The sequence below is a fragment of the Cricetulus griseus genome, chromosome 2 (assembly GCF_003668045.3).
Source record: "Cricetulus griseus strain 17A/GY chromosome 2, alternate assembly CriGri-PICRH-1.0, whole genome shotgun sequence".
Lineage (NCBI taxonomy): Eukaryota > Metazoa > Chordata > Mammalia > Rodentia > Cricetidae > Cricetulus > Cricetulus griseus.
Genome location: NC_048595.1, coordinates 107669799 through 107813977, shown reverse-complemented (window position 1 = coordinate 107813977; position 144179 = coordinate 107669799). Strand labels below are relative to the sequence as shown.

At 40.2% G+C, this 144179-nt stretch overlaps 2 non-coding genes across 3 annotated transcripts; one reads left to right on the top strand and one right to left on the bottom strand.

Annotated features, from left to right (window-relative positions):
• Window positions 1-36598: 36598 nt before the first annotated feature.
• Window positions 36599-117919, bottom strand: LOC100753968. 2 transcript variants are annotated; one of them, XR_004768282.1, is made up of 3 exons: window positions 117440-117919; window positions 98812-99006; window positions 36599-37384 (listed from the first exon to the last, which is right to left on the bottom strand). It is a non-coding gene; the product is annotated as a 2-oxoisovalerate dehydrogenase subunit beta, mitochondrial-like (transcript). The 2 variants fall into 2 exon arrangements; XR_003482916.2 differs by lacking the exon at window positions 36599-37384 and adding an exon at window positions 97134-97671.
• Window positions 36980-37066, top strand: LOC113831019. Its single transcript, XR_003482977.1, has one exon. It is a non-coding gene; the product is annotated as a small nucleolar RNA snR60/Z15/Z230/Z193/J17 (small nucleolar RNA).
• Window positions 117920-144179: the final 26260 nt, after the last annotated feature.

Genomic DNA, 144179 nt, shown 5'->3' with positions numbered 1-144179 from the left:
AAGGGTTAAGAGTACTACCCTTTTGGGGAACCTGAGTTCAGTTCCTTGTACCCACCTGAGGTGGGTTACAACTGTCTGTTTTGGTTACAGGCACCAGGGGATCTGATGCTTCTGGCCTTTGCAAGGCACCTGCACATGATCATGTGCATACATCTACAGAGAGACACATTGTTTAAAATAATCAAAATAAATCTATAGAATAAATAAATAGAAAGAAAGCACACAGAAAACTGTAGACCAGACCCTAAGGAATTAACATACTACAGGAACTTGGTCTTATCCCCTAGTTCTGATGGGAAACCGAGAAGAATGGCAAAAGCCTGAATTTGGGGGTAGAACAGTTCTGGGACCTCCCTGACCAACAACTCTCATGGAGGATCCCATGCCTGTCACTGGGGTGTTTGTTTAATGTCTCATTACTTCTAGGACCAGTGTTGTCTAGTCTTATGGATATCTGCCTTCAAACTCTATATGTTTAGATACTGGATAGTAAGTATGTAGTAGATAGTAGGTACTAAGCAATCATGAACACAAAGCATCCATGTCCACAAAGTCAGGCCCATCTGACAATCAGTTATGAATGAGGAAGGGACTCATGGGAGGGAGGGTTTACCTTACCACTTACTGCTAAACCATTCAGGGAGTGGGAGGCATTATACCCATTGTGAACCACACTTGAGCCTACCAGTCTCTAATGGAAACCCTCAAACCCATGGTCACACCATTGGTACATGGGGCAAAAATGAAATAAAATGCCCTGAATTTTGGAGAGTTTATGAGAAGAAGAGTGGCTGATGGGTTGGGAACAAAATAAGAGGGAGTAGGGAGAGTAACCAGAGTACATTACATATGTGTATGAAATTGTCAAAGAATAAAATTTTCAACCTAGGTTTGCATCAGCCAATGAATGAATAGTAAAAATATGCTACATAAGCACAATGGAATATTATTCAGTTGCAAAGAAAAGTGAAACCATGAAACTCACAGGTAATGGATGGAGTAGCAATAACCATTCTAAATGAGGTAATCCAGACTAAGAACAAATGCCACATGTTCCCACTCATATGGGCATGCTATATTTAAAACTTTGGATACATGTGTGTTTATCCAAATGGGGCTGCATGTGGAAGCCAGAAACCTAGTAAAGGACCAAAGGGGTGATTTCAAAGAAAGGGGGTGGTATTAAGGGAGAAAGAAGACTAATGGACCAGGAAGGGTTACATGTAGGGGGCAGGGCAGTAGAAGGACTATGGGGGGCGGATAACTGACACTGAAGACTTTTGAAAATGCTACATGAGATCTACTACTGTAGAAGCTTCCTAAACATGTGTGCATACATATATAAAAGGAGTTTAAGTTGAGTTACCCTGTAAGGGGAAATAAGATGCCTCTCTCAGAGACCACAGAATAACCAAATAAATCCTAGTGTCATGTATGAGTTACCTATTTTTGATTTGTTGGCCAATAAGATCCTGTAGACCCCGTCTGAACATCACAGGCTATTGCCATTCTTCTTGGTTACTCTCCAGAACTTTAGTAAGGATCTATTGCTGAAGACACTACATACTTGCATAGGACACAAGAAAGCAGAGTGGTACTGACCTGGAAGCATCATCCCTATTGACTAGATCTTATAGCTTTTGAAAGTTCTGTTTACAATAGCAGAAAAAGTATTCAATAGTATTACTCCATTGTGAACCCAAAAAACTACAATAATGACTGGTCTGGCAAGATATGCAATACTGGCACAAATGTTATGGGAGTAACAAACCACTTTATGATTTCCAGCCCATTCTACAAAAAGATACTTATGTCTGATACTGTAAACTAGGCCAAAAAACCTGTGACTGGTTAGGTCATAGGCCCTAGAGGAGAACCTAATACTATTATCCAATAAATGAACTTAGAATTAAACTGTCCCCTAAGTTCTTATTTTTATGCCTATAAATAAGTGCATCGATCATCCTTCATCAGAGATGCTTCTTTTGCAACAGGGAATGATAAATACAGAGACCTTCAATTATCAATATAAAGAAAACAAGAGACTGTGAAGTTCTCAGCTCTAAAGGGTCATCTAAATCATACCCCTTTTCTCAGTGTCTAGTGATCATCATCACAAAAGAAGAGACAGACTCTAAGAGTCAGAGGCAGTAGATGAAACATTATTTCTTTGCTCACATGAACTAACAGTGGCTGTGAATGCATGGAGAAGACCTTCAAGATCAGGTAGAGAAGAAGCTTAAGAAGTGCCACCCCACCTACAAAACTATTGGCAGCTGGTGGCTACTGGGGAAGGGGAGTCATTTTTCTTCAAGGATCCAGCCCATGAAAAACTACCTAAACTTGAGTAGATGGTCCTAGAGCAGAGTACATATAGGTAGCACTAAGCGGACTTTTAAAAAACTTAAAAGATAGCACATGAAGTGAATAAGGAAAAATGATGCAGAGGAGGGCCAATTGAAGGGGGAGGGAATGGGAGATGGTTTTGATTAAACCACATTATAGGCATGTATAAAATTCTCAGTGAAGCTGCAAATTTTACTAATAAAAATTAAAAAGAAGTATAGATACTAGACATATCAGAACGTATATACATTTACCATGGAATTTGTGTTTGAATGCATAAAAGGAAAGTTTTAAGACTTATCAGAGATAAGAAACTAAACAATTTGCAGATTTGCAAGGGACCATTTGAAATTAAAAAGCACATAACTGAGTGAAAAGCTATATGGGCAATTTTAATAGCAGGATAAAGAGAGATGAAGGCAGAATTTTTGAATTGGACAATGATCAACCATAAGAAGGCAATGAAGCTTGCTTCTAAGGAACCCTAGAAAATATTGGGGGCATCTAGACTATTGGTCTCCATCTCAGCTCCTTACCTATGTCTCCTCACAGCTTGAAAGCAGCCATCTGCATAAACAGAGTGGTGTGCACATATTCTCATAGAACTCTGTTCAAAATAGGAGGAAGCAGCAAACTTCCAGCTACGTGAAGCACACAGAAGACAAGCACAGAAGCAAGGGGCAGAAAAGGTCAGAACTGCAGGTGTTTTTTGTTTGGTTGTTTTGTCTTTTGTTTTTTGAGTCACACAATGCAGGTGTATTTCTTCAAGGATGATTTATTTATTTTTGTTCTAGCTAGTGTGTAAACAAAATTCTTTTTGATTTCTCAGGTCGCCCAACCTGCAAATTTTTGTCAAAGCTGATTCAAGGTCACAGAACTATTTCTTTCCTTTGGCGTTAATGAGAGAAAGAAAGTAGAAAATGAGGAAAAGCAATATTTGAAGATATGACTGGAGAGTTTGTAAATTTGGAGAGATGCACTGATTTCCCGATTGAGAAAGTCCAATAAGTCCCACCTAGAATTTTTTTTGAAAAAATTCACACCATATAACCATCATGAAACCTAATGTCAAAGCAAAAGATCAACAAAGGAATGACACAAAGACATTGTATGACTCTGGAAGTGGAGTTACAGCTACTAGATGGGAGGGGCAGAACAATCTGGATTCTCCAGTTAAGCTGATAGCTGACTTCTTGATAGCAATAAAGGTCAGCAAAAATGTAGTGGGGTGATTAAAAAAAAAAGAAAAAGAAACCTTTTGAGAGATGAGAGCAACAGGCAGAATTGCTATGTGGGTAGTTGTGAGTGGACGTCCACCTTGAAGATTAGATTATATAGTTTGGGAAACCATTTTATGAAAGTGACTAAAAACATATGTGGAAATTAAGTTTTAGGACATAGAGGAGGCCTGGGAAGCCCTAAAACTAAAATTTTATGAGCTTCATGCTAAGTCCTCCTATAATATTTCCCTGTTCCTCTCCAGCTTTCCTGCTACCACTATCAAACCCGCCCCCCCCCCACCTTGTAGCAGAGTGCAATGCACATTCTGGGTGTGGTCTTCCATAGCTGACCCAGGGCACCTCTCTCCTATCTTTGCTCAAGATTCTACAAAGCAGCTCAGTGTTGGGGGGAAACTTTACTCTCTGTCTCCATCACATGCCGGGGGCCAGCACATCAGTGAGGATCACAAGTTCTGAACAAATATCTAAGCCATATATAAGCAAATGTTTGAACATCTCTATGTGTTCCATCATTGTATTCTATGACACTTTTCATGTGAAAAGACATTTTTAAAAGACACCCCCCCCCCGTTTAATGTGAAAAGAGATTTTCTCCATGAAGAGGCAGCAAATATTTTTCCACACTCCTCTTCCTTGCTCATCACTCACAGCACTCAGATATGTCTCACTACTTTCATTGAGGCTGCACACAGCCACAAGTTAGTCTATCAAAGAGTCCCCCAACCACCATCTAAGGCAGATGGCACAATGCTGAGCAATAAAGCCAAGCCGTACACCAGGACATTTCTCCTCCAGTTCAAAAGACAAGAGCACCTCCCTTGGCCTCCATTCCTCCACTGTCAGCAAACTGCCCTGAAACTCCAAAACAATCCATGCTTCCTAGAAAACCCATGCCTTAGGCATTACTGTTATCATTGCTGCTGCCAAAACAGCCCCAACTCAAGCCATAGTCCAGTGGCATCCCAGTAAGAGTGGCGAGAAGTTACAGCCCTGCACACAGATGGTCCCAGAGGAGCGCCCTATGTTACCTCGCGTATTGGATAATCTCCTTGTCATCAGCACTCCCTCTGTACAGGACATACTCTGTACAACCGAACTCCTATCCTTTGCTAGCCCTCACATCTAGCTTTTTTGATACATCTAGATTTTCTATTCTAGAGCAAGTTTGGGGGCTTTCTGCATCATGTAGAGCAGTCACACCCACTTCCTGTCTTCTTCTGAAGGCGTTTTCCTGGTTCTAGCCTTGTCTGAGAATGCAGCACTTCCACAACATCGTACATGAGAGCAAAACCTCAGGAAAGGTGGTGCTCGTCTGAATCCCAGCCCTTGGGAGGCTGAGACTGAGGACCTGATTCAAGGCTGCCTTGGGCTATAATAATGAGACTCAATCTCAAGAAATTGGGAGAGAGAAGGGAATGATCATATTCATTGCATATATGTATGGAATCCCCAAAGAATAGGTTAAAGAAAACAAAATCCCCCAAAGAATTAAATATAAATTTTAAAAAGAAAACTAAAATTTGTGAAGGGGAAAGAAAGGAAATGCCTCTCTGACTGGTGAGGGGCAGAACAATCTGGAATCCCCAATTAAGCTAATAGCATATATGCTGGCTTCACTCAGGGACCTAGTAGTTTTCATTTTCTAGCTCCTCAGACCAACCATAACGACTGCAGTCTTCCTTCCTACTCCATCTCTTCCAACTGCCTGTAGAAACCAGCTGCTTGGAGCCTCACAGATACCTCTCTTTGCAAGCTCCTGTCGCCTGCTGGAACTTGTTCATGTGGTTTCCCAACCCCCTCAACTTAGCCTCCTCTACTTCATCCAACCCCATCGTCCATGGTCACTGGCCATGTTAGCCTGCCCTGCCTCCTCTATTACTCCTGGGGTGTCTGATGGCCCTACTTGTGAAGTATGTTACTTTGTAACTGTGCTTCTCAATGCTGGCTGGGTGAAGTGTTTTTAATGGACATGCTTGTACCTTACTTTTAAAGGTACTTAATTTTGGAAGCTTCTGTAGCTTTGAAGGTCCCTGGGTGACTCTGCTATGCAGCCAAGGATGAGAAACACTGCTTTAGAAACATGTTGCATTGTGATTTATTTAACAGTTCTACATCTAAGCTTTGTTTCCACAAATAAACTTAATTTTTCGAGTCCAGATAGTATGGTCTTTTTTCTGTTTCTGTTCCATCTATATAAGCTTGTCTACCCACTGTAGAATTGATGCTCATGGATGGCTTGAGTGATTGCTTAGCTGATTCCAATGATGCTGGATAACACTTCTTCAGATAGAAAGGAGGAAACCTGAAGTTTGTTCCTGGGTCTATAGCTAGTGAGCCATGACCCTCCCTAGATTTCTGCTAATTCACTTGTAAAATGAATGTGATAATTAGGTTTCCAAAGGTCTGGGATTTCAAATAAAGACTAGAATAGAAGCTTATGAGTTATTTTCAATATATCAAAAGACCACTGAAAATTCTATATTGCATATCAATTTTTATATTGTTAGTGTATTTCGTATTATTAATGGTTGGCAGTAGGTGGAAATAGAAGGGACTCTCAGTAGTGAAGAGGTTAAGCCATTTCAAATAAGATTCTATGGCTCTACTTGCTCTGTGTTTGTGATCCAGTTGTCTTAGGAAAGAGAGTGAGTCATAGAGAAAAATTTGGAGTTAAGCTAACCTGAGTTCAATACTATCTTCAAAACATGCTAACTGCTACCCTGAGCAACTTAGACTAATTCCCATATGTGAAATGGGAATGTTAATGGTGTTCATGTTATAGATTTATAACAAAGATAAATAAATTGGTATGTGGGAAGCCTTTACGGGGCATATCATAATTGTTCAGACAGTGCTGCATGCCTAACAGGGAGAGAGAAACACGAGAGCTAACACCAAGGTGATAGTCCAAGATACAAGAAATATTTCTGTAAGGCTGCAACCAGCCTGTAGCGTGGGAGGAGGGGTTCATAGCTGGCTCATGTTTGGGGAATAGCCTTTCAGATACAGAACTCATGGGCAGCATTTCTGCCATCAGTGCTGCAGCCTGCCACAGAGTGTGGTCTCTTCAGGGGAACACAGATACTCCCCAAGGCCAGGTTTCTCCATGTTTGTGTGCATCTGGATCATCTAGAAGCCTTGCTAAGATAGATGCCAATTCCCAGGGCCAGCTGTCAAATATTCTGGCTGAGTAGTTCAGGAAACTACATTTCTGCATTTTTAACAAGTCCAAAGAATCACTGCTCTAGGGGAATTAATCTAGAAGAAAAACCCAAAGCCCAATAGACAGGCAAATGGTAAGGTGATGGGGACATTTACAATGACTGTTGGGGCAAGTGAACTGAAGAATATGTGTCCGTGTGTCCGTGTCCGTGTCCGTGTGTGTGTGTGTGTGTGTGTGTGTGTGTGTGTCCATGTGTGAGTGTGTGTGTCTCCCTGTGTGTGTGTGTGTGTGTGTGTGTGTGTGTGTGTGTGTGTGTGTGTGTGTGTGTGTTAAGAGGAAAGACAGGCAGGCAGGCAGGCAGGCAGGCAGCAGCAGGCAGACAGACAGACAGACAGACAGACAGACAGACAGACAGACAGATCAGATAGTTCAGCAGCAAGAAGCAGATATCAGGCAAGACAAATAGGTCTGGAGTTCTTACAGGTCTATATATGGCCACACTGCAGAGGTAGGAAGAACGAAATGAGTGTCCCTTTCCTCAGAGGAAGCCAGCCTTCCCATGCTATGTGTGAGATAGGCAAACCCCTTAAGGGTCTTTGGGGGAACCTGGAGATCTGGATGATTACACAACAGCATGTAGACCCATCTGGAAAATTCTGAGCTGAGAGAGCAGCTACAGTGAGACCCCAGTTTTGGGTTCCTTGCAGACTGCTTTGTTTCTGTACTAATATTTCTCACCCATTACTGTCAACCCAAGTAGAGGCACTAACCGCTTACTGTAATTTTCAGGATACTGAGGGTGCTGTTCATAATGGTGGTGGGACTGTTCCAGCACCTGCTACAGCGGCATCTGGCATCACAACACAAAGAAGAGGAACCTCATCCAGTAAGAGGCGGCCACCATTTTCAACAACATTGGCTTGGAGTACTTTTCCTTGTTTTCTCTGTTCTTGGCAATCTGCTGCTGAGTCAAACTTTCCTCTGACAACGGAATGTCATGATCACAAGCAAGACAAATACATGATGGTTTGGTTGATTGTGCTGTGTCTGCCATAAACCTTGTTTGCCTTCCTAAAACTTGTTTTTTGAAATTACCATGGATATGGGTAATACTGAAACAGAATGGAACTTTACCCCAGATAGTAGACATTAGAGTTTCTATATTCCTCATATTCACTTCTCAGCCACCCTTGGGAAGGAAATGTCCCCGAACTGAAATAGGAAAAGAGTATTATGGCTTCTTAATCTATTCTCAAACTGAGTCCTTATCTGAAATTGAATCCAACTTAAGAATCTTAAATATCAACAAAGAAAAGCAGGGGTAAGTGTTACTAATTCTCCATCCAAAGTCCCATTTCCATTTGCAGCCACATTGAAATAAAGCTATTATCAGTTAATGTCCAGCTGACAGTGTTCTGCATTACATAAAAGGCGTGGCAGACATGCCCAGGAGGACATCTTCTCAAGCCCCGCTTCCTCTCTGACATTCACATGCAGCCCTTATTTTGCACCTTGGTGGCTTGCACATTTACCCAGTAGGCAGAGTTGCTAACTAGCTGCCTGGAGCCTGACCTTCATTGAGTAAGGCGACTCTGCTGGAAAGTAATGGACAGTTGCAAGCATCATGCCTTAACCTGTACAGTTAACTGAGGAAAGGCTGGCTGCTGGGGACTGAGCTGGGGCTCCTTTGCACTTCTTGCTCTTCTAAACTCAGGCAAGGAGGAGGACAATCAGGACCTTCCCCATTAGGAAGAAGCTGCTTGGCTCCCCTGTGGCCTTAAGCCTAACACAATGTTCCAATTCAATTTAACCAAAGGCACCTTGCACGAGGCAGAAGGGGTGGTAATGTTGCAACTGGGAACTTGCTCTGATATTAATAAATCTGACTAGTATTCCCCATTTGGTTACTGATCTTTGTAGATATAATTTTCTCAGAAAGAGTGGTAAGTTTTAGGATTCAGACATCAATTTCTCTACCTTGAATCTTTATTAAAATTCTCTCATTGTGCTTGACCATTTACAAAGTGTACTTCACAGCCCTTTCCTACACTGTCTGAATAAAACCCACTCTACATTACAAATAGTCTGAAATACTTTCCATCACTTCATATTTAGGATTATAAAAATATAAGAAGAAAACTGTCCATTTCTATTTAACAGTGTTATCTATGACTGTATGCCTCAGTAACTATTATTCCTAGAAAATTTGGTGCTACCCTGTGACAAAAGGTAAGAATCTGGTACATTCCAAATACTTGATCTAGGATGTCACTGTCTCTGCCAACTTAAAAATGATGTCTACCTTTCCACCGAGAGAAGCGTCCAATTGTTCGGCTCTCAGAACCTTGTCTGCATCCTGCCCAACTCAGGAATCTCTTACCTTGTCCCATGATCACTGGGGATGACTATCAGCTGTGTGTACTACCACAGTTGGGGTACACACAGGGTGTCACTAGGACTTGTAAATTATCTCTTAAGTAAATAATCTGAAGGAAATTAGCAATATTTAAAAGTTTGAAAAATTATCTGGGGAGAAAACAGCTTTATGAGACATACATGTAAACTATTTCATGAATGAAATATGTGATAAGAAGAAAAAGATCTTAGTGGCTAATTGCAGAAATAAAAACAGAATAAAACTAATTACCTTAGGATAAATTTAATTACCTTAAATTGAAATTGTACAAGCACATATTCCAAGTTTCTCAGTATTTATTCCAAGTGTATTTCATATTCTTTAGAGTCAAAATGTCCTTTCCTGATGGGGGAGGTCTTTCTGTATGCTGTGAATACATGTGTTTCTTATTGGTTGGTGAATAAATGCTGATTGGCCACTAGCCAGGCAGGAAGTATTAAGTAGGTCTACCCGACTAGGAGAAGACTGGGAAGAGAAATGTGGCCAGGAAGATGTCATGTAGTCACTGAAGGAGTAACATACTGCAGCATTATGGGTAAGCCACAGCCTCATGGCAATATAGATTAATAGAAATGGGTTAATAATTAAGAGAGAGCTAGCCAATAAGAAGCCTGAGCCATTGGTTAAACAATTGTAATTAATATAGCCACAGTGTGTTTATTTGGAATTAAACAGCTGTAGAACCAGGCAGAACAGAAACTTCCATCTTCACTTTCCATGTGCATGTATGTGTCTTCATTCTCTTTTCTTCTGTCTAATGGTTCCTTTCAGTTTCCCAAGCTCTCTTTTTCTTGAAGGTTGGTAATGAAGTCATTTATCCTCTTCCTTTTCCAATGCACATTCTATTAATTATAAGTTGTACAGTGGTTTCTAGCATCACTCTTTTCTATCCCTCTTCCATCAGAGACCTGTTTCTGGACTAGTCTAGATAGATCTTTGCTTGCTGAATGGCCTGCTATGTAAGCTTTGGCTACTTAACCTACTACCTGAATGTAGATTTGAGAAAGACTTGGCAACAGTAGAAGATTTCTGAACTTGATCAGCCAAAAATTAATTCACAATTAAACTCAGAATGAACTCAACTTGCTTCATGTAGCATTTGCCCAGGTTGTGTTTATTGCATGGTTTCTGTGCAACTTTGCTTCTGAACCCATGGCCTGCACACTTTGCACTGCACAGGCCTTTGTATCACACAGTGCCAATGAACATTCACAAAGCAACATGACTCAGATGTGAGGCTGCTGCCTGTTATAAATGCCAACGTCTTTATTGTGCAGATAAAGTGTTCTGCTCTTGTAGAAAAATAACAGCTAATTACAGAAAACAAAGATTTATTAATTTGTATTATCCTTCCACAGAATGTAAGTATCAAATTAGTATATCTTGGATTGTATTGTTTGAACATTTGATTTTCTAAATTACTGTGTGAGTTGCTGACTTGAGCCTCACCACCACCCCTCCAAAAATCATTAAATTAATTTTAGTTTGGGACTAGGACAGAATTTCCAACGATTTCTGAAGTGGCTGTAAATATACTTGTGTCGTTTTGTACTGCTTATTTATGTGGCGCAGTCTTGACATTAATTATTATAAAACAAAGCATTAATCAACTGAAAATGTTGAAGAAGCTCTATATTTTCCAGTTGAAATGTTCAACCAAGATCTAATTCTTTAACGTTAAAAAACAAACAAACAAGTATGTCCATGTTACTAAGTGAAAATTTGCTTTAGTCACTAATAAATAATCAATTTATATGTAAGTCAAAGAATTGTTTTAAAATAAATTTGATTTATCATCAGTAGATGTTTGATTTGTGCACCTGCTTAGCAGCATCTAAAGATTTTGTGGGCAAAAGGGGCTGCTAGCCAAAATCAATTAAGATGCCTTGAACTAAACAACCCTGCTTTTTTCTGGGCATAATATGTCAGAGATTAAATGAATACACTGTATATGTGAGTAAGGGGTTTGTTTTTCTGTTTGGGGGTGTGGGGATAGAAGGAGCTGGAGACTGCTCAATAGGCAAAGTGTTTTGCAGCCAATGCGTGAGGACCTGAGTTTGATCCCAGACATCAGACTTGGTGGTGTACCCTTAAAATCCCAGGTCTAAGAGAGCAGAGACTGATGGATCCCTGGGGCTTACTGGTCAGACTATCTTACAGTGTGAGCTCCAGGTCACTGAGAAATCCTGTCTCAGAAGATAAGGTGAACAACTCCTGAGTAATGAATCTGGTCTCTTTTGTGCACTCACACAAACACATACTCGCCTACACACTCACCTGTGTGTGTGTGTGTGTGTATGTATGTATGTATGTATGTATGTATGTGTGTATATATCTATGTGTGTATGTATGTGTGTATTATGTATGTGTGTATAAGTATGTATGTGTGTATGTATGTGTGTATTATGTATGTGTGTAAGTATGTATGTATATATATATGTGTATGTATGTGTGTATTTATGTATGTATTATGTATGTGTATATATATGTGTGTATGTACATATTATGTATGTCTGAATTATGTATATATGTGTGTATATATATATGTATATATATATATATATATATATATATATATATACATATGAGGTTACCCTCAAAGTATTGTTCTCTCTAAGGTACATTCTCATACTTGATTCTAGTAAGGAGGAGAACTGAGTATCACGTGTGATCATTTAGCACTAAAAATGGTTCTAGTTTATAAACCAACCCCCTTTCTTTTTTTTCTTTTCTTTTTTACTTAAATTAGAAAGAAAATTATTTTACATGTCAATCCCAGTTCCCTTTCCCTCCTCTCCTGCCCCCCCAACTAACACCCTACTTCTACCATACCCTTTCTGCTCCCAAGGGAGGGTGAGGCCTTCCATAGGGGGTCTTCAAAGTCTAAACTTATTCTTTGGGATAGGGCCTAGGCCAACCCCCTTGTGTCTAGGCTCAGGGAGTATCCCTCCATGTGGGATGGGCTCCCAAAGTCCATTCCTATGCTAGGGATAAGTACTGATCCACTACAAGAGGTCCCATAGAGTTCCAAGGTCTCCTCACTGACATCCACATTCAGGGGGTTCTGGATCAGTCCATGTTGGTTTCCCAGCTATCAATCTGGGGGCCAAGAGCTCTCCCTTGTTCAGGTCAGATGTTTCTGTGGGTTTCACCAGCCTGGTGTGGACCCCTTTGCTCATCAATCCTCCGTCTCTGCAACTGGATTCCAGTTCAGTTCAACGTTTAGCTGTGGGTGTCTTCTTCTACTTCCACCAGCTGACCAACCCCCTTTCTTACTCATGCTCCTGGCTAGCTTTCCCACTTTTCAACAACAAAGTACGTCTTGGATTTTCTTTGAAACGCACCTCCCAGCCTCCTACTGATCTTGCTCAAGTGGCTTGCTTTGTTTTCCTGCCTAGTAGACCCAAGAAGTCAGCTCAGCCTGCAGGAATCCTCCATCTGGGGCCTGTGCCTGTGTGTGAGTATTCTGGTTCCCATGTGCCACCTGCTGGTCTCCTGTGTCACTGCTTCCAAAGTGTGGACATAGTGCCATGTTGTGGCTAAAGAAAAGGAAAGTGCTGGGGGTTGGTGGCTCGGGAGGCAGAGGCAGACGGATCTCTGTGAGTTCGAGGCCAGCCTGGTCTCTAGAGCGAGTGCCAGGATAGGCTCCAAAGCTACACAGAGAAACCCTATCTTAAAAAACTTAAAATAAAATAAAATAAAATAAAGAAAAGGAAGGAGGAGCCCTTCATAGAAAAACACAAAGGGACCCAGAGGTCCTGTTTGCCAGTCAGTCAGCTCATTACTACTGTGTGTTAGTAGTGAAAATGGAGAGAGCATCCATCAAATGTGTACTCCATGTTTAAAAATTCCTATCCCTCAAAACATTCCCTAATCATGCATTCCCTAGCCCACAAGTCAATGCTCAAGAAAGAGAAAGCAAGAACAAGTTCTGGAGCCATATCACAATTGAGGCATGTGTAGGATGAATGGTTCATGTAAATAACAATTGAGGGTATTTCTAAGCCTGCACCAGTCTCCCTAGAAGGAACTAAAGAGAGGATGGTGGTAGGAGAAAACGGAAAGATGAGAAAAACACATTTTCACCAAAATTATTATTTAATATAAATTTATCTATCCCTACTTAAAATGTTGGGCTTTCTTTTTTTTTCAATTAAACTAACCTGTCTAGACTTTTATGGAGAAAATAAACTAAACAAAAACAGATCATTGATTATAAGTTTATTAAGAGTCAAATGAAATAAAATCTCTAAGACATAAGGAAGCTATCTAGAAGTAATGGTAACAACTCAACTCATCTTCAATGAGGTTGCTCAGAGATTTCCTGAGTGTGGATGCTGACCTCACCTAATCAGGGGTCTGTGTTAACTCTCAGTGGGAGTGAGTCTGCACAGAATGCCTGTGTTTCCTCCTGTATATTCTTCATCTTGCTCATTCCTAAATTCCCTTCTTACTTCTAGATAAGTGTTTATGTTTTGTTTAAGAAGCATTTATTTCTTGCACACTGTGATATATTCCAAACACTGTTTTATGTAAAGTAGCTTCTCTCTGGAAGGTATTTCTCTAGCTGTCTTTTTCTTGAACTCTGGGTGCCAAGATTTGTACAAGGAAGCCATGACAAAGAGAAATGAGTAAGGACTTTTCATTTTCTTCTTCAAATGCCAAAAACTACTCAAGGAGACAATCTTCCCCGGTATCCTCCTGTCTGGACCCCTACCAAATTCCACCTGCTGAAGCACCAGTCTAAAACCACAGCCCTTGGGTCCTGAGTTGTTCTTTCCATTTTTTTCTTACCACTGTACTTCTGGGTTATCCCAAGGACATTGGTAATTGGAAAGTGGTGTTTCCCCAGCATCTTAGTTTCTCTGTGTTTATAATGGGGACACACAGCAGTTTGTGGATAGAATTACATCACTGGGGTATGCTACACACTAATAATGGACTACCTCTTTAGAGATATGTGCTGCTTCATCTTCATGTCACTGACAAGGGCAGATATTCTCCAGGGAGCTAAAGCATTTGCTTATTGGTTCTTTAGCATCCATCCTTTTAGCATAAGTAAACATTATGTGCCAAGCAACAAGCATGATGGAAGGAGCTCAGGGATAAACAGGCTTACAACCCCTACCCTTACCTTTCCATAGGCTAGCCAGGATCAGAAATAATAAGCTACAGATTTTTGAAGATACACAGTAGATGTCTAGAAAGAGTACTGTATCATATCCATGGCAACAGCTTTCTGCTCACAACTATGGTCCAATGAGCTGCATCCAAAATGTGTGGATTCTAGCCTTAGTTTGAACAAAGCATACAGTCAATCAAGTGAGTTCTCCTTGAAGGGAGTGGAAAGAATTTGATGGAGGCAGGCATCAGAGTTCTCAAAATAAATGATGTCTTAGGGACAGTCTTTAGCAAAATGAGAAGGGAGTGACAGAATTCTGGTAATCAAAAGAGGTCTTTAAGAAAACATAGTCCAGCTGGGTGCAGTGGTACATGCCTTCCTTTAATGTCTGCCCTAAGGAGACAAGGACAGGCAAGTCTCTATGAGTTCAATGTCACCCTGGTCTACATAGTGAGTTCTAGGCCACACAGAGATACAAAGTGCAATCCTTCCTTAAATATGAAAAGGAAGAAGGAAAGAAGAGAAAAATGTTCCAAAGTTTCCATTTTCAGAAGAGTACTCGGGGCTCTGGTTGGTGGGTACTGAACTGTGAGAAAATGTGTGTGCCTGTTAATTCTAGGATAGCCCAGTGTGAAGGTCACCACTAAGTGATTCCTCACCACAAAACCTCCAACCTTCCAGATCCCAAATACAAGAGGGGGAAGCAGAGCCAACTGGTTATACATTCAAAAACTGAAGTAAGTAGCTATCCATCACTTTGAAGTTAACCCATGTTCTAGCTGGCTTTAAGTGTCAACTTGACATAGTCAAGAGTTGAAAACTTGCCTAGATTGGATTGGCCTATGGGATATCTATGAAGGATTGTCTTGTTTATTAATTGACACCGGAGGCTCCAGCTTCCTGTGGGCAGCACCATTCCTTGGACTAATAAGAAGTCCTTGGTGGTATAAAAACAAAATCAAAACAAACAAACAAAAAACTAAGCATGAGCTGGTGAAGGAGACAGCAAACAAGGCTACAGCATTCCTCCATGGTTCCTGCTCCTGATTCTTGCCTTGAGTTCCTGCCCTGACTTCCCTCAAGGGGTTGTGACCTGGAAATATATGCCAAATAGGATTTACCTCCTCATGTGAAGTGTTTGGAACAGCACCTGTCGCCTAGTCCATGCTAATCAAAAAAGAATATGAGATCATCACTTGGAGACCATGGAAATCTACTCTCTAGTATGTCTCCCCAGACTGCCCCCAAATCCATATATTTCAGGACATCCTAACTCTACCAGTTCAGGTGACCTTCCTGGTTGCCCAGGAAAGGACTAGTAGGAGTAGGAAATAAGCACTGGAAGCCTTTTGAGAGGTCCTTCTTCTAGTACAGGCCTCTGCTCCTCCCAGAACTTTGCTTCCAAGTGTCAAATACATTTCTCAACCATCAGTGGGGGTGGGGGAAGGTTGTGGAGAGAGGAAAGGTCAGAAGTGAAAAGGCAATTGCTCCGGTCTCAGGGTTGACAGCTCCAGATCCCAAGAGGCTTCAGCTGCTTTCAGTTTTACAGCCCTGTAACAGCAGTAGACTGCCTCCTGGCTAAGGCCAGTGCTGCCTTGGCCCAGGGGGCTCCTGGTTGAGGCTATGTGAGAGTTTATATTTATATTTCTAATTTATATTTCTAATGCCATGTTCCCTAAATTTGTGATATTAAAATGATGAGATAGGCAGAGGAGGATGATTCATGCTTGAGTGACACTGACAATGACATTCACCGAAATCAAATTTCTCCTAAGCATGACAACAATATCCTGACCAGTGCCTTCCTCGGCTGTAAGGCTGGACTAGATTTGTTTGGTCTCTACAACAATTTTTCTTTTTAATGTCATTATTTGTATTAGTTGGCCTAATGTTTTTATAATGTGCTTACAGCGCAGGCTCCAATCCTCAAGCTCTCTGGGGATGAGGTGGCACACACTTGGTAACCCAGGGACTGAGGTTTTTCACAGACCTCAGACAGCAGAAGAAAGCAGACTCCACTCTCTCCTTTGCCAATCCCAACCTGTCAAGAAACCAACAGAAACAGATAAGAGCCTGAAATAGTCGAACCCCTTAGAGCGAAGCTCTGACATTAACTAATGACCCCAACAGGCCCTCCTCTTGCCCCATGCCCTTTTCCCAGTTATTAATAGATGCCTCTGGTTGCTTATATCATTATTTCTGTCTGTACTGGCGTCAACACCTGCCATCTGCCCTAACAGAGTATCCCATCCTTATTTATCTCGTGTGATACATGAATAAATGATAGCACACCTGTATTATGGAAAATTAAGCATTCATAAAAATAACGTAGGCTTGATATATTTTCAAATCAACAACATAAATTGGAGAATTATGGTTTGAGCCGATCCATTTTATGAAAAATTCACTTCCAACAAAAATATTGCATTCACGTATTTGTTTTAATGTATTTGTATTGACTGGCAAGATGATGACTTGGTTGCCTACTTTGGGTGTATTGAAAGGAAGATTACTGATTTTTCAATTATATCTATAATGTTTACGTCACCTTTATTATAATGGTTACTTTTATAAGAAATTTGATCATTTTCAATCAATCCAACCATCTAACCAGTAAGTGGCATGTGCTTTTATTTTTATTTTAAATGTGACAAAAGGTAGCCCTGCAGATGCAGTTGCACCTACAGGGTGCATGGACACCATGCCTCTATTCACGCAAACTGATCTGCATCACCTTTGTGATTGATTCATTTTGATACTATTGTCTACAAAAACCCTCAAGTTTCCTTTGGAAACACTAGAAAGACGAGCCTCTTTTCTTCACCCCAGTTTACTCATATGGTGGCTGGAGGTGAATGCCATCTTGTACTGATTGTCACCTTATTCCCTAGAGTCCAGATCAGCTCAGATGTGAACCAGGAGTTTGGGGTTTTTCAGCTAGGTTGGATGGCCCAGCCATCCCGATGTCTCTGTCTCCCTTCTCCTCAGCCTCATTGAGAGTACAGACATGTACATCGAGTATAGACATGTACAGCCACACCCCACTTCATCCTAGATACTTTTGAGGTAGACTTTTCTTTTCCCCAAGGGCAGAACCTCGAGTTTCTTAATTACTTTTTTTCTGCTGCTTTGGGGTTTTTGTTCTATTTATCAAGACCTTTTGAAAATCTGTTGCTTTTTATCTAGCCTATTAGCTATCTTGACCAGCTTTGTGCCAACAGCAGATTTGATCATCATGTCTTTTATGTCTTGATCTAAGTCTCTGATAAAACTGTTCACCAGGGCAGAGCCAGGGATGCAGACTTGTGCTTTCCCATTTTAGATTTAAAAAAAAAAAATGAATGTTTTTATTTGTGTGTCAGTGTGTTCTTTTCATTGTATGCAATGTTCCCAATAAGCAAGATTTGTGCTGAGCAAATCAATAACTATCACCTGACTGGACTTAGTGGCAGTAACAATAAACAGCAATCCCAGACCAACCTGTGCCAATCTAGCAGCATGACCATGCAAGGCAGACCTGCAGAGCACGCGACTGCACCCACCGCTGTGCAAAGGATCCTGATGGCAGGTGGGCTGGAGCAGAGAGACAGAGACAGAACAGGGCTGAGGGAAGGGGCCACAGACAAATGAAAGCAGACAGAGAAGAGTCTGGAGACAAGGTTCCCAGATCAAACTCTGGGACTATGAGGTTAAGGCGTAAACAGTGTGTAGCACTTGCTGACAGCATGCATCCAAGACAGCATGACTGCAAGACAAATACTTCCCACACAGAGCCATGGCCTTTGCCATTTGATGTGCCTATTCAAACAACTTCTCTACAGCCCTTTGTCAGGGATGTGTGGGAATAATTTTCTTCTTATGGGGCCTTTATCCTATGCTACAATTGAGTAAGTGGCCTGTGTTGCCCTAGTCCTCCAGAACAGCCACACCTCTAACTCCTACATCTATCTCTCTGCACTACAGAATGAAGAATCCACCTAGAGGATACCAGTAGCACCCTCATGCATAGTGCACCCTGGGTGCTGGAGCCTAGATTAAAGCAACATTTAGATTTCTGTGCTGCAGTGTTACCAACTAAAATGACAGTATCAGGATTTCGGTGTTTTTGTAAGACAAGATGACATAGCACATGAGAAAAAGGTGGAGACAAACTACCAATCGAATCAGAATCTGAAGACACAGATTGGCTTATTCCAGTTCTCTGGTTTCCTCGGTTTGTAAACCCGGGTAGGATGCAGAGCTGGCAGGGGAGTTGGCAGTTCTTGGTGTTTGGCCAATTTATCTCCTTCCCTGAAGTATGTGGACCCTTTGCAAGACTCCCACATTTGTCCTGATTCATTCACCTAGCATTTGTTCACTAGGAATCTCTACCAGTACTGGCTTGAGTCTCAGAAATACATGATGACTAAGGCAAGATCCCCACACTCAAGTAGCTTGTGGTCTTGTGCCCATCACCATGCTAACAAACAACTCCTGAGCCAGTATGGAAACAGAGAGAGAGAGGGAGAGAGAGAGAGAGAGAGAGAGAGAGAGAGAGAGAGAGAGAGACAGAGAGAGAGACAGAGAGAGAGACAGAGACAGAGAGAGGGGGAGAGACAGAAACAGAGACAGACAGAAAGTGAAAGAGAACACAACAGAAGTAAGCTCACATATCAGATTCTTACTTCATGCAATATACTCTAATGTTTTCTCTTCTTTTTAAATGTTGTAATTGGCTTCACTGACCACTAATAGGATGTTGAATTGCAGTTTTAAAATTCCACTCCAGAACTGGACAGTTATGCCAAGTTCTATTACCAATGTTGGTTAGACTGCTATGGGAATGCCAAAAAGCTCCAGGGTCTGTCTTAAAAGTCTGAAGCTTCCAGGACAATCAGATCTGCAACAGGGCACTGTTCCTGGAAGGGGCACAGCATCGGCAAGTACATAGAGAAATGAAAACGATGGTGTTTAGGGAACTATATGACCTTTATTAATGTGTAGAACACCAAAGACCTTTGTAGAAAGTGGAGGGAGGGAGCATAAGGCTTTAGAAATAAATAAGGATTTTATTTATAAGTAAAAATTATTAAAACAATTGCTGAATATAATGGGAAAGAGTTTCATTGCCAAGTAAGAAATGAAAGACAAGATTTCAGGTAAAGAAACTGTTTATGCTTTATTTATTTGGGCTGTCTCTCTGTGTGTGTGTGTGTGTGTGTGTGTGTGTGTGTGTATGTGTGTGTGTGTGTGTGTGTGTGTGTGTGTGTGTGTGTGTGTGGTAAGTAGTGCATATGCCAGTTATCTTCCTCTATCACTCTTATTTTGGGGACAGGGCGTCTCAATGAACCTGGAGTTTGTTGGTTGGCTACCCTGGCTGGCCAGAAAGTTCCAGTGATCTGTTTCCCCAACTACTACCACCCTATAGTAGAGTTACAGGTGTAAGCTATTGCACCCAGTTTTTACATGGCTGTCTGAGATTCAAATTCAGCTTCTCCTATTCAGCAAGCACTTTACAGCCTGAGCCATCTCTCCAGCCCTCATAGGATATGCTTTCTTAAAGCCAAGTGATCATAACTATCCATACCTAGATTTAAATAGTAAAATTGTCTTGACTAAAGCTGATCATTTGGTGAAAGGTAGATATGTGGGTTTTGGTAGGCACTGGATGGGTAGAGGTATGTTCAACTGGATGCTGAAATACCCAAAGGTGTTTTCAGCACGGTCATGTCTACATCACTGACTAGAGAATTTTAGTATTAAGAATTAAGAATTTAAGCAATTAGGAAGACAAGGAAATCTGGGTAAGACTTACAGCTGAAGATAGTGAAAAGTCATTTGGAGCATCAGCATCAAAGCACAGCAGCAGAAGGATTGGAAATAATCCTTGAAGAAGGTAACCTAGAGAAGCATCCAAGGTTACAAGGTCATGAGTGATGGTGCTAGCTTAGAAGACAGCAGGACCAATGAAGGTGAAAAGGTGGATTAGTGAATATAAAGATGGAGACTCAACATGTGCCAGAGGTTGATGAGACATGAGGAATGAAGAGGTGTGATTCCCGGGATGATGCCTCAGACTCTTGATTTGTGCATTGGGGGTGGGGAGGGCTGTGAAGCACCCCAGTGAAAAGACTTGGCGTAATTTGGGAGATAATAAGATAATCTAGTCAGCACCAAGACATCACTGATCCTAGACTGTTTTCTCATGCATTATGGCCTGAGATACACACCCAGGAATTATACAGCTACTCCCTTTTCTAAACACCTGAGGAATCGTTATTAGATTCCCATAGCCAGCTGTAAAAACAAATTACACAGGAAAAGCATAATGAAGTATTTGTCACCGTGGCCTGGAGAAACACCATCTCTCTAGTCATAGAAGAACCTAGGGTATACTGCATGTAAGCAATGAATCATCTTTCATCTTTTTTAAGGGTTGGAGCAATCAATGTTCAAGGGGAAATATGTATCGCTTAAGAAAGACACATCTAAGCCCTAATCTCGGGTACCTATGGAAAGACCTTTGGAAGTAAGATCTTTTAGGTGTGTAATTAAATCTAAGAGAGATATCTTGGATTTAGGAAAAACCTTAAATCCATGACTGGTGTCCTCACAAGACAAAGAGGGAAATTCAAGACACACAGACATAGAGCCCCAGACTGATGGCGTCCAGGAGCAGATGGAGACAAAGATCAGCTGTGCAGTGGTAAGGCAGGCGCAACAGGTGGTCAGAGCAGCTGCTGGATGCTGGAGCAGAACACGGGGCCCTTGACCTTCTCAGCTTCTGAAGGAACCAACCCTACCCGCTCTTTATTTTAAACTCCTTGCCCCCCAGAACTGTGATGGCATACATTTAAGTTGTTTAATGTCACCATCTTATGGTAATTGTTTCACAGCCTTAGAAATTTGAAATAGTATCTCATTTTTTTTAGGCTGTTTCTATGCCATTTGGGTAAAGGAAGCCTATTGTTCTCTGGGAGTTTGCCTCTTCTGTTCAGGCCATTTTCCCTAGAAGAGGCATTGCTTCAACCTGCTCTTTGTTTTCCCACGTTTTAGTTAACCTTTCAGCAGCAGCACATTTTTCTTCCCAGCTCAGATTTTGTTCTGAGCACAGGATAATACCTAAGTAAGCAGGTCTTAACTGTGATGTACTGAATGCTAAAGGCACTTTCAAGTCCCAGTTGTAACAAGGACCAGAAAACACATTTTCGCAGGCATTTAGTAAGATGCTGGCAGTCTTCTTAGTGCTCCTCTGTCACACTTCACCTAGGGGCTCTAGGGACAGGTAAGGTGCGTATGATCGGTCCTAAACTTAACCTCACATAGATCATAGAAGCTGCCATTCCAATTCTATATTCATTGCAGAATTCTCCTGGGAAAAGGAACCTGACCTTAAGCCTTTCTCAGTCCAGAGTATTATAGCATTCCAGGGAAATAACTCTTGGATTTCAGAAACCATCAAAAAAAATATTTCTAAAGAAAAGGTTGGCCAGCCCTGCCGGCCCTACACTGAAATCCAAACACTCCTAAGAGGAAGGGATGTTTCAGAAGGGACTCAAGCCTGAGCTACTGAGACCTTGTTTGAAATAAACATGATAGATAGTTGAATACATGAAAGGTTTTGCCTATGCCTGTAGATCAAGGAATCTGTCATGATCTTAAGAAGCCATAGTCTCTTCCACTTGTAAATCTAACCCTACACAACTGAGTCTGTAGTGTGACATTTAAGTTTAAAATGTTGTGAGTGGTAGAATTAAAAGTCTTCTTTCTTGATCATTGAAAAACAAATGGAAGGATTTAACCCCAGTGTCTACGTGGCCTTAGCTAGTCACTTGACCTCTGCTTGGCATTCAAGGGGGATGGTGAAAAGACATGTGTGAATTAATTCATCATGACTGAAAGGGACTTTAAAGTACTGTGTAGATGATAAGCATTTCTGTGAGGCCCATGGGACTCTGACACAAAGCAAGGAGCCTAACTCCAAGCTGGGGATTATAAGCAATGAAGAATGTAAGCACTCTGGAATGTGAAAGAACTGTTAATATTGCTTACCAGATCGAGAGATGAGAAACTGTTCAAATGTGGATTCAGCTTTAAACCCCATGTGAGCCCAGATGCTCTCTAAGTGGCTACACTTCAGCAAACGCCTGCACATTTAAACAAAAGCAAAAGATTGAAGCAAACTGGAACTGGGGAAGAAGCAGGTGCACAAAACAAATGCTGTGGGCATATGTGTGAGCACAAACAGCTCATTGTGCCACATAAGTCATATGATTGGCATTTACACACACACACACACACACACACACACACACACATTACTGTAAAATAAAACCTCTTGAACCAACTCATTTTTTAACATTAGACTCATTAGGAAAAGAAACCCTTTATCAAACCACTAGTCTGTAGATGTGGAAGCCCTCCAGGAAAACCCACTTAGATTTGTTTTCTGTCCTTCAGTGAATGGACCCCTGGCTTTACAGTTGCCTGGGGCAGCCACTGATCCTATCAGTTACAAGTGAAAAGTGGTGTTAATTCAGCCCTTTAAAACGTAATTCAAATTAAGCTATTGAGATTGGATAGTAATGTGTTCTACAAGAATGAAAAGCTATCTTAACAGTTGCAACAACAAAAATAAACAATTTAACATTTTTTTCCAATTTAAACAACTCATGACTTCAGTAATCACAGGGAAAAAAAGGCTTTGAAGATTGAAAACACAACACACAAATGCTTTCCCCATCCAGACCTTAGTCTTCATTTGCCTGACTGACTAGCAATTGATTTAGCACAGTCTAGGATGAGAACAGAACTCCCAAAACTGGCATCATCTCCCTAAATGGTCATGATCCATGAGGAAGCAACAGTGATCACAGAGCTCAGGCCTCCTGCTCATCTTAGACAGAAGAGACCGAAAAGCAAGGAACACATCCTTCCAAGCATTTCCTTTTTCAATGAAAGGACATGTTTGTTCTTTGTAGTCCTGTACCTCTCATGATGATAATTATTACCCAATCAAATAACCAATGATGGCCAAAGGGATATTTGGGTTTTCCTGGGATGCAAATGTTTCTGTGTTAATACAAACTATTGAGTTCTCATGGCTCATGGAGGAGTCAAAGCTGCCTTCCCCCCTTGCTCTCTCCACTTCTACACTCCTACATGATGCTAACATCAAGCTCAAAGTTCCAGTGAACCTTGTTTACAGGAATATATTTTTATTTTAATCCTAATGGCAGCCAATGGCTGTGCCATCATCCCAGTACTTGGGAAGCAGAAGCAGGGGCAGAAGGATTAGAAGTTCAAGATGACCATGACTACATGCTGAGTTCAAAGCCAACCTAGGCTCTCTATCTCGAACAAACAAAATAAAATAAAATAATATAGTGTTGGAAGGCTGTTTTTTCCCAGGTGTGGACCCTATTTGCGACACTAACCCACCAAGCAACATTTGCCAAATGGGGTTATGTTAGACTTATGGCTGACTTGCCTCTTGTGTTTATATTCGCATATCAGTGCCACACTTACCCGTGGGCACAGAAGCTTTTCTGTAGTAGGCAGCAGACTCAGAACTGGTTAAATTGTTGAAACTAAATGACTGTTAATATATATCATCCCCTCCAAGACACAGGAAACATTGTAGAAAAAGATAGAGAAAACATATAAGATCTGGGAAGATAAGGAGGAGTGCTAAGAAATGCTGTCTCCTACTTATGCCCATTGCAATTATGAACACACAACTGTGGATACCTTCACAAGATCTACACAAGCTGGGACCTTCAACATTAAAGATGTGGGGAAGGTTCATGAAGCCCCACTGTAGGGTGATGAAGGAAGCCTGTTGTTGACATGGGCACCACCATGTCAAGGATCCCAATACCTCATCCCAGTGGGAGTGGTGAACCCTTTCCCTGGTAAGGCTTTGAGGGATGGCAAAGCCTTCCTCTGGGGTTCCAGTGCAAATAATTGACAAATGTGTACAAAAACTAGTAACTGTGGCTTTCTCCTCCCAGATGTTTCTAGTCTGAGACTGCTGGCCTACAAGGACTTCCCACTGGGAAGAGCTAATATCTTGCCCTGTGCTGTACACAATAAACATGCTGAGATTCTGGGTTGTTGTGGTAATGTGTGCAGTTCCATCAGTGTGTGTATATCCAATCTGACCTCTGCATTTCTACATATGTGTCTGTGTGTCTGTCCTTTCCTCATTCTCATGTCACTACCAGTCAGGATTTCAGGACCAAGCTGTGAGTGTTAAAGTACCCAACCCCTCCCTGAGGAGCTACTTGCTGTTAATGGTTACCAGGGAGAAAGAGTCGTTTTTTCAGTGGTATAGCCATTTATAAGTTGCCCGTGTTCCAGTGAATAACTCATGTGTGCTCATACAAACAACTCTAATTTTAGAAAGAGACATAAGAATAAGACAGTAACTAGTTAAAGAGAAGGAAGTTTGCAGGAGTGGGGGTGATAAGAGAGGGTATTATGATTATAATACATTGTATACATGTGTGAAATTGTCAAAATGATGCTAAATACAAAAACATAGTCATTTAAAATTAAAAACCCTAAAGGGAGTCGGTCAAAATAGCCTCCAGGCACAGGGAGAGACTCCGCTGTAAGTATTTGGTATCTTCCCAACCTTCCTAGACAGAAACAGTTTTTAGGATTCTCTTTACTACAAAAAAGGGAGGGTAAATATGGTAAGTCTCTCCAATAAAGTTGACCTGTTACATCCTTCTAACACTTTTAAACTTCTGAAAAGGCAGGAGAATCGGGAGTATAAGAATCTCCTGAAAGATTAGAATAATTAAGGAAAACAATTTAACAGGGAGGACATAAAGTGCTTAAATACTGAACCAAATATAAAAATTCAAAGGAAAATAACTAAAAGGTTAGATTGTTCATGGAGGCCATCTCACAAAGTGCCCAGGGTCCTCACATTCACAGGGTCACCTACTCTCTGACCTCTCCTCATCTTGGGGTGCTCCACAGTCTACCCACATGATCTAATTTCTCTGTAGCAGAGCATTTCCCAGCTCTGAGAAATTCAGTCCAAGAGCCAGGTGCTTCCAGAATAAAAGCTCACAGTGTTACATGGTATTGCATGCCTCAAAGGTGCCTGCGGGTGCCTGCGGGGCGACGGCACTGAACCGTGCAGCAGAACAGTGAGCAGCAGAGTGACAGGTACACACGGATAGTTGGGTGCTTCTGTAGTAACATACTTTTAAGGTGTTCCTGGGCTGCAGCTGAAATGTTTTTGAGGAAAGAAGCAAGGTGCTTTAGGAAGTGTCCCCATCTGCCATCTTTCCTTCTTGACATGACCTTAAGTTGCCTCCAAGGTGCTTGCCCATATGAACATGCGGAGACTTCTCTAGATAAAGTCCCCATGCTTTCTTAGTTGGAGGAGCACATTGCTTTGGATGCCACCCCCAATCTCTTCTTCCCTGCCACAGTAAATAAACCCCTCTTATTTCTTGGCAAGACTTATTTTGCCCTGATACCCACCAAGAAGTGAAACCAATGTGTTTAGCTATAACTGCACTATGAAGGCTCACTGAATTCATCCTTCAAAAAGTAAACCAAAGATACACTTTGTCCTACTGATCATCACGCTCTGAGCCAGTGGTTCTCAACCTTCCTAACGCTGTAACCCTTTAATATAATTCCTCATGTTCTGGTGACCTCCAATCATAAAAATTGTTTTCATTGATACTTCATACCTATAATTTTGCTACTATTGTGAATTGCAAATATTTGTGTTTTCTGATGGTCTTAGGCAACAACTCCTATGAGAGGGTCATTTGACTACTCCCTGCAAAAGGGATTGCTACCCACAGGCTAAGAACCACTACTTTAAATCAGTCAGGAAGAGGAACACTTTCCAAGCTCAGCAACTTATTGTGAAAGCAGACCCAAGTCATCACTCAGAGCTCTGTATTTCTCCCTCTATTCTTCTTTCCTATTCTTTCCCTCCACTTTTTGTCCTGTTGATCTTTTTCTGAGATCAGAAACTGCACAATTAGGTCAACTATGTGTCAAAAGCTCTTTGTCACAAAAAGATTCAGCCAGTTTACTTATTTATTCATTCATTCAACAGATAGTTATCTGCCCAGAGGCACCCTGTTAGGCATTCAGAATGCAGTGGTGAACAACCCTACAGGATAGTCCTTACCTTTGGGTAGAGTATATTTTACAGGAAGGAATATTTTCCACTTTTTCTGTGAGGGACATCCTCTTCCTCATTCTCTATAGAGAAAATACTGAAGATCTTTCTTACAATTATGTGTGTTAGAAGTTCATTCAGAATCTGTAACTCCCGCACTTGGGAAGCTTGAAGCAGGAGAATTGTGAGTTGGAAGCCAGTCTGGACTGCTTAACAAGTTCCAGGATACTGTGCTACATAGTGAGCATGGATGAGATGCAGCTTGTCTAAAGTGAAACCAGCTGTTAGCAAAAGAGTTCGCATGAGCTGGGTCTGCTGCCTGCCTGTTCCAGACAAAAGCAGGCTCTAGAGTCTGCCTACATTTTAAAAGATGGAAAGTATAAATTCTATATGAGGAATATATTCAGCATCACAGTAGTATTATTTAGGAGATGATGCCAGTAGTTCCCAGGCAATGCTGGAGTGGTCCCAGGCCATTGTGTTGACTCTTTTTAAATTCATATTTAGGAGAGAATCTAGAAAATGTTGTGCCACCTGTTCACTGTGTTCCATTGTATGAGGACAACCAACATTCCTCTTTGAAGGAAAATTTGAAAATGTAAAAAAGATAGATGAATGATAGGCATGAAAATAGCCCCCTGTGTCACAAGCTCAGAAGACAGCTATACATTCAATTATTAAATTGAAAACAAGATCCCATTTGACATCAACTAAGAAGAAACCACAGGGAAGTATCAAGAAGTTAGCATTAGGACACTTTCCTCAAAGTGTTTTCATACATTTGCAGATGAGGACAATGAGAGAGGCCAACAATTTGACTTTCCTACATAAGACTCTTAACACATTACATTATAAAACATGACTTTGCCATTGAATGTGTGAATGTTTACATTTTCATTTACTGATTTTTACAATTAGTGCCACATGCAAAATTAAAAAAATAATGTATAAAGTGCTATTTCATGCTTTAAGAAAGCATTCATCTTCACACCTAGTTCAAGTCCTAGTCTTAAGCAGTCAGTGAAGGCTAGAGGTTGCTCTATCTACCAGTCTTGGAATATGTGTGAACACATTTTAATGTTTTTATTAGGTACTCTTATATTACCTTGATGTTTGAATCACTGGTGGCCACCCTCCATTTTAATAAGCAGGAAGTCCTGTGATGTGATTGTTCCATGGCTGCATTTTAGCCAGTTGTTGAGCAGAAATGTTGTGCTCGAAAGTAAGCAAAGTTGCTTTGCCTCTTCATTTTAAGTGAAGCCTCTTACATTTCACTGCTCAGAACAATGGGATTTCAGAGTGCATTCTCTCCCTTGGAAAAAATGGAGCAGAAGGTGCATTTTACTATTTGAAATGAGAGAAACAGAAGACAGTGAAGCTGAGTTCATCAGGCAATGTGCAGAATCAAGATCTTACTGTTTTGTTATACTTTTGCTTATGACTATTGAGTTTTATTTATTATACAGATAAACAGAATTCCCCAAACCAAAAATTGAATGTGTTTAATGCTTTAAAAAGACACACTAGTGTTATCTTTGTCCCATAGTCTCTATCTCTTTGGTAGGTGGAATCACCTAGGTTAGGGGTGAGCACAGCACCCAGGAGGGTCTCATAGGGAGCCTGAGCAAATCTAGTCATTACCACCAGAAAGGGGAAAAGATGGCAATTAACCCAGGGTCTGCTTCCCTTGGCCACTATGTTGCTAAGATGTTGTCATGGTTTGAGTAGGAATGGCCCACATAGGCTCAAATATTTTCATACTTATTCAATAGTCTTGAGAGAGATTAGGGGTGTGGCTTTCTTAAAGGAAGTGTGTCATTGGGGGTGGGCTTTGAGGTTTGAGCAGCCCAACCCAGGACCAGTGGCTCTTCTGTTCCTGCTGCCATTGGATCTGGAGTGGAACTCTCAGCTACCATGTCTGCCTGCTTGCTGACATGCTTTCCATTGTAAGGATAATGGACTAAACCTCTGAACTGTAAGCCAGACCCAATTAAATGTTTTCCATTATAAGAGTTGCTGTGGCCAAGGTGTCTATTCACAGCAATAGAACACTGACTAAGGAAGAAGTTTCAGTGACTTCTGGGGAAAGTAAGGAACAGAAAAGTTTGGGAATAAGGGTTTTGGCCATAACAGGTAGGAGCCCAATAAGACTTGAGGTTTGCCACAGGATTTGCAATGAACTGAGTAACTCAACTTGTTACAAACCCAAGTATTTTATAACATATCTTCAACAATTTTCCAAGGCTTTCTGCTTCTCCCTGGAGTCAGTGCAAACACAGGATCTGGCAATTTGATGTCTTACTTGAGCCCCTCACCCCACTGCTGCTTGGCAGAGCCATGTGGTTCACGTAAGCCATGTTGTCCATGCACTGATGTTCCTGTTCATTCTTAAGAGTATAGCAAAATCTTAACTAAAGTTATACAACCATCTGGCCAGTTCAAGACTTAGGGCTTGAGGCAGTGTTTGGGGTCTCTGCTGGTTAGTTTTTTTTTTTTTTTTTTTTTAAATGACACAAGATAGGGGGAAGGGAACCTCAATTGAGAAAAAAATACATTCATCAGATAGCTTGTCTGGAGGTCTGTAGGGGCATCTTCTTAATTAATGATTGATGTGGGAGGGTCCTTCCTGTTGTGGGCGGTGCTACCTCTACACAGGTAGTCCTGAAAGCTGTAAGAAAGGTAGCTGGAAAGAAAGGTAGCTGCGAGACTGGAAGCAACATTCCTTCCAATTGCCTGCTTATTACTAACTCCAGGTTCTTTCTTGCTTAAGTTCTTCCATGGGCAGGTTTCCTCCAATGATAGACTATAAAGTATAAGATGAAATAAATTATTTGCTCCCCAAGTTGCTTTTGGTCATGGTCTATAACACAGAAATAGAAAGAAAACTAGGACAGGTCCTCAAATTTATATTCACTCCATTTCCTCTCATTGCTCTAATTAGTAGAATAATTGTGCATAAAGAGACATCTGAACAAGAACACAAATATTGACTTTATTAATAGACTAAAAAAAATCACCTAAACACCTCCGACCAGTGTTTAGTCCTCTTGGGAAGAAGTAGACTAGAGAACATGCCTTCATATATTCTCATCCAAATTGAAGACAGACAGACTAATGGGAAAGGGGAGATTTGGTACAGAACATAGAACTTAATCTACTAATAAACATTGCAATGAAAGGGAAAAACATAGAAACAACATCCCTTCTCCATAGCTCCACGGCTGTAGGTAGAAAAGTCAGGACAGGAAGTGAAAATGTCTGTCTTCCACATCACTTTCATTGATTTAGGGAGATCCTTCCAATATAGGAAGAAGGGGCGTGTGTGTGTGTGTGTGTGTGTGTGTGTGTGTGTGTGTGTGTGTGTGTGTGATGAATATAAACCCATTCTTTATAGCTTGAAAAAAACATTGCTGATCATGACTGTTTGCATTAGTTATTTATTCACCCAAAGGGGAGGTGGGCGTCAGGGGGTGCCTCAATTTGTGAAGGAAAAAAAGTTCTGTTATCTGTTGAAACATGGTGGAAGGGCCAATAAATATTCCCTTCACACAAACGGCAGCTCACAACTCAGTACCATTTTGGGGACAGTGGCATCAGAGAATAGCAGGTTTGTTAAGGTTTCAAGCCAACTAAACGCTATGAGAGATTCAGAAAACCTGAATTGTAAATTGGGACATCAGGACACCAGACCCTCATCAGACTCAGTAAGAGAGCTTTAAAACTGAGTAATATAATAATCAAGTTCAAATTGTGTGGCACAGATTGCAATCATCATCAGGTTTGAAGAAGTGGAAGAATGTTGCAGGATAAAAATAATACAATAAGATCTTTAGGGAAAGTGGACGAAAAGTGAAACTATATGAACAAGGGACAGTTTTACAACGAGGACAGTACATGTTTGATGAGGGACAAAGAAAACTCTTGTATAGGTAAAAGAGGTGATGTCCTGTGTTAAGTACTGAGACAGAATACAGCGATCAAGACTGGATGTGATAAGTACTGACAATGTGGTAGATGTTCTAGCACAAAGATCTCTGCTGAGATGAATAGCCCTATGAACAGAATTTTCATTCTGGGCACTGAAACATTTAAAAATAGAATCATAAATTTCAGAGTGGTTTGGTCTCAGAATTCTTGAAACAAGGCATCTAATTTTGCAAGGTGTCTTATCATTCTTTCTCTTATAAAAAATATCAGGACCAGAAAACTTGGGATGGGATGGGAAGTGTTCTATTCACCAGCTTCTTTTCAAGTGAACTCCTAGGGATGACCAAGAATAGGGTAAGACAGAAGGCAGCAAGCCTCCCTGACAGGATAAAATAACCCATACCTATTGCTCTCCAACAACCACTAGGGCAGCCCTTATGGTGTAAAATGTCCAGAGTCAGCTCAAGGACCAGCATCTGTATGTTCTTTGGTAGTATCCCCAGAGCCCTGAGCTTGCTGAAGCAGAGTGATACCAGATGCTTCACAAGCATGTGTGAGCTTTTCTTCAACCTCATCATCACTTGAGGCTGGCTGGTCAAACACTCCCTTCATTATTCTAACACTAGGGATTTGGTCCATCACCTCTGGGAGACTTTTGTAACCAACTGTGTACTACCTGGTGTGTCACTTAACATCTTTTAACCTTTTGGATATTTTATTTATATTCATAAATGTGTGTGTGTTTTGACCAAATCTAGCCTCATTTCCTTCCTCTCTATTTCCTTCCCTATCCTTCCACCACTGCTTTTTCTTCTCTACTTCATGTACCCTTAAAACACACACACACACACACACACACACACACACACACACACACACACACACACAGAGAGAGAGAGAAGAGAGAGAGAGAGGGAGAGGGAGAGGGAGAGAGAGAGAAAGGAGATGGGGGAATAAAAACAAAACAAAAACAAAGCCATCCAGTCCACTTCGCACTGCCCGTATGTTGCTGACTGCAGGACCACCTACTGGAATATGGGTAGCCTCTCAGGGGCCACACCCATGAAGAAGACTGACTCTCCCTCCTCCAGCAGCCGACTCAGCCAACACAGGAGAGGGTAGGGACTTCTCCCATTTGTGCTAGAATTTGGGCTAGCTTGATTTTGTACAAATTTTTGTGCATGTAGCCAAACCACCTGTGACCCCAAGCTTCTGTGACCCTGAGCTTCTGTTACGCCAAGCTGCAGTAACCCCAAGCTTCTGTGACCCCCAAGTTTCTGTGACCTCAAGCTTCTGTGACCCCAAGCTTCAGTGACTCCAAGTTTCTGTGACCCCAAGCTTCTGTGACCCTGAGCTTCAGTGACCCCAAGCTTCCATGAACCTGAGCTTCAGTGACCCCAAGCTTCAGTGAGGTCCTGTATGCAACTACACTATCATGTCCCAACAAAAATTGACTATCAACACTTACTTATCCCTTTGGCTCTTGCCATCTTTCCTGTCCTTCCCCCTTTGATGAACCCTGAGCTTTGGAGGAGGGAATGTGATGTAAAAACCTCATTGAGACTGAGCATTCCATCTCTTATTCTCTGTTTCTCTGGACTTAGCGCCTTTTTTTTTTTTTTTTTTTTTTTTTTTTGGCGATGTGAGTTTCCTTTATTGAATACAATACCACCCAGTATTTATAGTTATGAAAAAATCATAAGGACACCACCCATGGTGCACTTTAAACTGTCACTCAACCCCCAATCCACTTATAGTAACACAATAAGTAATTCGCAGCTCATCGGCCAATATCCATGATAGTTCATTTCATAAAATATGTAAAAAGAAAGAAATCTAAGGAAATACAAAAATTCAGAAAAATATTTCCATATCTAGTCATAATCTTCCAGCTTTTCTCTGTGGTCAATAGTTAATCATCTTCCATAAGGCATCACAGCACTTCCATTTGTCTGGGACATAAAACTGCTCAAAAAATGTGAGGAAACGGGGTGTCATATCCACATACTCTTAATATTGGAGTGCAGTGGGCAAAAAAGGCTTCAGGACTCTGAGAATGGTAGAGGGCCCCATGGGCTACACAGCCCCATGGGGCCCAAATGGTGAGGCTCCAACAGTTGAAAAGATCCCCAGAGCGATAACGGTACTTGGCAGCTTCACTGACAATCTGATCAAAGGGAGGGAAAATATAGTAGGCAAACTGGATTTCTGCAATGGCTGTAGCATCAGTGACTGCGATTCCAATCCCAAATCCAACAAGTCCTTGTTCACACAACGGGGTGTTGAACACTCTATCTTTTCCATATTTGTCTCGCAAACCAACAGTGCTTAGGAAGACTCCACCAAAGGCAACATCTTCACCAAATATTACTGCAGTAGGGTCTTTGGCCAATGAGTTATTCAAGGCACTTGTTACTGTCTGAAAGAGGTTCATTTTCTGAGTTTGCCAGTTTCAGAGGTTCAGTCTGTTATCACCATGGCGGGGAGCATGGCGGGGAGCAGGCAGATGTAATGCGGAGGAGAAGCTGAGAGTCCTCATCTTGCAGGCAACAGGAAGTCGACTCGACTTAGCGCTTTCTTAAAAAATAAAAATCTTAGTTAAGGTACAGCTTTATCATAAAATTCAACTGTTTTCAATATACAGAATGCACTGAATTTTAGCAAATTTAGAGAACTGTGCAATCATCTCTGCATTCCAAATTTCAAACATTTCCAGCACTCCAATAGGACTCCTTGTGTCTCTTTTCACCTAACGTCTTGATTACTTGATAAGTAATTAAAAGTAAGGGAAAGATGCAAGCAGAGTCAAAGAAGTAGATTTGTACATGAACACGCTGGAGGAAGGTGAATTTGGGAAATAGAAGGAAATGTCAAAGGTTGTACATGGTTCTCGGGTCTACTGAAGGCCTAACTACATGACTAACAGCAAAGTATAGACGCTTCCGTTTCCCAGCATACCCTGTACTTACCACCATGACTTGTACTTTTATTTATTGACAATTATTTATTGATTGGAATGAACTAAGTTGAAAAGATACAGTATTGATGGAGGAAAATACTTCATTATAGACATTTGTCACCTGGCATCCCTGGGGCTACCTTTTAGGTGACTGGCTGACTGGTGTCTTTTTATAGGAATGATAATCCCAGTCTAGGAAGCCATGAGAGCATAGTTTTTCTTCTTCCCACCTGAGCACATCTGCAGACAAAGTTTGTGCCTCAGTTGTCCTGACCCGATCCAGGTGCACTGTGTCCCAGTTATCCTGAGTTGAACCAGGTGCAGTGTGCCCCAGCTGTTCTGATCTGAGCCAGGTGCAGTGTGCACCAGCTGTCCTGAGCTGAGCCAGGTGCTGTGCACCCCAGCTGTTCTGACCCAAGCCAGGTGTAGTCTCCTACAAAGCAAACACTGTTCTCTTGTTTCTCACCCTCCCAGAAACACTCTGCCCTGCTTCTTCACAAGCCAGTCCCCCATCCTATATGTGCATGTGTCCTTTTAGATACTCAGAAATGGTTTTTGTTGCTTGCAACCAAGAGACCTAAAGCTTTTATATACTATAAAAACTATAGAAAATCATTGGTAGCTTCTAGGAGGCATTTCATGGGTAAAAATCATGTGACCATGTGACTAGAGAGTCTATTTAGCAGAAAAGGCAGAGTAGTTGAATTTAAGCATCAACGTTCATTTTTTAAGTCATGTGACAAATTTTGGGAAACATTATTAATGATAATAAATAGTTTTATTATCTGGTACACAAGTTCAGCTACATATGTGCTACCCTACTTAGCTAGAGTTGTAATTTGGCCATCAAAATGATTTCAGCTCAGACAGAAATTTAAATGAGCCCTGGATTCTCTTAAAAGTATGATGGAATTAAGCATTAAACATTCAATTTTTGTAATTTAAAAGTTATGCCCTTTGTAAATTTTACTAAAACTAGATCAATGTCCTAAGAAAGTTCTGTTGCTTTTAATATGAGTAAAACTTTATGAACGACTCTTTGGTTAGAGACAACCAGATAAAATTGTACTATAAGATTTGTTCTTTTAATCATCTTGTAACTATGAAACTACTGTGAGTCATTTCAATTTTAACATAATCTTTACATTGCTATGAGATAATATTATCTCAGAAATCAGAAACCATATATATGCTACCATACCCTTTAAGTCATCTGCTTCTCTTTTTTTAATTTTGGCTTGGGATAAGGAAAAGAAACATCAGTAAAATTAGACCTTCTGAGCTTAAGAATTCTGACAGTATCTCCTAAATAATACTTAATTTTAAAATTATTTATGACCTTAATTCATGTCCAGACTTAACCTGCAACCTCGTTGTTACCTTTCTAAATACTGGCCAGTTTTATACCTTGTGTTTCTATGTAAAAGGGTTTGGTCATTTGAACTTTCACCCAGGTAGGCTAAGAAAATTGCTTGTACATTTCTTAAAAATGTACCAACAGTGCAGACTATTTTAAGACCTAACATATGAGGATGAATAATTTTCACATCCTTTTTGCTTTGCTGAGAGAGCAGCCACCACGGCTTGTCAAGCAGTTGGTGTCACAGCTCAACCTCACTCACGTGCTGCCTGGGCAAATGATTCAGGTTTTGTGGAGGACTGACTGCTTCCTGATGAACCACAGTGCCTAGGCGATGAGTCAGCTGTGTAAGAGCCAGGAGTCTTTGACACAGTCTTATGTTTGGTCTTATCACCCAAGGTTCAAAACGTTTAGTTCCTCCACTTCAGTGGCAAGAATCAAGATGTTAGAAGTCTCAGTCCAGGCCTAGGTTATTAAAATGTTCATTTTTGGAAGTTATGGATTCTGAAATTATTGCACACCTCCAAAATACTAAATAAATGGAATGGAAGAGTGGAGAATTCCTCAAGAAAATAACAGATGAGTAAAATTAGTGATATCTTAACGCTAAATGCCAACTTCGTGGTTCAATACTCATCTCACTGTGATGAAGAAACTAAGCAGAAGACAGATGTCAGATGGAGGGAGGAGAGCATAAGCATGGTAATACATGAAAGTCGTTTGTGAATTTCCATGCTGCTTGTCACTGAGTAACAGTTCTAACCATTTGATAGATGTGAATTCTATTACGGATGCTTCATCAAATTCCTTCATCCCTTTCCGTCATCCTTTTCAGGCATAGAAGTAGAGCATCTTTATCTTCATTTGCTTCAGGAAAGCTGAAAGTTACATGGCATCAGACTGGTACTCATGGTGCTCTGAGTGTGTGTGTGTGTGTGTGTGTGTGTGTGTGTGTGTGTGTGTGTGCGCGCGCGCGCGCCCTCGCGTACGTGCGCGCGCGCACACCTGTGTGTTTTCATAGAGGAATTCTGCAGTCACATCCTGAGCCAACTGCCCCAGCCAGGCACAACACAGCCATCAGATAACAAGTGATGGAGTCATATCACACACTAATGCTAAGGTAATTCTCTTAGTGTTTTGAAGACTGAGAACCCGAGCCACGCACAGGAACACATTAGAAGATGTTATTCAGCTTATGCCTCTCATTGCCCTCTCAGAATAGAAATGCGGCATCACGGTTTAGTTTCCCGAGGTCACAAAGATAAGAAAATATCTACTTTGATTTCAAACAGAATCATTTATAGATAAAAGAAGTCCCCTCCACAAAATTAAACTGCTTTTCAAAAAGCCTCTCACTACAGTTAGTAATAATTTATGCTTGGTGAACAGGAAAATATGCTGAATTTATTCATTTTACTGTGTGTGTGGCACCTATCAAAAGGGCAAACTGATAAAGAAAAAAATGAGGGTGGGTAACTTACTGGCATTTGCAAATCTAATATAAAAGGTTTTTATAATTCTTCCTTGTTTCAGGCAAAGTAGAAAATTAATTTTGAAAGTGGCAAAACAGAAAATGCCTGTTACTTTCAAAGCCATAGTCGCTGACATTTTACCACATAGATAATTCCAAGGACTGGTTTTTCCTTTGTCCTCTGAGATAAATGTTGCTCTGTTTTTGGCCCCTAATCAAAAAATGATTCACAGTAGACAATCTCTGGTGATGAAAGCAGAGTCTGCAGGGTTTCACCCAGTCACATCTCATAAACACTGAGAGCTGAAGAGACAGGATCTCTTTTTCTCTCTTAGCCAACCAAGATATGTGAGTTTCCACAGTTATTATTTCTGGGTGAGACTTTATTTTCTCATCCAGTTTCAGGATACACTGTAAGGCAAGATGCTCATTACCTGGGTCCCTCCCGGAGAGTTGCTGAAACTCCTTACATTTAAATAACCGTGCAGAGAACATCTGTAGTTTTTCTGCTTTGTGTGGAATACAGGACATTAGGAGCAGTATGAGGTTTGGGAAATTGACTGGAATTAAAGCTCAGAAAAATATGGCTTAACTCATGAGACACACTTTTATCTTTCTGCCGTATCAGATAATGAGTTCTTCATCATAAATTAAAGGTATTACATGAAGATTTGGGAATTTTAAGGAAAAAAAACAGTTTGAAGCATAGACTTGGCAATTTAACTATATTTAAGCACATTATAAAAGTATGGTTGAAAACCCTCAAATAATATACCTTGGTGACATGGCTAATAGCTCATTTTTCTTAAAGGAATTTAACCATAAAATTACTAGGTTTTGATACTATGATGATAACATAGTTCAGCAGACTTAACCTGATGAACAATCATAAATCTTTTACTCCTATCTGATAAAAAAATTACTAGGTTTTGAAGGCAAAGCTTTTTTTGAGTCTATTTTCTTTCCTACATTTAAGTTTGAAAGCGTCAAAGCAATGCTGCCCACTAAGAATTCTTGGTGGTGGTTAAGCTAATCTTCAAATATAGAAATAAGTACATTGAGGCAAACATCTACGTCACCAATTGTCAGAAGCCAGGGAAAGCCCACAGTGGAAGTTTTTCTTAATCTAACAGACAGAGAAGAAGGCTGCACCCTTTCTTCATGTGTCCACGGGCCTGAGAATTCTTTGACATTTCCTCTCTTTACCACAATGTAGCCTTCATGGGGACCAGTCAACCTGTGAGATAAAAAAATACAAAACACCACAATGAAATATTTCCAGCCATGAAAGAAAGGGAAGTGTATGTTGCTTGCAGGAAAATAGACACGAGTAGTGGTAGTTGTATCAAACAAATGAAGGCAGTCCTAGAAAGACAAACACTGTATCATACGTTTGTTTACTCTTGTTTGTGGCTCCTAGATTTCATGGAATCACATTGAATCATATATATATATATTTGTGTGTATGTATGTATGCATGTATATATGTATGCATGTGTGTATATCTGTATATATGTATGCATGTGTGTATATCTGTATGTATATATGTGTTACGTATGTGTGTGTATGTATATATGTATGTGTGCATATATGTGTGCATGTATGTATGTATGCATGTATAAATGTATGTATGTATGTATGTATGTATGTATGTATTAAATGAAAGCAGAAGTGAAATTTCCTAGGGAGACAGAGGGGTTTATGGTAGCAGAGAGGTGAGAAAACAGAAAGTAGGGGTAACAACAGAAAAGGGGGCATCTACTTAACTTATATGCACCAGTAAGAAAATTAAAATAAGCATGTAAAATGTCATCCCCAGAAAGATCTTCTCTCAGGAGGTCCAGTGCCCTCCTCACTTTTGGAGGCAGTGGGGAGCACAGTTAGATTCTGCTACTTGGCAATTTAAAGCCTAGAGGCAGCCCAGGAGGCCAATGATATAAGCTTCCCAAGTGTCATGCAATCAAGGCTTCCCGTGTCCTCCTGAGACTTGGTCATCACTCCAGCTTGGAAAACTAAAGACTCAGAGGAGTCCTTTTCACACAAATAATTACGTCACATAAGATGATAACCTAAGAATGAGACCTGCTCAAACACTTTGTGTCCTTGCACTTGGTCCTTAGTGTGCCATGGAGATCTCCAGTTTTTGAGCTTTCATTTGTGTTACCCTGACTTCATTGTGAGGAATTTGTGAAAAGACCTAGCCTAGAGTAGGTGGCAGATATTCAGTTTACCCATCAAGCATAACTTGTCACAAACTGACCCTGACACTCAACCTACCCTGCCTGTTTTCTTCTCACACTGAAACAGCACTGCCATTCCAGAAATCCTGGGCTTTGTGTCAAGCACATTTGGATTCAAATTCCAGCAACTGGATCCAAACATGTTTGGATTCCAGACCCTCGAGTGAATGACCTCCTTTGTTGAGTCCATCCCCTCAGTTATAATAAGTGGTGACCCAAACCCAGCACTTCACACTGTGTGCGGTGCATGCTCCAGAAGTGGAAGAGGGTGCTGTCACTGTCTTTTCATTCACAGGGGTACTGAGCAAGAGAAAATGAGGTAACAACTGCTGCAAACTGCCCCATTAGTGAGATCCACAAGAACTGACTCCTTTCCCTAAGGAAACATGAAAGCCCACCTAACATGTCAGGTGACATTTAGGGCCTGAATTCAAGGAACTTTCCTACAGTGGCCTGACATTAAATGCCCTGGCTGTGACCACACCCCACTGGAACAACTCGCAGTCGTCTTCCTCCTCATCATACTTCCAGTTCTGTCTAGTCTTCCATTTCTCACCCCTCTGGCCTTCTTTTTCCTTATGCTAAGGCTCCCCACCCCCAACCCAATTCCTTCTAGATTCTAGTCAGGACCTCAAGGCCTGTCTTTCACCTACTGTGTCTTTCTTCTTGTTCTCCTCTGAGGTGCCAGCATTTCTAGAAACAGAGAAATCACACTTGCATTTGCATCTATTGTCTTAGCCAAATTGAACACGATTATAATGCAGAACTGGGGAAGAATTCCCTTGTTTTTCACAAGGAATTAAAGCTATTATTACACAAATGATATAAGCAACCAAAACAAGTGTATGAATAACATTTCACCTAGCTAACTAGTTTTATTGCCTGGATTTTCCAGACAATATTACTATATGGGAAACTGTCAATGAAATATATTCATTCTGTATTGATTTGGGAAGAAGACAATTTTGCAAGTGAATCCTGGGGAAATAATATAAGGCATGAATAAATAAATATTCAGATTCAAAAACACTATAAAATAGTATCAACAATTATACTACATTGAGTGCAATTTTTCAAGAACCTTTAGACTGCAAATGTAATGCTTTTTCCTTATAATCAGAAGACCAAACCATGCATGAGTTTTTACAGCCTGGATGGTGATGTGTCCCTTCTGGGACCCATTAACCCCATCCTTATAGATGGAGCATAATCCTCATCAAAACTAAAAACTGCTTAAAACCTAAAAAGGCCATTAGTGATATTGGGTAGTTTATTAGATTATAAGATAATATTGAAATTCCTAGGGATAATTTATTTCCAAGAGTGAATTAAAGAGACACAAGCTAAGCTGGATATCTTGGTAGCTAGCAATTCTACTGGTTGAGAGTCAGCAAATGCCGTTTTGAAAATAAAATCATTAACTTTCCAAAGACAACTAAATGCAAATCAGACTAGCTCAAATGTATGGTAAGATGAGAACACATGAATGGAAAGCAACCACATATTTAGACTGGGCTATAGCAGGAAAATACATATGAAAAACATGTTAAAAGAATGACCACCATTCTTGTAATTAGCTTAGGAGGAGAAAGGTTGGGCATGTTCAGCAAGGACGTGGAGGGTAGAGAGAGCAGCAGTGTGCAGCAAGGGTTTCCTCCTGAGAACATGCCCCTGTGTGCTGTCTCTACAATGCTAATGCTAGTGCTACAGACTACGACAACCCTTCCCTGATAATGCAGAATTCCAAAAATAACACAGTAGCACAATAACACACAATAGCATTGCTCCTATTCCACAGTTAGAGGGAAGTGGTTTGCCAGATACCCATTACAATAAAGAAACCCACTATGCTCATGTGTATATCTGTTTTAATGTGAGCTCGTGACTGAAAGAAGGCAGCTAAATCGGTTGTGACAGGACAGTGATTCCCCAGCAGCTCTAACGACATAAGTACAAACTAGTGGTGTCTAGAGCCTTGTGAATGCTGTCTGTTCTCATTACATGTATCTCTTTACTAAACATAGTGTTTTAAGGTTTAAACTGTGGGGACAGTCACTAGTCTAGTAAACGCATCTTTTGGAAGGACTTATTTCTTTTCTTAATTCCTGTAATTACTTGGAAATTGAGCCCTTTTTTTTTCCTGGAATCCTTGTTCCCATCAGACACATGAACTCTCCAAGGACATTTTAATATTTCTTCTGGCTAAACTCTTGGGACCTTATCAAATGTATAGTACAATAAGCTAATATTTCACCAGAAACTAAAAATATAGGAAAGTATAAGGTGGGGTGGGGGTTAAGAATCATATTCGGGCTCAATACTAAATTCTCAGAACTTTAAATATTTTAAATCAACATAAATGATTTCAAACACAATAGCCAGTCAAGGCCTTCCTTTTCTCATGGCCTGATTGATGGGAACTTTACATTAAAATTGCCTGTTCTGTCCCAAATATGGATAATATATAATTCACAGTTGAAATCCGTTCCCCTGAGTTTCTTGAGATTGGATAAGTGTCTGAAAACATCAGCAAATAGTCCTTAAAGTGAGTCAGAAATCTATAAACCATTCCATGCCTTGTCAATAGTATGAGGAAGACGGGATAAGATTGCAAACCAAGCAACCTTTGTATGACCTCTCCCTCCCCCAGCCCCAGAAAAACAATGAGTGAACTATTCCTTGGGCCTTTGTTTAAGGATGCTGAGAGTAAGAATTTAGGTTCCTGTTCTCCCACAGATTTAAAGTAACCACAACCCCTTCGGTTTAAAATTGCTTTACATTTGATAAGCTGGGGTCCAAGAAGATAAGATATTGCTGTGTTCAAGAATTCAGAAATAGTTCATACAATCACTATACTAAGCAACACAAGCAAACAGGGGCAGTATGACCCATGGGAGGAGAGAAGACAGTCAGGCCAGGAGAACAGAAAGATATTTCAAAGTCAAAGGTGGACTGGGCAACAGAAAATGAGTAATTTTTTAGGTGCCCTGAAATCTTTAGCTGCCAGTAAAATAATAAAAAAAATGCTGATATAAAATTAAGCCAACCAGTGATTCAGTTTGTGACTCAGCTAAATTTTTTAATTTCTTTGGGCCTTAGTTTCCCTGTGTACAAATTGATCTTAAACAATGGATAGGTTACTCTCATTTTTCCAAAGTCTATAGTTTTGTGACTGTTACTGATATTTGCTATACACATGAAAGAAAGAAAAAGAGGGGTGAGGAGGGAGGAGAGAAGGAGAGGAAGAAAGTTGAGTTTCCTTAGCCTAGCTAATGACTCTGCAGCAGGGCAGCAGGGCCTTCGGCAAAGCGCAAAGGAACAAATCCACATCCTCCATCTAATTGAATGTGGATGACTTCTGTGCATCACCATGGAGACCAAAGGGAAGATCTCCCCAGTAAAGGTCAAAGACTACCGAGAAGGCATGTCATTATGATAAATTCCTCTAATCCAGCTAGATTAGCCCCTAATGCCGTGAGACTCTTGTTGGTTTTTAAAACAATATCTCAAAGTAGGGGCCAATACCACCTACTTCAGAATTACCTAATCACAACTAGATTCTTACAACTCACTCATACCCTTGAGTCTGAATCTCTAGAGAAAGGACTAAGCAGACTGCATTTCTAAATTCTTCTCATGATCTTCATTTGATTATAAAGCTTGTGAATTACTGGTCTAAGAAATGAAGAAGAAAAGGGGGGAAGAAGAATTAATTCACAGCATACTCATAGCAAGCTTTGGCAGAAAAAGGTGGTAATGGTAGTTGCCTGTGAGGCTGTCTGAGGTTCAAAAAAGAGAAACCTTTCCAAATAAACTCCTTAACATCATCCCAGTTTTATCTTGAGCACAAATGTTCAAAACCAAGTATTTCAAATCCTGAATGTTTTGAAAATACAAATTAAATGCTTTCCCAATTTCTCAGGGTTGGAAAAATTGAACACTTGTTTCTTAGACATATCCTCTACCACCAAGCTATATACTCAGATGAATTTTCTTTGTATAAGAATGCTTATCAAATAAACAAACTTGATAAGGTTAAGAAAATATAGGTTTAATTGTATGAAATGAAGCATGTTGAGGAAGACTATCTATCAGCAAGGATATTTAATGAAGATGCCCCCCCCCCTCAATTTAGCTGATGTCTTGTCAGTACCTTAGAATTGGTTGTTCATCACTGTCTTAGTCCATGTTTGCTGCGATGACAAAATACTTTATGCAGTATTGTGTATTAAAAAGAGGTCGAGTCAGCTGGGTGTTGGTGGCGCACACCTTTAATCCCAGCAGAGGCAGAGGCAGGCGGAGCTCTGTGAGTTCGAGGCCAGCCTGGTCTCCAGAGCCAGTGCCAGGATAGGCTCCAAAGCTACACAGAGAAACCCTGCCTGAAAAACAAACAAACAAACAAACAAACAAACAAACGAGGTCCGTCATATTTACGGAGATTCAAAAGAATGGTTTTGGCATCATCTCAGCTCTGGATGAGAAGAGTCACAAGGTGACACAAGAAACAAAGGAGATAAGGAACTATGCCAGATCCTCATATAACATCTACTCTTGTGGGAACAAATCTCCTTTGTAATACCAGAATTAATCCCATCCACAGGAACAGCTGCCATAACCAAACTTCTGTTACGTCACATCTCTGCAAGGTTCCACCACCCCAACATACCATAATACGACCACACATCTATCACATGAAACTTTATAGTACAACCTCAAATAAAATCCCACCACACACTATGCTGCTATTCATTTCCTGGAGTGTCAGCGGTTCTTGCCAACTAACCGAAGACTCACAAGCAGAGATAATGGCTTTCTCAGTAAAATTCTAATGTAGTTAACATACAATCCTTCCCCATTTTCAAAAAAATGAAGAAAAAAAAAAACAAAACAAAACCCTGAAATGTAACTAAATAAAATATTTGTCTTTTTGTGTTTTGAACTCCAGGGTAGGCCATAATTTGTAAAGGGCAAAAGTCTTGGGGAAAAAGGCAGGAGAACAGTTTGCAAAGCTCAGGAGCAGGGACATCAAGTCCATTTTCACATTATTTCAGATCTAAAGAAGTCTGCAATAGAGAACTCAGGACCAAAAGGACTGCATCTATAGCTGGAGAGAACAAGCAGACATCCTCTGCCAAGTGACAGTGATAAGAATACAATTAGTTCATGTGGAATTCATTAGAAAGTGTCCTGCTCAACCGTTCAAGACACAAAAGACCCAAAGACAAGATGGGTGGTGCCATGATAAGATAAAAGCTATGAAAGTTAAGTCAGCAACTACATTTTTTTAATCAAATTCTCAAACACAATACATTCCAAAGTTATACTCATTTGATCCTGACATGTTAAAGGAATAAAGGTAGAGAAACATCTTTGTTTTCTGTAATTAACTATTTTGTTTCTGTAAGAGGAGAAAACTGCATGTACAGTAAACACTGGACTGTATAATAATCTCAAATCTGAACCAAGATATTTTGGACACTGTTGTTGGCAGTGCCTCTTATGGAAGCAGGCATAGTGCAAAGGGAATGGTGTGTTCTCAGCCAAGGCTGAAGTAAAGTTGCACAAGGCACCATGGGTGAGCACTACCAAAGACCTCATATTTGTTGTGTGTCATTCTCAGTTAATTTTTGGTTACTGAAGGTTCAGAAAGCTTTTCTTACTGGCAAAATTTGCATAATTCCCAGCTTCACTTATAGGATTCTGTATGAGGCTGCAACAAGGGATAGATGGGATCATATCTCGATAAGGTCTAGAGAAGGCTTAGTCCAAGATATGAGTGACAACAACCTGTCGCCATCCTAATTTGGCAAGGTGTTTGCAAGGGATAAAGAGTCTTTTATTTTTCTTCCAGATAGTATCTTAGTTAGTATTCTTTTGCTGTGAAGAAATACTTTGACCATGGCAAACTCATAAAAAAAAAAAAAAACATTTAACTGGGCTGCCAAGTTCTATAGGTTTAGTCCACTATCATCACAGCGAGGAACATGGCAGCACATAGGTACTGGAGAATTAGCTAAAAGATCTATATCCAAATTGGCAGGCAACAGGAAAATGGAGAGAGACACTGAACTTGCCTTGGGCTTTTGAAATGTCAAGGCCCACCCCCAGTGACCTAATTCCTTCATCAAGGCCACACCTACCCCAACAAGGTCTCACCTCCTAATCCTTCTCAAGTAGTGACACTCCCTGATAACTAAGCTCTCAAATATATGAGCCTATGGGGGCCTGATTCAAACCACCACAGACAGAGTCTCACTATGTAGATCATGCTAGACTCAAATTCTTTTGTTCTGTCTCCCATAGGCATGTGCTGCCACATCTAGCCCTTAACAAAAGACTCGTGTTACAAGCTTTGCCTAGTTTAAGTGGGAAAGTATTCATTCTTGGATTTTTATCTGTCCAAGGCACATTTAAAAGCAATACTCAGTCAGGTGTGGTGATGCATGCCTTTAATTCCAGCACGCTGGAGTCAGAGGCAAGAGGATCTCTTTGTGTTAAGGCCATCCTAATCTGCAGAGTCCCACATGATCCAGAGCTATACAATAAGAGCCTGTCAAAAGCAACAGCAATATCCAATGGGTATGGAGAGAAGGGTAAGAGCACTGTCTGATCTTGCAGAAGACCCAGGTTTGGTTCCCAGAACCCACATGGCAACTCACAGCCATCTATAATTCTAGTGCCTGGCATCTGACACCCTTTTCTGGCCTCCCTGGGAACTGCATGTAAACAATTCATATATACACAGGCAGGAAAACACTCATACACAAAAGATAAAAAAATAAATCTTAAAACAAAACAATACCCACCGTCTGCTTTATTTCTGTATAATATGACTCATGCCTGCACCATCACCTGGCTGCAAACCAGGTAAAAACTTTGAAAGTCTTTTATGAAACATATCCTACAAAACAGCAAGGCCAGGAAATGCACATGACCTAAATTAAAGCCTACAAAGTCCCCAGAGAATATTGACTGATGAGGGTTTTGTGGAAAAAAAAAAAACCAGAAAAATAGTAATAATAAAAGCACCTGAGGATCCTAACAGAAGCTTGTAATTCATTGTTACACACCTTTCAAGATATTTACCCTTCAAATTGAGACTCAGTTCTATCTGATACAAAGGCCTACATTTGTGATCTTTGGGTAATACAGAAAAGAAATTGGACAGGACCCTGATTCCATGAACTGACAGCCTTCAATGGAACCCTACATGATCCAAAGTGGAAGGGTCAAAGAAATGCTGTAAAGACAAAAGACATGGAAGGCCTGGGTCCTTGAAGATGCTTATGGGGGACAGAACAAATGCCCCATTTATGAAAAGAGGAGCATGCAGAAGGGCAGGTACAGCTCATGCAAGGCTCTGAGACAGGAGAACAGAAATTCAACTGCATCAGGACCCTTGCTAGCAAAGGCACTCAGCTCCATGGTCCCAAGCAAGTCCCCTTTTGGTACCTCAGCTTCTTAGTTTTCCCTTTCCAAAAAGATAAAAATGCAAGTTTTTAGCAATAAGCCTTCCAGCAAGCCTGGTATATGGGTAGTTGAGTGTGCAGGAGGAGGGGCAGGGGACGGGACATATTTTGAAGCAGCAAAGACCCACTGCAATCTATAATTGGCCAAAGAGATAAATATAAAGACTAGAAAATGCAACTATCTTTTTAGTAAATGAGCTATGAAAAGGGTTGTGATCATATTTCAGAGGTGCCAGACACCAGTATGCTTTCAATAAATGCTTGTTGAATAAATGGCCCTACCCTGTGCATATACTTTGCCATGATAACCTGTGCCAGGAATATTGTTAAAAATTCATTGGTTCTGTCACCCCAATTCAGTGACTCATCCTCTGTCCTTTCCACCCACGTAAAGAGACCAGAAATTTCCTGAGGCTAAGCTAGGAAACATATATTCTGCAATATTTAATATTTAAAGAGCATTCTAAGCTAGGAGTCCTATGCATACCAAGTCTGTCCCTGAACTCAGTCTCCATCTCTGCCTTGCTTTCTTAGTCACAGAAATGAGAAAGAAGAGCACCATCCTAGGTAGATATTAAGGTGCCTAACATGGTGAAAACCATAAGATCATTTTCAGTGCATATATTTTAAAGTCCTATATGCATAAATTAATCTACCATAGCACTTCAGAGCTCTGATTATTCTTTAATTTATACAAATACATGCAATTAAAATGCAATTACAATGCAATTAAAATGACACTATAATTAAAATGCAGACAGGAGATTTATAAATTTATAAGTGAATCCCTTTGATTTGCTTTTTGGCTCCATTAGTGCCATTTATAATGTACTGTTTGAAAAAGAAATCTTATTTTTGGTTCATAAGGCCACCCCATCAATTCCTGCACCTTAGTATAGGAGGCATCATTTAGACTCACAGGTAATGTCTCATGCTGAATGTAGAACTGTAACTGGCCAAACACAGCTCTAGACAAAGACATCGACCAAAGAAGAGGGGGATCCTTCTATACAGAGTAGTGGAAAATGACTTCAAAACTCTGGCTTTCTAGGATTTCTTTGGTGTTTGTAGGATATATTTATATATTTCTCTTACTTGAGCTATGACACTTATTACAGTAATTTCTCTATAGAAGAAGACATTCTGTTAGTAGGGACTGATCTGAGGCATCAACTACCTACAATAAACTTAAGAAAAGGGAAAAACTCACAAAGCTGTCAGCTCTGCTGAAGAACCCTCTTAAAAATAGTAAAATATTCTTTACAGGGAAGAAGGTGGCATAATACAGGCAGCAACCAGCCCAGTGGTATGCTGGAAACTCCAGAGTAAAGTACCAGGTTTGGATAATCATCACTCATACAACAAACATTGATAGAGCATGTCTAGGCTCTGAGTATATAAATTAGTATGTGGTCCTAGACCTCTGGGAAACCACACTTAGGACAGAAGAGATGTGTAAAGTTATACAATGGGGTAAGTGTGGCAAGGCTCACACGTGTTTCAGAACATGACAAGTGATGAAGACTCTTCGGGAGGCAGAAAATGGTGAGCTGTCTCCACTGACAAGTGGCTATCACTCCCTATGGGCTTCACTGCTGCCTTGGTGACTGGACACAAACATATTTCATAGTTAAAACTCAGAGATGCTAACAATCCTCACCGGGGAAGTTCCAAGAATTGCCAGGACTTTCATAGAAATTTCAAATACCAAATGTTGTGCTAGGTGTGTAGAAAGGAAAAACTATGTCTATAGCTAGCTGTGTGTAAGCTCAGCTCCTGGGAGGGAGGTTAAGGTTGGAGGACTATCCATTTGAGGCCAGCCTGGGCTGTAGAGTGAGATCCTGATTCAAAAGGGAAACAAATACAAAACTGTTTATAATGATGAGAACTAAGAGACTGACTCAGCTTTTATATAAACCAAAAAGAACAAGTCCTGTTTTCCATGGGCTATAAGTTTTCCAGGAATGCAACTACCTTAGAAAACATATTTGATTTTGTTCAGAACTTTACATTTTTACAGAAAAACATAGATTTTTACATTTTATAGACACTTCTTCTCCTTCTCCTTCTCTTTCTCCTTCTCCTTCTTCTTCTTTCTTCTTCTTGATTATATTTTTCATTGAAAATAAGTTTTTCATACAATAAATTCTTATCATGGTTTCCTCTCCCCTAACTTCTCCCACGTCCTCTGCTCCTATCCACCAGTCCAACTCCATGCCTTCTTTTTATCTCTCTCTTTATAAAACAATAGGCAGGCCAGCCATCAAGAACCCCTAACCTACCCACAACTCCATTAGAAGCCCCCTGCTCCAACAGAGGCTATGCCCACCAACAGAACCCCTGAATCCCTGCTCTAGCTGAGGATCCTCTGTTGAACTAGAAGCCACAGTAGTGGCCAGAACTCCAGTCTCAAACTTGAGCCCTGCTAGACCAGAGGTCACCATAGCCATTAGAAGTTCAGCCCCCAACTCAGGTGGAAGCCACAGGCCATCGCTACCAGAAATACACAATGAAAAAAAGAAAGCATCTTCAACAAATGGTGCTGGTCTAACTGAATGTCTGCATGTAGAAGAATCAAATAGATCCATATCTATCACCCTGTACAAAACTCAAGTGCAGGTAGAACAAAGACCTCAACATAAAACCAGATACACTGAACCTGACAGAAGAGAAAGTTGGGAGTAGCCTTGAATACACTGGCACAGGCGGCAACTTCCTGAACAGAACACCAATAGTGCAGGCATTAAGATCAACAATTAATAAATGGGGCTTCATGAAACTGAAAAACCTCAGTTAGGCAAAGGACATTGTCAAGAGGACTTAATGGCAGCTTACAAAATGGGAAAATATTTTTACCAACTCCACATCTGACAAAGGGCTAATATTCAAAATATATGAAGAACTCAAGAAACTAGACAACTAAAAAACAAATAATCCAATTAAAATATGGGTACATTAGTCTCTACTAAATAGAGAATTCTCAACAGAGGAATCTCAAATGGCTGAGAAACAAATGTTCAATATCCTGAGTCATCAGGAAAATGCAAATCAAAACTTCTTTGAGAGTCCACCTTACACCTGTCAGAATGGCTAAGATAAAAAACACAAGTGACAGTTCATGCTGGAGAGAATGTGGAAAAAGGGGAACACTTCTCAATTGCTGGTGAGAGTGCAAACTTGTACAGCCACTATGGAAATCAATATGGAATTTTCTCAGAATATTGAGAATCAGTCTGTGTCTGGATTCTAGTTCAGTTCAGTGATTAGTTGTGGGTGTCTGCTTCTACTTCACCAGCTGCTGTATGAGGGATATCTGGTAGCACACAAGTCAGCCATCAGTCTCATTATCAGGGGAGGTCATTTAAGGTAGCCTCTCCTCTGTTGCTTAGATTGTTAGCTGGTGTCATCTTTGTAGGTCTCTAGACATTTTCCTAGTCCCTGATTACTCTGTAAACCTAAAATGTCTCCCTCTATTATGGTATCTCCATTCTTCTATTCTTCCCCTGACTCAACCTTTCTGCTCCCTCATGTCCTCTGCATCCCTCCTCTTCTTCCCTTCTCATTCTCCTAGGTCCCTCCCCCCTCTTCCAGTGCTCCCAATTTGCTCAGAGGATATAGACCCTTTCCCCTTCTCCAGGGGACCATGTATGTCTCTCTTAGGGTCCTCCTTGTTTACTAGCTTCTCTGGCAGTGTGGAATGTAGGCTGGCATTCCTTTACTCTATGTCTAAAATCCACATATGAGTGAGTACATACCATGTTTGTCTTTTTGTGATTTTGATTTGCCAGTATTTTATTGAGTATTTTTTGCATTAATGTTCATGAGGGATATTGGTGATCCAGCCAGGAAGTGACATAGCAAGGAGACTCATATTTAAGGAAGGAAAAGTAGGAAGTGGTCCCTTTTCCCCCTTGGCCTCCTCCCGCGGCACCATGTGATCCACCAGCAAGAGAGGGTGCCAGCGGAAGGCATCCTCTATAAAATAAGTCATAAAATATATAGATTTATGATAATTAAGACTGAGCTAACAGATGAGAATCCTAGTCATTGACTAAGTAGCATTTGTACCTAATATAAGTCTGTGTATTATTTTGTCCATCTACGCGGGGGGTGGGGGGCAGAACTCAGGCGGCTGGCAGAGACTGCCCACGTGGCAGTAGGGCTCGGGTGGTTTTGGCAGAAAGATTTATTGTAACAAATAATGGCCTCCATGGGCTCATATATTTGAAAGCTTAGTCACCAGGGAGTGGAACTCTTTGAAAGGATTAGAAAGATTAGGGGGTATGGCCTTGGGAAGTATGCCACTGGGTGGTGGGCTTTGAGGTTTCAAAAACCATGCCAGGCCCAGTCTCTACTTCTCTTCCTACTGCCTAAAGATCAGAATAAAGAACTCTTAGCTACGTCTCCAGCACCATGTCTGCCTGCATGCCAACATGCTCCCCACCATGGTAACAATGAACTAAGCCTCTGAAACAGCAAACAAGCCCCCAGTTAAATGTTTTCTTTTCTAAAAGTTGCCTTGGTCATGGTGTTTCTTCACAGCAATAGAACAATGACAAAGACACTCACTAAATACAATTTCTTTCTAGCCCCATCCATTTGACTGTGAATTTCGTAAATTTCATTTTTAACACTGAATAATATTTCATTATTTAAATGTACTTCCAGTTATATGTTGATGGCCATCTATGATGTGTCAAATTTTTGGCTATTATGAGTTTAACAGAAATGAGAATAGATAATTAAGTGTCTCTGTAGAAGGATGTAAAGTATTTGGGGTATATGTCCAAGAGTGGTATATCTGGATCTTGAGTAAGATCTATTTGCAAATTCCTGAGTAACCAACATACTGATCTCCATAAAGGCTGTACAAATTAGCATGCCCACAAACAATGGATAAGTGTTTTCCTTTCCCTACATCCTCACCAGCATGAGCTGTCATTTGTTTTACTGATCTTGGATATTCTGACTGTTATAAAATGAAATATCAAAGGAGTTTTTATTTGTGTTTCCTGTTGACTAAGGATATTGGATGTTTCTTTAAGTGTTTCTCAGATATTTGTTTTTCATCTTTTGAGAAATCTGTTTAGTTCTGTACCCCCATTTTTAATTGGGTTATTTAAGGAGATGTCTATCAAGGTGCAAGAAACATATAGAACACCAAATAGACAGGACCAGAAAAGAAGGTTCCTATTTAATAATATATAACATAATATAATCAAAACACTGAACGTAGAATAAGGAAAGAATATTAAAAGCTTCAAGTGGAAAAGACCAAGTAATATATAAGGGCAGGCCCATTAGAAAAATACCTGACTTCTCAATGGATACTCTAAAAGCGAGAAGGTCCCGGAGAGATTTCTACAAACTATAAGGAACCACAGATGGCAGCCCAAATTATTATACCCTGCGAAACTATAATTACAACAGACAAAGAAAAATATTTCATGATAAAACTAAATTTAAGCAGTATCTATTTGCAAATACAGCTCTACTGAGACACAAAAAGGAAAACTTCAATCTGAAGAGATTTCCCACACCCAAGAAAACACAAGGAATAAATGATCCCAGACCAGTAAATCAAAAATGGGAAGAACCATACCATAACAACAAAATAATAGGAGTCAATAATCACTGCTCACTGATAACTTTCAATATTAATGATCTTAATTCTCCAATAAAAAGACATGGACTAATGGATTGGGTTAAAAAACAAAATTCATCTTTCTGCTGCATTACCATTACCATTGGAATAGACATTACCATTAAGAATAGACATCACCTCAGGTTAAAGGGATAGAAAAAGCAATCCAAGCAAATAGACCCAAGAAGCAAGCAGATGTAGCCATTTTCAGATATGACAAAACACACTTCAAACCAAAAAAATTCTGAGGAGATAGTGAATAACACTATATACTCATCAAAGGAAAAACCCAACAACAGGATATAACAATTCTAAACATTTATGTGTCAAACACAAGAGTGCCCAAGTTCATAAAAGAAAACAATTCTTGTGTATGTGTTCTCTTGCATAAATATAAAAATATATCTACAAAATTCAATTTTCAATTTCAGTGTCTTGGAATAGTGATGAGACCAGAAACCAACCTCTAATTTAATGAGGCCTATACCCTCATTTAAAAGAATTTAAAACATTAACTTAGTAACTTTATATTTTAGATTTTATATTTCTATTAAAATAATTATAAATAAGTATAAATATTTCCCAATCATTGTCAGTTCTCCTATTGATTATACCTCAGCTCTACCTTGTTCTGGTTATATAGCTAATTGTCTAATTTCTCAAAAAAGTTCATCTGCATTAGTCTTTCCCTTATTACAGCTTTATAATCAACCTTTTTTAGCTTTTTAAAACTCTTTATTTGTACTTTGTGTGTTTCATATCACGTATCTTTCACATCATCCCCTTCATTTCTCATCCCTTCATATCCACCCTTTGCCCTTACAACCTTCCCCCAAATAAAATAAAATTTAAATGAGGAAAAAGGAAAAATCTTATTATGAAAACTGCAGTGTGACACAGTGGGTCACGCAGTAAACCCCTTTGTCCATATACCTCTACTTGCAAGTGTTGATTGCAAAGAGTCACTGGTCTGGTTTGAGCCCCTGGTTTCTGCTACACTATCTGCTGGGCCCTCATTGGGGATCCTCTTGGATATCCTGTTATTGCCCTGTGTCATGGAGATCCTGAAGCTTTGGGTCTGAAGGACCCTCGAGTGCTCCAGAGGATCATACATAAGGTGGATGTTCGGGTGGGTCAACTCTGGTTCTGGGCCTGGGTAGGTGCAGGGTTGGTCAAGCCTGCCAGCTCTCCCCTGTCCTCACCCCCAGGGTGAGCTCTCCAGCATTGCCTGGCTAGTTCACCCCTTGTAGAGATAAGCAAAAGATGGGGACCAGTTCTCCTGCTTTCATGTCCTCAGTGTCAGCTCTCCCACAACTTCACCATTAGGGCCAGCTCTACTGTGTTGCCCAGGTGACGTGCAGGGGCCACTCTCCAGAGTGCTGCAGCTGATGAGGAGCAGGGACAGTTCTTCCCATTCTTATGACCTCAGGGCCGGCTCTTCCACCTGCCACATGTGGCAAGGAGTGGACAGGAGGGGAGGGCATCTCTTCCCCACCCACATCACCATATGGCAGGGGTGGGGACTGAGCTCCCACACTCATGTTTTTGGGGTGGCTCACCCACACCCCTTCAATAGGGTTATCTCTGCTGTGCTGTCCCTGAGGTGCAAGGCCCTGAGTGTTGCAGCAGATAAAGGGGAGAGTCAGCTCCCTCAACAGCTGGAGGTGGTAGGGGCATGGAGGGAGGGCATCTTTCATTTGCCCTCACCACATTGCAGATGAAGGAGGCAGTACCAGCTTTGCCCCTCTCGTGCCCGCAGAGCTGGCTCACCCATGTCCTTGTCTACAAGGTCAACTCTACTGTGTTTTCTAGGTGAGGAGCAGGACTTGTTCTCTGGAGGGCTGCAGCTGATGAGGGGTTGGGTCAGCTCCTTACCTGCTGCAGATGGTGAAGGGCGCCTGCACTCTATTAAGGTGCCCAGGTGAGATGTTGGATCTTCTCTTCTGAGTGCTTCAGTCAGCTAAAGGAAACAGGACCAGTTCTCCCTAGTGTTGCAGTCAGTGAGAGAGTGGGGGTCAACTCTGCACAGGCCTCTCCCCTGAGCCTTCTGTGGTATCAGGAGCCACAGACATCAACACAGCCCATTCCTACATCAGGGCCATGAACCCATACACAGGCCCCAGCAGCAGCAGCAAGGGCTCAGACTTCACCATGGCCCTGGATGGCCATCAAGCCAGCAACTCACCTAGGGTGAGTTGCTCCTCACCACATCAATGTTAAAAACAGGTGAAATCACATTCCCTCATTATTCTTATAGTTTTGGTCATGAGCCTACCCTTTAACGGCTGAGCCATCTCTCTAGTCCGTTCCCTCATTATTCTTATTCAAAATTGTTTTAACTGGTCTGACCCTATACTCATGTGTTTCTAAATCAGATAGTCACATTCTCTGGGAAATCGGGATTATATTTTTATTTTACTGTGTTGAACATAGATATTAAGTGGGGAGGAATTTACAACATCAAATATATTTATCTAGAAACATAATACAGACATTTATTTGGTTTCCTTTTTATCTTTAATAAGTTATTTTCAGCCAGGTATGGTGGTACACGCCTTTGATTCCAGCACTTGGAAAGCAGAGAAGGCTGAGGCAGGCATAGCTGTGTCAGTATGATTCCAGCCTAGTCTACATAAGTAGCTCCAGGCTGACAAGGCCTATACAGACTGGCCTGGAACCCACAGAGATCTGCCTGCCTCTGCCTCCCAAGTGCTGGGATTAAAGGCATGTGCCACCATCACCAGGCAATCTTTCCCTTTCAGTTGTGATCCTTATTTTACATTTCTCTTGTTTACTCTTCACATGCTAAAGAAATATTTTAATATTTATATTAATATTAATATCCATCTCTATTTGAAAGTAACTCTTCACATATTCATTACAATTTTGATATCAAAGCTAATGCCTCAAAAATATTCAAAAGCTCCCCCGTTTACATGTTGGATACCTACAAATACTAATTTGACCTGTTTTCATGGGGGGAAATGTCTTTTTCTAACCATAATATAATAATGTTCTTAACTATTCTATTTTTTATTTTGCATTGCCTTGAATTAATTTCCTGTCCTTTAATTTTAGCCACTCCCTATCAGTGTAAGTCACTCACATTTAGTTATTTCATAACTGGATTTTTAAAAACCCTCAACCAAAATTGCAACTAAACTTATGTTTATGCTTGTTGTATTAAAATATGATTTTTAAATTTCTATTAAACAAGCTTTTGATAAAGTTTCTCTTTTATCCTTTTCCAACTCAATCATGTTTTATTCTTCAAATTGTTTTGAAAGCATAAGCTAGGGTTATTTTTAATGATTGCATTTAAGTTTTAAATTATATTAGACTTAGTCTTATGTATGTCCAACTTAATAAATTATAAAATCAATATTTCTTTATTCTTCCTAAACAAACAACTACAAATATTTTAACTCTTACTTTTCCTTCAATCTTACATGCCATTTTGATCATCATTTAAATTTCACCTTAATTTTAAGCCATGCCCTCATTTATCTTCATTATTAGTCATATTGTTTATATGATTAATGTTTATATCTATTCATATTTCACTAAACACTTGGGTCACCATTGCTTCTCAATCAGGTTTAATTTTCTTCTTGATAAAGTATATACTGTAAGTCTTGTGGGGAGTGCTGAGAATGGAAGACTCCATCCTGACTTTATTTTATTTTATTTTATTTTATTTTATGTATATGAACATTTTGCCTGTATGTATGTCTGTGCCTCTCCACTAACAGAGGCCAGAATAGAGTATTGGATCCCCTGGACTGGGAGTTACAGACAGTTATGAGCTGACATATGAGTGCTGGGACTCACTCTAACTGCTGAGCTATCTCTCCAGCCCTCTATCTTAATTTTGTAAAAGTGTCTTTATTGTGCCCTCAATCTTGAGTGATAATTCAGCCTGGTAGTTCTAAGTTACATACATTTTCTTTCAGCATTTTATATTATCAGACTAGCTTCGGGTTTCAGTTGTTCACATTGAACTCTCAGCTCTCTGCTTAATGGTCTCTTCATTTGGTTTCTTCTATAATCTTATTTTCTCTGTTGTTTAAGGTTCTTTTATAGTATGTCTGCTTGCAGTTACTTGTGCTGTATTTATTCTGCCTTGTATTCATGTGCTTCCAAATCATGTCCTTGCAATGACACAAGAAATTCTCATCAGCTCTAAGTATTGCTTCTTCATTACTCTTTCTCTTTTTTCCAGAACACTTATTAGATTTGTGTTGGATCTCCTAGCCTCATATTTCTAAATTTCTCTTTAATATCTTCCATTTGAAATTTCTTATCTCAGTCATGTAGCTAACTCTATGTGATTTGCCTTCAACTTCTCGGGAAATGATCTTCATAAATGGTATTTGTTGTTTCATTCAGTAATGCCTAAAATCTTAGGGTCACAGAGGTACTAGCTCCAATATAATTTATATGAGCATGTATCTCTATGTATACAGACTCCATGGGTTCTGGGAAGGTAATTCTCTCTTCCACCTCTAGCCTATGTTGAGCAGTTCATTTGCCACCCAGCTACACTGGAAACAAATTAAAACTAAATTGCACTAAGCATTCTTTTAAGTCACCCAGTGCTCCTCCCATGCCTGATTTCTAAGAATTCCATTTGATTCACTTGTAAACATGTCTGGTCTCATCCTATATCTCATTCTTGTATCAGTTCAATGTTTTGTTTCATTTTTCATTCTTTTAAAAGAAGGTATTATTTCTTTTGTATGTAAGGGTATTTGCCTGCATGTATGTGTGTGTGCCATATGTATATCTTGTGCCCATAGAAGCCAGAAAAGGGTGCTGGATCCCCTGAAACTCCAGTTATAGATGGTTATGAGCTGCCAAGTAGGTGTTGGGAACTAAATCCAGGTCCTCTACAAGAGCAATAAGTTCTCTACCTACTGAGCCATCTCTCTAGCCTCAGAATGTTCACTTTTTAACAGATATTTTGTTATTTATTAATGAAGATGGAACTTTCTCTTCCACCCAGTTCCACAGCCTTTTAGTCCCAAATAAACACACAGAAACATATAATAATTATAAACTGTTTGGTTGATGACTCAGGCTTCTTATTGGCTAGTTGGCCCTTAATTATTAACCCATTTCTATTAATATATGTACCTCCACGTGGTCTTGGCTTACTGGAGAATTCTTGGCATCCTACCTATCCTGGTAGCTACATGGCATCTCCCTGTCTACTGTTTCTCTGCCTTTCCCCTTTCCAAAATTCTCCTAGTCTGGTAGCCCCAAGTATACTTCCTGCCTGGCTAATGGCCAATCAGCATTTATTCATGAACCAAGAAGAGAAACATATATTCACAGCATACAGAAGGACATCCTCCATCATCTCCTCGTTTCTGTCTAAATAAAAAGTTTTAATTTTAACATAGTAATAATTTTAACATAGTAAAATTATATATATATATATAATTTTGATATATATATATATCTATATCAAAACAGTTATCAATCAAGAACCATAGTTAACAATATTTAGTCCATTAACATTCAGCAAAATTAAAAGAAAATATTCTATCACCTATCCTCTCTTTATGAGTCTACAGTCTTATGCATAACTTATCTTTTATCATAACTAAGGAAAACCATAACTATAACTATCTGTCTTTAACTCCATCAAAGACCCCAGAGGGATATAATATTTCCTAAATAAGCAGGAAGGCATTGTAAGCAACCTCCCAAACTCTAGAAATGACAGAGACATCTGACTGCCTGAACAGTCACCCAAAATTCTTCTGTAACATTGGGGCATCCATCATTAGCCTATAGGCCTAGAGTGTCTGGCAGACTTCTCAGCAAAGCAGGAAATTTGAAACTGTCCTGCCTATATTGGCAATTTGTCAGTCATTTTTCTCTGTGTCCTGCAGAATGTCTGGCAGACTCTTCCATTAAGCAGGAACCCTGAAGGACTGACTGTCCCATCTTGTTTTGGCAAGTTCAGCAGTCACTTTCAGGGTTCTCCATGTCCAGTTTATACAACATACAGTCAAACCTTCCAGGCAAGAGAAGTTTCTTGCCCAAATGCCTAGTCTTGCCATATTGAAAGCAAACTCCATAAGGAGCTTCTTCAATGCCCATCATCCTCTTGAAGTAATTGTATTGCCAGGAACAGTTGTGTCTCGTTGTCATGAAATACCCTAATAAACCATTTTAAATGCCCTATTCTGTAGGACTTTGAAAGGTTTAGAAGAATACCTATTCATTTGAAATATATCTCTGTATATATATAGAAAACCTTACTAACATAACTGTAAGTTTTGACTGTTATAGGTGACTGTCTATAATCATGTGTATATCCAAACAGGAGATGGAAGAAGAGTCTGAACCACCTGGTACTGGAGTTACAGGTGGTGAGTTATGAGCAGCTATGTGGGTACTTGCTACTGAACTCGGGTCCTCTAAGCATCAGCAAATGCTCCTACCCACTGAGCCATCCCTCCAGCTCTCATTTGTCATATTTTGAAATGTTCTCATTTATCATTACCACTGAGGCTTTCTGTTATCTGGAACTTGGAGTACTTTATTTTGCTTATCACTCCAGGTGGCTCTCAGAAACATTACTTTCTCTATTGTTTTATGAGAATTTATCTTGTGTTTATTGTGAATTTATCTCCAGGAAGATTTGGTCTATGAAAATATTCTGCTATAGATGGAAAGGTATACTCCTCCAAAGTAGCTTTAAGATTGTTTCAGTTTAATACATAAAAGATAGCATCAGTTTGCAGCAATTTTTATTGAATGTATTGGCAAGAAGAGGCCCAAACCATGTGGATATTATAATAGCAATCTTTGGACCCCAGGTTCTTTGAGTTTTTTTTCTTTCTTTCTTTTATTCACTCACAGGCAGAAAATCTTCCTCATCATCCCCTTCTATTTGTGTATAGAATAATTTTAATTTGTTTTTTCATCAAATGGATAAGCTTTCAAAGCCCAGGCTTTGTAGGAGAGTTTTCTTTCAAACTCTCCTCCTGTGCAGGACCAGCCTGCATGTTGTTTTCTTTAGAGGCATGAGAGCTTCCTGCCCCAACCTCCAGGGAAGGCTGTGCAGCAGATAAGCTCTACATTTCCTTGATTTAAAGTCCCCTTGTTACCTCTGGGACCTAAAAGTGTCCATTTCTATAAACATAGCTAAGCTTTTCTAAGACATGTTATTGCATTTTATCCAGCATACAGAGAATTTCAGATTGTTTCCTTTGCCAGGATTGTTGCCACCAGAATGTCTCCACTTTATTTATGTGCAATTCTCTTTATACATTAATATTATAATTTTAGTATGTTATATAATTATAATAAATTTAATTAAAGTAAGCTGATTTATAAATACATACACACATACACATACACCTGACTCATAGTAGGAACACAACTCAACTGGTAGCCTCAGACACTTATGTCACACTAAAGTATGTGCTACTAGCTAAGTGTGTATTATAGGCTATATGCATCAGATTTCACAGAAATAATAGAGAACACTGTAAATCCAACAAGGAGGTTAAATAGAAATTAATACAAGTGTTTGTGAGACCTTTAGGAACTGGAGTATAAAATACTGAGAAATGAATCTAGAGAAATGTCTTAGACTCGTGCCCTAAAATGACTAAGTCCTGAGAAATTTGTTCTTGATCTTCAGAAAATGATGGTGGTGAGTACACCAAAGTACGAATGTGACATAAAGAAGCATGTGAAGTTCTGCTTGGAGCTTTTTGAGGATGTAGACATTCATGCCACTACTCTAGTATCTGTGAAGTCTCCCAACACAAGCTGGAAGTTACTGCAGAAGGATGAGGGTCCTAACATTTATGACTGTAGGAGCTTAGCTGCCTCAAGCTTATGGAAGATATTTTTGAGTGGAATACTCATGCCACTCTTTTGGCTATGGTGCTGTGGTGTACATTTCCGACACTTGGTGGACCCCAATTATACCCTTTTCAAAGAGGTCTGACCCAGCAGTTGTAATGTGGAGTAAGGAAAGATCTTCCTACAAATTGATGAGTTCTCTATGTCTGTACAGCACGCCTGCCAATAGGGCCTCCTCCCTCTATTTGTAATTTGTGCTTTCTTTAGAGTTCTTTATTATGATCTAAGCATAAAACAGCTCATATGTTCAAAGACGTGGTCTTCATCTGGAGGCGCTATTATGGGAAGTGATAGAGCCTTTAGGGGGTAGAGTCTGCCTGAAGGAAGTAAATCACTGAGGGGTGCTGAACTTAAGGGGTATAGTCAGGAATCTAGCCTTTCTCACTCTGTTGTCTGATTTGCCAAGATGTGAACAAGCAGCTTTGTACTCCTGCTGCCACAGCCTCAAATAACTTGCTGCTGTACATTCTCCTCATCAGTGACTTTACCCTCAGACTATGAGCCAAAAAATTCATTCTGGTTGTGATGATTTGAAAGAAAATGGTCCCAAGGAGAGTGGCACTATTGGAAGGTGAGGCTTCATTGGAGTAGGTATGGCCTTCTTGGAGGAAGTGTGTCACTGTGAGGGTGGGCTTTGAGGTCTCACATATGGTCAAGCCATAGACAATGTCTCAGACAACTTCCTGTTGCCTGCAAGTGAGAAGTAAGGACTCTCAGCTCCAGCACCACACCTATACACCATGATGTCCCACCATGATGATAATAAACTAACCCTCTGAAGTTATAAGCAAGCCACCAACTCAATTAAATTTTTTCCCTTATAAGAGTTGCTGTGGTCATGGTGTCTCTTCACAGTAGTCCTTAATTTACTTTTTATGAGTTATTTGATCACATCAATGAGGCAAGTGATTAATACACCCTTGGTGTTATTCCATTCATAGTAAATGATTTGGTTTATACACGCACATATGTGCACCTGTGCGTGTGTGTGTGTGTGTGTGTGTGTGTGTGTGTGTGTGTGTGTGAGAGAGAGAGAGAGAGAGAGAGAGAGAGAGAGAGAGAGAGAGAGAGAGAGAGAGCATGTGTGCACATGTGCTCATGTGGAGACCAAAGGACCACCTTAGGTGTTTTTCCACAGGCACTGTCCACTTTGCTTTATAAACACAGGGACACTCATTGGGACCTAGGACTTTTCAATTGACCTAGGCTAACTGATCAACAAGGCCCAAAATTCTGCCTGTCTCTGCCTCCTCAGTTGTTGGATCATAAGCACATACCACCATATTTATGCCTTTTCATGTGAGTTCTGGGGACAAAACTCAGATCTTCATGCTTACAAGGTACATACATTAGTCACTAAGTTACCTCTACAATGTCTAATAGCTAATCATTCCATAGAGCAAATATTCTCTAGTCTATTAACTGTACTAGTTTCATTAATAACCTAGATACTGATTTAAAATTTGAAATTTGAGGAAAACTGCCCTAAACCACAAAATTATTCCAGAGTTTCCAGTTGAATAAATGGCTCTAATGCTATGTAAATATCTGACCTAGAAATGTGACATTACCTCCTCTCCTCTCCTCTTCTCCTGCTCTCATTCTGGCAGCTCCCTCTTCCCTACCCTCATGCTCCCAATTAGCTCAAGAATTCCTGCCCCTTCCCATTCCTGGGGTTCATGCATTTATCCCCTAGAGTCCTTCATGTTTCCTAATTTCTGGAGCAGAAATATTGAGTTGGGGGAAGAATAGAGGAGAGCAGGATGAGAGATACCATATTAGAAGGAGCCATTATAGGTCCGAGAGAAATCTGGCACTTGGGAGATTTCCAGAGACCTACAATCCAGATGACATGATCTGACAATCCAGGCAATGGTGGAGAGGATAACCTAAATGCCCTTCCCGTAAAATGAGATTGATGACTACTTTTTATGCCATCCTAGAGACCTCATCCAGTGGCTGATGGAAGCAGAGGCAGACATCCACAGATATACACTGAACTGAACTCTGGAACTTAGTTGCAGAAAGGGAGGAATGAAGATCAAAGGGGTCAGTACCAGGCTGAAGAAACCCACAGAAACAGCTGGCCTGAACAAGGGGGAACATATCAACCCCAAATGCTGTCTGGGAGGCCAGTACAGGACTGATCCAGACCCCTGAACATGGATGTCAATGAAGAGGCCTCTGCACTCTAGGGGGCTTCTGGTAGTGGATTAGTATTTTTCCCTGGTGTAAGAAGGGACTTTGAGAGCCCATCCCACGTGAAGGGATGCACTCTTGCCCTGGACACATGGGGAAGGGCCTAGGCCCAGCCCAGGATGATGTGGTGAACTTTGTGGAGCCTCCGTTGAGGGCCCTACCCTGCCTGGGGAGTGGAGGGTGGATGGGGTGGGGGGTAGGTCAGGGTGGGGTAGGAGGGGTGAGGGTAGGGAGAGGGAGAAGGAATTGACATGTGAAACAAGCTTGTTCCTAATTTGAACTAATAAATAAAATAAAATAAATGTGACATTAAAGTAACTGTTCTCTTAGGAAAATTCTGACATGCAATTACACATTGTGTACTTCTATTGCTGTAGACATAATCATTCCAACGTGCTGACATTTCCCTGAACATAAAGCCTGAAAAAAAAAAAAAAAACACTGATCTAATTGGATGAAAAGTCACTTTAATTCAAAGCAAGACTAATCTCCTGTGGAATTATGATATAATATTCAAAATTATAGTTCATAGTTGTTTGAAATGGTTTATAATTATTCAATTATAGAATTCTATTTTAGTTAGGGACTGAGTACAAAGGTCAGGAAGTAGAAAATATTTTAAGCACAAGATTTCCCATAATATATATTATATTCATATTATAGAGAGATAAATATTGCTCACAGAAATTCAACCTCAATTTGCTTCCTGAATTAAAATAAAAACATCCACTTAAAGTGATGTATCAGTGCTGAAGTCAATGCTGCTTCACTGAATACATTTCTTCTACAGGATTGGTCTGTAGGGATGTGAAAGCCAGAAAGGGCAGCAGCGACGGGACGCTGGAGCCAATCATCTTCAAACTAACATCTCCCCACCCCCAAATTTGGATTTTTGAGACAGGGTTTCTCTGTGAAGCCCTGGCTGTCCTGAAACTCATTCTGTAGACCAGGAGGGGGCCTTGAACTCACAGAGATCCACCACCCTCTTCCTGCTGAGTGCTGGGTTAAAGGAGTGTGCCACCACCTCCTAGCCTGGCATCATTTCCTTTAAAGTGGACTTAATTTTTTGGACTTGAATTTTCACAATGATTTCTGTGGATCCTTCATGCCTAAAAGAGAGTCAACTTTTAAAATTACTCTTGCTACCGAGTCTTGAACGATTTGATATATTTGAAAGAACATTCTTATCAACAGTCTCATCAAACACAAAAATAACAAGGGTATTCCCATCTTTGAGTATCCTTTTGGCAATACTGACATTTATGTGATTTTTTTTTTAGGCTTGACATTATTCTGTGTGAGAAAAATGTCTTTAAAATGAGGGTAAGCCTGAGACAGAACCACAGCTAGTTAACTCAAAAGACTGGGCACTCCTGTGCATCTGTGTGAGGTCAAAACCTCTCTTCCTCCCATCTTCTACTCATGTAAATCCGGGCCGAAAACTAAAATTACTCCCGAGTCTAGCTTTTAAATCTGAGTTTCCTCAATGCTTTGCTGATGAATCATTACAGATCTTAGCCTGTGGTTTTTCCAGGGGCACATACAAAAAACCTGTTTTTGTGTTAGTCCACAGAATCTCTGACACCTTTCTCTACAATATTTACTTTCTTCTGGACAATGCAAACTCAGAAAAGAAAACAAAAATCTGCATGTGTTTGCTCAGATATGGATCCCAATCTATAATGTAGCCAGGCATATATGGAAACAGCTGTAAATGTGAGTAAATATCTAGTTTTTGCAATATTAAATATTTAACATTTAAGAAGGAGACAAAGAATGTAAATGGGTCATGAGGAAGGATGGAATTCAGGCAAAAGGGACTCATGAGTCATAAAAGAGGAGATAAATCTCTTTTTTTTTCTTGTTTCAACTCATCATAGTTTTATTTTTCATTGTTTTTTGTGGTAGATAAACGGATAAAAATGAAACAGGTAGTGTAGTGGCTAGTTTTATGGCAACTTAACACTAGAGAGGAGGGAACTTCAACTGAGAAAATGCCTCCATAACAGTGAGCTGTAGGCAAGCCTGTTGGGCATTTTGTTAATTAGTGATTGATGTGAGAGAGCCCAGCCCATTGTGCCTGGGTCATCCCTGAGTCAGTGGTCCTGAGTTCTATGAGAAAGTAGTCTGAGCAAGTCATGAGGAACAAGCCAATAAGCAGCACCCCTCCACGGCCTCGGCATCAGTTCCTGCCTCCGGGTTCCTACCTGGTTTGAGTTTCTGTCTTCACTTCACCCAATGGACTCAGGAGATATAATTCAAATAAACCCTTTCCACTTTGGCTATGATGTTTCATCACAGCACAAGTAACCCTAACTGAGACAGATGGCAAAAGTGTAAAACACTAAGTGAAGCTTCATCATTTCAGAATGTCTGCCCCAATTACTGAGGTTTATGGAATTTGGGATGGGGCAACTCTTTGAGTAGCATCTTTAGACCTGTGTGTTGTTTTTATTTATGCGTTAATCAGAATAATAATTTTGGTAGAATTTTATAATGTTATATACATATATTTAACTGGGAAACCACAGGTAAAAATATGCCACTTACATCCCCAAAATGAAAACCTAAGTTCTAGTTGCTTCCTTGTGAAAAATTTTCCAGAAATTTCTGATGTTATCTTGTCTGGAAAGGCAAAGATACATAATAATGTGTTTCAATAGGTTAAAAAAAGAATCTAGTAATGAAGTAAAACTTAATGATCTTGTGTTGGTCATTTCCACCTATCCATTCTTGGTAACTCAGATAATCATCAAGGGTAGAAAACTTTGTCGACAATATTTTAGCAAAGATCCCAATTCCTTAGTGCTACCCTATGGACGAGATCAATTAGATTGGCTACTCCCAAAATGCTAGCAATCTTCACAAGAGGTCCTATACAGCAATGATCGCTCCTGGCACTAATGAATCTAATTTCTCTTGGCTCTCTGAACCTGTGAGCATCACACAATAAGTACATACTAATCCGCTGAGACCTTAAAAGACAGTTGCTGATTCAGTAGGTCTGTGGTGTATACCCCAAATCTGCATTTTTTAACAAAGTCATACATGAACACTATGTGCAGGCCCTTAGGAAACTAACGGGCAAAAAATGATAGGCAATGTCTATGTCATTTGCATAAGGTTTTAGGTAACCTGAGAATGACTCGGTCCCTTGTAGAAAGGTATGGGTGGGCACTCTTCTTTTCAAGGCAAGAATTAAGGGGCTGCCATCCTGAACTAAAAACAAAACAAAACAGTGTCATGTTTGTGTTATTAGACAAGATTGATCATCTAGAACTACTTAAATAGCACTACATGCCAAACAGCCTAAACAGTGGAGATTTGCTGCCTCACATTGCCTATCACTTGAAGTCCAAAATCAAGGTATTGGTGGGGTGAGTGAGCTCTGGAGCAGGAAAGGAGACTGTCCTGGCTCCATGACAACTTTTGGCACTCATTGCCTTATTTTTCCTGACCCTTGCCTCTGCTTATGTCTTCACATGGAGTTCTCCTGTAGGTGATATGTAGACCCAAATCTCCCATCCATAAAGATATCATATAGAGTCATATCAGATTAAAAACAACCTACTCTACTATGATTCATCTTAGCTTATCTCATAAAAACTGTAATGACCCTGTTTCTAAATAAGCTCCTAGTTTGATGAACTGAAAATTAAGACTTCAACATAAGACAGGCTTTTTTAACATATGAAGTTTTGAAGGGAAAATATTTAATATGCAATGAGTAGTTGGATAATGTCAGTCCCAGGAGTTGTTCTTCAGGCCTCTGAGGACTGTTGGTGAGATTCCCACCAGAGAACTTTGGTCAAGAAGGTCTTGGAGATCCCTAGCAACCAATTGTTTGATTACTGTAACCCCAGGAAAGGGCTAAGTTATAAAGAGAGGATGAAGGGTCTTCTGAACCAGACTTGCAGATTAATAGCAATTCTAGAAAGTCATGAAGATTAACAAAAAACTCTTGGAGACAAAATTGCCACCAGAATGAGGTAGTCCAGGAAAAAGAAACAATCTTAACAAAGTCCTAAGGTATTTAAAGAGGTTGGTGGGTCAACAAAATTCAAGCTCTGTCTAATTCTTTGTAATGAAATCCAACTATCGTGTTAAAAACTAGAATAAAAAGAAAGAGGTTTGACAAAGTAGTCCCTCCACCTTAATCTAGGTAATCTTGTAAAACCTTACAACCACAAGGAATTAAACCTCAGAAAAAGCATATATGCACTTCTTTAGAAGATGGCCAAACTGCTAAGTTCATGGTCCAACACTAACTGAAGGATCTTAGAAAAACCATTTCATCTCTCTAAGCTTTACTGACATTACTTAAAATAAAATGCATCCTTTCCAGGGTAACTGAACTGGTTAAAAGAGGTAATGGGTGTGAAAGTAGCTCTCAATCCTAAGAAATGGTTCTATACATTCCTGAGTACAATGATCAAATCCTGTCCCTTTTTAAATCTGCCGACTTTACCCCAAAGGAAACACTCAGCAATTGGTTGTTGAATGAATTAATAGTTTTATTTTGCCCTGTAATTGTATTTGTAAATCTGACCCCCTCTGTGCCCACCCAGGTCCCACATATTTCAGACAAACATGCATTAGCAGGAGACAACATTGACATTCTGATCCTCCTGCTCCATTGCTGGAGTTTTGTAATTACAGGTGTTAACCCTACTCCTTCTTTACACAGTATTAAATACTGAATCCAATGATTCAAGCATTCTATCCAACTGAGCTACATCCCCAGCAGATGGTGGACTTTGTGAGGTTTTAAGATTTCAGGGAAGGAGATGGCTCAGCGGCTAGGGTGCTTGCTGCTAAAGCACAGGACCTCAGTTTCCCCATAAAAGTATATGTGTGGTATGTATCTGTAAGCCTGGTGCTGGGGCCAGAGACAAACCAATGCTGGAGCTTGCTTGCTAGTCATTCTAGATGGATCAGTGAGCTCTAGTTCTACTCTGAACAATCAAGGTAGAGACCTATAGAAGAAGACATTCAATGGCAACCTCAGGCTTCTACACACACACACACACAGAAAGAAAGACAGAGAGAGAGAGAGAGAGAGAGAGAGAGAGAGAGAGAGAGAGAGAGAGAGAGAGCAAAACTCAGAAGAGTTCTCTGACATCAGCACTGAAGGATGAAGGATCTGGGGAAGTCTCTTTTAGTACTGACTGCACATCTGGTACACTCCTCCAGGAATGAGCAAATTAGCTCAGAAAACAAATCCAAATCAGCCATCAAGAACCTTCAGCAGTGATTATTCTGCAGTCTGTGGCCATATGGGAGAACTTCATACTTGTCATTATGGCTGAGTATTATGAGTGCATATTGGAATCTCTGACCTGGGGCTTCTCTCTCCACCTGGTGACTCACTCTTTTTCTTAGCAACAACTGCACTGTCCCTTGTATATTGATTGATATGTCCACATAAAATCTTTTTAATGCCAAGCCAATAGTTGGGGGCCAATTTCAGTACAAACAGGAGAAACCAGTTTGGTCTAGTTGTTAAAATGTATATGTGTGCAGAATGTTTCACAGGGGCACTCTAAACAATGGAAGCTGGCCTTTAGGGTACAGATGATGTTCAACTTGAAGAATCTGTGGCATCAGCCTGTAAAGAAATGTAACAACAACACTTTCTCCTAACAAGTGATGTTTAGGAAGATTATTAGAGCCTGAAGGGATGTACTTTACAGCATTTAAATAAACCTTAGTTATTGGACCCTAAAGAATATAAGTGATCATCATTTTTTATTTGCTCAAAGGGGTTTGCAATTATTCCTGCTGGGAGATTTATCCATCTGCATCTTCAGTCAGTTTTAGAATTTTATGCCTTTGATCTTGCCTTAATATCATGATTAATTGACTAGTTCAAGGGTTCAATAGTCAATAAAGTCGGCATTTGTTATTATTTATTATTTAACTGGCCCCAGTGCACTGTCTGGCATTCAGAGGCTAAAGCAAACAGAGTCCATCCCCATAGCATCTTAAAGAACTGATTATGCTTGGAAAACAAAAGCAAGCTTTTTTATTCCCCTAAAGTGCTAAGGGCACAAAAGCAACCGAGATGTACCTGTGTTTACAGTATCCATTATTTAAACAAGTTATAGTGGTATGAATCATTTCTTCTTCATTTAGATTTTGGTGTCTGTGTTTTTATGTGAATCCACAGCACATTTGTACTCTCATCTAAAGTGAAAGCTCCCACTTTGTTTATTCCTTGTGTTATAAAATTATTTTACTTGGGCATGGCTCTGAAAATATGCAAACTCACAAAGGAATGAAGGATAAAATTAATTTCAGTTCAAAAGACTAAGCAATGTATAAGTTGGGGTCATTGGCTATGTCCTGGAAACCCATGTGTTTTACTTTAATGAGATCTAAGTCCTTTTGTCTGAATGAACACAACATTTCTTCACCAGGTGGATTTTACAACCACAGAGACCAGGACCAAGAGAACATAATTACATGGTGTCCAGTTTGCTATCAGGGCTCTGGGCAAGGTGAATAATACCCAATTTGTCAAATTTTGGGTCTTTGGTGAATAAATGAGTTACCAAATATATGGTACAATTCTCAAATCATGAATTTTAAAATAAATTATCACTGAAACACATACCTTAACTAGAGTGACTTGCTTTGTAGGTAATGTCTTGCTGCCATCCAATGATAATACAATGGCAGTTATTTTACAGTTCACAGAGGGTTAAATAAAGATAGAGGCAGTGGGTTTCACCCAAGGTTACCAAAATAAAGTCTGTATTAGTGCTAAGACACAAAAAATCCTCCCTTGGGAAACTGCCTCTTTCTAGACCATATTTCTAACTATAAACTGTCAAATTATACAAATACGCTATTCTCACTTGAAGCTCCAGGAGAGATGTTTGCATAATCCAAAAATGGAATTTATCTCCAAAGACCCAATAAAAGGCCAGAGGTGGAAGGGTGCCCTAAGCGAAGACTGATTGTATGCTCTGAAAGCACCGGCTGTGCAAAGCATTTAACCATCCTCCTGCTGCTGTGTCTATGGAACCTGATGAGAGGCAAATATGCGCTCACACATCCTGCGTGACAAGCAAGACAGCAATGGTTGGACAGATGTTCTTTTCCTTCTCATTTGCGTGGTTAAGACATATGGCAGCAAGGAAGGATGAAATCACCTCTTACGTAGTGAAGGGGATGGCCTGAAACGCATTTTAAACCATACACTCTACACCTGTCAGGAAGCAATGGTGTTTAAACTTTTGAAAATAGACATGCTAGAGATAACCTAAACTTGGTGTCATATGGTGTTTTTGTGTGTTACCACACATTTCCCATCCCTGAAGCAAATTTCAGCGCTTTGAGTAGTCTGAGAGATTACATAGTTTGATTTGGAGAAGAGGTCTGGTTTCTTTATACATGTTAGACTTGGGAATATTTCAACACTTGCAATAGCAATATTTGGATGTCAGTAAGATCTAGATTTCAGCACCAAGGGATGATTTGGTACATGAAACATCTGGTGTGTTTGTGAGAGAGGCCCAGAGATAAATCATCAGTATCTGTGTTCGCTCTGGTTAAATTTGGTTTCTGATTTATGTACCTGCCTTTTGGATGGCGAAAGAAAAACTAACACATATTTTAAAGGTTTGTTTTAGTAAAAATAATGTCAGAAAAAGAAGATAAATTTGCTGGCCATTTTGAAAGCATGAGCAGCCAGATGCAGTTCCAGGGATTCTCAAATTCAAGCCAGGAATGCAGAGTTTTGGCAAGTGACTTACCCAGCACAAGTGAAACCAATCCCCTGAAGTGTGGAATGCTGGGAATTCCCAAGAAGTATACAAAACTGGGACTCAATTGTCTTAGATTAGGATTCAACACAGGTCCATTTATCCTCTCTTCTTGTAGCATAGTCGACTTCCAGAAAAGAAAACTGTGCTATGTATGTGGTTTCAAGGCTTCTGTTGTGACATCAGAACCCCTAAAATGTCTTGAAGAAATCTACAAACAGGATACATTAAAGGCAATTATCATGCTGTGAGGCATATTGTAATTAGTTTTCATAAAGCCTTCTCTGGTTTCACAAATGCTCACAAGACAGAAGGATTCTGAAGCCAGTATATGAACAAAAAGGGACAAAGGATTTTAAGTTTTATTCTCATACAAGATGTTCCAAATGGATAGAACTTATGAGTTAGAAACATACCTCTAAAACAATAAGCTTAAAATTCTGAAAGAGGAGAAGAAAAACAACAACAAAAAAGGTATCCAAAGAATCCAAGAAAACATTTAACATTTCTGTGACAGAAACCACAAAGGGAAGGAATTAACTATACCAGACATGTCATAACTGAGAACCATTAGGCCATCTCTGCTGGTGGCCATGTTCCAGGTTGAATATGTAAGCTCTACTATCTTTGAGTTGGCCCTTATGAACACTAATAATACATGTAGCACCCTTGGATCAAAACAGTCCTAAAAGGAAATTTTGGATAGGCCTAAGCAGTCACCAGCTTGTGGATGAAGTTGTTTAATATGTAGGTATAGCGAGTGTCTGCAGACAAGGGACAATCTCAAGGCTACTATGCTTAGAAGGTTCTAGGTAACTTGTACCAATCTCAACCACCGTGTAACTTCTCCACTTTTCATTTTCAGGGTCTCCTTGTGCAGTGCTGTGGTACAGAGATAGATCCATAGCTAAGCACATGCAATGCTTCCCCAGAGGATTGGAGTCCAGTTCTCAGTACCCCACATCCACTTCAGGCAGCTCACAGCCACCTATAACACCAGCACCAGCAAAGCCAATGCCTCTGGCCTTCTAGGGGACCTGTACTGACATGCATATACCCACACATGGATGCACATTGTTAAAACTTAAAAAGATCTTTTTTAGAAACAATACATTGAGTGTAGGTATCCTTCCTTACTGTGCTACACAGTGTTCTCCTGACAAAGCAGACTGCCCAGAAACATCATCTTACACTTCAGGTTTCTTATGCATGGGTTTTATTCAATTGAAGAAGTTTTACACTAGACCTTATTTCATCAATATTTTACTTGCTTGCTTGCTTGGTTTTAGCTTTGTTTAGTTTTAGTTTTGTTTATATTATGAATGAGTGCTGAATTTTGTTGAATGATTTTTTGGAATAGATTGATTGCTCATATGATTTCTCTTCATTAATTTGCTTGGTATAGTACTTTATTTGGATTTTTGAGCAACCCTCTTGCTTTTAAAAACATGAATAATGAAACAGTTTTTTTATTTAATGAGTCAAATAAGTAACAAGAGCCACTTTAACATTTTCTGACACAGGAAGAGACTGGAAACATTTACTAATACAGTTACAAAGACACAAAAGAATATTGCTAGATCTTATTATAAAGACTATTTTAGAGACTGATGAGATTGCCCACTGGGAAAATGTGCTCACTTCCAAGCCTAATGACCTGAGTTTGATACCAAAGATCCACATGGGAAGCCCTCTGATCTACACACACACACACACACACACACACACACACACACACACACACACACACACAATGATACACTTATGCCCACATTCATAACACACACATGCATGTACACACACACACACACAAAACAGGTAAATAATTTAATTTCTAAAGAAGTATTTTAATCTTTCCGAAAATATTCAAGCTCCAGAATTCTTTATATTATTATCTTTTCATGTAAATTCCCAGTTTCCTATGTTAAAATATCAAAAGTGTAAGGTTGTATTTTTATGTCAAAAATGCAGAACACATGACTCTTTTCAGCTTTGAAAATGACCCACTTTGACAGTGCTATATCGCCAATAACTGAGCCCCATTACGTGTTAGATTTTAAAATCTCACTGCATTTATCAGCAAGAAGTACAAATAGAATTATATTTAGGGATTGCTCCACAAAATGGATAAATTTGAGCCCCAATCTGACCTTGTTCCCAGGGTTCAAGTCTCTTCAGCTGAACTAATTTGTAATGATATATTGACAGTAGAGTTAAAGGCTGTTAACATTCTAGGCAAAATTTACATATTTTTTTCAGTGAATACTCTCCAGTGAAAGCTGATTTCCAAGGCAGTATTTTTCAGGCACTGGGCAGACAGTTAGCTCAGATTAGCAAGGCCGGAGTAGCATTTGGGGGTCTCTCCTCAAACATATCATGCCTTTGGTTGCCTATTTCAACGATACATAGGGTTTTTCAGATGACTGGCTATCTAATTGTTGCTGTTGTGGAAGAGATGGGCCTTGGCAAGTTTTGCCTGATATAATGTAAACTGAATCTCTCAGTGACTCAATGTACAGATGAGCAAAGCAAGGCATGGGCAGATGGGCAGTGATTATCGCAGCTTGCTGCATCTGTCTGAAGCGTTATTGTTTCACAAGGCACTTGCTCACAGTCTGCATGTCACCACCACAGTGTTCTATTGTGAGGGCACAGCTTTGCGATGCCATGGATTCTAGCAAGCTGCAATTCACGCCTCAAAATTATAACTGTGTTTAGCATTTCATTTTTTACTTCTCTCTACTGTTATCCTAGATTTTATACAAGTAATATAGCCTGACAGACAATGTAGGAGACTGTGGATTTATATTGTTACAACACAAATTTTGCAATTAAATAGAAAATTTTAAGAGTGGTTTCAAACTGAGGCCAAAGAACACTACACACAGCCTCTTCTTTGCTTGAGGTCCTCAGGGGTGACAGCACAGACAAAACCAAAAGCCAAGGAAAGCCATTCTGGGAGGAAAGGAATATGATTCAGACAGGTGGACGGCTGATACCAATACCCTCATCTTATACCATGCACTCAGCATTGGGGAAGCTGGGCTGGGAGGAGAGGTGGTTCTTTTTCATTTGTAAAAGATATTCTTCCATGGTTTTACTTATCACACATTCAATCCTTATCCCGTTTTTTGCTTTCTTGGCATCATTCTCACGTGCCGGCTCTCAATTCAGGCATACGATCAAGAGACTGACAAGCAAGTGCTTTGCAGTTTACAGACTTTATGTTGTGTGTGTTACAGGGTGTCTTTTGTTCTTTCCAAGTGAGAAGCTGAACCTCAGAGCATTTCAGGACTTTGCTCGAGGCCCACAGCTAGTTTGGACGTGAACAGAAACTTGAATATTTTGTACAGCCAGACGGATGAGAACTTCGAGGACAGCAGATCTGTATCCTAAACCCCATAAAGTAGCAACTGAGGGCCCGAATCAGCCCACAAAAGCAAATGACCAGTTGAGGAAATATCTACAGAGGAGAGATGGAATTGTGGTTCTGACTAAGCAAGGATGAGGGAATAGCCAGGCTACTGTGAGAATAATAATGAAAAGAAATTAGGTTTCCTTAAAACACATATCCCCATGAACCTATAACATGGGCTCAGGTTGTCAAAGGACAGGAGGGCATCTCAGGACAGACACAAGGTGTGGTCCTAATCCAGACCCAGCTTGATAAGAATCCTTCATAATTTTCCCACCACACAACATGTCAGCCTTTCCCTAAACCACTCCACACAGAGGACAGAGAACTCTTTTCTGGGTCTCAAGTCTCAGTGTTACTACACTTGATGTTGGGACAGGACAGGAGGTAGAAATAAGGAGATTAAATGACAACCTACAGCTGGAAGAATTGGACTCTAGATACTTCTAACTCTTGTTTAAAATAACCGAGAGAGAGAGAGAGAGAGAGAGAGAGAGAGAGAGAGAGAGAGAGAGAGAGAACCCACAACTAAACAACTAGATATTAGTCCCAGTCCCCAGGCAGGAAATGCAAGGCTCATTCTCCGTAGCTAAAATAAAAAACAAACAAATGAACATCAGAGAATAAAAAACACCCACCAGCATTAACAGAATCAAATAAAGCAGAAATGCCTTCAGTACTGGTGGGCTAGGCAGTGGACGAGCCCCGAGTCCCCAACCCTCCCCCACCATACTCAGAGATTTCAATCTCTTTTTAATGTCTCCTTATGAATCTAAGCAGACAGCCGAGGGTGACAGACACTTGAGGGATGATTCCAATATGAAAGCCATGAAAGCAAGCACAGACACAGAAACCGAGTCATAACTCAGAGATCTAAGCAAAATTCCTTTTTTTTTCTTTTTTGCTGCTGCTGCTGCAATAATGTACACATTGGGAAATAAAAAGAAGAAATCAGAGGAGCCAAATATATGAAGAGATGGACAAAACACACAGCAAGGCAGGAAAAGGCAGGGAAGCCAGAGGATCCAGGACTTGTGTGTGACTAACAGGGGCTCAACAAAGACAGAGCAGGGAGATGATTACAAATGATATCATTTTCTCATAACAAGATTTCTCTAGATCTGAGCCAAGATGGCTCAGTGGAGAGAAAGTGCCTGCCACACAAGCTGGATGACTAGTGTGCAGTCTCTGAGATCCACGGTAGAGACCCAATCTGCCCTCCACACACAGTGGTTCACATGTGCCCCCCCACACACACACAAATAACAAAATAACAAAATAAAGTCACTAATTCCCCAAACTAAAGAACATAGGTCTCTAGATGGATGTGGTCAATCATAATAAATGACAAGGCCAGTACTGCTGGGAATCAGCATCTGTCACCTCAACATCCAGGCAGGTTCAGAAGTCTCTAACTGGCCCTGACTGCCCATCCTTTCCTGCAATGAGTCAAAGAAACCCAAAGCCCTCTTCCCACGGCAGGTCAGAGAAGCTGTTCTCTGTCTCCCTAAAAGTAAACTATAAAACCCAGAAATGCCACACTCATCTTTATCTCTTGTTTCTTAAAGACTATCATTCAGAAAGGGGGCATGGCCTGATGCAGAGGAAAGAAAGAACGCTGCCCAGAGGAGCCAAGATGCGCCAGACAGACAGACCTTGTTGGGTACCTCCCCTATCGACTCTGTTCTGTTCAGTTGCATTTCTGCATTGCTGGCTGTTCTTCATCAAACCTAACCTACTGTGCTTTTCTCTTATTAAATTGTCTTTTGCAATAGGAGTGATAGTATAGTCTCCACAAGGACTGGGGAAAAGCTTCAGACCTTTCAACACCTTTCAATGTTTTCTGAAAACATTATAGATAGAGAAACAAAATTAAGCTTCTAAAGAAGAAGGAATAATAAATCACTCACATAGATTTGTGAATGAAAATGATGCCAGTCTTCTCTGCATGTATGTAAAGTAAAAGAAAACACAGTGGTTACTACAAAACTAAGAGGGAAAACATGTTCAAAATGAAATCTTGTACTCCAACTATCAAAGAAATGTGCACGTAAACAAAAAATATTTTCAGACATCCAAATCTTAAAAACTGTATTTTCTTCACACTACTTAATAGGAGGCTGCTAGAAAGCTCCAACACACACAAAATAAGGCATCAGCACAAGGATATAAATCAGCTAATGTGCGGACCAGCAGGAACAAGGAGAGTTTGGAAGCAGGGTTGTCCAGACAGACTAGCTACAGAACAGGCTCCAGGAAGAACATTGTGAAAAGAACATTGTGACGATGTTTGATTTGTCCAGGAATGTAGAAAGTTCTGGTACATATGGGTGACAGAGACCTTGAAGCATTAGAGAAAATGACACTTAGAGAAGAAACAAATATCAACTCCAAGATAGTTGTACACGATGTAGAGTACCATTGTACACTAAACAATTTGTCCACAGTAACATAATAAGTAACTATAATAAATAACACAATAAGTAATTAATAAGCATTAATAACTAGGGGAAGTCACAGGCACTGGAGGGGCAGCTATTACTGTTACTTTGCTAAATGATTGTCACGTCAAACTGCTTTGCAAATATTCATATTTTACCCTTAGACAATATTTTCAGCCTTGCTCAAAGAAGCTTTTATTTGTGGTAGGCAGCTGACTCATAGATGGTTAAAGTGATGAGATTAAATGGCTGTTGAGTTCTCAGTCCTAAATGGAATATCTGTATTACCCCCAAGGTTCAAAGAACATTGCAGAAACAATGTAAGAGCCAGAGGATGGGAAAGAGCACTAAAAACTGTGATCTTCTGGGCTTGACATACTGCTATACCCATGAAACCACAGTAGCAGTGGCTACCTACCTGCACAAGACTGGGCCCATCAACATTCCATTACAGATGGGACAGGAGCTCACAGGGCTTGGCCTTACCTGAGCATCTGTAGGTTACCGGGAGGGTCATATTCCCAGTGGTATGCCGAGGAAGCCTGGAGGGAATTGAGTCCTGATTGGATGTGTGCTGTTGACATGGGCAATGTGGCAATGCCTTAGCCCCATGAGAGTGGAATTGCCTCCCTCAGATGAAGCTCAGAGGGATGGCAAACCTTCCTCTATCCAACTGTGAATGTTGACAGTGTATGCAGAAATGTCTGCAGCAGCTTTCTCTCCACGGGTAACCCTGACTTCCTGTTTATCTGTAAGTAGTTACCCTGCTCAGCTGTATATAATGAGCAAACTGAGCTTCTGGAGTGCTGACACTTCTCCATCAGAAAGCCTAGACTGCACAATCCCAGCTGTTCCATATCTATCTGTGTGTCTCTCCTCTTCATGCTCCCAAAGACCCCCTTAGGTAAAGCCTTGGAGCCATACAGAACACAGCAGTGTAGACACTGAGAAGTGCCCTCCCTGTGCACACACAGACACCACTAATCAAATAGAGCATAGAAGAAAGGATATGAAAGGAGGGGGACTTGTGATTTAAAAAGAGTTTGGCAGGAGAAGGGGTAAGAAAGGATAATAGGTGTGTGTGTGTATGTGTGTGTGTATATGTGTAAAGAGAACAAATACATTAAAATAAACAAGTATTCCTGGTATTCTCTCCCCCTCTCCAAAAAAGATGAGTTATCCTGCTCATGAGCAAGCTAGGTGCTTGAGGACCTTACAGTCCCCTGAGCAGGCACTGAGCCAAGTGGAAGCCATACTCATTCAGTTTGATTCAGTGACAGACCCTTAGTCCTCCAAAGATGCAACATTCAAGCTGTCTGAGAACGCCCCTCCTTCATGTCTGATGCTATGAGCAGCCTCTGGAACTCTTCGTGCTGCTGGCTGCAACCCACACAGAACCACTTGTACTAACATCTAATGATGGTTCCTTTTAAGGACAATGCCCTGTTTCTCTTTTTGTTGGTCTTTTCCCCTTGCCTAGACATTACAAAATGACAAGGACCAAATCTTCAACATTTGTCTGTTCTATGGTCCCCCAAACACCAACACTAGCCTAAGTACCCAGTTAGCACTCAATAAATATGATTTTTCCAGCTATTCCAACCCAGATGGTTAATTATATAAAGAATCAGACATGGACGTGTTAGAGAGGGAAAACAAAGCAAAGAAAAATCTCCAGGTCCTCCAGAGTGCTTCTGATATTCTTTTTACTTCAACCCCTTCTCTACCCCCATGCTTACTAAAAATACATAAATCTGATTTCTCTTCGAAATCAAACTTTAGAAAAACATATTTTTCAAGAGCATTTTTTTCTTCCAACAAAGCTTGGCTGCCTGTGTAGGCTGTAAATTTACAGCTGACAGTTCTCTGCCAGAAGTTCTTTTGGGTGTTTACAGCTGTGAAATTTAATCTTTAGGTTGCCATGCATTTCCCTTACATTCCCACTCTTGTTCCAGGCCTGTGTTCTTGACAATGTAACTCAGCAGAGTAATGAAATAACAAGAATATTTATTTAGATTTACAGACCACCTTTCACCCCAGGGCCCCTTTGCAATTTCAAACACAGCTGAGATGCTTCCCAACTGCGTAGCTCTCCAACTTTGATTTAGAAGCTAAAATCGGACTCAGTCTGCTGTGTGTAATTCCTTGGCAAAAATCATACACTTCTTCATAAATGGAAACAGTGAATACTGATGCTTCAAAAAAAATCTTCCCTCACGTCCCTAAACCTTTATTCTTACTGGGAAGTAAACTATCAGCATATCCTAGACCCCACCCTAAATTTGATTATTTTTGTGTTTTCAATGTTTTTTTTTTCTTTCCTCTCTTTCTTTCTTTCTTTCTTTCTTTCTTTCTTTCTTCCTCCCTTTCTTTTTTCAATTAAGGTTTTCTACTTTACAGGGTTCATGAAAACATCTTTCAAACAGAATATGTTGGGAAATTCTGTGTCATCCATGGTTTTAGATAAGTAGAAGCCTGTGTCCCCAGTCTTTTGTTTTTAAGCACTTGTTATTTTATTTTTCCCTTAATAATTGCTAGACTGTAGGTGTTCAAATACAAACACTGCTTGTACGTGTTCTCTTTGCCTGCCATTCCTTCTAGAGTAAAGTGCCTTTAGCAGAGAATGTGTGTATCTGTGATAAATTGATTTGCTTCTGCATTGCAGCCACAAGTTAAAATATATCAAAGATGTGTTAAGAACCTGCTGTGGATATTTGGTAAAGGTACAAATGTCCAAATCCCATTTTTTACTTTGCCACTCTTATCACCAAAAACAAGGAAAGAGAGTCACCAAGAAGAAAAGTACTCTTGTCTCTGTCTAAAAGAGCAGGAGAGAAATGCTTCCTGAGATTTTACATAATTTCAGCCCTATTTCTGGTCAACGTGACAATTCTTTTAGAAAGCTTGACTTTCAGTCATTTGTTAAATTTAAATTAGAATCTGCTAAGTGTCAGATATTGTGCTAGGAACTGAAGACTTATGAGTATAAATTGTGTTGCTCTGCCCAGGGAACTTGTACCCCAAGAAGGGTTGGCAGTCAGAGGAGTAGACCTGGGTAACCTGCTCAGGACAACACTGTAAGTGGCACAAGACCTTGCACAAAGCAGAAATGGCTCTACATGACCCTGGCCTGGAGGGTGGGGGAGACTTTCTCCTTACCACAGACTACCACAGGCATGATTGAAAAGAGGTAGCAGTGAACACACCTATCCTCCTCCCAAATGTGCAACCTGCCACCTTGTTGCTACACTGCTGTTATTTATAGGAGCTTCTGAATGTCACATGTGTCTCCTTTAGGGTCACTCTGGCCTCCTGGGAACCACCTTTCCATTTGTTCTTGACTCCACACTCAGAAAGCCACAGACTTGCTTATTTTCTCTTCTTACTTTAACTCTAGTTAGATTGTATTTTGAGAGATTTTTTTCTCCTTTTATGTTTTTCATTCCCTTCATTCAAACTAGTAGTGACCTTGATATTCCAGGACCTCATGAAGACATGGATCGGGGTCCCAAACTAGAAATCGCTGGTAAGGTCACATGACCTCCCCACTCACCCTGAAAAACATGGTTAAGGGTGTTTGGGGGAAGTAATGGAGCACAATATGAGAAGCAATACAGCAGGAACTATCCTCCATGCCCTCCCAATTCTTTACAGACTAGAAGACCCTGAGCTAGAAGAGGAAAGGGAAGGAATATATAAAATGGTCTCATGTTTCTTTATGGTCTTTAGAATTGATTTTAAAAAAGGAAAAGGGCTGGGTGGAGCTTACATTAGTCAAAGCCTCAGGTAGCCTCTCATGGGCAGAGCTTACACTATACAGAGCCATAGGTAAACTTTCATGGGCAGAGCTCACACTAGACAGAGCCACAGGTAGCCTCTCATGGGTGGAGTTTACACCAGACAAACAGAGTCACAGGCAGCCTCTCATGGCAAGGCTGAGAAGGGAAATGGCCAGAGGGTGCAGCCTCCACAGTAACTGACACACAAAAAGCACCAAGGGCTGGATTGTGGACTAAGGTCATCTCACTGCCCACAGGAAGTAAAGTCTAACAGATGAAATTGCATTCCTCTCAGACTATAAAAGAGGGCATTGGATACGAAATTAGACTGACTTGTTCATGACAAGAGCCTGTGAATTTCTAACCATCTGAGTGGTGTACACTGACTCAGCCTAGCCTCACAGTCTCTCTGGGTACTCCTGCCTATGCCCAAATCTATACACTCTACTTACCCATCTAGCTCTCAGATTCTGTTCAGTTTCTCTGTAATTCAGACTGATATTCCAAGCTACTTTCTATATATCTCACTTCAAACTTAGCGCACTCTAAATTGACTTCTGTCTCTTTGACCCTTTTCCATCCTGCTCTGCCAAGCCAAGTCTACTCCCCCATTCACTCGTGATTACAGCATCAGCATACACCTGAACTAGAAACCTCTAGAGAAGCAGACTAGGTAAGAGCAGGAAGACATTTAAATAATGAAGGTGGGAATGGCACCATCTGCACCAAATCTAAGACATGCTTTTCCACCTAGACCAATCATTCCTTAGGAGTGTGAGCCAAAGGGGGTACCTACTCAACAAATGCAAACATATCTGTCTTCTATACCTTCTCCATCTGTCTTCTGGGTTACTGTGACTGTCTCTCACCAGTTCTTGTGATATCATAATCTTCTTTTCCCTGTCCAGAGCACTCCAGCACGTAGATTTCTTTGGCTTCTTAATAAAAAAAATCCCATATCCTACCACAAGGGATCAAATAAGACCTCTAACTTCTTCACCCCACAGTAACACCCACATCCACACAACACACACCCCCACAACATACACACACACACACACACACACATATGAAAGTCTCGCCACCTTCCTGTGGATAATGGATTAGGAGGTAGAAAGCCTATGACTGAATTCTGAGCTAGCTGAGCATAAATAATCAAGAAGGGATTAGAATCAGGGAAGGAAATCTCTTATGGTTTCCTTCTCAAATGTTCTTATAGTACCAAGAAATAAGCACATGGAAGCTTGTTGCTTTATGATCCAGTACAAGGCAAAGAAATAGGAAGATGGCTCAGTGAGTAGAATGAACGAGAATATAAATTGGGATGCTCAGCACCTACATAAAGAGCTGGAGATATGTTGGCACATACCTCAATCTCAGCACTGAGGGGACAGAGTCAAGAGGATCCTGGGGCTTGCTGGACAGCTTGTCTAGCCAATCAGTGAGCTCCACATCAGTAGAGATCCAGTCTCAAAAACTAAGGTGAAGAATGAAAAGAGGAAGAAAAAAATGATGTCAACTTCTAGCCTTCATGCATGCACACCACAGAGAGAGAGACAGAGACAGAGACAGAGAGAGACAGAGAGACGGGGAGACAGAGAAAGAGAGATGGCAATGACAATGGTGAAGCTTCTGGCTTTGCAAGGCTGCACTGAACAGTCTTCCACAGATCCTTGGCCCCTTCCACTCACAATACTAACATTTTTGGGATTTCTTCAAGTACAAAGATAATAGCTGGTGGGGGGAGGGGCTTCCTGTAGAACTGCACAGTGCTGTACAAAATGTAAATATTTGTTATTTTTCTTCCAAATAAATATTCATTCATTGTTATAATTCAAAATTCCTTAGACTGCAGCTCACAGAAGAGCTTTCTTGCAAAGAAGTAAATGCCACACACCCACAGCAATTCAAACACTTTTAATAAAATGATGCTGGGAGGGTACCTTGAACTGAGAACATGGGGATCCATGTGAATTCAGAGGCACTGGACCACAGTTATCATCACCAGAGCAGTAGTAGTGTTTATTGGCTGATTTTTTAATATTCTGTCTTTTTAATATTGCATGATTCCCCTTGGAAAAGTCACTCCAAAAAATAAAAATAAAAAACCCAGACATTTAATAAACATTTGAAGCTAGGAACTAGATGGTTTCAAAACTTTTCACCCATTAAGACATTATGGGTTAGAGTGAATAGAATGTTTTATGTGGCTTGATATATACACTGCAAGCCTTCATTGACTATATTACTACTGTGATGGCCCCTTCAGTATAGAAAAAGAAAAACATATGAAAATCTCCTATTATCCCCAGAAGCTGCTCTGGTTCCCTTTGCTGCCTTGTGGTTGCCTGGCATTGGTAGGAAAAGATTTTGGAGTTGGTTTCCCAAAGCTTATCAGCGCTTACAGAGCTTCTGGCTGGTTCGTGGCTACTATACAATGAGCAACAAGGCCTCATTTCCATATTCCTCAACTGTGGTCTATAGAACATCCATGACAGGCAGTTCTTCCATGAGCAAATAGACTCTGGGAAACCATTAAAAACAGAAATTAGCAGTTTTCTTACTTGCAAAATATTTAGAGCCTTTAATAATTTAAAATACTTTGTGATTCTCCAAGAGGGTGTCAGCATATAATTTGTATTAAGCAGAATACAGTACAAAAACACTCATGTTCTGCAGAAATGCAATTTAGAAGAAGCTGTTTTATTTAATGTAGCCAAGTAACCAATGACAACAGGTTCAGTCGTTTCCGGAACAGCATGTTTCTCATTGAAAGTTCCAAGCAAGGGATCCTCCTCCCAATGAACAATATCATTACAAGAAGCATGAAACAGAATCATCTACAAATGATTATGATTTTCCCACAGCCTAGGAATCCATAATTCAATACTGGAAATCACGTTCCCCTTCTTGATCAGAATTGCCATAGGACACTGTCATATTTTATACACTTTGCAGTAGGATGACAAATTCTAGTAAAAGGCAACTGTCTATATTGCCCATATTTTCCCTTGTAATTATAAAAGGAATTGCAAAGGCGGAAAGCTTATTACATAAATTGCTCCAGCAAGGGTGGCCACAGGTACCATGAGTTGGAGTCATCTGTAAGAAGACTCGATTTGCTCATGGAAGAACTGCCTATCATGGATGTTCCTCTTTTTCTAACTTTTTCAGAATATATCGATCATCATACAACATCATGAGTGTGTTGTCAAAGAATACTGGAAGCTGATGGACCTCCTCCTGCTTTCTCTTTGCTTGGCCAATACTCCTGTCACTCAACTGAGGCATGGGTTACCAGCGGCTCTAGAAGAATTCTTCGATAAGAAATGCCTCATGTGAAGCTGGGCATTGGTGGCGCAAGCCTTTAATCCCAGCACTAGGGAGGCAGAGGCAGGTGGATCTCTGTGAGTTCGAGACCAACCTGGTCTACAAGAGCTAGTTCCAGGACAGCCTCCAAAGCCACAGAGAAACCCTGTCTCAAAAAAACAAAAAAAAAAGGAAAAAAAGAAATGTCTCATGTGAAAACAGAGTCACCTCATTAATGGGATGTTAGGATTCACATCCACCCCAGTGCAGCTCAAAATCAGAGGCATACAGATGTGAACTATAAAACACTGATCTCCTTTCTTCAGGATAAAACCAACCATACAGTATAATATTTGTCACAGTGCCCAGGTGGGTTGGACCAAAGCTGGCCTTCACCTGAAACCACATGCTTGCTCAGCTCCTTACCCTACCCTGGTCCTACATCCTTACTCTGTTCTTCTTAAGACTACATGAGAAAACTCATTTTACATCAAGTACCCATCAGAGGCTTTGCTTCTAGAGAACTCAGACCAAAGTGTGTAGTTCTGAAGTTCTATTCAGACTTTGAGGGACATTTTTTCTCTTACTTAAAACAATAGGTGGTTTACAAGGGCCAGACCCTTCCCAACCTCCAGAACTCTACAGCATGACAGGAACATGCTGGTCCTCCCTGAGTATGTCACACATGGTTCTAAAACACACATCCCAGCTGATGGAAGAAAATGTAGATTGTACAAATGTAAACAAAAACGTAGATTTTCAAAGCCACTGAATCAGACTCCCTGGAGGTGAGACTTAAAAATTGAATTTTATGGTAAGATCCCAAGAGCCTCTGATACATGTTAAAGGTGATGAATGAATGACCATCAAGAGACCATGAGCTAACTCTCCATTCCCCTGTTGATGGGGAATGTACTTCTGTGAATGTTTATCTTATTGATTGTTGAATAGAGCACTCTAGAGCCGCTGGTAACCCATGCCTCAGTTGAGTGACAGGAGTATTGGCCAAGCAAGTTAGGTGGGACTAGGAGTCAAGGAGTATTCTGGGAAATGTAGTAGAGATCCAGGCAGGAAGTGACATAGCAGGGAGACTCATATATAAGCAAGGACAAAAAAAGCAGTCCTTCCTTTTTCTCTTGCCCTTCCTCCTGGTCTCTGTTCTATAGTTGCCATGTGATCCACTGGCAAGAAAGGGTGCCAGCATAAGGCGTCCTCCATAAGTCTTATAAAATATATAGATTTATGATCATTATGACTGAGCTAGCAAGTGAAAACAACTCTGAGATACCATCTTACTCCTGTCAGAATGGCTAAAATCAAAAACACCAATGACAGTTTATGCTGGAGAGGATGTGGAGAAAGGGGAACACTTCTCCACTGCTGGTGGGAGTGCCAACTTGTATAGTCACTTTGGAAATCAGTATGGTGACTCCTCAAGAAAATGGGAATCAGTCTACCACATGATCCAGCAATTCCACTCCTAGGCATATACCCAAAAGAAGCACATTCATACAAGAAAAACATCTGTTCAACGATGTTCGATGTTCATAGCAGCACTATTTGTAACAGCCAGAAACTGGAAGCAGCCTAGATGCCCCTCCACCAAAGAATGGATAGAGAAATTGTGGTACATTTACACAATGGAGTACTACTCAACAGAAAAAAACAATGGAATCTTGAAATTTGCAGGAAAATGGATGGAACACAAAGAAACCATTCTGAGCGAGGTAACCCAATTGCCAAGACAAACATGATATGTACTCACTCATATGTGGATTTTAGACATAGAGAAAGGGATTACCAGCCTACAATCCACACTGCCAGAGAAACTAGTAAAAAAGGAGGACCCTAACAGAGACAAACTTTGTCCCCTGGAGAAGGGGAAAGGGTCACCATCCCCTAAGCAAATTGAGAACATGGGAAGAAGGGGGAGGGAGCTACAAGAATGAGAAGGGAAGAAAAGGAAGGATGCAGAGGTCATGAGGGAGCAGAAAGGTTGAGTCAGGTGTAGATTAGAAGAAAGGATATGTGATAGGTAGGGTTTTAGTTGGGGGGGGTGGTACAGGAGGAAGGGAGGGAGAAGGGAACTGGGATTGTCATGTAATTCAATCTTGTTTGTAATTCAAATAAAAAAAAGTCAAAAAAAAAAAAAAGACTGAGCTAGCAGATGAGAAATCCTAGACTTTGGCCAAGCAGCATTTGTACCTAATATAAGTCTCTGTGTATTATTTGGGACCCTAACACAGCAGACAGAACTCGGGCGGCTGGCAGAAAGTGTCCACATGACAGAAGGGCTCAGGTGGCTTTGCAGTAGAGACTTATTGTTACCTGTAGTCACTCAAAAATACTCAGAATGCAAGCTAACTTCTGCCTCTAAGAAAAAAATGACACATAAACTTTTGACTAGAAACTTCCAGTTTGATATGTAGGAAAGGGAATAAAAGATGACACTCAAGTAGATTATTGTCTTAGTTAATGACAAATTACTTAAAATGTAAATTTCTTTAAACTTGAAAAAACATGATTTCAGATGCCACTCACTAAATAAATAAGTTGAGAAGTTACATTTAATCATCCAAAATCAGTCATTTCCAAGTATTTGGGACCCATGGGAAAATCTAAACCTGTTTTCAAAGCACCATACAGAGATTTACAGTTGTCATAAACATCTAAATTGCCACATTTACTCATCTCACAAAACTTTGTTGTTTCAGAGTTATTCATTTAAAAAGTCTCAGATCTCTGAATGCACAATGAAAACATCACCAAATGCTGTTTTTTTCATACTTCTTACAGGCTCAAGACAGCCACAGTGGAGTGGAAGTACCTCAACCAGCAGGACAATCAAAATTAACCACAGGTATTGGTTAGTAGCAGTAGATCAAACAGAGATCCAACAGCAACCCTGCTGTGGACAAGGGAACCATGATGAGGCATAAGAGCCTGAGGGTGAGGACAGCTTCCAGGAACTGACCTTTCCAAAGCAGCAGTTGGTTCAAGTCTAGACTGCTTTACCAAGTTTTCTCTTCACTGTTGTTTGTGGGGATTTTTAGTTTGTTTGCTTGTTTTGTTGTTGGTCTTGCCCTAGAGGATTTTTTAATAAGAAAAATTCTTCTATAAATTCTTCTTTCTATAAGAAGCAGAGGTGGTTTCCACTTCCTGGCTAGCTGATAACTCTTCTAATTTTTTAATTTTTAAAAAGAATTTAATTTTTGTTGGAAAACTGTTTTTCATACAATATATTCTGATCATGTGTCCATTTCCCCACCTCCTCCCAGATCTTCCCCACCTCCGCACCCACCCAACTTTGTGGGCTTTCTCTCTCTTTAGAAAGTAAACAAAAAAAAAAAACATAATAAAAATCTCTGTAGAGCTGACATGTCTTAATGAAGATCTCAGCAGGGGTCCCACAAAGAACTGCCCACCCAGAAAGACTTTGCACACCAGAACTTGTTCCTAATACTTCTTGTGATCCTCCCTTAACAGAAAATCAAAGGGAAGTGCCTTAGCAAATCCTGGGCCTCCACAAAGCTGCTGCCAGCTGGTTTGAGATTGTTTTCTCTGGACAGTTGGACACAAAGGACTACCCGATAGCAACTCTGAAGACAGCACTCACAGAGAACTACACCTGCAATTCCAAACGGCTACTATTGAGAGGTGACACAGCAACCATTAAACATTTCAAATGACATATTTGATTCAAGGCAAGAAAACTTGACAAATAGTCTCCAAAACATACTAGCTTTTAAATTTACAGTGATTCCAATGTGCTATTAGTGTGTCTCTTCTGGGACAGAACTTTACAAACAAAAGTTTCCAGAAATAACTTGCAGCTTTTACTGACCTTTCTACAAAGCTGATTAATTTATTAGAACATCAAAACTTTTTTTGAGACAGGGTTTCTCTGTGTTAACAGCCTGCTTGTCTTGAAATGCACTCTGTAGACTAGGCTGGCTTCAAACCTCCCAAGTTCTGGGATTAAAGGTGCGCACCACCACCACCTGGCACACAATATCAAAACTTTGAAATGTATGAACTTAGCAGACATTAGCTTCTATCAACCCCAAAGCCAAGAGAGTCAGTGAACAGTATCTGGAGCCTTTCGAAGAACTTCCCTGCTTTGCTTTAACAACTTACCTTTTGCTTCTATCAATATATTTGCAAAGTACTTGGATTTATGTCATTCTTTGCTTTGTTTCTATGAAAACGACCTCAAACTGTTAGTTGGAGCATGGGATATGAGGTAGCCTAAATCTATGTTCCCAGGATATGGTCACACATATTTTGGTTACAGGATAAACTATTTCTCTTTTTTAATTTAAACTTTTTATATAATATATTTTGATCATATTGCTTCCTTCACCCCTCCTACCAAATCCTCCCCACCTCCCTACCCATCCAACTTCATAATCATCTCTCCCCCAAAAGAAACAATAGGGAAAGCAAAATAAATAAACAAAATTATCAAAACAAACAACAAGAAGAAAATTGATAAGACAAAAAATCCGAAGCCAAAAAAGTTATACACACACACAAAATAAAAAATAAAAAACTTGGGGATATAGCTCAGGGGTAAAGCATTGACTATTGAATAAATTATCTCTTATCCCTTTTGAGGCAAAGCTGTTTTGTATATTGGCATTATAATACATCTTGGGATATATCTGCAGTTACCTGGGGCCACACCTGAAAATCCTTGCCTTGAACTTCTATTTCATAATCAACTCACATTCAAACAGATGTAGCAGAAACAATCCTGTCTGTGGACAGGTCAACTTCCTGCCAGTTTCAGGAAAAGTAGGAGAAACATATGTGACTTCAAACTTAAAAACATACTTCTTTAAGGAGACCAGAAGAAAAGTGGTCAAATGATTTGATGGGATCCAGAGGTGAACTAGGTTCAAATAACTAGCCTGGAAAAATCTATACCATTCTTGTATACAAGGTTCATCAACATGCTATGTAAAGAAAGAAACCATCAGAGCTCATTTCCTCAAGTGATTCAATTCTGATCTTCTAATATTTAGGAGCAGTACAGCCTGCCAGATTTGAACTGGCTCTCCCACCTAACAGCTGCCCTCTGGGGCCTTAGGTAACTCATTTAACTTTTTAACGCCCTTGTTTCTTCAGCTGTACACAAGTGATAATGAGACTCTCCCAGGGATCATATCAGTCAATCAACAATAAAATGTGCCTTTGCCAACACAAGCAATTCATGCACAGTGATTATTAGTACAGAAAACAAAGCAGTTTGATATTCTTAGAGCTAGAAAATGAGTCCCAGCAACTAGTTTCTCTTTGTGGTTTAGATCAGAGAAAATAAGAAAAACAAAGCGAGTTATGGGATGTGATCTGGAAGTCCCCAGCTCCCAGTGCACTTCCCTCAGTTGCTCAGTCACACCACAGATGTGGCCTTCTGCATGACCAGAAAGGAGTGTCTCTCTGACAGTCTTCACTTTATTCACAGCAATACCTAAGTGACTGGTTCAGGGGAAATAGGGAAGGAACCCTTCTTGGGGTTTTAGTCTCATTAACAAAATAATTTAAGAACAGACCCAAACAGAAGTCCAAGACAATTCAACTAGAATTCAAATGAAAAACACCCTGATGGCTGCCCAGAGGAGGAAAAGGGAGACAGGGGAAAGCCTTGCCATGAATGGTAAACATGGAGGTTCATCATGTAACTGCACAGAGCAACACAGCAGGAAGAGAGGTACTTCAGAGAAAGAAATGAGGCAGCCCGAAGTATCAGAAAAAGAAACAAACAACAAACAAAAAGTAGGTAGGCAGTGCACCTGAGCCTCTTGACTCCTAAGAGGGTGAGAATTCAGGAAAGAAAAGTGCAGTATCTTCTTAGAGGAAAAATCATTCCACCTATCTCTCTAGCATAGCTTCCTAGGGGTGATCCCTTGGCCGAGGAATTGACCAGCCCAGCTAAAATGCCCAGGACAAACCAGAAGGAACTTTTCCTTAATAGGTCTTTTTTGCTTCTCTAACATGTTCCCCCTCTGAAGTGGTAATCCTAAAATCACTGAGAAACCAGTCCAGGCATCAGCACCCCCAAACACTTTCAAATTTCTGGCCTCTGGCAAGGATGAGGCTGCCAAACACCCAAGGACCTCCTAGATTTTAGCAAGAAAGCAACTGATTCTCTTTCTCTGGGGTACTTTACCTAAACTGCACAGTTAATTTCTGCCTCCTGTTCCTATCCCTGCTGTCAGGACACCAGAGGCACTAATTTGAGAACTGGGATATAGGGTTCCTGAAAGAACTGGACCCTCAAAAGTAGAAAAACATCTGAACCTAGCAAGGGGAAGAAAGTACAGTTGAAACCCCCCCCACCCCAGCCAAAATGCCTTCAGAGAATTATTTCCTTAGGAAAGAATATTTAAAAGAATTAGCCAGGGCATGCTAGTTCCCTAATGCCATTAGGCTACTGTTCTTTGCTTATGCCAAGCAGAAGCATTTTGGCTTTAGTTAGGAGAGGAGACAGTGATTGGGACTCAAGGATGTTTTGCTTGTATAAATACAAATTTAGTATTCAACACCAAGACTAGCAAAGAGCATTATGAAAAAACATGCAGATGCAATGCTAATTATAATATAAATGAAGACCTTGAAAATCCCAATGTATGTTTTTACATATTTTAAATGTAAAAGTGGAAATTGTTTTAAAATGAGCATCCTGTACCTGTCTCTTGAAGAATGGCTCTGCATCCAGTTCTCTTGACTGATTACTTAGCTTTCTTATAGTCAGTCACTGCCTATGAATGTCAACACCAAAGTTACACATTGTCTCTGTTGCAGAACCATGGAACCTTAAATGTCTAGAGAGGATGGGAGGATGAACTAGCTGCCTCAAGCATGCAGACAAAGGTTTAAATTCTATGCTCAACCATTCCAGGAAGTTCACCATAATCACTTACTCTGAGAATATATATTCTTCTGTGAAAATCTCTTCATTTGAGATTTATATTGTCTCTCTGTTTCAGTGAGACATAAAATACATTAAAACTTAATGCAGAAGAGGCAAGATCTCCAAATGTGTAATACTGAACCATGACCATATGTAAACGTCAGGTAGTAGATACTGAGTCTTCTGGACTTCTGTGATTAAGGATGTGCCCCAAAACAAGGGGAAGGGCTGCCATGTCCAGGGCCCTGCTGACAGAGGATGGGGATAGGTGCCTGCTAGGATGATTAGAGACCGTGAGAAGAAAGCAAACACTTCCCAGAGCAGCTGGAAGGCAATTACCAAGGCTGAAAATGATGAGAATTTGGAATATTGTTTATAAAAATCAAAGAAGAAATACCTCTGGAGCACAAGTCTTTTTAAATCAACATGTTTTGTTTCTCTTCTGAAGCCAAATATCTCAGAATCTCAAAACCAACATGACAAACTTAATCCGAAGTCATGCTCGCACAGGTGCACATAATGTACAGACAAGGAAATTCATCCTATAAGGAAAAAGCAAAAGAGCCCAAATGCCCACCAATAGGAAGCTGGTTAATGTTATTCGTTCACGACAGTAAAATACTGCACAATGGTTAAGAGAGAAGAGTGGCCGAATGCTGGTAATGTGAGCCCAGAACCCCAGACCACATCTTTCCATGGTGAAGGAACCACTTGCCTTTCAGGCAGACTTTGGCTCCACCTGAAAACATGGCTTACTGAATTTCAGCTCCCACTCCCCTTGGCTAAGTGCCTTGCTCACAGGCAAGATTATTACAGGAGGATGGGAGGTGGGTGTGCTTTGATATGACGTGTGCTTTTCAAAGAACACACACACAACAGATGAGTATGTAATTTATGCATAAAATATTTCAGAAAAAATGCTCAAGAAGCTGTTATAAGGTTGCCTCTAGAGAAAAGAGAGTGTAGGGTGGAAAATGAGTTTTCACTGCATTCTTTTTTATGTTTTTGCTTCCTAATTTATTTTTTCCAAAACTGGGTCTCCAAATAGCCCAGGGTAGCCTTGCATACCTTATGAAGCCAAGGATGACATTGAATTTCTGATCCCCGTGCCTGAGTGTTTGGATGTTTTTAATCATGTGCATTTAACTTTCTCAATCTGGAAACAGAGAATGGTTCTTTTCTTTCTTGACAGCATTCCAGGAGATTCTCAAAGCAAAAGCCATGGCCCCTGCTGCAATGCAGCCTGTCTCCCCACTCAGCCACACCTCCCAGCAGCAGATATGGGCTGTCCTGGCTCTGTCTGACCTGCACTTTAGCTGTGTAAAGCGAAGGTTTTTAAAGTGTAGTTTTGAACTGGATCATGCTTTGCTTTTATATGTTTCGCAGGAATAATGACAGCCAGCCCTCCAAATTCTATTCATTGGGTTCTCATCGTAGCCAGTGTCTCATCCAAGACAAGCATGAGCTCTTTTTCACTTCTGCCAGCCATGGTGGGAAAGTCACACACGGTAGCACAGTGTACAGCCATGGCTGGCAATTCCTGAAATGATCAGTTCTAGGTAGTTTGCACTGTTTGGGGTATTGTGTATCTGGGAAAAGGAAAAACCACTGGTGGGTATTAGTCAATGAAAGCTATGGTTCCAAGCCCCAACTAAAAACTGCCCTTCATCTGGACCATTCAGACTACCTCCAGGCCAACTCCATATGTGCTCTAATCTGTTTTCTCATCTAGAGTCAGTAGCAGTGATGATAATGATAATGGTGATGGTAACAGTGCTTCCGGTAGAGGGTCTGTGCGATAATTTAGTGAGATAAAATCTGTGTCTCATTCTTTACAGACTACGCCAGTGTCTGTCTTACAAACCAGTCATTACCTCCTAATAGAGACTTGTTGCTGTAGCTTCTGTCTTACAAGGAGTCATCTGGAGACATGAGATGGAAAGAATTACAAGGAGATGTATCGGTGAATTTATTTTCTGAATAATTAGCATATACTCACCAAATGTCAGCTCACCTAGAACACAGCAATAACTTCAATACTCATTGCTGTATTTGAACCTCAGGTAAAGTGCACTAAAATGCAGCACTATGTCCTTTATGTTTGCTGAATATAGAAGGGATCTTGTTTTGTTTCATTTCTTTTGGTTTTTGTCTTTTGTGTTGTTGTGGCTGCTGTTTGGTTGGTTTCATAAGCAAGATCTCACTGTGTAATCTTGGCTGACCTGAGACTCAAAGAGATCTGCTTCCAAGTATAGAGGTAGAAGGCTATAGATGCCAAACCCAGCCCTGGAATGCGATCTTTTATTAATTAGAATTCAAGTTTGGCAGTGTATTAAAGATTACACACACTTACAAAGCATCATTTCCAATCCCAATTCAGAACACCACTGACAACACAGCAGCATGTTTCTTTTTTGTCTTTATCTGTATACCTGAAGTAGTTGGAGTCATTTGAAGTAACTAATTATCTGGCCCCTTTCCTTCTTAGCATTTTAGCATGAGCACATTCCTAAAAACTCTCCATAAGTATCTCCATCTTAGGGGTTTTTAATACTCCGTTAGGTTCATCCACTTAACAAGTATTTATTGAGAGCTGAGTAGGTAGTAGACAGTATCCTCATTCTGGGACCAGCCTAGTGAACAGAATAGACCAGTCTTTGTCCTTATAATGTTTCTATACAGTGATAAGGGCTGCAGACTAGACAGGACTGAGGAGGAGAGCAGAAATAGAAAAGCAGAGGCAGTTCCTATAGACAATAGCTTGCAGAAATTAGCTATAAGCAGCTAGAGGGAAAGGACCGGGCAACCCTGAGCCCTACTTTAATCTGACAGTGCATCAGTATATGACAAGGCAAATATGCATTTAAACAAACTCCTGAGCATTCGTTACTATTTCAGTGACCTTTTTAAATAAAAGTTGCTCATACAGTTCCTTAAATGGCTTTAATGAATCTATTTTGATTTCATGTAGCAGCTACAATAACTTCATGATCGATAGGAAGGCAGGAAAGGGGAGTTGAATGAATTAAGAACCATGACCACTGATACTAAGTCTTGGTGCCAGATTCTCCTTCAGTTACCCTGCTATTACCTCTCGGTAATAGCATCCCACGTTAGGGAAGATCTGACAGAAAATGTCTCCAACTCTGCATATTGGCTGACTTGCTTGTAAGGTAGGAGAGAGGTTGAGGATTGTCCTTACAGATAGTCGTATTAAAAGCATGTGTGGTATGATTCCTATTCATACATTCTCTTTTGAGAACCAGTCTCACCTCAACCCTGTGTATTTGTAAAGGGTAACTGTATACTCACCATCCCAACACACACACACACACACACACACACACACACACACACACACACACACACACACCTCATGAATGAACCCAGGGCAGACCCTATTGAAAAAGCAGAGACCTATGAATCCACACAGCCTAAATTGAATGTTATATCCTTTCTCTACTAACAATTAAATGGCAAGTGCAAACAGCAGAAGGGTGGAGACTGAGGTAGACTCCAAGAGTCCTTAGTCAGGGAAAGCCTCAGGAAGCTAGAATCCCAAAAGGTATAAACTCTGAACACAGTTAAGCTGCCAGAATTGAGAAAGGAGCACAGTGTCATTCACAAAGCAGAAACATGGTGAGACTCACTGTTAGGACTTTAACTGTCGATGGGACCTGGGAGAATGGAGCTGATAAACAAGAGAGACTAAAGTTTCATGCAATAGCCAACTTTATTCAGAGCATCAGACAATTTATGCGCTGAGTGTTAAGAAGAAGCATATAAGTAAAGTATACAATCACAAAAGCAAGCCAAAGGTGGCAAAAGCATGTTTGTCCATAGAGGCACATAAACAAATAACAATAGCCAGTTGTAATGAATAATCTGAAGTAAACTACTCCCAACCCCTACAGCTGGGAAGAACATGACAGCGCATTCCAAGAACAATTCCGCTGCTTTGTAGAAACTGGGGTCACAAGGCTTGTCTTGTTTTCTTGGAGTTTTCTCACAAACACTCAGGATTTGCCTTGCACAACTCCATTCAAGTAAACACATTCTGAGCAACCCCCTGACCCAGACAACTAAAATGTCTATTTAAATGGTGCTCCTTAACTCACAAATGCCTCAAAAAACAACTATAAAATTAATTTCTATATGTCCCCAAAGTATGAACAGAGCATGGACCCTGGCTGAAAGAGGTAGAGGTAGCTCTCACCCTAAAGTTTCTGCCACTCCAGTAGGCAGTAAGCTCCTGTGTAGAGGGCTTCACAGAGCTACAGGGCCCACTTAAGACAGGAAATGCAAATGAGGACCCCAGCCACACAATGTTGAGACTCAGGGAACTGGCCTTGGTTCCAGAGAAAGACTCCTCTCTCTCTGTAGACCCTCACAGGGACAGTCCTCACAGGGACAGTCTTCACAGGGACAGTCCTCACAGGGCCTGTAGCCCAAATGCTCCCTGTAAAGTTTATAGGATGACCAGCACTGGATAGAGCACATATGCTCTGCGTGTGACTGGCATAGAGAATTCGAATAGTATATTCAGGGCCCTGAATTTGATCCCAAAGAATTCCTAGAGTGTTCCTGATCATTGCTCTAGCTTCAAACCAGATCTTGGCAAATTCCCACAGAGAATTTTCTTTATTAAAAAGCAAGTCTCAAGTAAAAATGATGGAACTCTAGAAACAGCATGAATACAAAAAAAAAAAAAAAATGGCATGCTCTTGAAAAAGAGTCCCCTCTCCCAATAGCCCCATCCTTGGACAGCCATGAGACTTGTTTTCACGCTATACAAAAAAAAAGCCTTCCTTTATTTTAGTTTATTTAGGTTTTTCTTTTCTTTTCTATTTCCCTCTTTCTTTAAAAGCTGTCTTACTCTGCCTATTGAGTGGGCTTCTGAGCCTCAGGCTGTAGCCCCATTCTTCCATCTTTGACAGTGCCAATGATCTATGCATCTCTTTGGTATCCAATTGAATGACAGACTGGGTGAACAAGAGAAGCTTACTATGGCCAAGTGGGACTTGACTGCAGAAGAAATGTATTAGAGAATAGATGTGGGGAATTTGAATTATGCTTATCAAACCCAATTTGGAGGACTGCAAATGGCTGGGAATTAAAAAAAAAAAGTGAAACCAAAGGAGCAAAGGAATGGCCACCTAACTCCCCACATAGGTCAAGCACAGAAAAATAACTAGTCTGATCATTTTAGACACAATGAGAAATAATTCACAGTTGAAAGTCTGGTCGATGCAGATAAATCTGTCACATAAAGGTGAAGGCAGTGACTGTTAGCCACTTTAAACAATGTTACATGGCACTGTCACAGAAGACAGAAGATGATGCTGTAAACCTGCTCTACTCTTCCAGGAACGATGCCACTTTCAAATCCCTAGGCCTATGGAGGAGGATAAAAATGGCTTCAGTTCTCCAGAGAACGTGACTCCGTGTTGGCTGACTGCCGGTTGCTGCTAAGGCTGTGTTTTCTTCATCAGCTCACCCAGACTTCTCTTTGTTTTCCTGAAATACAAGCAAATTGCCTGGCTGTTGACCAGAGTATGGTGGCCAGACATCAGGTGGCAGGCAGGAGGTCTCCAGGCCCAGAACTCCTGGCCTTCCTCGAGGGCTGAATGCACAGTGTTGGTTAACACAGTTCAGAACAGGGAAAGAGGATGTGTTCAGGAGCTAAAGTCAGTGAGTTCTTAGGGGCTTTCTTCAGTCTGTAAGAAGTGCTTTGAGATGAACTGGACTTTTATCTGGAAACCCAGTTGTGCAGCCCTTCCTTTGTTCTGCAGTGAACAAACTGCCCCACAGTTATTTTCTGCTGCAAGTCGAATACACAGTGGTATTTGAAAACACTTTGTCATCAGGACTTCAGGAAGTGAGAAGAGTGTTCTGCATCTTCCTTTCCTTGTTTGTAAAACCATTTTCAGTCTTAGATGTCAGGACCTTCAGAATCCACTCTGAAGAACAGTGAGTGGTTTTGAAGCCAGTCTACTGCAAACGAGTGTCACAGAATCACTGGTTAGAAGCACCGAGATACAAATGAGTTCATTTAGTGTTTCAGCTGGTGCCTCAGCAAAAGCCTTCTTGTTTTTCACTTCAGCTTGCTACCTTTAAAAGGTTTATTTAAAAAGCGAAACAAAAAAGCAACAACAACAACAAAAAAAATTGTTTGGCTTTAACCATAGTAACTTCGGACAGTTAGCATGTGATTTCTCTCACCAGGCACTTTGTAAGTGTCTGTATGTTCAAGGTGTTAACTTCTCTCCACCAAGGCCAAAAGTCAGGCAAGGGATCAGGCCTAAAACTATTTAAATTTTACAGATGTCACCATAGATAGTATTTTTTATTTTTTAAGTTCTTTTAGTTTAATGGGAGCCTTCCTATTTGATCTTTATCAAAAATATACTTATCTTGATTCATTACTAAGAATCTCTTCTTACCACAAAACAAAGTATAATATTTCCATTACCAACAACATCCTTACCAAGACCCACTACCTATAGAGGACTGTCCCTGAACAAAACAATACAGTAAAGCAGCTGCTTCGTGGTGTTGAAACGTAGGGAAGAAGTCAAATGATACCAGGGGACAGGAGAGTCTGAATTCAAGCAGCCTATGGGGACTCTCTGTTCAACTATCATAGTGCTTCTAAGAACCTATGTGTAAGAACTCACAACACTAAACCAACATATGCAAACTTCACTAACGATATATTTTTAATTTCAGTGCAGAAGAAAATACAAAAGAGGATTATTAGCATAAAGCTATGGGAGCTAAATGTTCAGAGTCCCCACAAGCACAGCCTCGTGCAAGGCTTCCTATACATTTTTAATTATTTTTCATGGATATAGTTATGCTCCCCACTATTTTAGACTCAAGGCATTCTGTTTATTGTAATCCTCTTGTAAAATCAGAAGGTCAATTATATGTTTTCAACATGTAATGGCACAGAATATCAATTACCATTCCAGAAGACAGGAACAGATGCACAGTGGGGATACTGGACCAAAGTAAGACCAAAACCCAACAAGGTAAACTCTAAATCCTGGAGCTTTCTGAAATTGGACTATATTTTGGATATATAACTCTAAAGTCATTAATTTTTCCATAAGTTAATATAGAAAAAGCAAAATAGCAGTATGAGATAATAAATGCTAAAAGACAGAAATTCAGAAGAAAAAAAAAAAAACAGTAACTAGGAAATAGGAAGGCAGATAGGATTTGCACTGGGTCTCTAAAATTTAAAAAAGTATAATTTCATCTTTATGGTGGATTGCTAACATTTTTGTTGTTCTCTGTATTAGTTACTTTTTTTAATGCTGTGATGAAACACCATGACCAAAGTAACTTATAGAAGGAAAGGTTTACCTGGGACTTATGGTTCCAGAGAGATGAGAGTCCATCATTGTGGGAAGTATGTTAGCAAGTAAGAAGGCATGGTGCTGGAGCAGTAGCTAAAAGCTCACATCCCAGTGCACAGACCGGTAGCAGAGAGCACACTGGGAATGGCACCTGTTTTCTGAAACTTCCAAGCCCACATCAGTGACACACCACCTTCAATATGTTTACCCCTCCTAGGATTTCCCAAAGAGTTCTATCAACTGGTGACCAACTATTCAAACATATGAGCCTATGGGGCCAGTCTCATTCAACCATCATACTCCACCCCCTGCCTTCTAGACTGGTGTCATATCACGATATAAAATGCATGTACTCCAACTGTAAAAATCAGTCTTTCAGTCTCAACAACACGTAAAAGTACAAAATTGAAAGTTTCTTTCTAGACTCAAGGTAACCTCTTAGCTGTAATCCCATATGTATTAGTTGGGGTTCTCTAAGAAGTGGTTCTCAACCTTTCTAATGCCTCGACCCTTTAATACAGTTCCTCACTTTGTGGTGACCCCCAGCCATAAGATTACTTTGTTGCTACTTTGTAACTGTAATTTTGTTACTGTAATGAATTGTAATGTAAATATATGATATGCAGGCTATCTGATATGACACCCCTGTGAAAGGGCCAATTGATAACCCCATAGAGCTACCACAGGTTGAGAACCACTAGAGTCTAGAGCAAAGGTTATCAATCTGTGGGCCATGACCCCTTTGGGATCTAATGTCCCTTTCAGAGGTTGTCTAAGACAATCTGCATTTTAGATATCTGTATTACAATTTATAACAGTAGCAAAATTATAGTAATGAAATAGCAAAAAAATGCTTTTGTTGTTGGGGGTCACCACAACATGAAGAACTGTATTCAAGGGTCACAGCATTTGGGAGATTGAGAACCACTGGTCTAGAATTTATAGAATGACTCTCTGTACATATAGAAAGAGGAGTTATTAGAATGACTTACAGGCTGCAGTCCAGCTAATCCAACAATGGCTAAGTGTGAACTAAAAATCCAAGAATCCAGTAGTTGCTCAGTCTACAAAGCTGGTCTTCAGTAAAAGCTAAAATCCAAAAGAAATAGGCTCTAATACCAGTGAAGAAATAGACTTGCTCACAAGGCAAGGGCAAGCAGGAAAAGAGCAAAAGCGTCCTTCTTCCAAGTCCTTATAAAGGCTTCCCACAGAAGGTGTGGCCCAGATTAAAGGTGTGTCTTCCTGCCTCGAGATCCAGATCAAAAGTGTGTGTAGTCCATGGGGAAGGGCCTAGGCCTGGCCCAGGATGATGCGGTAGACTTTGGGGAGCCCCTTTTGAGGGCCTTACCCTGCCTGGGGAGTGGAGGGGGGATGGCTAGGGGCAGGTGGGATGTTGGGGGAGGGGAGGGAGAGGGAAAGGGAGAAGGGATTGACGTCTGAAGCAAGCTTGTTCCTAATTTGAACTAATAAAATAAAATAAAAAGAAAAGAAAAAAAAAGAAAGAAAAAGAGAAGAAAATAAAAAAAGTATGTGTAGTCCTACTTCAAAAAGTCAGGACTAGAAGTGGAGCCACCCACTTCAAACCAAGTCAAAAAAAAAAAAAATCTCCCACAGATGTGCCCTTCATTTCTCAATTGTAGTTCATTCCAGATGTAGTCAAGTTGACAACCAAGAATAGCCATCACACCCTGTGAAATCAAATTACATTCTTCCAACATATGATGGCACAGAATACACATCATCATTTTAAAAGGAAGGAATTGGGGCGTAGCAAAGATATACTGGACAAAAGCCAAGACAAACTCCAAATCCGTATTATCAAAGGACCTAGATGGCTCTGCCCTTCCAGCTTTGCTACACACAAGCTACGTCTCTCTTCCAGGCTGATTCCGTTCTCTGTGTTCCCTTCACAGATATCCCACAACTCTGGCACCTCTAAAATGAGGTCTCCAATGCATTCCAGGTTTCACTTTTATAGCTTCACACAATGGTCTTTCAGGACCTCCATGCAGAGAGTCCCCTGCCACATGTCTGGCCTTAGAGGCTCTCCTTGATCATAAAGAAGGACTTCACAGACCTTCATGACTCTAAAACCAGAACCACACAGATGACCTACCAAGTTGAGGTGCCTGCTTGGATGGAGCCTGACCCATGAATCACAGTCACAGCGGTTGCCATTTGTTTTTGCTTTTGAGGAGCAGACAATCCTTAGGTCTTTTACAGGCTTACCTGGGTGAGGTCTCACCCTTAGGGCTCCCCTTGGTTCATTTCATTCATTCCAGAAGATCAGGCTTCTCCTTTCTCTCCTTAGCTCTTTCACCACAAGCCTTAGCTGCAACCTTAAAGTTCATGGTGTTATTCTTCTCTTTGAAGTGTACTTCTTTAAATTTCTTTTTGCCACAAGTGTTCTTTTCCATTGTAGACCTGCAAAAGAATGATCACTAATAAGCACACAACAGAGTCAATATTAGACTGTCTTAACATCTCCTCTGTCAAAGAAATTTGTTCATGTCAGGTGGTGGTGGCACACATCTTTAATCCCAGCACTCAGGAGGCAGAAGCAGGCTGATCTCTGTGAGTTTGAGGCCAACCTGGTTTACAGAACTAGTTCTAGTACAGTCTCCAAAGCTACACAGAGAAATCCTGTCTAGAAAAACCAAAATTAAAGAAAGAAAGTAATTCATTAATGTATTCATTTTCAATTTAGCCTTCAGAAAGGGCAGAAGATAGCCACATCCATGACCAAATAATGGTTTCTAGCCTAGTTGCTAATGTTATTCCTCTCTGAAACATCTTGAGCTGGTATTCCATAGTCCATGTTGCTCTCAGAACTACTGTCTTCCTACCAGGACAGCCAATAATTAAGCTCTTCTTAGAGTGTTCAATCACTCTTCTAGTCCGAAGTTCTAAAGACTTCCATATGCTTCCAAACAGCAGCATGGTCAGATTCACTTCCTGATACCAATTTCTGTATTTGTTACCTTTATATTGCTGTGAAGAAACACCATGACCAAGGCAACTAATAAAAGAAAGCAGTTAATTGGGCTTAAGGTTTGAGAGGGTTAGAATCTGTAATGGCATGGCAGCAGGAACAGTCGGGAGCTCACATATCGACCCACAAGCAGGAGGCAAAAAGCACAACAGGAATGGCATGAGTCTTTTGAAACCTCAAGCCCACCCCAGTGATACACCCCCTCCAATGAAGCCATACCTCCTAAGCCTTCACAAACAGTTATACCAAATGGGGTCCTATATTTAAACAATGAGCCTATGAGGGCCATTCTCATTCAGACCATCACATATCCATTACCCTTTCTGCCCACACATGGGCAAGTCAGTAAAAAGCATATGTACTTTGCTTTGATGCTTCGAACAAGTTCAAGCCACATAAGTCCCATCCCACACCGGTACCCTGAAACTAACCATGCTCCCTAATCATAGTGACAGCTGAGCCAATCTCCTTTCCCTACATGCTTAAGACATTTTGGGGTCAGCTTTGGAGCCTGGCTTGATCTCCATACAAAATATGAAACCTTCAATTTTCACAGTGAATGCCTGGCATCTTCTTACCACAACCAAAACAACTCTTAATGGAAACTAAATAATGGGTGGTGGGTCCATTTAATCTGATTTTGTAGCCATATGAGATATGAAAAAAGGACATTTCAGGAATGGAATTTTATGGAAATGTGCAAATGTGAGTTTATAAAACAATACAATCAATATATCAACTCTGCATAGATTAGCCACAGGGTAGTTACAAGGCTCAAGTGGCAGGTAGGGATAATAAAACATGTAATAAGCATGAAATGGATCTTTCATAATTCTTTAAAGTTATTTTAGCTTGGAAATAACATAATTAATAAGTACTTTAAGATCATTTATATAATTGTAAAATGTAGAGTGGACTGAAATCATAGACCATTACACAGATTACTAGAGAAAGGAATAATTGTTCAATAAGTGGTTTAGAACAATTAGTGGCTATAATGGGAGAGGAGTAGAGTACCACTTTATGTAATACACTGAAATTACACACTTAATATTTCACAGCATTTGATATTTATATCAAATACTAAAACTCCAGAGATAAATATAAACATTGACATTACAAAAAGAATCCATCCTTGTTTGGAGAACAACTTTATACATATAAGATAAAAAAGAAATAATAAAGGGAAGTACTGATAAAATTTGACTATTGAAAATACTAGACTTCCATTTGGCAAGATGGCTCATCAGGTGAAGGTGACTGCCACCAAGCCTGAAGATCTAAATTCAATCCCCGGGTCCCACACAATAGAAAGAGAGAACTGACTCCTACGGACTGTCTTTTGACTTCACAAGCACTCTGAGACATACACATATCCCCACACAAAAATAAGTAAATAAATAAATGTAAAAATAATCACTTAAAATATTAAACTTCAGCCAGGCGTTGGTGGCGCACACCTTTAATCCCAGCGCTCTGGAGGCAGAGGCAGGCAGATCTCTGTGAGTTCGAGGCCAGCCTGGTCTCCAGAGTGAGTGCCAGGATAGGCTCCAAAGCTACACAGAGAAACCCTGTCTCAAAAACCCCCCAAAAATTAAAATTCTACATATTAATATTATATATTGATAATATTCTATATTGTTATAAGATCATAATGTCAAACAGCAAACTTTCAAAATCATTGAGATAATATGGTAACATATGCATAGCCAGTTTGCAGCTGCCTTTGTCAGGTATGTCCCTTCTTTCCTGTCCCATATTTCCTCTGCCTGATGTCATTTGTACACTCATAGCCCTAGCTCCAGACCCAGGAAGCAAACCTACTTTGTTCACAAGCTGTCTTTGCAGTATAAGTCACTTCTTCTTTCTCCCATTCCTCCTTCTGACTGAGGTCATCACCACAACCAGGAGCTTAGCTCCAGATCCTTGGATCTTGAACCTGTTTTGTTTATAAGCAACCTTTGCCTAATGAACCATTCCTCTCCTCTCTCACCTTTCCCTCCAACCTCTTATATATTCATACCTATAGACTTAGTTCTCAGTCTGGGAGAGATCTTTGCCTGAACCAATTAAACAGCTCGTGCACCAACTTAACCTGACCTGGCTCTTGTCGCTCAACTCCTACAATGTTACAATCTAAGACATGTCAAATTCTCATATCAGAAACACAACCAAGGAATGACATCCACATGCCCAGGTCACATCACAAATAATATGAATGTCCAACATAGTATGTCTTCCCATCAAACCCACTAGTCCTATAGAAATGTTCCCTAATGGGAACTATCTAGATGAACCTGAAGACACAAAATTTAAATGAACACTAATAAACATTATCAAAAAATTCAAGGACATTACAGAAGATGCAAACATTCTTTTAAGCTTAAAGATGATAGAAATAAACACCTATATAATGTCCAAGAAAGTATGAATGCATGGCTGAATGAAATGATGAAGACTACTCAGAATTTAAAACTAGAATTCAGTAAAGAGATAGAAATATTAAATAGAAGTCAAGTTGAAATGAAGATTGAATTGAAAAACTCAATAACCCAACTTAAAACCTCAACAGAAAGCGTTACAAGTAAAACAGATCAAATAGAAAATACAATACCAGGACCTGAAGATAAAGTAGAGAAACTGGACAACACAAAGAATAGACTTTTTTAAGCACAGAGAAGGAACATTCAGGAAATGTGGAATACCACCAACAAAAGAAATCTTCAAATTATAGGCATAGATAATCGAGAAGAACCACAAATAAATCAATCAATGGTAGAGCACAATGGCATAGATGGGATTTTCAACAAGTTCTAAGTAGAAAACTTTTCCAAACTAAGAAAAACATATTCATACAGAAATAAGAAACACACAGAATCCCAATTGGACAAGACCAAACTTCATGTTTGGCATATAAAAGATAAAACTCTAAATATACAGAACAAATAAAAGATACTGAAAGCTTCAAAAAGCAAAACCACAAGTTACATATAAAGGAGAACCCATCATAATAACACTTGATTTCTCAATGGAAATTTTGGAACCAGGAAGAACCCAAAGTGTCACTCTAAATTCTACAAGACCACAACTTTCAACCTAGATTATTGTACCCAGCAAAACTATCTGCTGTAGTGGAAGGAGAAAAAAAATCTTCCTATAATACAAATAGCCTAAAAAATTCATGTCAACCAAAACAACCTAAAGATAATATTGGCAGCAAACTGAAGAGAGGAATAAGCACAACCAATAGTCTGTAAAAAGAAAACAAATGAATCTATAATTTAATGAAGAAAACAAACCAAGGAAGAAAAATGAAAGGAAGGAAAAACTATAGCCTAATATCCCTGATGAATATAAATGCAAAAATCAACAATAAAATAAATAGTAGCAAATCAAATATAGGCACAATCAAGAAGATCACTATCAACCTGCCTATGTCTGAAAATGCAGGGATAGTTCAACATACATAAATAAATATAATAAATAATATAAATATACATAAAGAGAAAAACATAATCATCTCAATAAAATCAACAATTATTTCAGTATAAAAATCCTATAGAGAGTAGAACTTGAGGGAACATATCTGTCTTGGTTAGGGCTCCTATTGCTGTGATAAAAACTATGACCAAAAGCCACTTGAAGAGGACAGTAAGTTATTTCAACTTACTGCTTGTAAACCATCATCTAGGGAAGTCAGGGAAGGACCCAAGGAGGAACTTGGAAGCAGGAACTGATGCAGAGACTATGGGAGAATGCTGCTTCCTGGCTTGCTCATCACAGCTTGCTCAGCCTAGTGTCTTATAGCATCCAGGAGCACCATCCCAGGTGGCATCACCCACACTGAGCTGGGCCCTACCATATCAATTGTCAATCAAGAAAATACAACACAAGCCAATCTAGTGAATGTACTTTCTTAATTGGGCTATCCTCTTTCAAAATTACTCCAGCTTGTGTCAAGTTGACACAAAAATAACCAGCGTAATACCTCAAAATAATAAAGGCACTTTTGGTGGTTCAAATAAGAATGGCCCCCATAGGCTCATATATTTGGATGCTTTCTCACCAGGCAGTGGTGCTATTTGAAAGGATTGGAAGACTTAGGAGGTATGGCCTTGTTTGAGGAAGTGTGTTACTGGGGTGGGCTTTGAGGTTTCAAAAGCCCATGCCAAACCAAGTGTCTTTCTTGCTGCCTGTGGATGAGGTTGTAATTCTCAACTACTTCTCCAGCACCATGCTTGCCATGCCTGCTACCATAAGAATGGACTAGGCCTCTGAAACTGTAAGCCAGTTCCAATAAATCCTTTCTCTTGTAAGGGCTGCCATGGTCATGGTGTCTCTTCGCAGCAATCAGATAATGACTAAGACAACTGTATATGACAAGCCAACAGCCAACATGTAGACCAGTGAAATAAAATAGAAAACCTAACCATGAATACACTGAACAACAGTCATCTGAAATTTGACAATATGTCAACACATACACTGGAGAAAAAAGCATCTTCAAAAAATGGTGTTGGGAAAATTGGGTGTCCAAAGACAGAAGAATAAAATTAGACCTGCACCTATCACCCTGTATAAAAGCTAACTCTTAAGTGTATCAAAGACTTCAATTTGAAACTTGAAATTCTAAAAGCACTAGAAGAAAACATAGGCTATACCCTACAAGATATAGTTGTAGGGAAAAAAAATGCGTATAGGAAAACATTTGTTTAGGAGTCCTAAAACTGATAAGTGGGATTTCATATAATAAAAAGTTTATGTACAGCTAAGGAAACAATCAAATGGATAGAGAAGAAACCCACAGGATGAGAGAGAATCTTTGCCAGGTGTACACCTGGCAGATTTTAATATCCAGAATATATGAAGAACCTAAAATCAAAAGTCAAGAAAACAAATGACTCAATTATAATATCAGTTATGGATTTTGAAAGTGAGTTCTCAATAGAATAAATGTGGCTAAGAAATACCTCAAAAGTGTTCATCATCCTTGGCAATTAGAGATATGCAAATTAAAACTACTTTGAGATTTTATCTCACTCCATTCAGAACAGCTAAGATCAACAAACAACTGACAACAAATGCTAGAGAAGATGTGGGGGAAAAGGGAACACCCGTTCACTGTTGGTGGTAAACTGGTGTAGCCATTTTGGAAATCAGTAAGAAGAACCCTTAAAAAGCCTAGAATAAATCTACCATATTAAACTGATATACCACTTATTGACATATTCCCAAAGGACTTGACATCCTACTCCACAGTTATTTACTCAGTCATGTTCATTGCTACCCTATTCACAACAGATAGAAAATAGAAACAACCTAAATGTCTTACACCAGATGAATGGATTATGAAAATGTAGTACATATGCACAACAAAATACTATTAAATTTCTGGCAAATGGATAAAACCAGAAAATATCATGTCGAATGAATAACCAGTAAGATCAACACTGCATTCTCTGTCTCATCTGGCTCCAAATTTTCAGATTTGAGTATAAAACATGGAGTAGCCACAGAAACCAGAAAGTATAAAGGTGCCATGGGGGAAGCAATTGAGACAGGAATAGCAAGATACAGGTGATAAGAAAGGACAAATAGAAAACAGACAGAAAGAAAAGGGAGCTGTCAATACAGAAGATTAGGGGAGGAGGGGCACATAACATGAAGGCTGTTTGATAAACTCTCAAGGAATCTTTATTTTATATTTATCTAAAATTACAAACATATTTATACATATGAAATATATGTGTATGCATGCACACACAGAGGCAGGGAGTTTTTCCACACTGTCTGGTAATTGTTTTTCTCAAAACCCACAAGAACCATAGACTAATGAAACCCCAATACCAGTCATGAGAAACCTCCTTTGAAGTAGTCTATACTACTCTCAAAAAATATAGGCTGGTTTTATTTCATTGTTTTCCCTTCATGGAGAAAAGGTATACTCCTATTTCTGAAAACACCTTAGGACCTTAGGACACAGGACATGGATAATTCTTACTAGATGCAACCTGCTAATTTTCTTCCTGTGGTCTAAGTTCCATAGTATCAGAAATTACTATAGCAATGAAGGGAAGCAACCAACAGTCTTAATCCATTTGTAATCCTACAAACCACAATGACCAGCATGACAAGATTTCCCTAAGGGTACAATAGTGGCACTCATTTGTGACAGTAACCAAAATCTATCTAATTGTATAAAGGACCACTCAATAAGAGGGAAATCATTCGAGGTACTAGAAGCCTAGCCAACTAGCAATGGCGAATGAAGTCATGAATCTTAGAAGAGAGCCTATCACTCCCACCTAATAGACCAGCATAAATTCTTACTGCATTCTAAAACTTATACCCACAGATAAATGCAGTTCTGACACCTCATCAAAGAGGATTCTCTTGATTTGCTAATCAAGACCATCATAGAAACCACAATTGGGCACAATGCAGAGATCATTGGATCATGGGGATCCCTGAAAAATAGATAAATCTCCTGAACCTAAGATTAAGGCAACGTCACAGAAGAGAGAGTAGAAAGATTGTAAAAACCAGAGGACGAAGAAGTCTGCTGTGAGACTGTGTCTTCTAAAAATGGCTGACTAAACATACCCTGAACAATGACACTATTACTAAACATGTTAAACCAGTAGCATAGACACTGAGATCAACAATTAATAAATGGGACCTCCTGAAACTGAGAAGCTTCTGTAAGGCAAAGGACATAGTCAGCAAGACAAAACGACTGCCCACAAACTGGGAAAAGATCTTCACCAAGTCCACATCTGACAGAGGGCTGATCTCCAAAATATACAAAGAACTCAAGAAGCTAGTCTCAAAAACACCAAACAATCCAATTAAAAAGTGGGGTACAGAACTAAATAGACAATTCTCAATAGAGGAATCTAAAATGGCTGAAAGACACATAAGAAAGTGTTCAACATCCTTAGCCATCAGGGAAATGCAAATCAAAAAAACTCTGAGATACTCCTGTCAGAATAGCTAAAATCAAAAATACCAATGACAGTTTATGCTGGAGAGAATGCGGAGAAAGGGGAACACTCCTCCACTGCTGGTGAGAGTGCCAACTTGTACAGCCACTGTGGAAATCAGTATGGCGACTCCTCAAGAAAATGGGAATGAGTCTACCACAAGATCCAGCAATTCCACTCCTAGGCATATACCCAAAAGAAGCACATTCATACAAGAAAAACATCTGTTCAACCATGTTCACAGCAGCATTATTTGTAACAGCCAGAAACTGGAAGCAGCCTAGATGCCCCTCAACAGAAGAATGGATAGAGAAAATGTGGTACATTTACACAATGGAGTACTACTCAGCAGAAAAAAAAACAATGGAATCTTGAAATTTGCAGGAAAATGGATGGAACTCAAAGAAACCATTCTGAGTGAGATAACCCAATCACAAAAAGACAAACATGATATGTACTCACTCATATGTGGACCTGCTTTATGATACATAGTAGTGACCATGCTTTATCAGAGCTGTTTTTAATGATGTTGCTCAGAATGGTTTCCTTCCAGATGATGATTGAGAAGCTAATTTAAAAAAAAAATGGTGCCAGGTACCACAAGAGTAACAGAACTGTGCTGTTTTTCTGGGATTTTGTTTTTTACTTTTTTTTTAAATGGAGAGTGCTGGATGTCTCTACAATTTTGTTCAAATGACTGCAGAACCTGGAAAAGCTGTTGCTGCTATTGATGCATAACATACTGCCATTATTGGTCTTTTTATATAAATATATATATATATATATATACATATATAATTTGAATTTTTGGAAACTTTAGCTGTGCTGTCAACTTTGGAAAAAAGTATCCCAGTTTACCATGTTGAGTTGGCATTGTACAAAAATTAACAGCCATATTGGTCTAGAAATGTTGAACTTAATTTTTTTTTCCATTTGTACAGAGGTAACGCACTGTATTAAATATGTAAGGTCTTAAAAAAAAAAGGATTTTTGAGAGCCCATCCCTTGTGAAGGGATGCTCTCTTGACCTGGACACATGGGGTAGGGCCTAGCCCTGGCCCAGGATGACGTTGTAGACATTGGGGAGCCCCTTTTGAGGGCCTTACCCTGCCTGGGGAGTGGAAGGGGGATGGCTAAGGGCAGGTGGGATGTTTGGGGGGAGGGGAGGGAAAGGGAGAATGGATTGACATCTGAAGCAAGCTTGTTCCTAATTTGAACTAATAAAATAAAAGAAAAAATAGACATGTTAAATGGGAAAGGGGGGATCTCATGTGCTCTCACCCCTAGGCAAAGATCTACAGACAACTAATGACTGCTGAAAGAAGAATTAGCTTCTCCCAGGGATGAGCAGCTGTCAGAGTTATCATTGTTTGATGAAACACCATGACCAAAAGCAACTTATAAAGGAAATGATTTATTTGACTTATACATCCATATCACTGTTGATCACGAAAGGAAGTCAGGACAGGAACTCAGCGCAGTAACCTGGAAGCACAAGCTGATGCAGAGGCCATGGAGGAATACTGCTTACTGGCTTGCTGCCCATGGCTTGTCATAGAACCCTGGTCCAGTGGCTAAGGAGGTGGCCCCACCCACAATGGGTTAGGCTCTCCACCATCAATCAGTGATTAAGAAAATGCCATACAGGCTAGCTTATGCCCTGATCTTATTAAGGCATTTTTTCACTTGAAGCTCCCTCTTCTACAATGACCCTAGTTTGTGTCAGATTGACATAAAACACATCACTGTTAAGACACCTTTCCTTTCTTCTTCATCCCCAAGATCACACATTTATAAAGACATCACATATAAAACATTTTTCAAACTTAAAAAAAAAATCCCACAACCTTACAAATTCAAACATTTTTAAACTAGTCTCTTTAAAAATATGCATGGCTGGCTGGAGTGCTAACTTTTACAGCCACTTTGGAAATCAATGTGGCAGTTTCTCAGAAAATTGGGAACGAATCTACCTCAAGACCCAGCTATATCACTCCTGGCCATATACCCAAAGGGCATTCCATCCTATCACAAGGACACTTGGTCAACTTTGCTCATGGCAGCAGGGTAGATCTGGGATAGGAGGGAGGTGGGAGAGAGCGACTTGGCGGGAGGCATAACTATGGTTGGGATGTAATAAATGAGAGAAGAATAAAAACATAAATAAAAATAAAAATAAAAATATCAGTCATTTGTAAAATTCAAAGTCTTTGTAAAACTTCAAATCTCTCTCTCTCTCTCTCTCTCTCTCTCTCTCTCTCTCTCTCTCTCTCTCTCTCTCTCTCTCATTTAAAGCCTTGCAACCGTGGGCTCCTGTAAAAATATTTAATTAAATAATTTCTTACTTCAAGAGGGAAGACCAGAGCAGTCACTATCACCAAGTTATGGGAGCCTCCAAGAGGTCTTGGGTCACTTCTCCAGTTCTGCCCTCTGCAGTGCACATAACTTGTCTTCTAAGCTCAGACAGGTTCCACTCCACTGCCACTGCTCTTCCAGGTGATTGTTCAAAAATGCTAGGGTCGCTTTCTGCAAATGGGCTGTGCTTTCACCGATGGCCTCTCCTGGGCTTTCTTTATGGTGCCAAGCCTCAATTGCTCTCCATGACCCCTTCATGCCTTCAAAACCAGCACCACCTGGGAGACTCTCACATATGACCAAGTTCAGCTGCCAGCAGGAGGTACAACCTTGGCCACCTCTAGACCACAGCTTCTGTGTGCTGACTCTGGAAAGACATATCCCAGAAGATTTCACTTCATTGATGCTAGCCTTTATCTTAATCATCACTAATATCTTAGCTCCAGTTAACCAGCATCAATTGTCCAGTAAAGCAAAGGTTTTATTTACTTCAGTGATTCTAGTTTCTTATTAATTGTAGCTGACTCTTCAGACCCAGCTAACCAGAACCACAGATTCTCCATTCAAAACAGCAAACATCCCTGACAGAGTCTTTAAGTGACTCTCAAGCTTCCCTTAAGAACTTCCCAAGTCAAGCCGCCATTATCTATATTGCTTTCAACAGTCTTAACCACCAGGCTCCCACAGAAAACATCACCAAACTTTAAACACTCAACGTGTTTTCTAGCTCAGATTTCCAACATGCCTCCACAATTCTCCCCCCAAAACAGTGCCAAGGCACTGTCTGATTGGTTTAATAAAGAGATGAATGGCCAATAGCTAGGTGGGAGAGGATAGGTGGCACTTCTGGGAATAGATAGGAACTCTGGGAAGAAGAGAATCAGGATTTGCCAGCCAGACACAGAGGAAATGGGATACAGAGGTAATAAGTACTGAACAGAGGTAATAAGCCACATGGCAAAACATAGATTAATATAAATGGGTTAATTTAAATTATAAGACTAGTCTGTAACAAGCTTAAGCTAAGACCAACCTTTCATGATTAATAAGAAGTGTGAGTACCATAATTTGAGAGTTGGTGATCCAAAGGAAGTCCTGCTACACAGGACTGCCAGCCCACCACCCACAATGGGTTGGATCCTCCCCCTCAATCACTAATTAAGAAATGCACTACAGTCAGATCTTATGGAGGCATTTTCTCAATTGAGGTTTTCTCCTTTCAGATAACTCTAGCTTGTGTCAAGTAGACATAAAAATAGCCAACACACGGGGTCTCTCACTGAACTTACAACTCTCCAGTTAGATTATATTGGGATGGCCAGCAATGCCAATGATCCTCCTGTCTCTGTCTCCCCTTCACCTATTACAGAAATATACTTCTGCTGCTGGCTTTTCCATGGGTGCTGGGAACCTGTACAAAAGTTGTCATGCTTGCTTAGCAAGCACTTTGCTGATTGAGCTGTCTCCCCAACCCATAGAAAACATTTTTAAGGACTGCATCACTGAAATGTCCACTGTGATGTGATGATATATTATTTATGATTTATTAAAGTTTGCCAGAGGATTCAGAAAAGCAAAGTCAGCCTCGAGCTATAGTGATCAGGCAGTGATCATCTGCCCCTTTAATCCCAGCAGCCAGAAGCTAGGAAGTGGTGGTACATTATTGCGGGAAATTACCAATACAGAGCCAGGTAAAAATACAAGGGAATTTAATAGGGAAAAGCCTTACTTACAGAGTGACCTAGCCAGCCGGCAGGGCAGCAGTCCGTGCAGCAAGCCAAAGATGAAACCGAAAGCGAAAACAGAGCACCACATAAGAGCCCCTCACTCTATGTCACCCTGACCAGGCCCTCTAAGGCATGGTCAGGCACATCTGTAGCCAGCCCCTAAGTAGGCATGGCTACAGCATCCACTACAGTACATACCTTTAATCCTAGGGCTCAGAATTAAGAGGTAGACAGATCTCTGTGAATACAATGCCACCCAGATCTACACAAGATTGATCTAGTCCTGTAACAATAACTCTTTCTGCCAAGCCACCAGAGCCCTGCCACCACGTGAGTGCCCAAAATAACACACAGAGATTAATATTAGGTACAATACTGCTGGCCAATGACTAGGATTTCTTATTTGTTATCTCTGTCTTAAGTATCAACCATAATTATTAATCTATATATTTTATAAAGACTTATCTGATTGAGGATGCTGGTGGTATATGTCCTCTCTTGTTGGGCTCACGTGGCAAATCCAGAGAAGAGAGCAGAAGGAAGAGGAAGAGAGTGACTTCCTGCTAGTCCCTGCTTATATTCTGAGTGTGCCTGCTATGTCACTTCCTGCCTGCATCACAAGACTTCTTTTTACTACATTTCCCAGAATTCTCCTCGACTCTTAGTCCCACCTAGCTTGCTTCCCTATTGGCCAACAGTGCTTTATTCAACAACCAATAAGATAAACATATACACTGAAGGACTTGCCCCATCATAGTCCCACAGAAAAACAGCTCATACAAAGACAATCACTGCACCTTGGTTCACATCCCTTTAATCCCAGCACTAGAGGGGCATAAAAGATAGGAGCAAGGTCTTCAGTAGTCAGTATCAGGCATTCATGTTTCAGCCATATGGTGAATAGGAGCATTCATTCTCCAGCCACATTGAGGATGGGAAATCATTCAGTCTCAGGATTCTATAGCCATGCTGAGAAGAGGAAGCAGGATCAGCCCATTCAGCCTGAGGTAGTGGTAAGAGTTAGTGGCCCTCTACTTTACTTTTCTGATCATCTGCTTGAAGTTTGAACCCCAACATCAGTCTCTGGGTCTTTTATTTATTGTGCTACACTGTGACTCTTCATAATGGGAACTAACTAAAGGAAGCCAATGTTCAAAAAAAAAAATGGAAACATATTAAATCATGTTGAATCGTTTCCAGATTCAACATGGATAGTAAATGCCCCTTGTTCATACTAACCAAGAGAATAAAAATCTGAACCATAAATCTTGTGTTAATTCAATAGTACTTTCTAAAAAAAAGAGGTAACATGCAACAGGAACATATTCTTTCACAATTCTGGAGGCCAGAAGTACAAAGTTATGCTTCAGTAGGCCCTGCTCCCTTGAAGACACTAGAGGAGAATTCACGCTGGGCCCCTCCCAACACCTTGTATCTTCAGCAGTTCCTTTGAGAGTACTTCACTCTAATTCCTGCCTCCATGATCACTTTGCCCTCTTTTTTTCCTGTATCTCTTATATAAGGCATTTTGAGCCACCCAAATAACCAGGATAGTCTTGTAACCTCAAAATTCTTCATTTAATCAACCTGCAAAGACTGTTTCTTCCAAATAAGGCAACATCCATTTATTCCTGTAATACAACATGCATACCTTGGGAGAGGATTGCACATTTTTCTACCTCCCTCAACAACTGTATCATTCTCAGTATAGGAAGATTGAAAACAGACAGGAGTATGGACAAATGACTTAAATGATCAAACCAAAATAACTGCTGTATATGGCAACAAATAACTGTATAGTAATAGCAACTCATATTAAGAACTGACCCGTTCACAGAACTTTAAAAGAAGCTCAGAATGTGGATAACCAAGATGCCTTCGGCACCAGGTGTGAACAGGAAGATGAAGATGAAGTCATTGAAGCATATTCTTAAAGAAGAGGTAAGCTATTCCTAAACCAAGTTCTCACTCCTACTCTGTACGATTTAAATAGCTACCCCTCCCCCATCCCATAATATCTAGAGAAGCTTCACCAAAAGTCTCCAGACATAAGAAACCAAGCAGAAAGGAAGAAAGAGAGGCAACTCCATGCTGACACCAGAGGGAGCAAGTAACATCTGCATGCTGGAGACTGAAGCATTCCATTGCCAGCTCCAGAGCACTGTCTGCCAGGGGAGAGGAGCATCCTTCTCTGAACACCACATACATGAGTATCTCCAACAAGCTCTATGCTCATCAACTGTTCACATCAGCCAGCCCCAAAAATGCACACAAAGCTTCCACAGACGCTTTTAGTCTCTGTTCTTAACTACAAACAGACAAGTATTGCCAGAAATTTGAGGAAAGCTTCCAACATAAGTACCAAATAAACACCTAGTGCCGGTGTGCTGCACATAGGAAACTGAACAGTATCAAAAGCAGGAGAAAATGTCAAAGACGTTGTAAGAAACCCAATTAGAGAATTGGAAAGCACGGTACCCAAAGAAGGAAGAAGTCTAACAACAATAACAGCTACAAATGTAAAGGAACTGATGTAAATAACTCATTCACCAAATTACAGCTCCAGATAAATAGGAGAGAAATGAAAGGACTTAACTTTTACGAAACTATAATATTACTTGACAATCTCCTTCTAGATCCTCCTGCACGTCACTCTCATGGCTCTTCTAATGAGGTTTTTAAGTTTATGGAGAAGCTGGACAGAAACTAGAGAGTGCCATCACTTTTGTTCCTGTGCTTCTTCCCATCTCACTCCCCACCATAATCTATTATTACCTCATATTAATGTGACATATGCGATGTGTATGTTACAATTCATGAGTGAATGTAGAGTTCATCAACATTAGATGCACAAAAAGATGTGCTCATCTGTGGGCTTAGGCAAATCGTTAATGATATCATATCATTTGGCAAATATATAGATATAAATAGATATATGTATGTATATCACAATATTGATTGGAATAGTTTCTCTTCCTGAATATTCTCTTTCACCTTTCTCCCCCTTAAATTCCTCATAAGCACCAATCTTTGACTATTTATACAATTTTTCCTTTCCCAGAACATCATGTAGTGAGAATAATATAATCTTCTCTAACATCAGTTTCATGCCAAATATGCATGTCTATTCTCATCTTTTCACCTTTTTATTTTGCTAATATATTCAATCGTGTGGGTGCTCCATGTTATGTTCACCTATCCACCTATTAGCACACAGTTGCTTCCAAGTTTGGGCAATTATAAATCAAATTGCTGTAAATATCCATATGAAAGTTTGGTACAAACTTCAACTTTGAACTTATTTGGATGTTGGGTTACATGCTAAGACTATGTTAACTTCTTTTATAAGAAACTACACACTCATCTTCTAAAGTGACTGCATTTGACAATCCCACCAGCAATGAATGAACATTCCTGTTGTTCCATTTCCTTGCTGGTATTTGGTAATGTCTGTGATTTGGACTTTAAAGGATATTTTATGTGTACAGTGATTTGTTATTCCTTATGACATATGATGTTGAATGTCACACACCTACTGGTATCTGTACATCTGTCATCAGCTGTCTTTGGTTCGACAGTTCACCTATTTTTAAATTGGGTTAAGATTGCTTTCTTATGCTTGAATTTCCTATTTTGGGTAAGGTATTTTATCAGATACGAGTTTTGTAAACATTTCCTCTTAAACTGTGACTTATCTCATTCTTTTAGAAACAAAAACCTTTTAAAATAGATACATATGAAACATATGCACATAAACAGGGTCTTGTGTCATGTTCAAAACATGCATCCATCAAGTAACATTTAAACATATATCCCTTCTCAAGCACTTATCACTTCTTTGTAGTAAAATTTTCTAAATCTTTGTTTCTTTTTTAACTATGCCATACGTAACTGCTATCTGCAGTCACCATACTCCAACAGTAAAGACATTTGGGGTAGGCAGCATTCAGGAATGTGTCTCCCTCGAACCTTTTCTTAAGAAGCTCCTTGAAGATACTAGTGCAGATACTAAGAAGAGAACACAAACCTAGGAAAAAAGGCCCACTGTAAGAAATACACAAGAGGAATTCCAGGGTTGATAGTAAAGGCAAGTCCCGGGACAACAGCCATGATGAGCTAGACTGGGAGAACACATGATGCTCTGTGAATGAAGAGTAAAAACTAGGGCATGGAAAGGAAAAGATACTTTCCTTTTATTAATATTTTTATGTTTCATAATGTGCATTCTACTTTATTTATAGAAAAGAGACATAAGCAAATAAATGACACAAATATTGGAGATGCAATCGTTTCTGTATTTGTAGGAGACTGTTTAATGACTCCTTTTCAAAACATCCAAGTCCCTTACATAAAATCCTGCTTAATTTGCATATAATCAATACACAAGACCACAAAATAATCTCTGAATTATATATTAAACTTGATTTAATATAAACACCATAAAATGGTTGCTATAATATATTGTTTAGAGAATAATGACAAGAAAGGGGTTTGGCCACTATAGACTCAATTTAAAAAAAAAATGTTTTGGAGATCATAGTTGGTTGTATCTTCAGGTGCAGAATCAATGGGTATGGAAATTTGGCTGCATTATAATGTACCCAAAGCAAAATTGGCAGTAGCCCATCACTAAGAAAAAAATCTAGAGACACTTGTCTTAGGAATGGAATGGAGGTTAGAGGGGTCAGGAAGAATTCTACAGAATAAAATAGAAATGACAAATTATATGATAGATTTGACCATATGAAGCTTATACAAAAAGCCATTTTTAAAACTTTTCTAATGGGGAAAACTTATATGTCAGAAAAAGTGAATCAAGTGAAAATAACCAGCATTAACATTAAAAATCAAAAAGTATACAGAAGAAAGAAAATGTAGTCACGCTGTAATACTGAAGTTGGTATTGAACAATATCCGCATAGTAATGACAATGAAAATAACAAATAGGTATTTAACTAAAAAATAAAGTATACTTATGGGTCCAACAAGATGGTTCAACAGGTAAAGGAAGAAATAATAAGTATTATTTTCAGCCCTTGCCCTGTCAGCCTCTGCTTCTCCCACCACAGTATCTACCCACCTAGCATTTCTGACCATTCCCAGGAGCTCTCTGGAATGGGCCCAGGAACACCTGGAGTCTCTCTAGAATGTGCCCAGGAACACCTAAGGTCTCTGAGGAATGAGCCCAGGAACACCAAGGATCTCTCTAGAATGTGACCAGGAACACCCAGCCTCTCTCTGGAATGGACCAGGAACACCCAGGATCTCTCTAGAATCTGACCAGGAATACCCAGGGTCTTTAGAAAAGTGTCCAGGAACACCCAAGGTCTCTATGGAATGAGCTCTGGGAAAATACTATCTGATATAAATGAGGCTGCTGCTTTCCCTGAGTAATACTCCCCTTCTGGCCCCTCCTAGACCCCAGCAGAAGCCTGGGAGACATGGGGATGGGTGTGCTGGCCTGTGGTCTCTGAAGCTGTCAATCCTTTAAACCTCTCTTTGCCTTGCCCCAATCCCAAGTTACAGTTGGGTTAGACGGTATGGAAGCAATTCTGCCCTGGTCTTAGAGCCTTAGGGATAGGAGGTAAAAGAAACTTCTCTCAGAGCTCTACTGAAATTCTCTCTTCCTCCTCCTCCCCACTATAGGGAACTGGGCCAATGGAAGGAAAACATGCCATATAACAGCTGTTTGCCTTGACTCTCAGTCCATGGAGTGTCAAAGTTGAGCCAGACTTGCCTCTCAGCCTGACTCCCTCAAGTTTTACCCCAAGGTCCTTCCTTGGGGTAAAGAATTTGGCCAGCTCCCCACAGACCCTTGGAACTGTGCAGTCAAGTACAAATTCCTGAAGAGAACATAAAAAGGTGATGTGGTACTGAGGAGTTGAATAAGTTACTCAAAGTTTCCCATCTAGACAACGGCAGTCTGATTCTAGGGTAGGTGTTCTCACCTAAGCCCTAGTTAAGTTTCCAGTTCTGCATGGAAGTATCCACCTCTTCATGTTGGTGTCATCTTGGCAACCAAAACTTGTAACAAGCTACCAGTCTCCTCTTTCCTACTCCCAACAGCACTTTAGAGAGTGGTACATAGCCTGCTTCTCCTATATGGGTGAGGGATTTCAGCTTATCCCTTTAAACACAGACCTTATTTAGTGATCTCTTGCCACAGTGTTCATGGACCACCATACACTGGAGAAGACGTCAGCATGTGTCCACAGTGGGAGGCACTGGCACTGTTATATTGAGGGCTTGCTGGGCATGCATCTGTGCTGTTGGATGATGAACTAGAGAACAGGGCCCAATGTGAAAGCTCTCTGCAGAAGGCCCTACAGTATGAACGGTTAGGCTGAACTCTGTAAAATGGAGAATTTACTAAGACACATGACTCACACATTGACAGCTTCACCTATGTCTTTCAACATACAAAATCAACCTAACTAGAACAGCAATAAACCCTGGAGAAGTGTTCCCATGAAAATCTTGTAACCTTCTTACTTTGTTGTAATGTGCCTATAGCTATTAAATATAGACTACTAACTCTCTGATGTGCCAAAGCCCAGACAATAGAGGTAAAATCTGATTCCAATAACTTTGTTCCACCAAGAATCCCTCTGGCCAACTGATAGCCACCAGGAAAAACAAAGGGGGGGCTTTGACTCAGTTGATTATCTCTCAGTTCTGGCAAAGAACACAAAGACTCCGGAGCCTGGTAACAAAGATTTCTATGTGCCGTTGCATTTTCTCTTCTGTCCCTGGGTACCCTTTAGCAGGTTACACATTAGTGTTTTGGGAGCCATACTCACCTTCAGAAGAAACATCCACATGGAGGTTAATCCAATGATGCAAATGTTCTTAAAGCAGCAGATTTCTCTTTCCTGGCCTGAGCCTCTGGAATTGAAAGTGGCAGAGGTAGCAGACAGTGTAATCTATCCACACTTTATCTGAAAACAGCATCATTTCTCCAGATCTCTGGAGACTTAAACTAGAAAAAGACCCAAGATGCCTGTCAGAGCCAACAGTGCCTGTCATATTTCATACACGGGATGAAATATAAGACTTTAGGCTCCATTAGCAGCAGGTTTCATTTTCACCCCAGGAAGGAGGCTCAACATAACCACATCTTACTTGTTCTTTCTTACGTTTTTAATATAAATGGCCTTAAAATTCCCACTTCCATTCTCCTTACCACTGCCCCAGGCACCTGGAAGCTATATTATCAGATTTTATAGGCAGATAATGTGGCATTGTGAAGCTACCTATATATACGGTGTGAGGCTTTTGGTTTTTAAAGCTACCGCCTGATAAAAGGAAGAAGTTTGCTCTCTAGTGGCTGACTTACAAAAGGCTCTGAGACCCACACAGTGAGCTGTGTTAGAAATACGAGGAAATTTAACAGTTTTATCTGGGTTATAAGGTTTGAGTGATTCTTTTCATTTTATTAGATTTTATATTTTCCTTACACTGAAACACTACATTATACAAAATGCTTTGTGCGTGTTTATCCTCATTAAAATGTTGCTTATCATTAAATCATTTCAATTCTAAAATCTAAAAGTAGCAATTAGGTTTCTGCTCTTTTATTAGTGTGTTGTACCCTTCAAAAGCTCTATGGACTGGTTTAATACCATATAATTAAAGTTTATTATAGACATATTGCCCAATAATATAACATCATTAGCTCTTTTTAAACCATTTTAGATCTTTTTCAGAAAAAGTATTTAGCATAATTAATATGAAGCTAATTAATATCATTTCATTACTCCTCTTTCTCTAACAGCTCAGTTCATAACACTTTACAATAATATGAATTACAGAATAGGAAAAGATAGTTCTGTATGCTTCACTCTGAAACCACCCACCTCCCTTTGTGTTTTGTTTTCCCATTTATTCTCCCACTGTTCTGCCTTTCTGCTACTTTCTGTAGCTCTCTGTCTATCAGATCATGGGCAACTGAACACTGTTCCTGAAGTTCCCCTCTTTGAGACTTATTAAAAATGAGGGGGTGCATAGAAAGTTCTCACCTATACAGCAATAAGTAGCTTAAAGAATTTTCAGGGTCATAATTAACTGTTTGGTTTTTGAGACAAGATCTCTATATATAGCCCTGGCAGTCCTGGAATACACTATGTAGACCAGGCTGGCCTCACATTTACAGAGATCCATCTGCCTCTGCTTCTCAAGTTCTGGGATTTTAAAGGTGTGTGTCACCACACCTGGCTTAATTATTTGTTTTATGTTACCTATGAGAGAGGAATCCACAAACATAAAAATGTCTAAGTTTTTCAAGAGGTCCAACCACAGAGGAAGCAAATACTAGGGAATTCAAATATTGGGCATGGGCATCACCAGGATAAGAGCATTGTTAAGAAGTTTTTAGCAAAGGGAATGATGTGCACCTATGAGTGTTATCCTAGCTAAGCTACTGTGAGTAGAGAAAATGCCACTAGGAGGACAACTGCAAAACTTTGGAAACTATGGCAGACCTGCAGCCAAGAGAACTCGGGGTATAAACAAGAACAAGGCAGCTGAATAGCAACCAGAAGATAGACTTCTTTCTACTTTATCTCAAAGAGAACTAAATGGTGCTGAAACCAAACTGGGTGTGGGCTTTAGTTAGGTATCAAGGCAGATGGCCAGTAATAACCACTTAGAATTAGATTCAGGGAGAAAAGCCTGTTGGGAAGATGAGTGGCAGTGGAAATAGAGTTCTGTTCCAATTGGTTGTGGTTCAACTTGTGAGTCCATTACAAATGAAATGTCAGATAATCTCTGTCAAGTGGAGATTTCTGCATGACTAGGCCTCCATTAGCAGCAGGTTTCATTTTCTGTCAGAAATCTGGAGCTTAGAAGCAAATCCAGATGTGTCATTTATATTTAGAAGGGCTGGGGTTACAAATGTTCATCCAGGGAGAGAATTTTCATGGAGAAATGAATAGGCCAGGAGCTGACATGGGGCATACAAACATGTTAAATAAAGAAGGTGTTAGTACCAGCCAGGAAGATTGAGCAGAAGTGTCCAGCAGCCAACAGAAAGGAGGAAGGCCAACAAAACAACACTGAAGATCAAGTGAGAATCAGATGCAACAGAGACCATCAAAGCTGACAAAATCAAGTTTACAGGTGATCATGGTAAAGGTTACAAGTGACCTTCAAGAGCCCTTTTAGTGCAGTGATGGGCACAGAAGCTCCCTTGTTCTTGTAGGAATCCAGAACAGGCCTAAAAAAAATCATTCTCAAAGCAAAGATAAAAGACAAAAAAGAAAAAGTAATTCAGACACAGCTTTGTTGTTTTTGCTGATTGTTTAAAGAGACTTGACTTTTGATCTGCAATCATCTTCTCTGAATTTTTTTGTAGTCAAAATGTCCAGCAAAAGAGATTCTTGCATGTAATATGCTGATTCATATTCTAGGTTCACAAACAAATCGTCTTCACCATAGCGTAGATGATGAAATAATAGAAAGCTGAAATAGAGAAGAAAATAACAAAGGATGAATTTGAGTGAGAGAATTTAAAAAGATACAAGAAAAGAAAGGGGAATTGGGAGGAGAGTGCCTGGAAGAAGGAGGAATACTTTTTAAAAAATCAGAAAGAAAAAGTTCAAAAATTAAGAAAAGAAAATATTTAAAACTAGGAAAGGAAAATAGTAAAACCTAGAAAAGGAAAGTATTTAAAAAGGCATTGGAAATAAGAAAAGAAAGCATTAAGGATGGTTTTCTCTTTAGGGGTAGCTCAAAACAAAATTTGAAATATATGCCAATCTCAGAAAAACAGAAACTGACAGAATATTTGTGAAATATGTTCTACTTCAGATTATTTATCCAGGATTAAGGAAAGGGAGTAATACATTATGCAGTCAGAAGGAATCTTGATGAGAACAGGATTACAAAGCTACTAATTTTCTGAAACTGAAAATAACACATAGCTATTTAAAAATATTTATGTATATTCATATACTGATTAGTTTCAGCATAATCAGACCATTTTTTAAAAGATTTTATTTATTATGTATACAACATTCTGCCTCCATGTATATCTACACACCAGAAGAGGGCACCAGATCTCATAACGGATGGTTGTGAGCCACAATGTGGTTGCTGGGAATTGAACTCAGGACCTCTGGAAGAGCAGTCGGTGCTCTTAACCTTTGAGCCATCTCTCCAGCCCAATCAGACCATTTTTAAGAAAAATATTTAATATAATTAAAAGATTTCTTCCTTCCCTTTCCTCTCCCAAAACCTTCCATATACCCCTCTCCACTCTCCTTCAAATCCATGGCTTCTTTTTTCAATTGTTATTACTTGTGTATATGTATATGTGCATGTAAGTGTATGTATATACATATGTATATGTATACACATATATATTCCTAAATAAAACCTGTTTGGTCCATGCAGTGTTACTTGTATGTTTTCAATGCTGAGCATTTGGCACTGGACAACCAATAGGTGTAATCTTCTTTGGGGAGTGTTTGTTACCTCTCTTGCCCTTATAATCTTTCTGCCCTCTCTTCTACGATGTTCCCTAAACCTTAGGTGTGGGAGTGTTTTGTAGATTATATCCATTGAGACTAGGCTCCAGAACTCTGCATTTTGATTGGTTGTGGTTTTCTGTATTGGTCTCCATCTGTTGTAGAGAGAAATTTCCTTGATGAGAGACGCAGACTACACCTATCTGTGGGTATATGGACAAATGTTTATAGATTGCAGTTAGGTTGTAGATTCTCTCCCAATAGCATTGACTTCACTAGAGCCTGGTAATTAGCCAGGATTCCAGTACCAGGAATGCTTTCCCTCTTGTTGAGAAGGTCTTAAATAATTAGAGAGTTGTTGGTTGCCACCATGGTATGTGTGCCGGTATTGTACCCATATGGTTATCATGCCAAGCTAGTCATGAATGTGGTCCAGTAGCATCATAGCTGGATAGGGTTGTTGGTTGCATCCTTCCTTTGGAAGCTTACAATGAGACTTCTGGTACCATGAAAGCTAGTCCTCAGGAAGGGGGCATTCAGGTCAGTTTCGTGTCTATAGTGCATGGTGTCTTCAGCAATAGTGACTCATCTTCTACCACTAGGAGACAACAAAAGGCAACAGCAATATGCTGTATGTTTTGGTAGTCTCTTGGACAGCACTAGTACTGGAGGTTTTGCTAGGTGCTCTTTGACTCTTGTAGGGAGCATTTGCCAGCCCAGTTGAGAAAAGCTCATTAAAACTATATATGTATATTTATGAATGAAATTAAGCATTAGAGTTTTTTAGATAAATATTTAATAGTATAATTCTTTATGTTTTTTCAGACATTTTAATTGTTATTTTATGCACTCCCTTTCTTTTTCTTCCCCTCTCCCTAAAGAGCCCCCCTTTCCCATTTCACCTGTTTGATTACTTATATTCTGCTGTTCCACTTTACCCTCCTCCTACCTTCTTCCGTATTTACTTCCCTCTTTCTACCTAAGGAGCCCACCTTTTCCCTTTTCCCTGCTCAGATTACTTATAGTCTGCTATCCCCCTATCTATTGTTTCTCAATCCCTCTGTCCTGGCAATGGAACCATTTTACTTTTCTGGTTTCTGTAGTTACTACAAGCTGTGTATTCACATCTGAAGACTGAGAGTTAGGAGCCTTCAGTTAGAGGGAACATGTGACTTTTGTTTTTCTGGGTCTGGGTTACCTCACTTACTATGATCTTTTCTACTTCCATCAATTTATCTGCAAAGTTATTGTTTTCATTTTTCTTTTTCACTATTTATTTATTTATTCATTCATTCATTTTACATCCTGGCCCCAGTTTCTCCTCCCTCTTCTCCTCCCAGTCCCTGTCCTGTACCCTCCCTCTGTCCCCACCCCCCAATCCACTCCTCCTCCACCCCATGGTCTCCATAGGATTGTAACCATATCATAATGCAAAATGTATTTGTTGTGCCCAGATTTTGGAACCCCAAAAAAACTTGCCAACAAGGAGACGACTCACCGAATGCCAAGGACAAAGGTTTCTTTATTGACTCGAGGATATGAGCTGCAGCAAGGACCCCATTTGTTCAGGAACAAATGGAGTACCCACTTTCGACTGAGGGGTGTTTTTATAAAGGAAAATTGTAAGGCTGGAAGCCCCAAGATTACAAAACTTCTGTGGTTACACAGGACAGGACAATGGTTGTATGCTTCAGGCAAGGTGCAATTAAGCAGGATGCTGCAGAGGAAATGAGTTTGTTAATTATCTCCTGGGCTAGGGACTTCTACAATTGATAACTATTTGATCCTCTTTGGACCAGAGGAATGTGGACATCACTCTAGGGTGTGATATCTGGTCTAAGGCCTTGAGTCCTGTGGACCTTTGTTTAACCTTGTCTGCTGGGCTGCCTTTTGGGAACTCAGAGAAGCTTAAGAGTTTTTCTATTTGGGCTTTGGAGTCCAGATTTTAGACTTTCATTAATTTTCTCCTTTCAGTATTCAGTCCAACTTCAAAGCTTCCCGATACTCTTTCATAGTCTCAACACTGTTCAAAGTTCAATATCTCCTTTGAAACTCAAGGAAATCTTTTAATTGTGACTCCCTGTAAAATCAAAAAACAACTTATGTACTTCCAATGTACAGGATCACAGAATATACACTGTCATTCCAAAAGAGAGAAAAGGGTGTTATGGTGAAGAAATACTGACCCAAAGCAATACTGAACCCAGCAGGGCAGTCTTCAAATTCTGTAACTCTAAATGTGATACCAAAGGGCTGAAGTGGCTCTTGGAGTCTCCGGCTCTTTCAAAGTTTGCTAACTGTGACACACTTCCCTCTCTCAGGCTGGTTTTATTCCCTGTATGCAACTCTCCTTAGCAAACATCCCATCGCTGTGGTACCTCCAATATCTTGTGGTTTCCAATCATTCTAGGCTCTATTTTCACACCTTTAGGCAATAGCTACTCAGGTCTTCCCCTGACACATCCCTGGCCTTGACAGTTTTCCTCAACCCTGGGGGAAGATTCCACAACCATTTTACTTCTACATCTTTAGGACTTTAAAGCTGGAAACAAATGACCAATGCTGGCAAGTACTATTTCCTGTTTGGGATGGAATCTGGCTCCTGCTTGGATTTCATTTGCAAAAGCTCTGATTTGTTGATGTTTTTCTGATGGAAGAAATCCCTTAGACCTTTTCCTTTCACAGGTTGCAGGATTAGCTGATTGGGGTCTCACCCTAAGGGCACCACTCTTTACTTCATTTAGCATCAGGCCTTTCCTTAAACTTTTCATCTTCTTGAGCTCCAACATTTAGCTCCAGATTACATTTCCTGGTGCTCTTTTCTTCTTCAAACTTTATATCTTTTTTTTTTAGTATTCATTTCTATATCCTATTCCCCTTTTTTCTTCCTTTAAAAAGAGATTGACTGTGATTATTACCATTTATAACCAACACCATTTAAGTGAAAACAAACATTTATGAACAATATTTGGGAATTTGGGCGTCATTCATTCCAAACTGCTTCCTGCTGGTTGGGGCAATGTCCATACCATGGGGATCATGATAAAACACAGAAATCTGACCAAGTCCTTGTTTTTGTAGTCTGCAAGGCTGCATCATCTCAGCTGTTTTAGGTGTAGGATCAGTTGGGCCACTGCTTCAGGGAGTCTTGCTTGATCAAAACAAATTAGTCTGGAAGGAATCCACAGCTTTTCATTTTCTGTGAAAACACAAGCAAGAACTCCTTTCCCAAGTAACTGAAAGACCCCCAACTCAAGCCTAGCCTGATACCCACCAGCATGTATTGAAAAATCACTCTGGCCACACACAGCTCTGTGACAAAGAACACATGAAATGGTCAGTCATGATGACCAGTCTCTGGAAATTGTTATTATTACTAGTTTCTATTATCTTCAACAACTGTCTGGTTTCTAAAAATTGTTATGGGTTATCCTTCTCCAGAACACCAAAGTTTTGAAAATAAGTGCAAGTCACTCTGTTCCCAGAAAAACCACTAGCTGTCCCATGGCCTTGCAGGTGTAAAAACCAAAATAACATTCCAAACCCCTAGTGGGCAAAATTGTAAGTTCAGTTCCCAACCAATCAGTAAATGACTCATTTATGTTATAGCCAATCAATATGTTGTCATACTCCTGCCTAGTGACCAAAAAGACATAAAAGCAGCTTGCTTTGGAAACTCGGGGTCGTTCTCTTCCCAGGGAACGACCCCAACGCATTGGAATATAATCCTTTGCTTTTGCATCAAACTTGTGTCCTGTGACTCTGTGGGGTGCGTCTCCCAGAGTTGGACTTCACTTTTGGGTCCAACATAACCTGTCCTTATATTCAAACTTAGAAGTCAAGCATTTTTAAAATACGTAAATTGGATTAAAATAGCAGCAATTATAATCAAATGTACTTTAGCTCCAATAAATCTTTCCTCGGTAATCAAATAATTTAAAGACAACAATATAGCAGCATATAGTATCCAGACTCTGTGTATTTTCCATCTTTACATAGCTTTTTAATTATTCTATTTCTTTTACTTCTTTTTGTTTTATTTTTTCCTGAGACAGGGTTTCTCAGTGGAAATCTGCCAGCCTCTGCTTCTGGAGTGCTGGGATTAAAGACATGTGCCACCACACCCAGCTACTCTATTTTTTGCCTCTGCTTCTGGAGTGCTGAGATTAAAGGTATGTGCCACCACCACCCAGCAACTCTATTTTTTTCTTCCTCTTTTTCTCTCAAAAGCCTACATAAAAGACCCCGCCCCCTGGCTGGTTCTCTCTCGGTGACACTCCCGTACGCGTGCACACTCCCACACGCCTGGCGGCTGGCTCCCTCCCAAGCCGGTTCACCAAGGGGGGGCGGGGGGGGCCGGGGCTCGACCCAGGCCCGCCCGCCTGGCGCCGCGCCCCGGGGCTGGGGCCGAGCGGGGAGAGGACGCCCCCCGCCCCCGCGCCCCCCGCCCGATGGGGAACCTCCGTCCCAAGGTCAGCCATCTGGACGCGGAGGGGGGAATTGGGTCTGTTGTACCAGGTGCAGACCTTGAGAATATACTGACCTAAAATAACTCTGTACCTCATTAAATTGTCCAATAGAATCCCTGTAACTATGCTTTTCGCTTCTGCACTGTGCTTTTTAGCTATATAAGGACTCCTCTCCCTTGGCTCGGGGCTTAGCCTACCAAAAGCTAAGCCCCGGGGTACCAGCGCTACTAATAAACCCTCTTGCTCTTGCATCCAAAGTTCGTGGTTTCGCTGATTCCTGGGTGTGGGTCTCCTTCTACGAAAGTACCTCTTCTGAGGTCTTTCATACATATATTTTTAAATACATTGTAACCTTTAGAGGTTTTTCTTTATCTGGATCTGTCTTTACTATAAATCTTTACCTTCTTCTGGCCACCAGTCTTTTAACTGTTAAATAACGCCACCCAAATTAAAGTGGTGGCTTTCTTAGCCCTGATTTCCAAGATGGCAGAGGTACAGCTCTGAGAGCTGTGCTTACTGCCTTGGTCTATGCTGCCATCAAATACACATCTCCATGCCGGCTTGGAGATGTGGTCACTGCCACTGCCAGCTGCATGGGGCACCAACCCACGACTCTGAGATTAAGAGTCTCATGATCTACTGAGCTAGCCAGGCCTCTTAAAAAGAAGCCCTGCGTTTTTTTTCCGCTTAGGCTGAGTCAGAAAACCTCTTAAAGGAATGGAGCCGCTCGATTCTCTGCTTGTCTCAAACAGAGACCACCCGAGAAAATGCTGCTAATAAGAAGTGGTGCTTGTCTCTGTTCTTTTGCTGCTAAAATCCCTTTTTAAGCTTTTGAGAAATTTACTTGGAAGTTCGTAACACTACGGCCAGCTGCCCAGGTTCTGCCACTGCTTGACTAGTCGAAAGAAGGCAACTTGCGGCGCATGGCGGCTCTAGGCGGTGAGAACGCCGAATCATAACCCCTAGAACTCTTGAGGGCTGCAGGCCCTGGAGAGTGCTGAGTCCAACCCCCAAGAGCCCAGAATAGCACCAGTGTATGGAAATTGCTCTGATGCCCTGCAGCGGCTCCACAGCATGGGGTGTGGCAGTAGGTTCCCCTCTTCCTCTGGGAACCTCAGGGCATAGGGTCATCCCACTCACTGACACAATTCTGTAACAATAAGTCTTTAGTCCAAAGCCACCCAAGCCCTGCCGCCACATGGGTGCTTTCTGCCAGGCTGCCAGAGTTCTGCCCACTGCCATAGTAAGGTCCCAAGTAACACATAGAGACTTAAATTAGGTACAAATGCTGCTTGGCCAATGACTAGGATTTCTCATCTTCTAGCTCAGTCTCAATTATCATAAATCTGTATATATTTTATAATTCTTATCTTAGGGAGGACTTCTGCTAGCGTCCTCATCCCAGGATCATATGGTGGCTCAGAGCAGAGAGCAGGAGGAAGTCCAAACTTTATATCTTATATTTCTTTTTTGCTTTGTTTGCTCTTTTTCATTAAGATCTACATAAGAGTGATCATTAATAATCACATGACCGAGTCAATAATGGGCTGTCTTGAAATCTCCCCTGCTAGCAATATTAAGTCCACAACCCTTCAATTTAGCCTCTGGCTGAATTTTTGAAGTGGCAGAAAGCAGCCACATTCTTTGTCCAAGTATTACTAGAAAGGTCTCTAGCTGAGTCACTGATATAGAGAAAGACAGTAGAAAATGGAAATGCATTTCATGGTCATGGATTGGTAGGATTAATATTGTGAAAATGATCATCTTATCAAAATCTAGTTACAGCAATCCTAATCAAAACCCCCATTTCATTCTTTGCAGAAAGAAAAAAGTTTTTCCTAAAATTCATATGGACCCACAAAAGACCCCAGATGGCCAAGAATCCTGAGCAAAAAGAACAGTGCTGGAGGGGTTATAATTGCAGATCTTAAGACATATTACAAGCCATACTAATAAAAACAATATGGTACCAGCACAAAAACAAACATATAGACCAATGGAACAAAATTGAAGACCCAAACATGAGCACATATAACTTCAGCCACTTAATATTTGGCAAAGATTCCAAAAATGTGCTGGAGAATGGAAAAAGGTAAAACTGAATATCCATATGCAGAAGAATGAAATTATGAGACCTGTATCTGTCACCTTGTACAAAAAAGTAAATGCAAATAGATCAAAGACCTATAAATGAAACAATGAAACTGCTAGAAGAAAACATAGGCAGCACCCTATATGACACAAGGAAGGATTTCCTGAACAGGATCCCATTTGTCCATAAGGCAAACTTAAAAAGTGGGATTTCATGAAATGAAAAGGCTTCTGTACATCTAAAGTAACAATCAATTAGGAGAACTGGAAGCCTACAGAATGGGAAACTCTTTGCCCACTATATATCTGACAAAGGATTAACATCAAGAATATATAAAGAACTCAAAAAGCAAAGAGTAAAATATATGAACAAATGAAAACATTTGAAAAATGAGTCTGGAACCTGAATTGAGAGTCCGCAAAAGAAGAAAAAAATGGCTAAGAACTATCTCAAAAATGTTCATTGTCCTAGTCATTAAAAAATGCAAATCAACCAGCTTACAGTCCACACTGCAAGAGAAACTAGTAAAAAAGGAGGACCCTAAAAGAGACAAATTTTGTCCCCTGAAGAAGGGGAAAGGCTCACCATCCCCTGAGCAAATTGAGAGCATGGGAAGAGGGGGGAGGGAGCTACAAGAATGAGAAGGGAAGAAGAGGAAGGATGCAGAGGTCATGAGGGAGCAGAAAGGTTGAGTCAGGTATCAATTAGAAGAAAGGATATGTGATAGGTAGGATTTTTAGTTGGGGGGGATAGGGGAGGAAGGGAGGGAGAAGGGATCTGGGATTGTCATGTAATCCAATCTTGTTTGTAATTCAAATTTTAAAAAGTAAAAAAAAATGCAAATCTCATCATGTGACATATTAGGTGTGGGATTTTCATGGTATTATGGTGTTACTTCAATAGTGTCAACTGCTGGAGTGTGTACTTTTCTTTTAGGATGACCTACTGTACTACTGAAGTGAAAAATGGTGTAGATCATGTCCATAAGTTGTATGTGTTGATAGGAAAATGTATCAGTAAGTCTGTGTTGATAAGTGGTTGTTCACCATGCCAATGCAATATGCAAAAAGTCTGTGACAGGAATCGGTCCCTGAGGACCCTGGGATCCTGTCTCTGCTGAGATCACTGGGCCATTCCGGCCCCCACAGAGTGCGGAGAGTCCAGAGGTGAGCTGATTTGGCTCCTAACTTGGGCTCAACTTCCGCCTGTCCGCCCTGGCAAATCCCACCCCCGGATCTGTAGGCAGACTGAATCGGTCCCTGAGGCCACTGGGATCCTGACTCTGCTGAGTTCGCTGGGCTATTCTGGCCCTCACAGAGTGCAGAGAGTGCAGAGGGGAGCTGCTTCAGCCCTTAACTTAGGCCCAACTTCCATCTGCCCACCCTGGCAAACCCTGCCTAGATCTTCAACAGGACGACTCGACCCCTGAGGACCAAACAAGCCAGAGTCTGCTGACATCTCTGTGCCAGTGCTGCTCTCACCCACCTGGAGAGCAAGTGCCTCAGACCTCCATGCAACCAACTTAAAACCCATCAGAGTATCAAAGTCAATTGCACACACCTGAAGAGAACACCGGACCCATACACACCAGGAAAGGAAGTGACACCAACTGTACCCTCTGGAACAAGAGATGGGAAGATGGCAATATAAGAACACATCCAACAACAGGAAAACCAATAAGACTCTATACCAGCAAGACATGAACATCCCAACACAGAAGAAGCAGAAAAGAGCAACCTTAAAAACAACTTCATGGAGATGATAGAGAACCTAAAAGAGGAAATCAAAAAATCCTTCAGAGAAATGGAAGAAAAGACAAAAGAAAAGATGCAAGAAATCAAGGAAAGCCAAAAAAGCCAACAAAATACAATTAAACACCTGAAGGAAACAGTTCAGGACCTGAAAAGTGAATTAAAGACAATAAAGAAAACACAAATTGAGGGAATGCTAGAAGTGGAAAAGCTGAGTAAACAATCAGGAACCACAGATGCAAGCATAACCAATAGAATACAAGAGATGGAAGACAGAATCTCAGACGCTGAAGACAAACTAGAGGAAATAAACTCGTCAAGCAAAGAAAATCTGAAGTCTAACAAATCTATAACAAAAAATATTCAGGAAATTTGGGACACTGTGAAAAGACCAAACCTAAGGATAATAGGTATAGAAGGAGAAGAAACCCAGCTCAAAGGTGCAGAAAACATATTCAACAAAATCATAGAAGAAAACTTTCCCAACCTAAAGAAAGGCATGCCAATGAAAATACAAGAAGCCTACAGAACGCCAAATAGAGTGGACCACAAAAGAAAGTCCCCACGTCACATAATAATTAAAACACCAAACGTACAGAATAAAGAAAACATATTAAGAGCAGCAAGGGAAAAAGGCCAAGTAACATACAAAGGCAAACCTATCAGAATTACACCAGACTTCTCCATGGAAACTCTGAAAGCTAGAAGGACCTGGATAGATATTCTACCAACTCTGAGAGAACATGGATGCCAGCCCAGACTACTATACCCAGCAAAACTTTCAATCACTATAAATGGAGAAAACAAGATATTCCACGACAAAACCAGATTTAAACAGTATGTAACCACTAATCCAACCCTACAGAAAGTACTGGAAGGAAAACCCCAACCTAAGCAAATTAATTACACTCACATAAACATAGGCAATAGATAATCCCTCCCACTCTACAAAAACACAAAATAAAAGGCAGTGTAAATCCAGATACAATAGCAGTACTAACAACAAACCAAAAACAAACAAGAATAAACACTGAATGGAACTTAATTTCCCTCAATATTAATGGTCTTAAATCGCCTATAAAAAGACACAGGCTAACAGATTGGATACGAAGACAGAATCCATCCTTCTGCTGCATACAAGAAACACACCTCAAATTCAAAGACAGACATTACCTCAGAGTAACGGGTTGGGATAAGATACTCCAATCAAATGGACCCAAGAAATGAGCCGGGGTAACTATCCTTGTATCTAACAAGATAGACTTCAAACTAAAATCAATCAAAAGAGAGGAAGAAGGTCATTTCATATTCATCACAGGAAAAATCCATCAGGAAGAAGTCTCAATTCTAAACATCTATGCCCCCAATACAAACACCAACATTGTAAAAGAAACATTATTAAAACTCAAATCACAAATAAGGCCTCACACAGTTATAGTGGGAGACTTCAACACCCCACTCTCACCCCTGGACAAGACCACCAGACAGAAACTTAACAAAGAGACAAAGGAACAAACAGAAGTTATGACCCAATTGGGATTAACAGACATTTATAGAACTTTCTATCCAAACACAAAAGAATATACCTTCTTTTTAGCATCACATGGAACCTTCTCAAAAAATTGACCACATTCTCGGCAACATAGCAAACCTCAACAGGTACAAAAAATTGGAATAATCCCCTGTGTCTTATCAGACCACCATGCTTTAAAGATAGAAATCAAAAACAAATCGAAGTGCAAAGAACCTACCATGTTCATGGAAATTGAACAACATACATTTGCAACATTCCTGTGTCAAGGAAGAAATAAAGAAAGAAATTAAAGACTTCCTAGAAGTCAATGAAAATGTTGATACAACATACCCAAACTTATGGGACACTCTGAAAGCAGTACTAAGAGGAAAGTTCATAGCTCTAAGTGCTCACATGAAGAAACTAGAGAATACCCACACCAGAGATCTGACATCACAGCTGAAAGCTCTAGAAAAAATGGAAGCAAATTCACCACGGAGGAGCAGACACCAGGAAATAATCGAACTGAGGGCAGAAATCAATAAAGTTGAAACAAAGAAAACAATTCAAAGAATCAATATAACAAAGAGTTGGTTCTTTGAGAAAATCAACAAGATAGACAAACTGTTATCCAAATTAACGAAAAGGCAGAGAGAGATCATGCAAATTAACAAAATCAGAAATGAAAAGGGGGACAAACAACGGACACTGAAGAAATCCAGAGAGTCTTCAGGTTGTACTTTGAAAACCTGTACTCCACAAAATTGGAAAATTTAAAGGAAATGGACAATTTTCTGGACAGTTACCACTTACCAAAATTGAATCAAGAATACATAAGCAACTTAAATAGACCTATAACCTCTAAGGAAATAGAAGCAGTCATCAAAAGTCTCCCAACCAAAAAAAGCCCGGGGCCAGATGGATTCACTGCAGAATTCTACCAGAAATTTAAAGAAGTGCTAATACCAATACTCCTCAAATTGTTCCACAAAATAGAAGCAGAAGGGACATTGCCAAACTCTTTTTACGAGGCTACAATAACCTTGATACCCAAGCCATACAAAGACACAACTAAGAAAAAGAACTACAGATCAATATCCCTCATGAACATTGATGCAAAAAATTCTCAATAAAATACTAGCAAATCAAATACAAGATCATATCAGAGAAATCATCCACCATGATCAAGTAGGCTTCATCCCAGGGATGCAAGGATGGTTCAACATAAGAAAATCCATCAATATAATCCACCATATAAACAGACTGAGAAAAAAAAAACACATGATCATCTCACTAGATGCCAAAAAAGCCTTTGACAAAATCCAACACCCCTTCATGATAAAGATCTTGGAGAAATCAGGGATAACAGGAACATACCTCAACATAATAAAAGCAATATACAGCAAGCCAACAGCCAACATCAAATTAAATGGAGAGAAACTCAATCCAATTCCTCTAAAATTGGAGACAAGACAAGGCTGTCCACTCTCTCCATACCTCTTCAATATTGTCCTTGAAGTTCTGGCTAGAGCAATAAGACAACAAGAGGAGATCAAGGGGATACAAATTGGAAAGGAAGAAGTCAAACTCTCACTATTAGCAGACGATATGATAGTCTACATTAGTAACCTGAAAAACTCCACCAGGGAACTCTTACTGCTGATAAACACCTTCAGCAAAGTGGCAGGATACAAGATTAACTCAAAAAAATCCGTAGCCCTACTATACACCGATGATACATTGGTGGAGAAAGAAATCAGAGAAACATCACCCTTTACAATTGCCACAAATAACATAAAATACCTTGGGCTAACACTAACCAAAAATGTGAAAGATCTGTACCATAAGAATTTTGAGCCCCTAAAGAAAGAAATTAAAGAAGATACCAGAAAATGGAAAGATCTTCCATGATCTTGGATAGGTAGGATCAACATAGTAAAAATGGCAATCTTGCCAAAAGCAATCTACAGATTCAATGCAATTTCCATCAAAATCCCAACACAATTCTTCACAGACCTTGAAAGAACAATTCTCAACTTTATATGGAGAAACAAAAGACCCCAGGATAGCCAAAACATACAACACAATAAAGGAACTTCTGGAGGCATCACCATCCCTGACTTCAAGTTCTATTACAGAGCTATAGTCCTGAAAACAGCTTGGTATTGGCACAAATATAGACTGGTAGACCAATGGAATAGAATTGAAAACCCTGATATTAAGCCACACATGTATGAACACCTGATTTTTGACAAACAATCCAAATTTATATGATGGAACAAAGAGAACATTTTCAACAAATGGTGCTGGCATAACTGCTTGCAGACATGTAGAAGACTGCAGTTAGACCCAAACCTATTGCCTTGCACAAAACTTAAGTCAAAATGGATCAAAGATCTCAACATAAATCCAGCTACACTGAACCTATTAGAAGACAAAGTGGGAAATACCCCTGAATTAATTGGTACAGGAGACCGCTTCCTGAACATTAAACCAGTAGCACAGACTCTGAGGTCAACAATTGATAAATGGGACCTCCTGAAACTGAGAAGCTTCTGTAAGGCAAAGGAGACAGTCAACAAGACAAAACGGCAGCCCACAGACTGGGAAAAGATATTCACCAACTCCACATCTGACAGAGGGCTGATCTCCAAAATATACAAAGAACTCAAGAAGCTAGTCTCCAAAACACCAAACAATCCAATTAAAAATGGGGTACAGAACTAAATAGACAATTCTCAATAGAGGAATCTAAAATGGCTGGAAGACACATAAGAAAGTGTTCAACATCTTTAGCCATCAGGGAAATGCAAATCAAAACAACTCTGAGATACCATTATATTCCTGTCAGAATGGCTAAAATCAAAAACACCAATGACAGTTTATGCTGGAGAGGATGTCGAGAAAGGGGAACACTCCTCCACTGCTGGTGGGAGTGCCAACTTGTACAGCCACTGTGGAAATCAGTATGGCGACTCCTCAAGAAAATGGGAATGAGTCTACCACAAGATCCAGCAATTCCACTCTTAGGCATATACCCAAAAGAAGCACATTCATACAACAAGGACATCTGTTCAACGATGTTCATAGCAGCACTATTTGTAATAGCCATAAATTGGAAGCAGCCTAGATGCCCCTCAATGGAAGAATGGATAGAGAAAATAGTGACATTTACACAATGTAGTACTACTCAGCGGAAAAAAACAATGGAATCTTGAAATTTGCAGGAAAGTGGATGGATCTAGAAGAAACCATTCTGAGCGAGGTAACCCAATCGCAAAAAGACAAATATGGTATGTACTCACTCATATGCGGATTTTAGACATAGAGTAAGGATTACCAGCCTACAATCCACACTGCCAATGAAGCTAATAAACATGGAGGTCCCTAAGAGAGACATACATGGTCCCCTGGAGAAGGAGAGAGGCTCAAGATCTGCTGTGCAAATTGGGAACACGGGAAGAGGGGGGAAAGAGCTAGGAGAATTAGGAGAGAGGAAGAGGGATGCCGAGGACATGAGGGAGCAGAAAATATGAGTCAAGGGAAGAATACACGATAACAAGAATGGAGATATAATAGAGGGAGACACTTTTGGTTTACAGAGAAATCAGGCACTAGGGAAATGTCTGGAGATCTACAAAGATGACACCAGCTAACTATCTCAGCAACGGAGGAGAGGCTACCTCAAATGCCCTCCTCTGATTATGAGATTGATGACAGACTTATATGCCCTCATCCAGCAGCTGGTGGAAGTAGAAGCAGACACCCATAACTGATCACCGATCTGAACTAGAACCCAGATGCAGATAGCTGAAATACCAGCATGGGACTGATCCAGACCCAAGGAACATGGGTTTCTGTGAGGAAACCTCGGAAATCTATGGGACCTCCTGTAGAAGCCCAGTATTTATCCCTAGCATAGGTGTGGACTTTGGGAGGCCAGTCCATATAGAGGAATACTCCCTGAACCAAGACACACGGGGGTGGGCCTAGGGCCTACCCCAAAGGAAACGAAAGACTCTGCTGACACCCTATGGAAGGCCTCACCATCCAGGGGGCACAGAGAATATATGTGACAGATAAGGTTTTAGTGGGGGGGGTGGGTAGGGGAGGATGGCTGGGAGAAGGGAAATGGGATTGTCATGTAAAACAATCCTGTTCCTAATTCAAATTTAAAAAGTTGAGAAAAAAAAAGAGTCTGTGACAATATAGATTGCTGTTACTGTGATGATAAATGAGTCCACCAAACTGTAAAGCAAGTGTCACTGGATGTAGTGATGACACCTCTCCCTAAGAAACTACCACAGATAAAATCCAGCCAGTGTAAGTACACACTAGGGTTTTTAATTCCTTCATGGTTTTGTTATTTCACTTAACGTGCCTAATTATGAAGAAGAAACCATCATCTAAGACAGAAGCAGGACCAAAACACTAAGCTGAAATTTCACCTGAAAAACAATGGGCCAAGACTGAATACTCACCTGAGGAAAAGAGGGATGAAGATCAAGCTTCACATAAAAGGAAAAAAGTAGTAGAAATATTAAAAAAGAAACAACTTCAGACTCCATGAATCCTTGCATGTATTAGTTTGTATACTCCTGCCATTGCATGTGTCAGAAGACCCAGAATTTCTGGAGCACTCCCTTGCTTAAGCATCAAAAGCATTCCCCAACAAATAAAAAGACGTCCTACAAAAAAAAAAAAAAAAATGCACCGGGCGTTGGTGGTGCACGCCTTTAAACCCAGTACTCGGGAGGCAGAGGCAGGCGGATCTCTGTGAGTTTGAGGCCAGAGCGAGTGCCAGGATAGGCTCCAAAGCTACACAGAGAAACCCTGTCTCGAAAACAAAACAAAACAAAACAAGACAAAAAATGCAAATCAAAAAGACTTTGAAAGTTCCTCACACCTCAGAATGGCAAAGATCAACAGAATAATAGACTACAAATGCTTGAGTAAAAGGAACCTCTATTCATCGTTGGTGGGGCTGTAAACTGGTGTAGCAAATATGGAAATCAGAGAGTTCTCAAAAAACTAAAAATGAATCTACCATATGACTTAGCTATACCACTTCTTGGCACACACCTAAAGGACAGAACATCCTACTCCACAGATACTTGCTAAGGCTATTCTATTCACAATAGCTAGGAAATGGAAGCAATCTGTATGTTCTTCAACTAATGGATAATGAAAATGTGGTACATATACAGTGTGGAATACAATCCAGTGTTGGAGAGAAATGAAATTGCACCCTGGGCTCCATATTCTGGCCCAGAGTCCCAGAAGCTTTATTGGAGGCCAGGCTGGTCCTAGGGACCCAGGTAAGACATCACCCATTGCTCACTAAAGTCCTTTAAGCTCAACCAACAAACCCAGACTGCACCACTTCCCCTGGGCTTCATATTCTAGCCTACAACTTCAGAAGAAGACTTCTGCTTCACAGGAAGCCAGGCTGGATCTAGGGTCCCCAGCCCTGGCAGAAAACTCCCATGAACTGAAGATCATGCCATACTAGGAATCTCAGAGGCCAAGCAGGTACTCAGAATCCCAGAGGCCACATAGGTACTTGAAACCTCAGAGGAAACATTGGCACACAAACCCCTAGAGATTTTCTAGGCTCCACAAAACCCCAGCATCAACACCCTACTGGACCTGAAGACTTGCTATTCAACAGAACCTTGGCTACTTAGGCCAGAAAAAACAGAAAGAAAAAAGAAACCAAGGAGTAAAACACCCATCCAACAAAGACAAACATGTGAATAAATACCTAGCCCTATAAGCATCCCAAATCCAGATGCCTAAATGCCTGTGTAAAACCACAATCAATAACACAATCAATAAGGACAATATGGCACTGCCAGAACCCAGCTATCCTACATCAGCAAGACCTGAACAATCCAACACAGTTGAAACACAAGAAAATGACCATAAAAATAACTTTATGAAGATTATAGAGGTTCTTAAAGAGCAAATTAAAAAAAACTTAAAGAAATTGAGAAAAAGACAATTAAATCCCTTAAAGAAAGCCAAGAAAAAAAAATGAAGAAAACTATTTAAGACCCGAAAATGAAAATAGAAGCAACAAAGAAAACTCAAATGGAGAGAATTCCAGAAATGGAAAATCTGGGTAAGTGAACAGGAACTACAGATACAAGTTTTACCAACAGAATCCAAGATATGGAAGAGAGAATCTCAGGCATTGAGGACACAGTAGAGGAAACAGATTCATTGGTCAAAATAAATGCTAAATCTAAAAAATTCCTAGCACAAAACATCCAGGAAATCTGAGACACTATGAAAAGACCAAACCTAAGAATAATAGGAATAGAAGAAAAAACCCAGCTCAAAATTCCAGAGAATATTTTCAACAAAATCATACAGGAAAAATTTCCAAACCTAAAGAAGGACATGCCTATAAAGCTACAAATAGATTGGATCAGAAAAGAAAATCCCTGTGCTACATAATAATCAAAACACTAAACATATAAAACAAAACAAAAGAATATCAAAAGTGGCAAGGGAAAAAGGTCAAGTAACATATAAAGGCACTCCTATTAGAATCACCTCAACTTCTCAATAGAGACCCTAAAATCCAGAAGGACCTGGACTGGTCTTGCAGACTCTAAGAGACCACAAATGCCAGTCCAGACTACTATACTTTAGCAAAACTGTCCATCACCATAGAAGGAGAAAACAATATATTTTGTGACAAAGTCAAATTTAAACAATATCCATCCACAAACCCAGCCCTACAGAAGGTACTAGAAGGAAAACTCCAACCCCAGGAAGTTAACTACACCCACAAAAACCAAGCATTAAATAATCTCACACCAGCAAAACCTAATGAAGGGACACACACACAATCACACTACCACTAACAAGACCAACAGCAACAAAATAACAGGAATTAACAACCATTGATCATTAGTATCCCTCAATATCAATGAACTCAGTTCACCAATAAAAAGACACAAGCTAACAAAATGGATAGGGGGGGGGAAGGATCCATCATTCTGCTCCATACAATAAACACACCAAAGATAAATATTACCTCAGAGTAAAGGGTTGAAAAAAGATTTTCCAATCAAATGGACCTAAGAAGCAAGCTGGTATAGCTATCCTAATGGCTAACAAAATAGACTTCAAACCAATTAATTTTAATAAAAGAAAATTGAATTTCATACTCATCAAAGGAAAAATCTACCAAGATGATATCTCAATTCTGAACATCTATGCCCCAAATATAAGGAAGTCCTCATTTGTAAAAGAAAGATTATTAAAGCTTAAATCATGCATAGAACCCCACACAATAATAGTGAGAGACTTCAATACCCCACTCTCACCAATGGACTGGTCATCAAGACAGAAACTGAACACAGAAATAATAAAACTGTGATTTTTTTTATGCCCCAGTTCTTCCCTTTTGGAATAAGAAATATTTAACTTATTTTTATTTGAAAGGAGCCCACAGTTAAGACACTTTGAATTTTTAAAGAAGATTTTGGACTTTAAGTCTAGACATTTTTTTTGCTTTGTTAAAGAGTATGGTTTATGTATTCATTTAGCATTTATTTCTTTTTACTAAGCTATCAAAAGTTCAATGAATATGTCTGAGGAATACAAAGAGAACAGAAATAACAGACATAAAAATAGGCTAAACAAAACAGATTCTGATACAAAGAGAAAACAAACATATGTCACCATTCCTGTTTATTTTATCTTTAAATACTTGGTTGCCAGTTTTAGGGCCATTGTTAGATCTTCTCAGGTTACACAAGACTAATGACTTCTTTTATATTTTACTTTTTATAAGGTTTTTTTCTCTTTGCTTAGAAGATTTTTAAATGACCAAAACAAAGTTTCAAAAAACGATTGTGGCTGCTAAGTCTGTGTTTTGACAGAATATTGTTCTTAAAGTGTGGAAAGTTTTAGCATTATTAATATGGTTTTATTTCCTAATATATGACAGTACTAAGTGCAATTTTTGACTTTCTATAATTAAAACTTTTATTATGGAGATTATAAACATAAATAAAAGAGACTAGAGTATACTGAGTGTCTGTATACTCATCAGTGTAACCATAGATAACTCACTCTTCCTCTGTTGGAGCTAGCTAATGATTTTACATTGCTAATACCTTAGCTTGTACCTCCAAAGGAGCATTCTTTATAAAATGAGAGTAACTACAGCACAGGATCACAGAGCTACAGTAGGTGAGCTCTAGGTTTATGTTGACTCTGTCGTATGCTAGCTTTCAGTGCCAATGGGAAAGACATCATTGTGGACTTCCCCCAGCAGTCTCACTGGACTGGGCTGCTGTCCGAAATGGAGTTGGTGCCCAGTATTCATCCAAGTCTAGACATTTTTAAAGACTTTTAAGATTTTTATGTATTTTATGTTGTGATAGTAACAGAAGATGTTGGAGACAAACAAGGAAAGGCTATTGTTTAAGAGTGATGTGTTTGTGTGTCAAGTTGACAAGGAGTAGACTTGTGATGGCTGATATTGGTTGTCAACTTGACACACCTGGAGAAAGGGAACCCCAGTTAAGAACTGCCTCCCCCAGAAAGGGGAACACTCCTCCATTGCTGGTGGAAGTGCAAACTTGTACAGCCACTGTGGAAATCAATATGGCAATTTCTCAGAAAATTAGGGATCAACCTACCTCAGACCCTGCAATACCACTGTTAAACATATACCCAAGGGAGGCACATTCACACCACATGGACATTTGCTCATCTATGTTCATAGCAACATTATTTATTATTTGTAATAGCCAGATCTTGGAAACAACCCGATACAGATGGAAGCAGATGCAGAAATCCACAACTAACCACTGGGCCAAGCGCCTGGAGTACAATTGAAGTGAGGGAGGAATGAAAATATGAAGAAAGGAGTCAAGACCATGATGGGGAAACCCACAGAATCAGCTGACCCAAGCTAGTGAGAGATCACTGACTCAGGTCTGATAAATGGGAAACCTGCATAAGACCAACTAGACTCCCTTAACATAGGTGACAATGGTGTGACTGGGTCAATATATGAGGCCATTGGCAGTGGGTCCCAGATCTGACACTACTGAACAAACTGACTTTGTGGAACCCATTCTATATGGAGAGATACATTGCTTAGCCTAGACACAAGGATGTGGGGGTGGAGAGGTACCTTGGTCCTGCCTCAACAAGATGATGAGACAGAATTAGTAGAATTCCTAGGGGAGGCCTTACCTACCCTCTCTGAGGAGCAGGAGAGAGGGAAGTGGGGGGAGCAGGAGGAGTGGGGAGAGAGGAGGGAGGGGGAACTGGGATTGGAGTGTAAAAAATAAATAGATTAAAAAAAGAAGAAGAAGAATTGCCTCTACCAGACTGGTCTGTGGACACATCTGCAGAGTATTTTATTAACTGCTAATTAATGTAATAGAGCCCATCCCACTGTTGGCATTACAATTTCAGGCAGGTTGGTCCTGAGATGCGTAAGAAAGGTAGCTGAATATAAGCCACAAGCCACGGAGCAAGTCAGTGAGCAATGTTTTTCAGTGGTTTCTACTTCAAGATCCTGCTTGGAATTCCTGCCATCAACAATGGACTATAATCTGTAAGATGCAATGAACCCTTTCCTCCCCCAAGTTGGTTTTAGTCAGTATATTGTCATAGCAACAAAAAGAAAATTAGGGTACTAATGATATCTAGAAAGAAAAACTATCAATATATAAAAGAAAGTCCATTAAAATTATTTATTTATCTTATGTTTTTAAAACATGAGCAATGAGCCCAAGGAGAAAAAGATTATTTCATGACTTATTTCTGCATAATTCAGATGAGTGTAATTAAGAAAAATCATTTACAGCAGGGTATAGTGTGGCACATGCCTTTAATTCCAGTACTTGGGAGGCAGGGGCAGGTGCATCTTTGAGTTCTGGACCAGCCTGGTCAACAGAGGAAGTTCTAGGACAGCCAGGGCTACACAGAGAATCTCTGTCTCAGAAAAGAAGAAGTGGAGGAAGAAGAAAGGAAAGGAAGGAAGGAAGGAAGGAAGGAAGGAAGGAAGGAGGAGGAGGGAGGGAGGGAGGAGGAGGGACGGAGGGACGGAGGACGGAGGGGCAGAGGAAGGAAGGAAGGAAGGAAGGAAGGAAGGAGGGAGGGAGGGAGGGAGGGAGGGAGGGAGGAAGGAAGGAAGGAAGGAAGGAAGGAAGGAAGGAAGGAAGGAAGACAGTATTACTTAGTAGGCAATTGAAAAACCAGAAATTCTGTTTCTCATTCTACGATGACCCCATCCCTGAAGAAGCTAGACAGGAATATTCATTCCAAGAATCAAAGTTCTCATGCAAGCTTAGGGAATGCCAAGCATACTAGAATGCTGTACTATTGGTTAAGAGTATTTCCTGATCTTCCAGAGGACCTGAGCTTGGTTCCCAGCACCCAGGCCAGGCAGCTCACAGCCACTTGTAACTCCAGCTCCAGGACACATGAAATTTTTTAATCATTTAAAAATAAATAAATAAAATAGAAGAAGCTGTAAGAGGACTCTAGTGGTTAGTCCATATTGTGGGTGCTTTGCCTGAAAAGGAAAGGGAGGGAAGCGGGGGGGGGGGGCAGAAGCAGCCAGAGGGCTCAGCCATTACTTTATGACTGCAGCTTCCTCCCAGTCCTTAAGATTTCCAGTAAGTATCTGATTTCTCATAACAAGGACAGACTCTATTTTTCATGATTTTGAGTTTTTGCATTTCAAAATGACATCAAAAAGAGCCATCCAGGGTGGGTAAGAAAGTCCAAGTATGGGAAAGAGGACAGGCTGCACAGGTCACCTGGGTTTGTGAATGTTTCTAAAGGAAAAACAAGTCAGGTAAATGTGCTCAAATACAGTACCCAGACAGCAGTGGGGACACCATGTGTTATATGCATGCATAAAATTCTGATTTACCCTCAAAATTATAATAGATTCTCAAGGAGCACACGATTCCAAATTCTAAGTAAAGGAGATTAGAATAGGCTAGGGACTGCATTTGGGGGTAATGAATGGAGGGAGAAACCCATGTCATTTGAGATATTATTCACATTGCAACTGTTGCTAAGGAACCCACTTCCTATTCATGCACTGCACAGACTTCCCTTTCCTGTTGTTACAAAGTGCACAGTACTGCAATTAAAGCTTGAGGATGAGAGCCTGGTAAGATACTTGGAAGATATTCAAAGTTCTAAAATAGCAGGGAAGCCATTAATGAGGTTGTCACTAGAGACCAAGGTGCACCTAATTCAGAAAATCCTACTTTCCGTTTTTAGTAGTCACTGCACAGCCCAAGCTACAGAGATTTACTCTTTCACAAACACCCTAGAATATCAAAGAGGCTTTTGTCTGTGTCTCTCTATCAAGGAGGTTGATAGAGCTCATGCCTAATGGAGTCATGCAGAGTGGGGCCAGGCAGAGAATTTCCTCAACCCAAGAATAGCATGAAGATCGGAAAAACAACCCAAAGTATCATGACTACTTCATGGCAAAACTTTCTGATACCCAACTCAGGAAACAGAATTCAGGGAGTGATGGCTGGCAGCTGGAATCCAAAAACTCAGAAACCAGAAGTGAAACAAGTCCTTAAGGTCTTTAAAGTTTAACTTGCCACATATTACAAAACTCTCAAGAAAGTTGCCTTTTATTCACACGATAAATAGACTTGAGCAGTAATGACTACTTATTCTGCCAATTTATACCACTCACTATGTCTGAGGCAACAATGGGGACTTTGCTGAAACAAACTTGAACAGTACTTATTCCATTCTTCAGGCACTCTGGGGCTGGCAGGACCATGTTCCCAAAGCTTTTCTTAAGGTTCCAGAAACTAGTGCCCTTTCCCCCTTCTCTTTTTAGTTCCTCCTGCTGCTGCTGAGTTATCATCCAAAAGATAACGCTAAGCAGAAGACAACAGCTAAGAGACAATGAAGAGAAGAATGTGGACTTTGATGCATCTCAGACCAGTCTGGCTTTCTGCTGTTGAAAGTCAGTTACACCTAGATATAGCGGCTGATGTATGTAAACAAAGCACCTGCTGAGAGTTCCAGGAAAGACACTATCTTTTAAAGGAAAAGAAAAGTTAAAATTATTTTAAACACCTAGGTCAGACTGTAGTTACCCAATACTTCCCCTACTCCAACAACAAATTCTTCAGGCTTCTTTACTCCTTGAAATGGTGGCATTTCCATTTCATAGGAGGGTCTCAGCCCAATGCTGCTTACTTTCCGAAAGTCTGCTAAACGTCTATCATTCTAAGTCAGCAGCCCTATTACTGTATTGTCTAGAAGCCATGAGTCCTATCACTTTCCATACTTCAGTCATCACACACTGACCCATTACACACACACACACACACACACACACACACACACACACACACACACACACTTTCTTCCTCAAACTTCTGGATTTCTTTTCTAAGCATAGTGTTTCATGAGGTTTTTTTTTTTTTTTCTTTTAAATCACACATTGAAAGTTAATATATAGCTAAGATTTCAGAAGGTTGAGTTATTTTTCTCTTTGTGTTCCCAAACCTAGATCTGGAGAAATATTATGAATTCCCTTTAGTGGCATGCTGGGCCACTTTCCAGTGTAGGAGGGCATCCTGGATGGTGAGGCAAAGTAAGAGTCAGGGTGTGCCCAGTTTCTTCTTGTTTCTATTCCTCTGCTTTTCACATGGTAATGTCCACAACCATAATATCATCAAGTGTTTGTTTAGAATATATTTTTCTCATAGCTTCTAGTCATGCCCAAAAGCTTGACGTTAATCCTTAAAAACAATGGAGAAATTGGCTGTATCTTCTTCAGATGTGAACAAAACAACCATAGTTCCAACTTATAAAACCATCTAAGTATTTATAATAAAAACTACAAAAATGGATAAAACAAATTCTTTTTTAATTTTTTTATAAAACAAATTCTTCAACAACAATTGTCCATATGATCCATGTCCTCAAAGTTCACAAGCTTAAAATTAATCTATAATTCAACAGGCTAACAGGTGAGTAGGGCCAATAGGAGATTTGTTTTAGGCCCTGAAGGTTTAATAGATTGATTATGATTATAAAAAAAGATTTAAGGAGTAGGAGAGATAGGTTGGTGAGTAGATATCAATCTTGCTTCATACATATAAGGACCTGAGTTCAGATCCCTGGTACCTATGTAGAACACCAAGCATGGTAGTATGCACTTGTGGTCTCAGAGCTTGGGATGCAGATGGACCACTGGAGATAATTCGCTCATCCC